The sequence below is a fragment of the Toxorhynchites rutilus genome, chromosome 2, assembly GCF_029784135.1.
Source record: "Toxorhynchites rutilus septentrionalis strain SRP chromosome 2, ASM2978413v1, whole genome shotgun sequence".
NCBI lineage: Eukaryota > Metazoa > Arthropoda > Insecta > Diptera > Culicidae > Toxorhynchites > Toxorhynchites rutilus.
In genome coordinates, this window is record NC_073745.1 from 296,261,817 (window position 1) to 296,405,995 (window position 144,179).

Genomic DNA, 144,179 nt, shown 5'->3' on the forward strand with positions numbered 1-144,179 from the left:
TGTTTGTTCCACAAATAATTACTATTATAATATAAAATCATCGTTAGACACAGTTTTCGTTCAATGTTTCTGCGATATCGGAAAAAAAACCCTCTTATTTCATCACATAAAATAAATATTCGATACGTTAAAGTACATTTTCATTCATAATTTTGATTTTGAGAGCATGTTTATTCCTCCTGAATATCCATAATAATTTTCGCCTCCCAATGAAAGCACACGGAGCTTAATGCCGTCTACACGACTATACTCTTCAAAATCAGAATCCGAATTGGATTACGATTCCAATAATACAAAAGCAAGAGCAGTAGCTTTTCCATTTTCATAGTCTTCATTTCTAGATTTTTCAAAACAATACTCGGAACTTGACAGTTCAGTATAGTTGTATTGGTGAACCCGAGTGCCAACCCGTGAAGCATCTCAGTGCGAAATTAGCAGCTTTCGGGGCGAACTAGTGCGACTAGAGATGTGCCATCCGCTCATGAGCTGTTCCGAAGAATCGACTCTTTGAAGTGAGTTGACGCGGAACAGCTCGCAAAAAAAATCAAACAGCTCTTCAGCTCACTTTGATGATGATGAAGGAGAGAAAAGAGCTGTAGAATTGAAGAGAGTGTGTGGGCTGTAAGATTCAAATGAACTGACCGTCTCTCGCTCTTCGTGTTAAGACATCAGTTTAGTTTCATTTGTCCCTCGTCTTTTCAACTGTTATATTCGCGTTGACGGCATTGAGCTTTGTTTACCAGTTTAGGGGGCGCCAAAAATAATAATTGGCTCTCAGGCAGAATGAACACGTTTTTAAAATTCAAATTATTAATGAAAATTAACTTCTGTGTATCAAATGAGTATTCTATTTCAATGAAAAACACTTTGTTTGCAGGCGGTGCAAAAATCTCATAAGATTTTTTTTTTTGAAGAAAACTTTCTATTGTAATGTAAAGCCTCAGTAAAAATGTCGGAAATGTTGTACTCGCCGAGTCTGTTGTAAATAATAGTCTGGAATACGTGTTTCAAGTAATTAATAATATGGTGTGAAAAATTTCGTGGCTATCGAGTTTGGGACCCAAATTGAAAGTCGGCACTGACAACTGAGCTGAAGAGCTGTTCATAAAGAACAGCTCATTTAGATGAGCTGATATGATCAGAGCTGTTCATCATGATGAGCTGATTTGCACACCTCTAAGTGCGACACTGAGTGAATAAAAAAACGTTTTGACAGCAGTTAGTGCGGCACTGGTAGTGATCCCCGATAATCGTTCGATTAATCGATTAATCGAATACTTCCTACAGAAATCGATTATTAATCGAACGAATACTGCACAACCAAAAATCGAAGCGAACGAATAATTTACGTCGATTAATCGATTCAAACCCAGAGAGAAAAAAACGTACGGCCGCTTCAGTTTTATCATGAAAATCAATCATTATCTTTGACGCTTCCCTAAGTTCGTAAACGAAGCTCAATGCCGTCAACGCGAATTGAGCTTCGTTTACGACTTTATGGGAGCGTAAAAGATAATAATTGATTTTCAGGCGGAATGAACACTTTTTAGATTCCATATGGCTTTCTAGCAAATGAGAAATATTAGTCTAATTAATTATTTCTCTCAGTGTGACGATTAATCGATTAATCGATTATTTGGGGCGATTAATCGTATCGAATAATAAACTACTGAAAACTATTCGATTAGCTGATGAACGATTAATTTCAAAATTCGGGGATCACTAATAACAAAACACAAATTTTGGACTAGACGAAGTTTGCCGGGTCAGCTAGTTTTATATATAAACAAGAAGGGGAGATAGCGGGAGGGAAACATTTACGCTAGGGTATTAGTAATGAATCTCTGATGAGGCAAATATTCAGCCTTTTTCCAAGCAGTTAACATTGTTTGTTTTCTGCCATCAATGCAATGAACTGACGCTATGGCGAAGCAGGTGTTAAGGTTGTGCACTAAAAAATTATTTGGGGAATACCAGGTTATTCAATAAGTTATATTTAGTTATTAATTTATTTGGGCTCGCATGCCAGTCGCAAAACTGCTTTCAACAAGGATTGCATTTGCGCTAATCTTGATCATAATGAAGCAGTGCTACTATTTTCGAGTTTGTTGAGATTAACAGATAGAGATTAATAGTTGAGATTAACAGATAAACGAAATAAAATTTAGCCACCAAGAAAGTAATGATCGGTTTTGGGTTTTTCGGAGACAAAATAAATCGTAAAATCTATAATATTACGAGTAATGAAAAAGCTAGATGTTTATTTCTATAGGTTAACAATATAAGTGAAGAACAAAAAAGCATAGTTTGACAGGTCACACCGCAAAAAAAAAGGTTGCGCCTATTTTACCGACATCGAAATTGCCGTCTCCCAATACCCCTGCTCAATTATGATGTTCCTGTAATCCAAGGTCTCCACGCAATCTTCGAAATGCTGGTGATGGTAATCCCTTCGTCAAGATATCCGCTTGCTGTTTCTCTGAAGGCACATATTCGATCCTGATGGCCTTAGACTGAATGAGTTCTCGAATAAAACAGTACTTAACATCCACATGCTTCATCCGCTTGCTATCGCGAGGCTCTTTAGCTATCGCAATGCAGGACTGGTTATCTTCATAATACACCAGTGGTCCAATGATGTCTATTCCCAGGTTTTTCAGAATACGAATTAACCAGACGCCTTGACAAGCAGCCGTACATAACGCAACATACTCAGCCTCCGTTGAGGATAAGGCCACTCCTTGCTGCTTCCTAGTCAACCACGAAACAGTACAGCCGAAAACCTTAAATGTATAACCAGTGATAGACCGCCGGTCATTTACATCGTTCGCCCAATCTGCATCACTGTACGCAAATGCCGTCGCACGTTCATCATCGCCTCGGAACTCTAACACCAAGTCTAAGCTACCTTTTATATATCTTAGGATTCTCTTCGCATGAACCCAGTGATCTTCGGTTGGGCAGCTCTGGAACTGACTCATGTAATTGACTGCCGCTGACAAATCCGGTCTTGATGTGAGTGTCACGTACATTAAACACCCAATCAGCTCCCGGTATGGCTTATCAGTACGTTCAGCTTCTTCACCCTTCTTTAGTTTGAGATGACACTCCATAGGTGTAGCCACAGCCTTGCAGTTTTCCATTCCAAACCTCGTTAATAAACTCTCTAGATAACCTCGTTGACTGATTCTCAAGACCCTTTCACTTATGTCACGTTCAATACGCAATCCAAGGAAACTATTCACAGGTCCCATATCGGACATCTCAAACTCCTTCGATAGCTTTATTTTCACTTCGCGAACCAGTTTTGAATCCTTACTAACGACGAGTAAGTCATCCACATAAACCACAATGAATACTCTCTCGGATCCGCTACCACGACAGTAGAGGCATGCGTCATTTTCACTTCGTACAAATCCTAGGCTCACTAGAAACTCATGAAGACGCGCATTCCACGCACGTGAGGCTTGCTTGAGACCATATATCGAACGATTTAACTTGCAAAACAAGCCCTGCTCCTGCTGAAACCCATCAGGCTGGAGCATAAAAATTTCCTCATCTAACCTACCATTGAGGAAGGCAGTTTTCACATCTAGTTGATGGACTACTAATCTTTGCTGGTTTGCCACTGCCAAAAGTGTTCGCAGTGTATCAAGCCGCGCTACTGGCGCATACGTTTCAGTAAAGTCAAATCCATGGCGTTGAGTGAATCCACGAGCCACCAGTCGCGCTTTGTAGCGCCGCTCACCCTTCACTCCCGGTTTAAGCTTGAATATCCATTTACATGATACTGCTTTCCTGTTCTCAGGGAGTCTCGTCAATGTCCATGTTCGATTGCGGATCAACGAATCCATTTCTTCTTGAACTGCTTTCTCCCAGTGTTTCCAGTCCTCACGCTTTCGTGCATCATTTAATGTGGTCGGTAGATCTTCTACAAAGCCAACAGCACTTAAAGCGAAGCCAGCAAAATCCATGACGTAGTCTTGCTGCCACACTGGAGGTTTTCGCATTCGATTCGTACGAGATTCATTCATCTCCGACTGAGATGACTCTGGATCAGGTAATTCATCTTCAGACTGGCCATTTGCGCTGTCGTCATGCATAATTTCATCACAGATAGAAAATACTTCGCTAGGATCCACCTCGCTCTCCGACTCCGAATCATCATTATTCTCTATCGTCGGATCAGCTAATCTAATAGCATCATGCTTCACACTGTGCTTGGATTCATCAGCTACAACACAAGCGTTCCTTTCCTCGAACACAACATCTCGAACCACTGCAATCCTTTTCTTCTTAGGATCATATACACGATAGCCGCCAATGCCATAGCCTACGAAAATTCCTTTCCAGGACTTTTCATCTAGCTTTTTCCTCTGTTCTTTAGGAATATGACAGAACGCTGGACATCCGAACACTTTCAAACCAGACACATCTGGTTTCCTTCCGTTCCACAGCTCCGCTGGCGTCTTTTCTCCTATCGCACTAGCTGGACTTCGATTAGTCAAATACGCAGCCGTAAGAATGGCTTCACTCCAAAATTCCTTACTGATTCCAGAACCTATCAGCATCGACCGAGCCTTTTCTATCAGCGTACGGTTCATACGCTCGCTGATTCCATTTTGTTCTGGCGTGTACGGCACAGTATATTCTACTTGGATACCGTTTTCGCGACAGAACTTATCGAAACCGATTCCGCGATACTCGCCGCCATTGTCACAACGAACTCGCGATACGCGTCTCTCGAACTGTGTTTCAGCCACCTTTACGTATTCTTTGAAACACAAGGGTACTTCGTCTTTCGAGGAAATGGGATACACTTTGACAAATCGACTCCAATCGTCAATGAAACTGACGAAATATTTCGCTCCTTGATGGCTAACCGGAGTAATCGGCCCACACACATCCGAATGTATGAGCTCTAACACTCGCGTCGAACGTCTACCGATGAAACTTTTGTCAAAAGGTTTCCGCGTTTGTTTTGCTTTCACACAAGATTCACACAGCACATCATTATGCTCTTTTCCCCGCGACACTATTTCCAATCCGGTTACATTTCACCATGCGCGAGGACTTTCAAATTCTTCTGACTCAAATGGCCGAATCGTTGGTGCCACAACTCATCATTCTTTCGAATTTGTCCACATGAGTACATCGAACACGCGTTATTCGCACTACCGACTGAGTAGAACTCCAGCTCATATAGCAAATTACGTTTACCAACCGCGACCACTTCCGATCCGCGAAGCACTTCAACTTTCGCATCCTCAAAAATAACCGTCATTCCCGCACTTTCAACTTTTCGCACAGAGAATAAATTGCATCTCGCTTCCGGAATGTACAGCACATTTTTCACAGTGCATTTAATCGTGTTGTTATTGATAGCCGAATTCACTATCACTGTTCCATAGTACTCAGCCAAAACGCTTTCTCCACTTTTCACCACAGCGATTTCCATTGGCTGTTGCATTTTTCGTAACTCTACAAAAAGCTTTTTATCGTTCGCAATATGCTCCGTAGCACCGGAATCTATGATCCATCGCACTTTGTTCTCAGCCGCACTAATACCAACAGCAGAAAAACAAATACCACTACTGTTGCCTTCTAGCAAGTTCGCTGAAGGTTTCGAGTGTTGCTTCTTATCACCGTCCTTCTTTTTCTTCTCTGGACACTCCGAAGCTTTATGTCCTACTTTGTGACACGTAAAACACTTTACCTTCTTGTTTGTAATTTTCGGACCGAACCTTGCACTTCCGCCAAACGCCATTGATTCCGTTTTTACAGAGGAACCGGAATTCGTACCCTTCCTTTTAATTTCCTCGTCCAATAGTCGGCATTTGGAAAACTCCAGCGTCAAATTCTCCGCTGGAAGTGTTTCCAACGTCGTCACCACAGTTGAATACTCGTCTCCCATGCTCAGCAATAATCCACACACAACGTCTACCTCCTCCATGACGGCGCCAATCGCCCGCAACTGTCGTACTAGTGATTCGTACCGGAGGAAATGCTGCTGCAGAGATCCACCTTCATATTTCAACTCTTTCAACTGACGGCTCAAGTGCATCCGTTTTGCTACACTCTTCCGCTCAAAGACGCGAGAAAGTGCTTCCCAAATCGCTTTCGGAGTTTCATGTCCCTGCACATATTCAATTTGGCTGTCGCAAATTCGAGAAACTATCAAAGACTTACACTTTCGCTGCCTCCTGTGAAGTTTTTCAATTTCTTTCTCTTTAGCTTGTTTTTGCTGAGGAGTGTCTTCTTCGTCGATCACCAAATCCGCCCGATCTCCAATATCCTGCTCAATACACTCTTTGAGTTCATGTTCTTCCAGAGTTATTAGCATCCGATACTTCCAGGAGGGGTAATTGGTGCCATCGAACAGCTGCACTCTAAGTAGCTCTTTCTCCTGCTCCATTTCTCACGATTAACTATTTCCGCGTTACCGAAACTTTACTCGATTATTTCACCGCGTCCACTGGGCCCATAACCTGATCGGTTTCGGGTTTTTCGGAGACAAAATAAATCGTAAAATCTATAATATTACGAGTAATGAAAAAGCTAGATGTTTATTTCTATAGGTTAACAATATAAGTGAAGAACAAAAAAGCATAGTTTGACAGGTCACACCGCAAAAAAAAAGGTTGCGCCTATTTTACCGACATCGAAATTGCCGTCTCCCAATAAGTAAATATCGTATTGGAACTTTGTATGTGATTTGGTTTCGCTTGCCAGTAGCAAATTTTTTGACGTAGGACTACGTCTAACCGGAAGATATAGGGGGTGAAATGGAAATCTAGGCACTGAACAAGTAGGAAAAAATGCAAGATTTGGAACGCTTATAACTCGAGCATTTCTCAATAGATCGCAAAGGTTTTTGCATCAATTGATAGGAAATATATCCACGCATCTATCATAACGAATAACATTTCATTTTTCTTGAGATAAATAATTGAATAATTGTGAAATATCAAGCATTGTCAAAATGCACTATGTGCCCATTTTTGATTGGTCCATTCTGTGCTCCTCAAATCGTACCGACCGAAACGGGCAACCAGAGCAGCAGCGAAATAGAATGAAGCACGATTGGAAAGGAAAAAGAAAAAAATGAACGAAACATTGGTCGCAGTCTCACACATGCGTAATTCTCGAGCCAGCCAGTCAGCTTAAAAATCCCCGCTCCGCTGCCGTACCGATCCTTCTCATTCAAACCGTACACCACATCGGTTCGCATCACAACACATCAACAAACCAACCCAAGCAGCCATGTCTGGACATGGTAAAGGAGGAAAATTGAAGGGAAAGGCAAAATCCCGCTCGAACCGTGTTGATCTGGAGTTCCCCGCAAGGGTAGCTAGGCCGAGCGTGTTAGTACCTGTGTACCAGTCCACCTAGCCGGCGTTATATAGTTTCGGCCGCCGGAGTGATCGAGTTGGCTGGCAAAGCTGCTCGCGACGATAAGAAAACCTGCATTCGGAACATAACACATTCGGTTCGGCGGACATCAAGACAACAGGCAGTTGCAGCGAATGGCGAGTGGCAAACGCAATCGCAAAACGGCATCAGGTAGCAGAAGAAAAAAGTTTGTTCTTTATACAAACTGCTTTGATGGCAAATCCAGAACAAGGCGGCATCGAGGGCGTTCGAAATGGTTTTTTTCATAACCACGAGTACTAAGTTTTCTAAATTGGAACCATTCCATAAAACAAGGCGCTTTTCAGGGCCATTAAACCTTCCAAAAAAGAGTTTAGGAAATACAGTTCAATGCTTTCTAAAACATTATCCAAAATAATAATAAAACACAAATTGATTTTTTCATAATTTGTTTGCCAGGATCTGGTGAGTATGTGAATTTGGCAGTTGTTCTGAGCTTATTGATAGTTGGGGACTTTCCTGATTATTCAATTTTCACCAATTCTTAAATTGTTTCCAGATTGAAAGTACAGTAATTTACAATTAGTTCGACATTTAGCTAATTGGACGGACATGTAATGCGACTTATTTAGTTGGACATTTTTGTAAAAATAGAGATCCAAATTATGACCCCACATTGAAAGTCGACACTGTACCACTGTCATCGCAAATGTTCAATTACAGGTTAAAATCGCCTCCAATGCGACACTGAGTGGCGCTTCGGCATGTCGCATTGAATGTAATTTACTGTACAACATGTCACAAAGCTGGATGAGAAGAAGTTTTCCAACTGTGAAAGCTGTGGCGAGTGGCAAACGCAATAGCTAAACAGGAAGGTTTAACCGAACAAGATGGGAATATCGAGTGATAACAAAAAAAAAACACAACACCAAAGGTTCTTTTCAGAACCATCAACATATTCATAAAGAGTAAACAGTAAACTAATCCATTTTTCAGGTAGATAGGTAGGTATTCACGTAGGAGAAGAAAATAAAACAATATATTAAAAATATATATTTAACAAAAGCTGTCCCCTTTGTATAGTCCTACGTCACTCCGGTTATGTCCCCGACATTACCCACCCGTCTTTTTCCACTAAGGATGACAGCTGCGCTCTCTGGAGCATGTATTGTTCTGCGAGCACAAGAATGAATCATCAAACAATCATCGTCAAATGGTTCTACAATAAAAAAAACATTTCAGGGCGACCAAACTGGTAGAATGGTTATTTCAAAATTTTCGTAGCATTATAAAATAATATTCGCAGTTATAAACAAACAACTTGAATTAAACTACAGCGTAGTTCTACGTCAACAATGCGGTCGTGTCTTGAAAATTTCACGCAAAATCGTAATATATATGTTATTATATAGGTATCATTATACGGGAAATTTATTTGCTTAAAATACAAACAGTGGAGTGTGCTCCCGTGGCCGAGTGGTTAGCGTCATAACTAACATGCCGGGTGTTCGGGTTCGATTCCCGTTCTGGTCGGGGGAATTTTTCGTAAGAGAAATTTCCTCCGACTTGCACTGTGATCACGCGTATTCTAGAGCTTGCCACTCAGAATGCATTCAAGGCGTGTTATTTGGCATAGAAATCTCAACTAAGTACTAATAAAAATGACGCAAGTAATACTACGTTGAGACGGCGAAGTTCCTCTAGGAACGTTAGTGCCATTGAAGAAGAAGAAGAACAAACAGTGGAGAAAGCAAACAAATAAACAATTGACCGATTAAAGTATGTATGTTTTCTCGATTCTTCTCGCCGCTCGGTTTTTTACACAATGGGAGTTGCCACATTCTTGCACACAGTTCGCGTTCGCCTTCATGATACGGATTCTTTCATAGTTCTTCATTTCGATATGTTTTCAGAACATGAAATATCTTCGTAGTGAATAAAATGGAAATAGAATAAAATCAAAATGAAGACATGTATCTTCATTCGGCAACCCTCCTCCCACATACACGCAGTTAAAAATTATATCACTACTACGAACATATACAAGACAGAAGCGGAGAAGTACAAAAATTGCCCGCGTGAAGTGTCAGCCTGGTGTGAACACATCGGTAAGATCACACTCGATTAATCTTAAGCGGCACACGCCCCGCCCAAGCCACGCTGATGCCCCGCTGCAATGAGAACATAGCCTAAAGACTCCAATTCTTCATCTTCTAACTTTTTTGGCGGTCCGGAACGTTCTTCAAAATTACTACTTTTAAACCGTGCAAACCACGTCTGACACGTTCGCTCAGTTGGAGCATGGTCACCTTAAACTTCTACCGAAATGCGATGACATTCCTCAGCTTTTTTCTTCATATTGAAGTAATGAAGTACCACTCCCCGCAAAAACACTCTCGTTGGTACGAAATTCGACATATTCGAAATGGCAAAAAACTATGTTGTTTACGCTTCAACTTTTTGACATATACCGAAAAAGACGCGCAATGACAGTAGCTTTCCAACGAATGACTGGAAATTTGATTCACTGGAATAATAATCAAGTTACGCCATCTGTTGTAAAACCGAAGAAACTTACCAGTACACCTAATAGGGAAATGATGTGTTCAGCGCCTAATTGTAATTACAGTTGTGGAGAAGAAGTAGCTGTTTTCATAATCAATTTAGTTTTTAGCTGTACCGTCGATTCTCAAGGGTAGCATTACTACATTTCATTTTATATTTTCACAACATCATCGAAATTATTTATTCTAAACATATGTATAAATAAAACAAATACTTATTGTTGGATAAAAGAATTCTAAATTATCAACAGTGGCAAACAGTGTCAAACATCGAATGTGGAAAAAAAATCGACTGTAATATGTAAGGTAACCTAACCAGGTTCGTCAGGTTCGAAAACAGTCCAAAAAATATTTTGGGCACCCAATAACTGAATATTTGCTTAAATATTTCAGTGGAATTTTTTCGTTGCTTAAATTGGCAATTGCTGGCGTTGGGGAAATGTCAGTGCTAAAGAATTGTTTCTTTCCGATTATCCATTTCCCGAAAAATCGAAAACATTCCAAAACCCGCAAAATACGCTGTGCAAAAACATCGAGGTTATTATTCGGTTGAATTGAATTCATGTAGGTTTTGTTTCCATCGATGAGATCGCCAACCGGATCCGGCGGAGGAATATTCACACCAGTAATCTCATTAGTATTACCGTTCCACGTATTGATAATTTCCTCCAGCTCCTCCAAACACAAAATTTTCCGGACCGCCATCATCTAGGGTTATTGCGGACAAAAATGTAACTTTTCGACAATATTTGTTCAATTAATCGATACTTACAAACACTAACAATTCAAAATGCAAAACTAAAAGGGAAAACCTTCCATCTTCCATGATGAACAAACCAGGGGTGACATTGCGCATTTCGAAACGAGTAACTCGTTTCGAGATAATTCAAACTCGAATCGAATTGATTTTAGTATTATGTATCTTTTTCGAGTTATTATTTTCAGTGTACTAGATTTTGAGTAAAATTTGTCAAATTTTTTGGTTTATAAACAAAGCAAACTTCACGACTATTGCAAATGTCAATGCCGAAAATCAAATTTAATTTGATATTATATTATAATTGTGATTAAAAAGAAAAAATCGCTAAATGATTTTTGACAATGGCGATAGTGAAGAAGAGAGTACGCTCATTCCACAGATGCGGGAGTTGAGAGATAAAAGTGACTCTCCTTCGCTAAGTAAAAAGGAGTGAGTTTGTCTTATATGCGTTTCCGATATGAAGTTTCGGCAGTATATTAGACTTAGTTGAGAAGCATTTAAAAATATTTCGGATACAACCGTGTTCCAAATAACTTTCAGAAGCACTGCTACTCCTGCAGCTTTGAAATTAGCGGTCGTTTACAAACAAAACACAGTAGACTTCCAAGATGACTGAAGAGTGGTTTTAGCAAGTTGACTCACCTTGTGATATATTTCTAGGCGCCTTGGCTCAACCAATCAGCGTTCAATGAAATGATGCCACTTCTGGAAAGAAGCTTATGTAAAAAAATGAATCGAATTGGATACAACATCGTTTAATGAAACAAAGCAATATTCCTTCGACATTTCTTGTCGAGACATTTGTTCTCGTTTCGAGTTGAAAATTACTCGAACACAATGTTACGTAATGTCAAACTTTGCTCGAAACTCTACTACTACCTTATTCATTTCGCTCGCTTCGAGATTCATAATGGCAAAAGTGGTCGAAACGAACAAAAATCGCTCGTTTCGAAATGCAAAATGCCACCCCAGAATGTGCTGCCGAGGGGATCGGTTCACCCGAAAAAAATGTTTGTTATGGCCAACGTTCGATTACGATTACGAACACTCAATTTCGCTTATATTTTCACGTAGGAGGTTCAATCGAATGGTTTTTTCCTTACATCACAACGTGTGTTCTTTTATCAAAGTAATACTGTACAAAAGTTCACATATTTCCATATCTTATTATTATTATTATTATTTTTTTTAATGAAATTGAAAATACCTTCCAGACATACTTGCTTTAAAATGAATTTAAATCGTTGCCCAATAAAGTTATGCAAAATTGAAATAAATTGATAAAAGATTACCATAAGGTTGCTTTCCAAAGACACGAAAAATTATCGATTATGCTGTTCGATTTTTCTAACGCGTGGCTCAAAATGGGTTAATACGTACTTTTCTATCCAGTCTTGAGATGTGAAAGCATTTAGTTTACTCTATTATCGAGTAAAATATACTAACCTCTGGTAGGGATGTGGGCCAGTTGACAATATGTAAAAAAATTGTACATTTCACTAATTTTCGCATTACCGAAGGTATTTGGTAGTTTTCTATCGAGAATTTTTCTAAGTGTACAATCAAAATTTTAAACAGCCAAATCCGTGAAGCTTCCCACCTTATATCCTGCATCACGATCCCAAATTCTATTACCTCAATCACACCGCGCGAAATCCATATCGCCCTGCCCTATTTGCTAGAAAACTTGAATTTTCCTGGAAAAGCAAGACATTTCAAATAACAAATCGCTTCGTAACGTCATTTACAAACCGCAAAAATTAGGGCCAAAAGTGAGTCGCACAAGCAGTTGGGGAGCGGAGTACCGTGCATCTTCTAATCACAGCAAACATAGTTTTCCATCAGGTAAATTTCTTTCTAGTAATAAAGTCAGAATTATTTGAGCACTATTTTCAATCCATATTGTTGTAGTCACCATGGATAACATTGACGATCTATCGAATGAGGATCTGCGATTGAAGCTGCTTGAATATGGTATGGCTAACATGCCGGTAACGCAAACCACTCGTAAGGTGTTGATAAAAAAGCTGAAGAATCATATGGAAAATGCGAACAGCAAGGTTCGTCGGGAAACCATTCATGTCGCTAAATATTCTTCCGATGAGGAATCTGTGCCAGCGGAAGAACCAAAAAAAGCCCAGAAGAAAGAATCTAACCGTCGGGCTACGATTGGCGCTTCGGCTGCAAAACTGTCTAAAACGCTACCAGTGATGCCAGATTTACCTCCTCCCAAACCGGCCGCTGAAAAGCCGGAAAAAGTGGACCCGGCTTCTAAACGAAGATCCGGAAGGCTGACACCATTGCAGAATAAAGAGGACATTGCCCCGGTAGTTGCCGCACCACAGGAACCTATGATTGTGGAAAATTCCGACGATGAAGAGGAAATGCCACAAATAGCGGTTAGAACTAGGGATAGAAAATCCAAAAGTCCATCACTGAGCCGAGGTGAAACTGTTACCACTTCTTATATTCACCAAGCGGAGCTATCTGTGAAACCTCCAATCATCGAAGAAATGGAAATTGATCTCACCGAATCTACAGATGAAGTTATGGCTGATCCACCCGAACCTGCACCGAAAGTTCGACGTCCTCCATTAACACCAACTCGTGAGCCTCGTTTCACGTCCACCATGAGCAAAAGAACCACAACAAGCGGCATTAGTGGGCTCTCTCAAAATGTGTACAGTGAATCGACTGCTATCTTCGAACGTGAACCCTCTCCGGAGCAACCGACGCCACCACCAATATCACGGGGACGCTATTCTGAAGTGGCCCCCTCGAAAATACGTGAGGAAATTCGATTGGACCCCACTGATTCGCCGTATCTCAGTGAATTCACCAGGCGTCTGTCGCGATTGAAAGCGGAATCGTCACAGTTGAACGCAGTCCGAGATCATCCGATCAGGCGTACGATCGCCGCCAGCTATACATCATCACCGGTCCCCTCGAAGGTTGAAAACGATTACGTCCAATCCAGGCTAGCAGCCGTTCGTGGTATCCGACCAGAGGGATCATCCAGCAGAGGCGGCGGCGATAAAGGAGACATACGCGCATCACTCCGGCAGGTCATTCTGGCTTTGGATCGGAAGTACTCGATTAAACGGATGTTTTATTTGCTTATCGTTACGTTGATCGTCATATTTTTGTTTGTGTTTTTCTTCCTGTGAGCGCGAGTGTTTGAATAGATATGGCATGTGGAACAGAGTCCAATTGATGGATAGGGGATGGAGCGGAATTGTTTTCTTTCCTTGTTCTGTAATAAAAGATGTATACACACATTAATTGATTAATAAAGTTGATTTTAAATCGTGATATTTGTTTATTTTGACGTAGGATTACGTCTTTCGGAAACATGTTGGAGGTACAAATTGTAAAACAAAAGAAAATCGATCGCATTGTGAAAAATATCCAATTCCAAACGTTCATTTTTGGATCATTTCATTATGGATTTATGAGATTTTTGCGTCAATCGATTTGAGCACTCCATAGCAGTTTATAACATCATGTAAGTAACTATCGCCCAATTGAAAAATTGTTCGATTCGCAAAAGTAATCTTTTGGCGCTATTATAGAAATCGAGTCGATTACAATTTGACTCGTCATCTCTATTTTACTATCGTAAATATCGAGCAAAGTCGATAGCATCGAGCGAGTGAAAGCTACCGGTGCAACTGTTAGGATTTTTCAAGTTGTTTAGTTTGCTTTCCGCATATCTTCAGAGAATTATTTTGTTCTGTTCTTGTTTTTCAAGGGACTTCAACCCGAAGATCATTCGTCCCTGTAATTATCTCATTTTGGTTTACATCCCTGATATTTTCCTTTGGGAAACGTTTGAATACAGTAGAATACCGATTATCCATGGAATAGTCGGCCAAGCTCAACGCGAATAACGGAAATCGCGAATAACGCAATAAGGGACTAAAAATGAAATCTATGTTTTACCAATACAGAAATCATTAAACTATCCATATACAGTAACGTCTCGATTATATCACGCTAAAAAAAATTCCGCGTGATATATTCAAAACAGGATATTTTTGTAATGGAATAATCTGTGTTTTATCTCCAATATGCATAATTTGAACCCCTTTGTCCCTGTGACATGCAAGATGTATAGAAATTCAGTTATTGCATTATTTATCACATGAGCTGTAATACAACATATTATTAAACAATGCAACATAGGGCCCTATTCCAGAAAACGACACGAGGAGACGAGCGCTCGTCTCGTTTGTTTTCATATTCCAGAAGCCGAGCTAGACTAAAAACAGACGAGTAGCTCGTCTGGTTCGACGACCGTTTGGCCGCGCTCGTCAATGAATCAGTCGAATCGTCTAGTTTGTTTGATGTGTTTGGTCACCTTGTTGATTGAAAACATCGGTATTCTTCTGCTCCGCCTTTATCTTCAAAAGTTGCTTCACGGCTAAACTAGTATTGCATAAGCAATGTATGTTTTCAACTGCAACCATCAAATTCAATTCAGTAATTGCAAGATTTTACAGATTTTCAAATGGGTGGCCGTACACTGTTTGCCCGGAGGTCAAATATTTGATATTTTTTGACAGATAAGGTTTGATTTGATATTTGTACAAACACTATTTTGTTTGCCACTCTTCAATTTTAAACAGTAGTAAACAATATCAAACACCGAACATTGAAAAAAATCAACTGAAATATCCAAGGTAACCAAGGTACCGACAGAAAACGAAGAACAGACTGAAAAAATATTTTAGGCATCCAATAATTGAATATTTGCTTGTCGTGTTTTGTGTAGAATATATTTGATCAGTACACGTTGACCAAATTTTATCTGTCAAAAAGAGTCAAATATTTGGCTTCGGTCAAACAGTGTATGAGCACCCTTACAAACAACACAACCAAATGTAAACATTGAACTCATATCCAGGGTTGCTAGATGACTGTTTTAAATATATCAACACGGCACGAAAAGGGTCTTCACCAGCCGTATGGCACCCGCCATGTTTTTGATGCCAACATCTCACACGTCAAAAGTATTTGTTTTCTTCAAAACAGCGATCCGCGTTGACGGCAGTGAGCTTCGTTTACTAGTTTAGGGGAGCGTCAAAGAACAGCTGATTTTCAGTCGGAGTGAACGTTTTCAAAATTAAAATTATGAATGAAAATTAGCTTTCCCATATCAAATTAGTATTCTGTTTAAATTAAAAACATTTTTGTTTGCAGGTGGGGAAAAAGTCTCATACGAAAATTGTTTATGAAGACAACTTTATATTATAAAGAAAAAAATCAGCAACAATGTTGGAATTGTATGACCATATAGTTGAATGAAAGTCAGAAATACGTGTTTCTAATAATTGAATAACATAATGTGAAAGTTTTCATTCAAATTTTCAAATTTGAAAACCGGCTTCGTGTCTTCTAATCTGGTAGAGATTACACTAACGATTTTGGGACCCAAATTATGACTCAAACTTGAAGTCGCCACCAGACGTCGACGTTATCGCGAATTACCAATTTACCACCATCTGACATATCGTGATGTCGATGATGAACTTTTACAGCAGAGGGATAGTGAGATAGGCGGTGACGGTAGGTAGAGTGAGATAGCGATAATCGTGTCATACACCTGGTCTTCACATATTGAAGGAAAATGAGTAATTCAAAACAACTACTTTATTGGAAATGCATATATTAGGCTGCCAAAAAAGTCCTGCGGTATTTCCGCGAGGTGTCGTTGTAGGCGCGTAGTTCTAGTTGTATTCATTGTATCGAGTCATATTATAGCTTGTTGGAAAGGAATTTTTGCGCGCTATAATATAGTCCTTGACACTGTTTTGTTTGGTTAAGTCGTTCGTGAGTTATAGTGTCGCAAATATGGAGCAAAATAAAGAGAAAATCCGACATATTTTACAGTACTACTATGATAAAGGCAAAAATGCATCTCAAGCTGCCAATAAAATTTGTGCCGTTTATGGACCCGATACAGTTTCCATTTCCACCGCACAACAATGGTTTCAACGTTTTCGTTCTGGTGTAGAGGTCGTCGAAGATGCGCTACGCTCCGGAAGGCCTGTCGTCGAAAATTGCGCTGAATTAGCCGAGAAAGACCGGCATAGTAGCAACCGTAGCATCGGCCAAGAGCTGGGGATAAGTCATCAAACCGTTATTAACCATTTGAAGAAGCTTGGATTCACAAAGAAGCTCGATGTATGGGTGACACACACGTTGACGCAAAAAACATCTTTGACCGTATCGACGCATGTGAATCGCTGCTGAATCGCAACAAAATCGACCCGTTTCTGAAGCGGATGGTGACTGGCGATGAAAAGTGGGTCACTTACGACAACGTGAATTGCAAACGGTCGTGGTCGAAGCCCGCTGAAGCGGCTCAGACGGTGGCCAAGACCTCATTAACGGCCAGGAAGGTTCTGCTGTGTGTTTGGTGGGATTGCCAAGGAATAATCTATTATGAGCTGCTTCCCTATGACCAAACGCTCAATTCGGACCTGTACTGCCAACAACTGGACCGCATGAAGGTAGCACTCATGAAGAAGAGGCCATCTTTGATAAACAGAGGCCGCATTGTCTTCCATCAGGACAACGCCAGGCCACACACTTTTTGGTGACGCGCCAGAAGCTCCGGGAGCTCGGATGGGAGGTTCTTTTGCATCCGCCGTATAGTCCGGACCTTGCACCAAGTGACTACAACCTGTTTTTGTCCATGGCGAACGAGCTAGGTAATCAGAAGTGAAAATGAAAAAAAAATTTGAAAATTAAAAAAAAAAAATACCGCAGGACTTTTTTGACAGGCTAATATATAGATTTAAAACTTTTCTTGATAAATCATTGATTAGGTGAACAAACATTGGCCCCAATAAATCCATAATAACAAAACGTCTGAGTGATGAAACCATATGCTCGAGGAAAAATATCAATGAAACCAAAAGATATATGAAACTTATTCCTTATTGTTATGTTTTTTAAATATTTTGGCACTGAGAAAAGAGTATCGATTGAACAATTTTAAAACTGTTTGTTGTTTTTCTCAAAACAAAAACATGTCTTCTCATCTGACATCACTGATCATATCGAGAAAAACCAAATAAAACATTTCAATGAAACTCGTGTACTGGAATGGGGTATTTTGCTCGTCTCGACAGTGACTGAAGCCGAGACGAATTGCTCGTCTCGTTTTATGGAATAGGGCCCATAACATATCGAGATCATCGTTGCAAAGCTTTTTTCATAGTAGTTTCTCATATATTTCTTAAAAACGCTCGTGCGCTATCAAAGTGATTTGCTTTGCGTGTTCAATCTTATAACTCGAATTATCTACTGTCAATTTGTGTATTGTCTTCTGCTGATGTTATACTATCACATATTTCAGAGTTGTTGTTTCCAGTTGATATCTGTATGAATTCACTTAATTCTTTATCTTTCTCAAATTCAATCCATTCTAATTGACCATTCTCTAGAATGATAACATGTGACATTGTGACACATTCTTTCTTCTTCGAGTTGACATACAACCAAGGCACCTAGAGGTATATGATAAGGTGAGCCAACTTGCTAAAATCACTCTTCAGCCATCTTGGAAGTCGACTGTGTTTTGTTTGTAAACAAAACACAATATGCTAGTGCCGAAGCTCGCTCGTGATCAGTCTGTCTCTTTCACGCTACAAGCAAATAATTCCCCTTCTACTTTCTTCCGTACTGTTTTCATATACCGCTCCCCTAACCAACTTAGTGACGAAGCGGTACCTTAGGATATACTTCTAGGCGCCTTGCATACAACTATTCGAGTCTCAGAAGAATTAATCATAAACAAGTTTGACATGGAAGTAAAATAATGGTGCCAAGACTCGAATAGTAAAAAAATAATACATTTTTTAACGTTTTTTAGTGCCTTGTTCAGTGCTTCTCGATTTAACATAATTGACGAATCCAATTTTTCTCGGTAGATTAGTTTTATATTTCGAATTATTCCCGGGTCCATTAGTTGAGTAATGTGCGATTCACATAGCACGTTACGGAGAAGAACGTCTACGTTCCGTCATCGTCTCCACCAATTCACACATGCAGTCAATGCTTCCACCAGCACCGTCACGTCAAATGCCAAACGAATGATTTATTTAATTTTATTCATGGTGTCGCCACCTACAACAATTTTAAATTGCAATGCCCTCTTTCAAATCAGCATGCCTAGAATCAGTTCTAAATTTTGAAAAATTCAATGTGAATCATTGAATTCAATTATTCAAACGCTTAAACCCCGTAGTCCGACCCTTATGCAATAACAATAATAAATAGAATAATTCTTTCAACTAATCGCGAATGATTTTCACTCCGAAATTTGGAGCTAAGAGATATGTTGGCATAAAAAGTACAGTTAGTTACTTATAAAGCGATATGCTGAGGCACAGTGTCGCATTGGAGTCGGTTTTGACCAGTAATTGGACATTTGCGACTGGTGGCGACTTTCAATGTGGGGCCATAATTTGGGCCCCGAACTCAATGTTTACAAAAATGTCCAACTAGAGGTAAAAATGTCTAATTAAACGTGTTGCATCACAGATCTGTTCAATTAGCCTTATGTCGATGTAGATGTAAATTACTGTATAACCAAATCAAAACAAAAGCCGAGACACAAAGCCCAGACAAAAACCAAACGAGCCGTCCGTCTCCGTCAATTATTCTTTTCTACAAACCCTGCCGGTCGTTTTCGTTGAACGTATGCTGACGGGTCGTTACGTTGCTGGTGTATGTGAATGTTTTCATGAGAATTGCATGGTAGAATCATTGACGTATCGTGACGTGACGGGACGTGAACGTGACGTGTATGTTGTATGTGAATCGCACTTAATGTGCGATTCATATAGCATGTTACGGAGAAGAACGTCTACGTTCCGTCAACGTCTCCACCAATTCACACATGCAGTCAATGCTTCCACCAGCACCGTCCCGTCAAATGCCAAACGAATGATTTATTTAATTTTATTCATGGTGTCGCCACCTACAACAATTTTAAATTGCAATGTCCTCTTTCAAATCAGCATGCCTAGAATCAGTTCTAAATTTTGAAAAATTCAATGAGAATCATTGAATTCAATTATTTAAATGCTTAAACCCCGTAGTCCGACCCTCATGCAACAATAATAATAAATAGAATAATTCTTTCAACTAGTCGCGAATGATTTTCACTCCGAAATTTGGAGCTAAGAGATATGTTGGCATGAAAAGTACAGTAAGTTGCTTATAAAGCGATATGCTGAGGCACCGCTCAGTGTCGCATTGGAGTCGGTTTTGACCAGTAATTGGACATTTGCGACTGGTGGCGAATTTCAATGTGGGGCCATAATTTGGGTCTCGAACTCAATGTTTACAAAAATGTCCAACTAGAGGTAAAAATATCTAATTAAACGTGTTGCATCACAGATCTGTTCAATTAGCCTAATGTCGATGTAGATGTAAATTACTGTACAACCAAATCAAAACAAAAGCCGAGACACAAAGCCCAGACAAAAACCAAACGAGCCGTCCGTCTCCGTCAATTAAAGTCTTGTCCAGTTAGAATCCGTACGGAAGAAATCATTTATATCTCGGAGATAGAATGACATACAAAAAAGAGTGATCAACCAAAAGAAAGATATATTCTTGCACTTTTACAAAAAAATGTCCTTAAAATTATTTTTCTTCATTTCTGATGAAACTTCTCACTTTTCTGGTGATTCCTCCCATCAAACGTTGCACAGCGGCAGTGTCGACCTCTGTGGCCAGTTTTTTCCAGAATCTGGTCATCCCTGCAGCGTCCCGAGCCATTTTTCCGGTCTTCTTTAGCTTCCGCTTCATAATCGCCCAATATTATTCAATTGGGCGGAATTGGGGGCAGTTTGGTGGGTTGAACTCCTTCTCGATAAAATCCACCCCGTTGTCGCGGTACCACTGGAGAACCTCCCGGCTATAGTGGCAACTCGCTAAGTCAGGCCAAAACTTAACGGGACCATTGTGTGCCTTTATGAAAGGCAACACACGCTCCTTCAGGCACTCTTCCTTGTACAATTTCGAATCCATGGTCTTTGTAGTGATGAAAACCGGCGTCTTCGCACCACAGGTGCATATACCCTGCCAGATCATCATCTTCTTGGCAAATTTGTCCATGAACATGAACTTGAATTTGGCGGGGACATCGCCTCGTGCCGTGGAAAGATAAAATTTTTGTCCCGGAAGTTGGCCGAAGTCCATTTTTACATAAGTTTCGTCATCCTGGAGCAGGCATCCATGGTACTTCGTTAGTACCTGATAATACAACTTACGAGCGCGAGTTTTCGTCATTAGACTCTGCTTCATCGTCCTATTTGGTTGCTTGATTGCTTTGTAGGAATGAAGTCCAGCTCGGTGAATGATTCGTCGAACGGTACTACGAGCGGCACCGTATTTCTGAGCGATATCATGTTCGGACAGTCCAGGGTTTGCTCTGACGGTTCTCAACACCTTCCAATTCAGCTGACGATCGTAGGTTCCGCTTCGATGCTTCTTTTGAACCGCCCGGTCCACGCTGTTCCGCTCGCGGAATCGTCTGAGCACATCACATACGGTAGTTTTAGCGATATCCAACTGTTTCGCGATCTTCGCACCCGACCACGTTGGATTGTCAACGTGGGTGTGCAAGATTAATTTTCTTCTTCTGTCTTCCATGTGGAATAACTCCGGACTTACGGCACGAAAAAATTTGAAACTTTTACCACCAGAAGAGGAAACATTTGTAAACAAACCGCTGTAAAAACTTTCTTGCAGCGGCCACTGACTGTGCCGCTGTAAAATGTGCAACGCGTACGGATTCTAACTGGACAAGACTTTGGTGTCTATTCTGTATTTCAATCGATTCGAAATATTTCGAACGACTTGGTAAATTCCATTCCCTGTTTCGTTCGAGGTGTTTTCAAATTCGAATACCTTTCGTTCGGACTGTTTTGTTTTCGAACATCTTTCATTCGAATCAAACCAAACGTCAAACCCACTTTGTTTATGAAGGAGTGAATAATTTCCGCAGCGGATGAGCGGTGAACTGCAAAAATGTAAGCTAATTTTTAATCATTTTTTTCTTTAAATTAATTTTAACGTTCAACAGGGAAAAAAACAAAAACAAAACAACCACTAAAAATCAGTTCGAGCGGATTGTGCTGCTTCTGGAGCAAGAGCCGGACATAGCAAAGGGTTTCTCCCGAGGAAATTCCGGACCCTTCTGGGATGATCTGGCGGCAGAAGTCAATAGTTTGGGACCGCCTATTCGCGATGGAAGTGGATGGAAAAAGGTATATACTAAAACGAATCCGAAACATATGTTTATAGTCTTATTTTTGCCCTGGTTTTCTGTGTAGGTTTGGGCGGACTATAAGTCCGGATTAAAGCGAAAACTCGCTCACAACAAACGGGAGCAGAGGGCGACAGGTGGAGGACCCAATAAAATTATCAATTTGTCCGAGCTGGAGGAGCAGGCAGTTCTACTAACTGGGTTACTTGCGACCGTGGAAGGAATCCCGGGTACCTCATCTCATGGAACACAGTTGGGTTCGCCTTCGGGTGAACCTCAAGCTGCAGACCAGGAAAATTTTATATATTATGGTACTTCCGACGAGTGTGACGGTATCAATAATACCATTCACTTCCAGCCCTCTCAGCCGAAAAAATCCAGACCTTCTACCACGAGGCTATTAGAACTGCAAGTCGAGCAACAAAACAAATTTCACACCAATGTGAAATCCCTGTTAAAAAACACAAACAAGAATTTGAGTGATCTGGTTCATTATCAGCGCCAATCAGCTCGAGCGATTCTTTCCGTGGATGCCACACTCAAAGAACATCTGAGTGAACAAAAACGACATAACCACGAGATGGAGAAGATCGCGCTGGAGAAATCAATAGCGACAAATCCTTGAAACGCAGATTGCGTATATTTCAGAACATTAGAATAATGTTTCAAAATATCAGTGATCTGATTTTTTATCTTTATATTGTAACTCAAGTATAAAAAAATGAAAAAAGTTCTAATCGTATTTTTATATCTTTCCATGGAAGAAAAATCTTACTTAATTTTTTCTTTGAAGTTTGTTTGGAATAGCATCAAAATTATATAAACTTTTTTAAAATTCACGAATTTCGCCTATAGTTTATGGAACTTCCTTAACCCCTTCACGTACAACATTGAACTTCACTCGTTGTTTCTCGATGTGAAATAATTACATAGCTTCAGGCATATGATGAGGATACCGACAACTGAAGATTATCAAATTTCCGTTATTTAAAAAAAAAAAATTGAATGAGCTAAAAATATAAAATATAATTTGAATATTATAATTAAAATAAAAACGAACGAGTTAGTACGTAGTAATAACTCCTTCGTTTTTATTTTAAACACAACATGTATTTGCTCATCATAGGGCACCTATGTTAGATACCCACACTCAGCAGAGTAGCGGAACGACTCGAAGTGCTCGTTTTGGACCGTGCTGTTGGAAATTAAATCGTACAGCAAGGGGTTGAAACAACGCAAAAAGTATTAATAATGGTTATTTGAATACTTGGCCTGCTTACGAGAAATCGATAATGACATGTTCTCAAAGTGTTGGCAGGAATAAGAGTAAATAATTCTGCCGAAACCATAGTTAAGTAAGGAAGACACTTCCTTTTCCGGTGGTTGTTATTTATTTGAGCATTTGCAAACAAGTTAGATGAAATTTAACAGTCATAAATATTAATTTAAACAAAAGTTTATTATGTAAACAGCTGCATAACATATTATAACTACTGAGAACGACCAAATTCTAAGCATATATTGTGAAGTGCACAGCATACATTTATAATTTGAGCGCATTTAGTAGGATTGTAGTGAAGTTGTCTCGCGCCAAGGATGCATCTAAACCGATTTTTTAGTAAACCGATTGTCCGCTCGACGATAGCACGACCCAAGGCATGCCTGCGATTAAAATCGCTCTCCAAACTCCCTTCCTCCACTGCTCTGAATGGCGTTACTAACCAAGGTTCCGATGGATAATCAGCATCACCTGAAAATATTTTATCACACAGTACATACAAGTATACTAAAATATTGTAGTTGAACATTACCTAGAATCTTAGTATTAACTTCACCATTTTGGTGAAGCTGCTCAAAGTGAGTTCTTGCAGGGCTTACACGCCATATATGAGAGTCATGATTAGATCCCTGGAAGGTAGGATCAACGAAACGAATCCTTTGCTGATCGTCACAAACCTATGTTGATAAAAAAGAGTATTTGTTCATTGATTTGTTAATTCAAATACTAATAATACTTACAATCAGAACGTTGAGACTATAAAATCCCTTCCGATTAAAAAACAAATTTCGATTCAGCTTAGGTGGAATAATTTTTACGTGGGTTCCATCCAAACACATAATAACACCCGGAATTGATGTTTTCTGATAGAAGTGTAGTTTAGCACGCCGCTGTTCATCTTCCATCATATTTAGGGAAATCCATTTCTTACACAGTGTCCGCTCCAGAATGTTAAGCATTTCAGTCAGCACCTTGGAAAATGTGGGCTGTGCTATGGCAATGTGATAATCTTGCCCTGCTCCATGTTGATAATTTCCTTCAGCAAAGAATCGCAAACATGCTGCGAGTTTCACCTCCGTGGATAGACCACCTTTCCTTGTGGTAAGGCAGTTCTCAATTTCCTCTAAAACGTACCGAAAAGCTTCCTTACTTAGACGAAAACTTTTGATGAATCTGAATAAGGGCAAAATTAATCAATAAGAGAAACAAACATGGGATTTTTGAGACGGATACTTACGCTTCATCAGAAAGTTTCATGAAGTCGGTTGATTTTCGGTGGTTTCGCCGATGGTAGCAAGGCATTCCAATTTCTTCTTGCTCCGCCAAAATCGGTAACAAAACGGAATCCATTGAACGAGAAAATTTTCTCACAAATTTCTCTTAGGATCAAAAATTAACTGAAATTCAACTCGCACTCGCCGCTATTTAATACGGTGTTTCTTTTTGTTTATCGGTTTTTGACAGATCGATGCATATTCGAAATTTTCTAACACTTTCGTTCGAAACGAGCAAAACGATTGGAATAGGGAATGGTAAATTCGAAAACGATCGAAATATCACTTTCGAACGAAATAGAAATCCGTCGGAATACAGAATAGGCACCTTTATTCTTTTCTACAAACCCTGCCGGTCGTTTTCGTTGAACGTATGCTGACGGGTCGTTACGTTGCTGGTGTATGTGAATGTTTTCATGAGAATTGCATGGTAGAATCATTGACGTATCGTGACGTGACGGGACGTGAACGTGACGTGTATGTTGTATGTGAATCGCACTTAATAGATACTGCATTCGGAATTTGTAGAAAAAGCTCATTTTAACCTAATATTAGAGAAAATTTAATCCCCTCAATGGTGCGCGGCGCAATTATCCATTATATTAATAAAACGGTTTTAGGTTGTAGTTTCTTTTTCTTCCAAACTGACAAGCTTCCGAAACAAACTGAACCATTCACAAATTAACTGTCGGTTCACCCAGCCACAGCAGAACCTCGGTAGTACACTGGAGATGATAAATCTTTGAAACATCGAAGATAATTCGATCTTCCAATTATTATCAATTGCAGTTTAAGAGTATCAGTAAAATAGGAACACAATATGAAAGTTATTCGGTTTTGTCAATAATGATTTCTGCAACACTTTTTTTTTTTCTCCGAATGAGTGATGTAATGTTTTAATGTTTTGGAGAGTAAACTAGATTCGTTGCGATTATAGAGATTATATACCTGGTTGCAACTATCCATTACCCGATAATTGGTTGAAAACTTTCCGCCACAAACAATGTTTGAAGCTCACGAATGCCGGAACCCTTTTTAAAATTAAGGCACTACCATACTAGAACGACGCAAGTGCTCCAAAATTACGTACAAATTATTTAGTTTTTTTTTTTGCAAGTGAATCATTTTTTTGTTTCTTTAAAATGTTATCTTGGATGTCCAAGTTTCTGGTGTTCTGGTCACGTAAGACTTGATATGAAAGTGGTCACTTTCTGTAACATTCAAGAATATTGTCAAGAAACTAGTTAAAGCTTACATTTATTTAAACATACCACCGATTCGATTCACGTCCAGGAGGATTTTTTATCTCGACTATTTGTCGTTCCAAAGGAATAAAAACAAACTTCAATTCGCGAAAGTTGTCACAAAAATGTTTCACCGGCTATATTCAAATGGAACTTCAACAATTGGATCAATCTTGGGAAACGTCACAGGTGGTACATCTCATTCCAAACAATCAAAGAGAAAGTTGATTAGAATCATCCATAGTTGTTGATTCTGAGCTTAGGAAATTAGTACGAGAGGCTTTCATAAAAAATACGCAATATTCGCTACAAATCCCACAAATTGAGAAAACTTTTCGTTAGCTATGTGAATACGGCTGATCACTGGAGGCGGTTTGAATACTTAAAAATCATTTTATCTGCTTTAGTCCTCATTTTTTGTTCAATAACTCAACGACTAATTGAAATTTGCATATTATTTCTTTTGTTTCTAAAAACGTGATATAAACGAAACATTTTCAGTGATAAAATCGAAAGTGATATAACCGAGACGTGATAAAAACACCCAGTGATATAATCGAGACGTCACTGTATAAGGACGTATACTTCAGTGGCAAAATAATCCCCCTTATTCTACGCGGCGAGTGACGTGAGATAGCAAAGTTCCTCGCTTCATTGTGGAAGCTACATTACTTTTGAACTTCTTTTTGATACCCGAGTCGATATGAGAACACGTCATTAATAATTATTCAGTCGATAATTATTCACCGTCAAATGAACTTCACGGTATACTGAAGTGAAATAACATACTTTGATACTGTAGTCCTGAAGCGTACTCAACTATTTTCCTACAATTTTCCAAAGATTTTTTTGTCTCGATTTAATTTTAGGAATTTACAATTGAGAAGCGTAGCGGGTAATTCTGAATCGATCGGATTTCAGAATACGGGTGATTAATAACTTCTTCAAAATCGATCACCCTTGTTAGTTTGTTCGGAAGATTGGGTATTACAACATCGTTTTATGAAGAAAAGTGAGAATTGTCACAACTATGCGTAGAACTGATCACTGGTTTATGCAGTGATCTATGTGTTAGAATTCTGGAATAATTTCTGATTAGGTACCACAATAGTAATCCATTCCGAGCACATTCAATATTCTTCAATTTTTTTGGCATTTTACTTCTTACATCAGGCGTGTCAAAACCAAATTTTGGTATCAAGATCAAAATGAGGTATCCTTGATTATTTCCTCCGGCTCAAAAACCGATTTTTTGGAAAATTGGAAAAATAACATTTAGTTCGAGTAAGAAAGATCGATTCAACGTAATTGCATCTTGAATCTATCGAACGATAAATATCAAAAAACAAAAATTGGTCATGGGATAGGGAGAGTGAGGATGGAATAATATTCATACATTGTGAATACATAAAATCGATAAAACTTATACACAAATGTAAAGAAAACTGGATAATATTATTAAAAAACTGGAAGATTCTAGAATTTAACTGTTTGACTGGATCGAGAAAAGAAACGTTAGACCAGAGACCTGAGACAATACTAGACAATAGAGGGGTCGATTCCGGGTCAGTTTTCGGACCAGCTGCTGATTGGTAAATTCTAAAGGGTTACCAATAATATTATTAACTCGAGAATAGCAACATTGGATTAGGAACGGTTACTTAATCTTCCTACCGTGGACGTCACCTTCTCCGTCATCTATGACAATATTTAGGGGAAAAGAGGGGAATTTGGACCACCTAAGCAAATCGCCTAATATTTCCAAACCAATAAGGTCTAAATCAAAAAAATCACATTGTATACTGAGCTACACTTGTTTTCTCTCAATCAAAAATGTTTAATCATTATATCAAGCTTCAAACTATGAAATATATCATAAAATAGAAGAGATGATTTTTGGACATTAAAATTTGATGCGGGGTGATTTAGTCCAGTGTGTGTTTCATCGAAAAAAAAACATGCTTATGTTTATGTGATGTATTTTAGGATAATGTTACAATCAGTAACAGTGTTTTGGGGTCGATACCAGGTGTCTTGGCCAGATTCCAGAACAAAAAATTGGATTGACACCATCTCGAATTCTGCATGAATCTTTTCACTGTTGTTCGAGTATTTTCAAACACTTTCGTTGTTGGTCAAAGAAAATCCGTTCTTGAGTTGCTCTTTCAAGTTCCTGCTTCTTCCAACGTTGTCTGCCCATTCTATTTTTGTAATTCCGTGACATCTGGAATCAATTAGATCAAAGAAAAGCCTCAAACCTGTAGGACCAATTCACCCCACAGAAACGTGTCCATGTCACCCCACACAACATGCAAAAATTAAAATGCAATTAATTTTATTTATTGTTATCAAACTTACAGTTTCGCTGCATCAAATTGTTCCTCTTCTGTAGGCGAACAGAACTTTACTGCACAATACACGAAAAGTTTGTTTAATCAGCAGAAAAAAACCTTAAAACCAAGATCGGAAAACTCACATTTTTTGACAATCAAAGTGCTTGTTGTGTTCATGCTACCGTTTCCTTCCACCTGTCGAATTTCACCAAAGTTTTTTTACGTTAGTTACATACGGTTCAATAATAAAAGAAAACGACATTATAAAAAATCCAAGTTGAGCCGTACTTAAAGATAAAGGGTTGGTCCAAATCACCCCGTGTCACCCTATAAGATAATCCATGATATGGTCTCGATAAAGACTCGTAAGCCTTCGATGCAATTACAACAACCATTGCGGAATCCCCAATTGCGTAACCAGCGAAACCGTCTGCGTAAGGCCCGAAAACGTTACTTTCACTATAGGACTGCAGCAAAGAAATAATGATGTACATCTAGCAGAAGCCGAGTACAGCAGTCTGCAGGAATTTCGTATTAGGGACTATATTGATCGGCTTCAGACTGGCCTTAGAGAAAACTCATCAGCTTTCTGATCGTTTCTGGTATTTCGTTAGACGTAACTTATGGCAGCCATAACTTCATCACCAGTGACAATTATACGAATCTATTTGCTGAATTCTTCCGTAGGTAGCGTTATCAAGCATGCTGAGATTCCTCCGTTGCAGCTATATGTTGATTAACTACCAAGCTATAATATTCGCATGCTGCAGCCTCACTTCAGTCGCGCCGATATTTTTGAAACTCCTCGTTCAGAAAGGTTCAGGTCCGGAATGCATTCTGTCATCCTTCGTCATGAACTGTGCAGCATCGTTAGCCGCTTCCATCATGCTTATATCTATCCACTCCTTTATGGATGGCATTTTTCTGGATGTTGCAGCTTGCATCAATCACACCGATCTTCAAGGCAGGTAATATGCTCAATGTGGAAAATTATCGGCCCATTTCGATCTTGAGCTGTTTGGCCGAGGTGCTAGAAATACTTTTGCATGACAAGTTGTATTCAGCTGTTCGGCCAATGATCTCGGATTCATGAAAAGCGCTCGACAACCTGTAGCTTGATGACCTTCACCTGCACAGTCATCCGCAGCATCGAGAAACGTCAGCAAGTAGACATCGTGTACATAGACTTCTCGAAGGCTCTCGGTGAAGTACCTCACAATCTCGCCGTTTCAAAACTGAATCGCCTTATACTTATGACAGACATACAGCTGTACTACCGTTGTACTTCGAAAATTGTATGTCTGTCACCATGTACAGCGCTAGAACCATGCAAGCAACTCGGTACAATCGCTGTACCTGTACCGACCTATTTTACCGCTGTACAAGGCTATAGTTGTACTGTGTGCAGCGCCATAGACGGTTAGTGGTGGGTAGCATGAACAAATCGTATCAAAACACTTGGCAAACAGTCTTTTCACTGACTTTCTCTTGAGTTGATAACTCAGAGTGGAAATTTGCTTGTTGTGTTTGATAGTTAAGACGCTAAATAAAAACCTTTTTCATTGAAATATGTGGTGAAAATTGGAAAAATTCTGATTGTCAGTTTGACATACGGTACAATGTACAACCAAAGTATGTCTGTCGTGGTACGATAGTACCTGTGCTACGCTTCACTCTTACAACGCAAGTACAGCTGTATGTCTGTCCCTGGTATTAGTGTGCCTCCGTGGATTGTTCGCTAGCTGAACTCTTACCTGTCATGCAGGAATACCTTATACCGAAATACCATCAGGTGTTCCGCAAGGTAATCACTTGGGACCTCTGATCTTCGTTTTATTCATCAAGGACGTTTGTCACCCGTGGTTAGTCACTGATCAGATTCGAATACTCGATGAAAGCCCACTGTACATCATCCAAATGTAAATATTCATAGAATATGGGCCTGATTCTCGAATACACTACGAATACACTTCACGGTGGAAACGGAATGAAACGTATTCGCGATGACAACGGTACGGTGTCGACATCTGGATACGAGATTAGTTTCCCACTAAACTTATCATTATAATATCAAATTATCTTCAGATGAAATTTTTGTATGAGATTATTATAACACATGAAGAAAACAAAGTTTTCCACTCACATTGAATACCAGTTTGATACGAAGAAGTTAATTTTCATTAATGATTTTTTATTTGAAAAGTGCTCATTCTGCCTGAAAACTCATCATTATCTTCGACACTTCACTAACTCGTAAAACGTAGTTCAATGGCGTGCCGTTTATTTCGTTTCCACCGTGAAGTGTATTCGAGAATCAGGCCCTATATGAAGGGTAAAACATGTTACGGGCGTAGAAAAATAATCTACAGAAACCTTATCTCATTTGGAAACTTGGCATCTCGCGTGGTTCGATATCCCTGTTGTTCGCGTTTAGTCGAATAAAAAGCAAAAAGAAGAGTGAGCCAGTTGTATGTCTCGTCTCAGTGCTAAACAACGCCTCCAATTTAGCGCAAAAATAATGGATTCATTTTTACTACGTCTAATGAATAGGTATTTCGAACATAAGAGACACCTTTTCGCTCATGAATGTCGACTACATCTGTTGTTAGCCCCACCCAGACGTGAAACCCGGAAATACAATTAGAGCTCCCGCATACTACAGACTTTCTGTCAACCAACAGTTTGGTCGGGTCGGCCTTCTGGTGCAAAAACCGACCCAACTGAATCGACGTAATGTGCGTACATGCATACCTCTCCGTACTGATTACGAAGCCGACCAAACTATCGGCCCACAAATCAGTCTGCAGTCTGCGGGGGCTCTTACACTCAACATAAAAAAGATTGGGCCTTCGGTTTTCAAGTGATGCAGGTAGAACTCATCGACGCATTATTGCACAACGACGACATTTTAAAAATGTATTAAAAGTTTTACTTATTACACTTATACTGCTGTCATTTGCCTATTTGTTTAATAATAATATTAATAGGTATAATATTATATGCACTGTTGCGATTCTTCCCACGACTCGTGTTCGATTTGATTCGAAAGCAAAAAAAAAATGCGAATCAACAGGTAGCGATCGCGGGATCCGGAATCACCATCTTTTTCACGTAAATAACACTGACTTTTTTTCTTACCTATGCTTACAGTAATGTTTTTTTTCATCTATACTTGATGGTGCGCTATCTGTGCTATACATTATATCACTTTTCAACGCGTTCGTTTCCTCTGGAAGAGAACCGTCACGCTCCTTTCCATCACGATCGCCCTTCCAACTTATCTCGATTAGAATAAATAGTTGTTTGCTAGAATAATTGCCCTTTTCTGTACATAATTGGTAGAGTTGAAGCGACGTCGAAACGAAAACCCCATAGAGTAGTAAAACTCCAATAATCACAATTTGAATTGATCATGTTTAAAAAAATGTTCAGCTAATATATACACGTACACACAGATTCCCTTCCAACGACTGTGACAGGCTAACCGAAACTATTGGTTCCACAAATGCGTCAGAATGTAATACCTGTGTTGTCTTGTTCACCACTCCTGCCGGAGGAGCAGGAGGCGACCGCTCTCACTACTACTACTTGGTGGAAGGTATCTTCTCGAGGAAATCCAACGCAAGCACCTTCTCGACTTCGTCCAGACAAAGTTTGGTGTCCCGCTCGGAATCCGCTGTGTAGGATATATGCGACGGCCAGCGCATCGACAGTGTCGAGAAGAAGCTGTACAGATCCTGGAGGGTGTTGATCGACTGGCAGCTCAGCATGATATGGCTGCCCTTGTTCGTTTGTGGTTTCTGAAAGTGGGCGAGTAGTTGCTTTATGAGATTAATTCGGAGGTTGATTGTATAATGACCCGCAACGGAAAAAAATTCATTGAATCATCATCATATCATGAGGCTTAAATAAACAATGTTTGTGAGATGAGGGTATGTTTTCGTATTATAACAGTTGATAAGATATATACTCAGACATCGAAACAACAATGTAGTCAATTTATTCTCAAATCAAAGCCTATGAAGCAAATTAGAGAAATGTATCCTGAGTAGAAAAAAAATCCACTTTAAAAATTTGTAACAGAAAAACGATGTGATGATGCAAACATAAAATCTTCAGTATGAAATATGACGACCCTGAGCCTCAATAACCTTCTGAAGTCGCATGCTCTCCACCAAATTCTTCAGATGTCATGCGTTAATCTCCTTCCAGGTTCTCGATAATGCTGTGAAGTACATGTCCTTGTTCGTTACGCCAATTTGTCCACCTTATTGTCCGGAATAGGCCATGTATTTTCAATAGGGTTCAAATGTGGACTTTGATTCTTGTTTTGTAACGAATTCACGAAGATTTACATTTATGGTGTCAATGGAGGCGTCAACTGTCATTATGCCGTTGATTTGAACCAAGTTTCCTACTCCGGCGCAGGCAAAGAAGACCATGATGTTTCCACCGCCGTGCTTTACCATAGGCTGTAGATGACGATCTTGTAGCACTTTACCTGATTTCCTCCTAACTCTCACTCGTCGTTTTTGATTAAAGACCTCAAAATACGACTCATCAGTCGACAAACGTTTCCAGGAAGACACGGATTGTTGAGATATTTTTTGAGAACTTTAGCCGTGCTTTTTTATTTTTGAGACTGATTATGGTAGCTCACGAGCGAACTTTACGAGTACTCCATGTTCCCTGATCCTGCGGCTAATTGTACTGCCGGATACTGAAAGCTGAAGGTTTTCATTAATAGATCAAATGGTTACCGATGGATTTTTCTTGATTTCTCTGATGATCATTGAATAAGTGCGACGGTCTGTTTTACCACAAATCCGCGTTCTGTCAGCCACAAATCCGAGCTTCTGGTACTTTGTCCAAATTTTCTGCACAACACCACTAGCGGTACTATGTTTTGCAACAATTTTCCGTTGTGATACATTGTTTTTTTTTTAATTCTCTATTTTTGAGATTATCAGCCTCCTGGACTGGTTCGACTCAGCAAAAAAGGCCGAAACAGTGCCGCGATGTGGGCATGCAATGAACATTGATTCATTTTACATGCACATACGGCCAACAATTAACCCTCTACAGCTTTTTAGACGAGCTTCACGGATTCTCTTTTCAAATTATTCAGACATTATTTTCAATGTTCACCCCCACTAGAACGTCTTTAGTATATTTTCACCTATCACACATACACATTGGTTTTATGCTGGCAATTTTCTGCTAGGTATATTTCATGTTGAAAGTCGGAAATTCGAGATAAAAGTGGGAGAGGTTTTTTTAGGTAAATAAAAAACTTGGGTCTTAAAGGGTTAACAATGATAAAATAAACAATTTTCATCATTCCACACATTACGACTTTTGATTTCTTCTGCCTGGTCGTTTGACGAGGATGTCCGCTTACCATGCCCCCAGGGCACTGATGGGGATTCCGCACCGTATGGAGATGCCGTCTGTTCTTGTTCCCTTTATCTCGAAGGGGAAGGAACAAAGATCTTCCATTTGATCATAAGTTTTTGCTTACAGATTGGCATCTTTTTAAAAACCGAGCAGTGCAGCAGTTCGTGAAGGGTCATCACCAAGCACATCACGAATGCTCCCGCTGATCCCGCATGAGTTCCGTAGGTTTTCGTACTTCGGGCAAATCACACGATGTGTTGGACCGTCTTCGAATCTTCTTATGGAGCTTTTGATCCTCCGGAGGCACAGCGTCGCTCCAACGGACAATTTTTCCGCCCAAAAAGTTTTGAGGATGTTGACGATCCATAATTTGATGTCGCCTAGCGGTACTTTACGCGTTAAAATCTGTCCAAGTTGACCGATTCCGGCAAAACGGTCGGCCGCTTCATTGCCGACTATGCCACTATATCCGGGGACCCACATGAGGACTGTATCCGGCAGCAGATGCCTCCTGATAGCTTGTATCCCAGGGTGCCTAGATATAACCTCGCCAACGGCGTCGATGACGCTAGCCGAGTCGGTGACTATCAGGATCGATTTGCTTGACGGAATAGTGGCAGCTTCAAAGATTCCGGCAGCTTCGGCCGAGAACGCCTGGCAAATGTCGACGAGTTTTTTTTGCTGGAAAACTTATTATGAGTTATTATGACCGCTTACCCCGAACCCCGAATATCTCTGGCCAAACATGTCAATTCGAGACCGTAGGTGAGGCAGCTGTTGATGATGGCTTTGGCCACCCGTAAATGAATCGTTCGATTATTACTCCGGTGAGGTTTGGAGATGATTCTCAAGAGGTTTAACCGGGTGGCACAGCTCTTCTTCACCTCGTCGAATTGGTGCTGGAAGTTCAGGTTGCAGTTGACCACCACTCCCAGGATTCTCAACGTTCTACGGCGGGAAATGCGGTCGTTGTACATTTTGACTCCCGAATTGCAACTTTGGTGTTTGTGACTGCATACCACCATGTGACCACTCTTTTGCGCCGAAAGTCGAAAACCTCGTTCGACAGTCCATTTACCAATAGCCTGGATCTTGATGCGTGGTGCCCTGTGCGTGTTCCCCTCCAGTACCAAAAGGATGTCGTTCGCATACGTGAATACGAATACTCCCTCGGTAGTACCCGAAACAGGCTGTTCATCGCTATCAGAAAGAGGGTGACGGCTAAGATGGAACCTTGAGGTACACCAGTTTCTTCATGAAAGCGCCTGGAGCTGGTGTTCCCAACTTTTACCTCAAAAGTCCGATTTGTCACGAAGTGTTTCATAAAGTGCAGTAGGTTGCCATCTACCCCCTAGTCAGCCAGTGTTTTCAGAACTAGGGGAATCCATGTTCGGTTGTACGCCTTCTCCAGATCCAGGGCTAGCATCACCAGATGCTGTCGATTCTTCCTGGCTTCAGCTACCACCTCTCCAAGGGATGTGGAATACGTGTTCGTGCCATTCCCTGTGCACCAGTGGCCGAGTGGTTAGCGTCTCACATTATCATGCCGGGTGTTCGGGTTCGATTCCCGTTCTAACCGGGGGATTTTTCGTCAAAGAAAATTCCTTCGACTTGCACTGTGGTCACGCGTATTCAAGAGCTTGCCCCTCGGAATACATTCAAGGCGTGTTATTTGGCTTAAGAAATCTCAACTAAGTATTAATAAATGACGCTAGTTAATGCATACGTTGAGACGGCAAAAGTTCCACAGGGAACATTAACGCCATTCAAGAAGAAGAAGAAGCCATTCCCTGTCGAAAGGAAAATTGCCGGCAGTCCAACTTCCTGTTTTCGGTCAAGTAGGTGACGAGCCGTCGGTTAGCCATCCTCTCTAGGGTCTTAGATGTACAGGAGGTCAAGGATATTGGCCGGTATCTTTTCACGGAGCAGCTGTTCTTGCCGTCTTTGGGGATGGGGATCACAATACTATGTCCCCAATCCGCTGGGAAGTCGTGCTTCAACCAGAGGTCATTAAAGATGTCGAGGAGAGTGTTTTGACCTAACGGGAACAGCTGCTTGATAATCTTATAACCAATGTGATCGGAACCAGTGGACTCCCCTTTGGTGGAGTGCAGCGTGGCGAAGAGTTCTTCGACGGAGAAGTGATTGTTGAACGGTTTTCCAACCCGATCATTTAGAACCACGAATCGATCGACTGAGTCCTCTTTATGCCGTCGGATGAACTCGGAATCGTATCCCGAAATCGTGGACAGTTCAGCGAAATATTTCCCTAGCACCTGATGTCGACTGGATCGCTGTAGGTTGTGCCATTCACTTGCAGGATAGGGTTTTGGAATCTTCTTTTCCCATTCAGCGCGTTCACACGTCTCCAAAGGTCCGCAGAGGACTGGCTTTCGTTGGTGGATTCCAGGAAGTCAGTCCAACTGTCTAGTTTGGCTCGTCTCACTTAGTGCACACACTAATGTATCAGTTGATTAAAGGCAGCGCGAGTAAGACAGAATCAAATTTCGATGAAACAAGACATCCTTCATCTTGGTACACCAAAAAGAGAAATTGCATCTCGCGCGACGTTTAAACGTGCTAAAACGCATACAGTAACATTTTAGAGAGCCGAAAAAAACATTGAGCAAACAAAACCCGACTTCATGAAACAATTTCCGGCTTTTTCCCGCTTTTCCCGAATGGGTGGCCACCCTGGTCTTTAATTCGGGATCTTGTCACATGGTAGGTGAACGAAGACAATAACTACCGGAATTGGAGATTCTATTCTGACCGCAATTAGCGGTAGGTCGGTGTTGATTTGCTTGCGCTTATGGAGGATGCTCCTCTTGACGCCCAAAGCCACGGAATGTTGTAGTACGGTGATAGATTGTCCTTACAGTCTTTTACCACCAAGTTTAGGATGGGAATTGACATGTTTTTACCAGCCATGATGTCTTCATATTCTAACACTCTTTTCAACGATAAGCAACTGAATTACAGCTTGGCAGCACTAATAACAAGGGATGCGTAAATGTATTGCGCCATTTTCCAGTGGATTTTTTCCATGTCATACCTGCTCTAACTAATATCTACCAAATTTGCATAGAACTTGAAAAATTACGAATCAAATTGGAATTTTTCAATGCAATTCACACATTTCTAATTATTCAGCTATGAAATAGTTTATGAATTTGGGTGAATTTTTTTTCGTTGTGGGTTACTGTTTTACTGTTTTTTTTTTGTTAGATTTTACCGGCGAGTGAGAGGTGTAGCGGAAGTCCATAAGCTGCGATATTCGCGTGACGTGCGGTATGAAGGCCACATCGGAGCTCCCTGGTTTCAGAAAATGTTCGTTTTGACCACTGACAAATGCCCACCGATACCTGCGATTGAAAACATGAAACTGAGTGTTTCACTAACATTGTGTACATTTGTTTTGAGGTCCTTACATTTGAAAATGTGGTAATATAGTGGCCGGTAGTACGCAACCCAGCTCCAACAGCTTTGCTGTCTCCAGCTGCACCATACGCCAGTGAGGATGACCGTACGAATACAGCCCATTGTTGGTGTTCGTGACCCACGCCGTGTCCAGACCTGACAGCATGCGGATGTGTTGACTGTGCGAAGAGAGAAAAGATGAAAATTTTGTGTGAGCGAATGTGTTATCTGGAATTATAAACTTTTGGCGTGCACTCTTCTTACCTCGACTGAGACCTGATTGAGATCAACGAGATGAGCGGAACAAATGGGAAAGAAAGACAAAAACAAGGGCTGGTCAAAATGTGAACAAATTTTACGTGACAAAAACTACACCAAACAACTAGGGATGATGCACTATTTAGTTTTAAGAAGGTTAGGAAACGTTACAATCGACAGGAAAGACAACAGATGAACATATTTACACGGAAGTAGTGTTTTAGATTGATGATCGCGGACAGTTTCGTAGACTCACCTGAACTCTTCCGTATCCGTCATAAGCTCTTGTTCGATTGAGAGGAACACTTGTACCATTTCGGCGATAATTATCGGCCAGAGACTGGTCACATTATCGGCCGACATTCGCAGCAGCAAAACCCGGAAGCAGAGGAACACAGCCGATTGGATCAGCGGTACAACTTGGGGTAATCTCAAGCTGTTGGCAAGTTGTTCTGTAAGTAGTAAGTAAAATATCAATTTGCGATTCATGTAGAGTCAGGCTAGTGCAAACAACCTTGAATTTCAGGCATGAACTTGTGGTATTGATCATTTTCGCTGCAGAAAATGACGAAAGCTAGCCGCTTCAACAGCAGCGCCCTCTGCTCATATTCTTGTTCCTTGGAGGTGAAAATGTTCAGCGAACCTGTTTGTGCTAGTGGCAAGCGGTCTGCAAATGAGGAATGTAATCATATTTTTATTTAGGACACGTTGCAGTAACTTACTCATAAGGTCCCTAAAGGTGGTATTATCACAGGTCATCAAACTATCCATAATAGTTTTCCAGTACGGCAAACAGCGGCTATCGAATTGGAAGAAAGTCGCGTCCAGCAGCAGATCGATGGCGTCCTTACGCCATGCTTTTCGTGTGTACTGCAGATATGGTGAATGTGTGAATTATAAACAAAAATCTAAAAACGATTTATAACGTTTACCTGATAGGTGCTCAAACTCGCCAGCAAGTTGGAGCACGCGTGGAACGTAGGAACGTTTTTCAACGTGTGGGTTTTCAGATAAGGCACAATGTTGTACATAACCCCCGTTACGATGGTGTTCACCTTGTCTTTTTCTTGTGAGCTGAACGCGACGTCCAACAATGGAGCCAGTATGACGGCTAGGATCTGGATGAGACAAGAAAATATGATATTTCATCAATTTACAACACGAATGTTCATGCTGAATATTACTTTGTACTCCAAAAATGAAAATTATGTAGAACATGTTCTTTTTTTTGAGTTCTGCAACAACTCAAAAAGCGTTAGCAACTCAGGTCTCAGTGGGTGCGAAGAGAGAACGCACCAGACCTTGCCATCAGCGGTTCAATCAAACTCAATACAATTCTTTGTTTTTAAGAGGCTTTAAACTTTGCAGTTCATTCGCCTCTATTCAATCAGAACGCGTGGTTCAGTATTTGAGATGATTCGCTTTTTTTTACCTTTTTTTTATTCGCTGTTCTTTTACCTGTGCGCATCTGCCAGATGTATTAGCCGTTGAAAATTATGTAAAGCTAAATATAAAGAATACAAGTTCCGTTATATTTTCGCAGCAAATAACATCCAAACGCAACACATCGATGTATAAGACCTTTAGAAATAAGAGCATTCATTCATTTGAAGAAAATTAAGTTTTTCGGAAAGTTCGCGCGGCCACCGATGATGGCCAAATCAAGACGCTGGTCACAAATAAATTTCGGTACATGGAAAATGAGTTAGCAGATTCACTAAAACCGTCGTGCATAAGCATCCAGTGGAGCTTGGTTACGTACGTAGTTACAATATGAGGATTCCCCACAAACCGAAAAAACCTTTAATGGATTGCATATTCATCTGAGAATCGCTTCATAAACGTAACGAAGATGGCCTTTTGAAGAAAATCGTGACTTGTGATGAAAATGGATTATTTACAACGAAATGAGTCCAAAATCCGTTCCGAAGAAAGTCATGCCCTGTTTCTGGTGGGATTTGGAATGAGTTCTGTATTATAAGCTACTATCAAGCAACCTGTTATCCCACAAGTTTTCGACGAGGAAGCAAACATGTTTTTGGGGTTAAAATATTCAAGCTGCGAACCTATTCCGTGGTTCAATCATTCTTAAGTTAATTATTTCTCATATTTTTCTCTCACGGGAATATGTTATTTCTGTTTTCCTTACTTTCATAAAGATGGTGAAAGATTGTAAAATAAAACTGTGAATGTAAAATTGAAATATAATACTTTGATTGAAAATTGTGCTTTTGTTCTCCCAAAAATTGACATTAACTTTCCGCACAACCTAATATAAGCTGTCCTGATTTTTCCTGATTTTTATTTTCATTCTTCCTGATATTTGAAAATTCTAGTTGGCAACCCTGAATAGTAGTCCCCTGGACCAAGGCGCCTCTATATATACCAGGTGAAACATTCATATGAAATGCACTTTCAGCCATATTGTAATTGCTGTCGGTATTGTTTACAAACAGCATCAGAACGCTGCTGGCGGCTCTCTACAAACTGCTGCGACACTTATTCGAACGATGCCTACTTTGTTCGGCTTTCGCGAATTTATGTGAAAAAGACGGGATGATTTTGTAGTTCCAGTTCATCCACTACTCTCGCATGTGAAAATGCAAAAATGGCGTATCCTAGCAATAACAAAACAAACAACCCCCGCTCCACAAACCGTAATCCCCTTCTCATTGAAGTGATGATGTTGCTTCACCTGTTATACATTTATACAAGCGCCTTGCCCTGGACTTGTCGCGATCAAGACGGGTCTATGGTACTAGGTGAGGCCGTTTCGTCACTAAGTTGGTTAGGGGAGCGGTATATAAAAAAGTACGGAAGAAAGCAGAAGGGGATTTTTTTCCTTGAAGCGTGAAAGAGACAGACTGATCACGAGCGAGCTTGGGCACAAGCGTATTGTGTTTTGTTTACAAACAAAACACAGTAGACTTCCAAGATGGCTGAAGAGTGGTTTTAGCAAGTTGGCCCACCTTAGGATATACTTCTACGCGCCTTGGTCGCGATCAGGTCGCTCACATGTTATCGAAAATTTTGAGCAGGTCCGAGATGACGTTAGGGATAATTCAAGGCAGTCAACGAGGTTTTTGGTTAGGCCAGCGCTACACGATGCTACGAACACCCTCGAACGCTGGACGCTCGATGATTCGACGCATCGTGTAGTCGACTGACGAGCTACGAACCTCCAATGTCGAGTGTCGAATATTCGCGTTGGAAGGTAATCCGTTCGTTGTGGATTACCTTCCAACGCGAGTGGCACGAGTCAAAGGATTTTTGTCATTCGTTGATTCGACACTCGATGACATTCGATACACCGCTACACCACAGCAGTGGAACTCCATACAATTCATTGACTAAAAAGTGTCCACATTTTCATCGCTTGTTTACGTGAAGAATATATTTTTTTCAGGCACACTTGATTTGAAAGTGTATGGATTTCTAGCTGTCTTGACGCAAGGTCTTTAATAAAGAATGAGAAGATGGGAAGGTTTATATAAACATGTTTATAATTACATAAGTTTATTCAAATATTAATATTGCTCTTATTTAACTATTCAGTGCAATTTTATCAAAATTTGAAAGAGAAATTAAAAAATTTTTTTTCAATATTTTTCTGAGATGGTTATTAAAAATCCATGATTAATATTGCTTTATTATTTACCCTCAATTATTTGTTAATTTCTCATGCTTTTCGTTCTTTGACCTATCATTTTAACAATTCAATTTGAGAGGTTTAAAATTGCGACAAGATAAAAATTTGGTGTGAAAGAGCGAATTGTGGAAAATTCAGTCGCAAATTCTCTAAGCGTTATAATTAGAGTTTTTCTGTAGTATTTAATTTTTGAGTTTGTGTGAATGACAGATTAAAGTTGATTCATAAAAGAATAAGATTTCATTTGATATGACGATTTTTTAAATCGACTCAATGGTTGTAAAGTTATGACGTTTTGTAAGAAATCTTACTCACTTAATCAGCAAACGGCCCTAGTGGCATGTGCAAACCAACATATCATATCTTTCCGTTATCCGCAAACATGCCAAGCAGTAACTTAAAAAAAATTAACTCATAAACGACAAAAAGAGTCTTAGATTGTATATTTTTTATATATTTTTCACAGTTTTACAGTACCATTTGCTTATTGGCGTTTTTTTAGTTGGAGTGCCTTTTAATTGGCGGTTCACCAGTTGGAGCACGCGCCAATCAAAAAGCAATCATCTGTCATAATTGTATGTCAGTTTTACTATGTTGTTCCAATGCCATTTTTATTTAAGGGTCTTTGAACGTTAAACTCAAAAAATGAAGGCACAGTATAAAAGTATTTAGTTTTGCAGTTTGTTTGACAAATGTATTCGTTTGAAAACATTTATTAATATATCTACATATATAAAGTGAATTATATCACATCCACTATTCAAGGAAGTTAATGATATTTTGTAGCATCAATCCAAATGCAGTAATTCTAAGTATTATTATGGCCGCACTAATAGACATGAAAAACAACAAGAAAAACGCGAACTTTGAAATTTGTGAACTATTGCAGTATTACTTCAGCCATTCCATGCCAAACTGATACATTGGTTTTCAGATTTTTGGAAAATTGGTAGCTTGTTTTCGTCATGGTAAAACATTGAACCTATATATTATTTTTTTGGATGATTCGATTTTTTCACTTTTTCTCAAAATAACTTTTATCAAAAACTCATAACTTTTGAACCACTAAGCCGATTCAGATGATCGATACATCAAATTGAAGTAAATTAGCTAGTCTTCGGGACCAACGGTGCTATATTTTTCTATATTTTTTCTTGAAAACTGAGGATTTTTTTACACATTTATATTTTTTACTCAAATATAGATATATTCTTTTTTCTTTTTTGAGTTATAATTTTTTAGAGTTAACCGATAGTTCGGAATATTAATTTCTTCCCCTTTTTCCTATTTTCAAAAATTCATAACATTTGAACTGCTAGAGCGATTCAGATGATCGATATATCAAATTAAAGCCAAGAATTCAGAGTTGTTCGAGAAATAATAAAACGAAAAATAAATAAAAATATTTTTTTTTTCATAAATTAAAAAAAAATTTGCTCCTGTGAAATTATTGACTTAAATTAACTATGTCGATTATATGAATCGATTCAAGAGATAAAAGTTATGAATTTTTAAAAAACCTCATTTTAGGAAAAAAGGAGAACAATGATTTTTTGAACCATCGGTTAATTTTGAACAATCATAATTTAAAAACGAAGAACACATTTTTGGATATGTTATCTAAAAAAAAATATAAAAAACATAGCGCCCTTGAATGAAAACTATAAAGAACAATTACGATCAATAATCAAGAAAACAAAATTATTTTTTTTGCAAGTATAGTATTTAAAAAAAACTGGCTAACTGGCCAATTTGATATGTCGATCATCTGAATCGGTTTAGTAGTTCAAAAGATATGAATCTAAAAAAAATATCTTTGGAAAAAAGGAGAAAACTAGATTTTTCGAACCACCCTAAAATGGAATGGGATCTAATATTTAACGAAAAGGGACAAAACTACCAATTTACACGAAAATCTGAGAAGCAATATGTCAGTTTGGCATGGAATCTATATATAATACTAAACAAAGATAGTTTGGTGTTAATTTCCCCTGCAACTAAAAAACTGATTACTAGAAACTAATTGACGTTAACGTTTTATTACCTTGTAAATTCTAGATACAATACCAACAGAGGGTATTTTAAAAAATAAAAATAGCTTTTTATGGGGTGTGTTCAAAACTGAAAAAAATAATATTCAGAAATCATATTTTTATGTTGTTTTTTAAGCGTACCTACATTATTTAGCCGTATAATTATTGTATCATTCAATTTATTCCGATGAGAATGCTTTAAAATATTTCAACTGATTTATTTTTTTTACCACATTTTAATTTTTTTTATTCAATGTGCAGTTTCTATGGCGAAGTTTCATTCGTAAATTACACATTTGTCATCATTGGTGGAATACGATCATAAATGTTGTTATGAATAGCACAGCAAGTTATGATTACAATACATATGGATTTATTTTGATAATGCATTATACATAAACCGATAAAAATGCATTATAATATCTATCCACAGCGTTTTTGCGTCTATATGTATATTTTATTCAATTTCAGTTATCATGATGATGCTAACATTAATAACATTATATACGAACCTCCCACCCTTTTAGAGACATCTTAACATTATGTTCAATTTTTAGAGCGTAAACTATCTGTCAATTTTTTCACTGTTTACATTTTCTTGCCACAAATCGTTGCCACTTTTTTCTCTCAAGTTCCACTTCTCTTCTCTGGCTACAAGATTCGTCCGAATCTATCTTTGACAGATTGGTTTGTTTACAAATTTTAGATGAAGGAACTATGAAATTGATTCATAAAATTCAAAATATTGCAGTTTAATAATGTTGATTTCAACCATTTTTAATTTACAGCCCGATATCAGTACAATTGCTACGGCAGCAATTTCAATACTCGCATTGTCATCCAGTTTCCTAACGTTTTTAATGGTAAATAAAAACAATAAACATTCGATCCAAATACTCGCCGATTGTTTGAACCGATTGCATTGAATCGAACATTCACTTCACCGTGTAGCAGCACATTCGTCACAACATTTGTCGATTCATCGAGTCAAATGTTTGAGTCCAACATTCGAGTGAAACGTTGGACGAATCGTGTAGCGCCCGCATTAGAAGATATCGGTCAGCTGCCACTATGACTAGAACGCTTAATTCCCTTGGTTACTCGTCTCGCAGGCTATGACCCATTTAGGGCAGACACGAAGATATTAAACAGATGGGTTGAGTGATAACTTGCATTCCGGTTTGATAACCTGTAATGAATCGAACATTTTGAACTTCACTTGATAAGAAGAGAATCGGAATCTATTCCAAAAAACAAGAAGTGGGTTATATCTATGGTATAACCGCAATGGTGACGTAGGACTATCGTTGATTTAGTGATCATTTGTTTGAAGTTGAATCTGAATCCATTCTGAATGAAAGAATAAATGAATATTTGGGGGACTTCGAAAACGAGAGCGTTACGTTGGAGGTACAAGGTTTTATGCATCCAATAATGGATATGAAAATATCCTACTGATGAATAATGAATAATGATGAATAATCTTCAGAAGCTTCCCTGCTAATTGCACTTGATTGAAAAATAACAGAACCAAATGTATTTGGTTGCAGTGTCATATGGATAGAAAACATTAAAATGAACTCTTTCGCATGAATGTATTTTTCAATTTCCAGGGGAACTGGCAGATGATTTTCCAGCAACGATAATATTCTTCCGGAATCTTCTCGATGCTGGATGGCATTTAAACGAAAGAAGTTCCGCACATATATATATATATATATATATATATATATATATATATATATATATATATATATATATATATATATATATATATATATATATATATATGTGTGTGTGTGGCGGCTGCTTCGATGTCTCAAACGGAACTGTTTTTCGATGCTGGTATTCTCTCGGTCGTCTTCTCTTCTTCTTTCATCGACTTTTCTGCGCTCCCTCACAATTCCAAACTAATTGAATGCGTTTCAGGTCAGGCCTGGTAATGAATCTCGTGATCCCTCGCCGTCCAGCTCGTCCAGCTCGTTCAACTCGTTCAGTAATGATGTTGTCTTGTCGATGTCCTCACGAGAAATGAATGCGTTTCACCACCAGAATATCGCTTAAGTATGCTATTTGTCCGTGATTGAATCGAGAAAAGGTGTGGTTTACGATGGCAATTTGGAAGGCAAACTAGAGGGGAATGAACTCTCTGAGTTTGAAACTTTCGGCGACTGAGCAATGATCAACTGAAAATTATATAATTTTCGCGATGCGAGACATTTTCCGTTGCGCGCGCATACATATTGGATACGAAAATTTCCAACTGATGGGGAAGAATAATTTCAGAAGCTTTCCTGTTAATTGCGATTGATTGAAAAATCACAAAACCAAATGTATTTGGCTGTACTGTCATATGGATAGAAAACATTAGAATAAACTCTTTTGCATCAATGTGGAGGCTGCTCCGATCTCTTCCCGGGGAACCATTTGTGGCATCACTCTCCTCCTGATGGATTCCCTTCTGGCCTAAGGTGCACAAACAGGCTCTTGGCGACACCGTTCATTCGCGCCTTCATGATGAACGAAAAGCTTCACCACAACAGCGACAACATGCTCCAATCGCTGTTCAATTAGAACTGAGTGGATTTCCGAGTGGCGCTCGCTTATATACCGATTGGTGATTTCAATAGCCTGTTTTGAAAGCAATTTTAAGACTATTGAAACAAGTTTGTGGATCAAAAAGTAACAAGTATATAACGCGTAGTCATTTTATCTTTCGAATGAAGTGTTTATCATACCATTTCGTTCAGTTGTTTAGAAGCTATTAACGCTCAAAATCTCGGTCTCCGGCGTAACGCTTTCGTTTTCGAAACTTTGATTTTACACCCCGGTATAGAAATGAAAGACGTAGTCCTACGTCAAAAGATCACCCGGATTTAGTTCCTTCATGTTATGCGTATTTTGGAATCATGGTCATGGCGTGATCCACTGGGAGTTATTGGATAAAAGCTAGACAATTGATCGGTACCGATATCAGGATCAGCTTAGAAGCTAGGCAGATCCCATGTCTCAGCTGCTAGGAAACACATAATGTTATGGGTTGCACGATAATGCGTCCCTGCATAGAGCACGGGAGACAGTAGCGAAGACGCAAGAATTAAGGTTAGATACTCATCCGACATAAGCCCAACAGATTATCACCTGGTCAGGTGATTCAGATCTAAGCAGGAGATCATGGACTTCCTTCAGAAGTATTTCAGCAGCTTGTTGGATATTTTTTGCTAGGGGTGTAGACCAGCTTGAGGTCAAGAGTTCAATTCTCACTCCCGACATTTTTGCAAAAAGTGAAGCAAAGAGACGAACCAGTCAAAAGTGCCTAAAGTCACTATAATACAAAGAGAAAACGATTCCGATGAAACGATGGTAACGATTCCAGTGAAAGGAAGCAATCATGGAATAATACAGCGAGAATGTGTGGAGTCATTTCCAGTATTTGCCGATTTACCGTTTCACTGAATAATTCGCTTTCGTTTGTTCAAATATGATCTTACAGAAATCATTTCCCCCAGTGCCATTCTTTGGCTTTTACATGCTACAAATCAATGGGCCGGAAAATCAATGCAATTATCGAAATTTACTCGCTAACTGGACTGCAAAATAGCAAAAACAATACTTCAAATTGAAGATGACATCTATTATTGAAAGGTAACTGCTTTGTAGCCAAGCTAATGTACAATCTGTTATAGATAAATCCAGTTGAAGGTAGTCCAGTTGGTAAATAACTTCTGTATATGACGGGGTGATGAACATCTTAAGCGAGTGCCTACCGAGCTGCGGCAGCATGGGCAATTGTACAGCGAAAAATGAAATCAATACTAGGAGGATGGCAGCGATTGTCATGCGAGGACTTATTGAGATCGGCAATACATCGCATCAAAAAAATGAAACGAAATGAAATATTGATAATCTTCATGACTGATATTCATAATTCTCAATGACTCAATCCCTTCTATGATAGATTGAGCAGTAGAACCAATACGACTTGATTGAGATAATCTGCAAACGAACTGCTCCCGATGTCTTAGCCACAAAAACCACAAAAACCATAGCTATCCATTAAAAACATAGCAACTTCATGAATTCATGTGTATTTTAACTCAAAAAATCACGAAATTCTAAATTTCTTTAACTTGTATTTTGTTTCTTCTCCATAAACTTCATATACAATGTAATTAATAATGATATATATGTTTTTTGTTTACCGATCCACATATACTTCATCTACCATTGTCACACTGATACATAGTCATTAATCATTTTCAGTTAGACAGTTAAACTTCCTGCCAGAAGCTTATTTTCTTTTTTTTTTGTTCGTTACAAACCATTTGACGATTATGAATACATATAACAAACGGACCTTTTCAGGACTATTATTTGGAGTTTCAAAAGAGTTAAACTAACAGATTTCATAGCCTGAACAATGAAAAGAATTACATTTAAAAAAAAAACAACTGTTCTGGACAATCACAGTCCTACGTCAAACTTTCGTCCTCGCCCTAGGACCAGACCCTTCTACTTTTTTCCTACTCCATAATATGTGTTCTCCTATCAAAGAAATACTGTAGAAAAGTTTGTGTATTTTGTATTTTATTAGGTATGGTTATTTGTTAGGTTATGCACTTTTAAGACATGAAAAATTATCAAAGTTGCTGTTATATTTTTCGAACCGCTGGCCGTTAATGAGTTAACACGAAGAAATTTGTGTGTGTAGCTCACCGAAAGCTCTGCAATATTCAAATATGGAGAACAATCCCAGGTGATAGGAATCGTATGCATTTTGTTAGCGTTTGAGACGAGCATTGAAACACACATGTTAGCTATATTGTGAAATGCGCGATTAAGCCAAAATTGGAAACATATCAATGGGAAGTCTTGAATCTGGTCACAAGTCATGAGTCATCCGATCAATGATTTCGGAAAACCCAGCGATAGTAAATTTGAACACAACCAATAACTAAACCGTATGAAATGGAAAAAAAACTACCTACTGAACCTACTGAACACTCACCGATTGCGCCTGGATGGAGTAGTGCTGGTTGGACGGCATCAGTAGCCCATCCTTGGTGCTCTCGATCGAGCTGAACTCCTCCTTGACGGAAAGATTCCTCCGAAGCCACGTCGTCTGCTCCAGGCACGACCCGGCCACATTTGAAATTGCTTCCACCAGACGCGACGTGACGTCGTGCAAATCCCGCAGATCCTTCTTATCGCTAAACGGAATGTTAGGACACCGCTGGACGAACTCGTTCAAGATGGACAGCGCCACAAATTGGGCGGGAATTTGCAGCGATAGGCAATCCTTCAGTAGCACATACAGCGAACCCCAGCAATCGCTAAATTGCGTTTGGGCGACACTTTTCAGGTAGAAAAACAGTAGCTCGAGCGCGCTGACCTCAAGATTCAGTCCGATCGGGGGTTGGTAAATTTGAGGGGGTGATTTGATCACCTGATGCATGGTTTGAATGAATGAATCGACGGACATGATCCGAATGCCGGATATTAGCTTCACCAGCAGCAGTTGATTTTCGGAACCCTGTGGAAGCGCCCTTGCCATCACATCGAAGAAGTCACCCTCGGCATCGGTTGAGTTGTTACTGTCACTGCTGTTTGCGGTGGCGGGAACGCACGACAAATCGCTACTCCGCTCGTACCAGGCCACGGAGATGGCGGTTAGGAAGTGCAGCCCATAGTGCAGCGATATCGGACTTAGGAACTCCAACAGCTGATGCTTAACGTGACGAAACTCGCTGACGCTGGTCTCCCAGAGGGTTGCTATCGTGATGATAATCCGCGGCAGGTGGCTCAGTATCGCGGTTTTGGCCACCTCTTGGTGATTGTTTTTCACCTGATTGACGTTTAGCAGCGAAGAGGACAGTAAAACGTTCACTATGCTGTTGATGATTTGGCCGGAATTCGAAGCCGGCGAGGTCATGCTGTTCGAGGCGCTGAACACATTGGCCAACGAAATCTGCTGCGAACTGTCCAGCAGACAGTAGTGCGCCAGAATGGTGATGGCTTCCAGCTGGGACACTATATAATCGGTGCACTGATTGTAGATCCGGTCGCGCTTGGTGATCCGATCCAGATTGGCGCACAGCTGGTGGATGATGCTTATCACGATGTTGGTCAGATTGTTCAGCGGCAGACAGGTCAGACAGGAAGTGAGCATATCGGTCCAATTTTTGTGTATGTGGTTCAGCTTCTCCGACTGCAGGGCGGACAGAACCGCCGACAGGAACATGGGCTGCTGGCTGACCAGCTGATTCGGGATATACTTGTAGATGCGCTTGTTCTCCGGTGCGGGTCGCGTGGGGGAATTCGTGGAGAGTACATTCTTGATGCCTTCGTTGAAACGTTCGTCGTTTCGCTGAATCATGATTTCGTGCTCCAACTTTATGACGGCCAGCATCAGATTTAGCAGCTCGATTTGATATGCTTCAGCGTATAGTCGTGAGCTTTCCGGGTCATTGAATACCAAGATTTCATCCGAGTACGTGTAGCACTGGGGAGAGGTGAAGTAGTTCACCGACGAAGCCATGCAGTAGAGGAGAATTTTCTGAACCTTGCATTTCTCCATCAAATCGGCAATGTAGTTTGCCAAATTCCGACCCACATCCTTCACGATCGAGAGCAATTCGACGAAAATTTTGGTCATCAATTGAATGCATTCCAGCTGGATTTTAGAATTTCCGTTAATATCATCCTTTGTGGGTTGAAGCTTGTGTTCGTCATCTTTCTGGTAGTAGCTTCGGGTGTAATACAACAGAATAGTTACGATCACTTCCAAATACATGCATCCACGGTACAGATTTTGATGCTCAGCCTCATCTTTGCTATCGGAAAACCCTTTGCCGAACACATTTTTTCGATGCTTCAAAAGCGCCGAACGGATTTGACTGCTCGAAACGGAGGTGGTGACCGAAAGACACAGGAAAAATCTACTCTCGTTGGCGAGAATATTCTTCAAAGTTTCCAGTGTGTACAGGATTTGCTTCGTGTTGAATATTGATTCATAAATCAAATAGTGTGTATGAAACGGATACAGCTTCGACGAGTTTCTCCAATTCTTCCGCCGGCCGAAGCCGAACAGTTCACTGTCCTTATGCTTGCCACTATCCTTGCTAGTGCTACTGCTCCGTTGGGATTCTCCTCCGAAAGCGCTACTGCCAGAGATCGAATCCGCCACAGGGAGCGTTGTCGTATCACTCGGTCCTATTCCGAACACAATTTCAGCCTCTTGTCCAGCAACGGTCACAAAGGACGCGTTTGAATTGAACGAATAGTTAAGATTGCGGTCCGAGATCGATGAAATGAAGCCATCCTCATCCGCCGCAGCCAAGTTGCTGGAAGAGATCAAATATGTTTTTCTATTTCTAAATCGATCTCCCGATTTGCTGACAAAATCCACAATCGGCCCGTCTTCTACGTACCGTTTGATGGTTTCCGTGTCGTACAAATCCGTTGCAGTCGTCGACCGACTGTAGCTTCCACCGCTCAGCCGTCCTTTCTTCCGCTCGAAATCCCCATCGCTGGATTCATCGATGTCCGATGTTGATCGATGGAAATCCTTCTTATCCACCCCATTAGGCAGTGAGCCAGACTCAACGCCAACGGCATCGGTTGTGCCCTGCTCACAATTAATCAATCCTGCCGAATTGGAGCGCGTTCGCATACCTCCCGCCGAACCCTTTCCCCCATTCAATTCGGACTCCAGCGGATTGATGATCACCGAAATCTTCGAATAGTTGCTATCATCCGCAACAGCCGTCACTTCCTTCGTGCTGTCATTGGTAATATAGTTCGACACTTGACTACTGTTCGACTTGGATCCAATCGAAACGCCAAATATTTTCTTCTGAATCGTACGAATCGGACTTCGCTTCTTGCTCAGCACATTGTCCATGTGATACCGGATGCATCCATCCTCGGAGCTAACGGCGAAACATTCCTTATCGACAAAGGAATCCCCATCCGCCACCAAATCCTTCTCCCATTCACTCCCGGCGTCGGCATCCTGCTTGTAGCGCTTCGTGTAAACAATGCTCAACCGTTTCGTGCTCTCATTCAGCAGGATTCTCAGCAATGGCTTCATAATACGGCCAATATCACCCCTTACGAGCGCTTCCTGGAGCCACTTCGAGGCTGAGATTTGAATCGAGAGATTGCTCGGAAGCGTTAGCACATCCAGCACCAGGAAAAGCAACTTTTCAAACTCCTTCCCGTGATGTGTGTCCCGACCGAGCTTCCAGAGGAGCTGAAACTTCCGGAACCCTACCGGATCGATCTTCAGCTCGGTCGTAGTCAGCGTGGGAATCGTCCAGTACACACTCAGGCAGCGACGATCAGCGCGACTGGATTCCCGGGACGTAACCAGCAACTTACTGATTATGACATTCTCGGTGAACTTCGTGTCGAAACAGCTGTGGATTCGATACAGTAGGACACTTATCGTACGCGCCTCCGGCCGATTAGCTTCCAGGTGATTCCACAGCATCGTCGTCAACACCTGAAATACCTTGGTTTTCTTCTCCAAATAACTAACGTGGGCCAGCTTCAACAGAGGCATCATCATCACGAACGTTGTACCGGAATTACTGGCCTTAGGTTTGCGCCCATTCGTTCGAAGCAGGCTGATCATGTCGATCAACGTTTGCGCGGCGGAAAGTTGCGTATCCAAATCACCAATAAACGACGCCAGAATTGCCAACGCCTTCAACCACCCAGGGATATCGTCACATCGTTCACTCGCACCCCAATCGTTTCCATAGCTAGGAAACGAAGACATTTCCGTGAGAACATTGCACGCAAGTTTCAACGAGCTTCTCAACGATTCCGACACTCTCACACAGACCAATCGCTTCAACTTATTATTACTCTCCAACATCCCCTCGACCTCGAACGATTCCCTATCCGGACTCACTTCCGCCGCACTCTTCCACTGTTCGAACACTTCGAACTCTTTCCTCTGATCCATAGTTTTCGCGAGAATCGTCTTCAACTTCTTGTTGGTCGAAACACCGTTAATCTTCACCGCCTGAAACGCATCGTCCAGCTCGGGTAGAAGCGCATTCACCACAAACACATCATCGTTCAACATGCTGCCGTCGTCGGCCGGGCTGTTGATGAACAGATTGTCCTGCAAACTGACTTGCTCTGATGATGACGATTCGGAACTCCCCGACGATTCCAGATTCACTCCGTCGAATATCTGTCGGCAGACGTACATTTCATAGAACAACACGTACTGTTTGATGCACTTCTCCAGGATCGGACAATCCGGTAGCTGGGCCGGTGGAACCTGTGTGGGCACCTTCAGCACCACATCCGAGTGGATATCATCGCGATCACTGCTGCTGTTGCTGCTGCTGCTGCTCTGTCGCTCCTCCTGGCTAGACTCCCCACCCGTTCCGTCCTCGTTCTTCAAGTTCGGCGTCGAACTGGCGGTAGCAATCGTCGTGTGTGAGCCAATGCTCGAAACGGCACTTGCTGTGTGTGTACTTGCGACGCTTGGTTGGTCCAACTCGCTCAGCTTCGTGTAGGATTTGGACTTTTTCGACTTTTTGCTGTATTTGCTCTTCTTGTTCAGACCCTGGCTGGAGTTGGACCGCGTGAAGGAATTGCCATCGGACACCTGCAGCGAGCTCTCGTGGATCTTCGAGTCGGAGTTGCTCTTCTCCAGCGAGATGCTTTCCTTCGCTTCCTGGCCCTCCGGAATGATGCTGTCGCTGAGGGTGCTGATCGACAGATCGAGCACTTTTTCGGACCTGGAAAGATAGGAGAGAGAAAAATGTTTAATGTCGAATTTGACAATTTATGTATTCATATAACATTAGGTTCATTTTTACGGGACTTTCAAAGCGTAATAAAATGGTCCAATATGGGCGAAATATGCACTATTTTGATAAATATATTTGTAGCTAGTTAATTTGATTACACCTCTCCCATTATTACGGGCCCAACATAGATAGTAGGGTTGGAAAGAAAAATTATAAAAATTAATTGAAGCGTAACGGACGCAAATGGAAAGCATGAACGAATAGAATGATAACAAATCAATGCCAGCAGGAGGGAGGAACCACGTGTTTTTTCCTTTCCTTCTTTTTTGATTTATGTAGCTTCCCAAAAAAAGAGACCCAAACGGGAATTAGGACGCTAAACGCATGTGTTTGAGCGATAAGTGGCGCATAATTTAAGATGCACAAATTTAGGATCAGGGCAATAAACCACAGTACAGCACAAGCACACATGGTACGGATAGCACGCTAAGCGAAGGAAATACATAGATAGAAACAATCGCATGAACATGCACGCTGGTGGCGTATTAGAGGATAATAACAGAAAAATATAGATGGACTTCCTTTGCTAATGGAATAGGCATAGAACCATACAAACAAGTGGTTATAATTTTATGAACCAAATAAGCAGGCAGATAACCGATGTGGTTTCGGATACCTGAATAGGAAAGGTAGATCTTTTCTTTTCCTTATAGATTTAGGCATGGGTAACAATTTCATGTATACATAGTCAGAATACTTCCCTAATAAATTATTTCAATTTGGTTAGACACCACGTTACAAGTTCAAATTCAGTAAAGTAACAACGCATACTATCGTCTCAATAAAAGTTTCTAAAGCTAAGTAATTCGTCTTATTGTCGCCAGTCGAATCGTCGGAACTCCTAACAGGGAAGGAGTTTAATCTGTTCCGTCTACCGCCGAGCTCCACCCATAGAGAGTGCAGAAATGCACACAACTACAACATGTAGAATTTGTAGAATTTATTAGTCTCGCCTTCAAACCGACAACATCAATAGTTAGCTCAAATAAAGAAGTAAAACTATCAAGTTGGGTTAATTCAAACCTTGTGCCTTGTTTTCGACCGTACTTAACTTGTAGATCAATGATAGGACCCCACAAGTGGTAATCCTTTGTGGACACGTAAGATTTTCATACCATCCACATTCAAGAACCGACGACCGAATACCGACTTTTGATCCGAATCCGAACACAATCCAACCGGTAAATATATAAACAAGAAAAAGCAAAATCCTAAAACCGAAAAGTAGATCACTTGCTTCGCTCGGACGGACCATTCTGGAGCCGTCAGATTCCGAAGAGATAGTGAGTACCCTAGTTGGGATTTCGTTGAGTCCAGAGGCTTAACCCGAAAAAGCCGGAAGGCGGGGTGGTTCGAATCGGAAAATACACCAATTTTTCCTTTAAAAAACACAAAAACCAAGGAAAAATAATTTCTCTGGTAAACATTGGTGGCTCCAGAGAGGAGGAGACGCACAAATCTTACAAAACACATAAACTAGGGAAACTTGGATTCCCTAGTTAACACCCATTTTATTTATTTGCTTATTTAATTCCCTTGAAGAGAAAAACTCTGATTCACAACATTGTTCCGCCAATGCACTCGGTTCATAGCTGCAGTTCTCCAACTCCCGGCTGCACCGATTCTCACCAAGTCCTGCTCCACCTGGTCCATCCACATCGCTAACTGGGCTCCTCTCCCTTTGTTCCTACCGGATTCGAGATGCGACCACCATCTTTGCGGGGCTACTATACGGTAATCTTGCAACGGGCCCTATCCATTGCATTCCTCCAGCCTTGGTGACTATCTGGATGCTGGGTTCGCCGTAGAGTTCCGCCAGTTCGTGGTTCATTCTCCTTCTCCATAGTTCGTTTGCCTGTACACCACCGTATATTGTTCCGAGCACTCGGCGTTCAAAAACACCAAGTGCTTGTAAGTCCTCTTAGGGATTTGTACATGGTACACTTTGTACGGGGTCGGAATTTATTGGATCTTGAAGATTGGCGGAGTAGTAGGCGCGACATCCATTGACTATGAAATTCGACGACTTTCACAGCTGTTGTCGCTGTCAGTTGTTATCAGCGAGCCAAGGTAGACAAATTCCTCTACTGCCTCAAATAACGAACAGTTATTCTATATATTTATCAACACAGTGTAATTTATGAATAGTGTTAAAAATACTCACAAAAAGGCATGCCTGGAATTGTAAATCACTTCTGCACGACTCATTGCACTTTTCATGCTTTTCACAAGCAATGATGGCGAATTTTTGAACACGGCATGTGCAAAAAAGTGCCAAAATAATATGATATGAAGATGCCGAACACATAATGACACATTTGACACTCCTCCTCCCTCCCTAAGGGGGGTTGGGGTGGAGGGGTGCATAACTCGAGAATCAATCAAACACTCCTCTAAGGGGAAGGGGGCTGCCATACAAATGATGAACACAAACTTCTGCATAACTCGAAAATTAATCAAGCAAAATTTGGGATGTGAGGGTTTTTGGGTACGACAATTTTTTTCTATGATGGTATGACACCCCTCCCTCCTCTGGAATGAAGAGGGGGTTCCATAAAAATATTACACATATTTCAAACAAACATGACAAATAAAATTTTTTCGGAAAACTCTGGAAGGAAATGGGAAAATTCAATTGCTCTATAATTACATAGTGACAAGCGATGTTAGTCCATTCGATGTTTGCGTCAACGAAATTGATTTTTGTTCGAAAGTGGAAATGGATTTTACTGTGATAAAACGCATTCCTATATATACTTCTATCTATATAAATAAAATCGGATCGTCGAATGTGTTGATAAGAGCTAAACTCGAAGAAAGAATTATCCGATTTAGGACTGTCTTCGTTCTATCAAATTTTCTGTATGTTATTTGCAAGTGGTTATAATATCTTGAACGAGAATTGTGCCTGAAAATAATCTGATATTATAATGACGTGTTTTGGTAGAAGGAATTTCATAGTAAAAGGTAAAAGGTAAAGGAACAGTTCTACGATTGTACCCATGAACGTGCGCTTAGTAAGAAAACGTGAATTTTGTAACGAAAAATAAATTTAGCTCGGGACGAAGTTTGTCGGGTCAGCTAGTTTACTATAAAAAAGACAATGAATGAAAATAGACAAATGAATTTTTAAATATCTTGAGAATGGATGCATTTTGAAGGAGAATGATAAAGAACTTTTTTATTCTAAATCATATCAGGATTCATAATTTGTGGCTAAGAATAGTTGTTAACATACAAAAATTCGAAGTTTCGAAAATTCATAAAAATTCGATGTTCCACAAAGTTTGTCGAAAATAGTTTCACCATAAAGATTTCTCTTACTGAAATCGATACGTCCTTTTCAAAGGTTACACTAGAGTCAAAAAATTCCCAATTGTTCTGGAGAACTCATATTCAGATTCATAATCATAATACATACTTTCATTCGAATCAAAAACACTCATTTTCTGTCATTTGTCGATTTCATCTGGAATTGCTCATTACGCTTCACATTTTTCACAAATTCCATCATACTCACATAATCATCGGCTGCACCTTGGAGACAATCTTCACGCACAGCTTAAGCGACGCGGCCACCTCATTGGAGTTCATGTTCTCCGAGTACACCGTTAGCATCCGGATCAACGATAACAGAAACTTGGGCAAATAAATTCGTGTTGTCTCGTTGTACATTTCCAGCGAGAGCGTTTCCAACAGAAATTCCGTTAGGAAGCAAACTTCGACCGTACCCGGTGCACCGGAATCGATGCGGATTTCTTCTCTGATCTTGCTGCTGCTGCCACTGGTGGTGGTGCTTCGACTGCACGATAGTCGCTGCTGATGCTTCCTAACTGCGGCATCCCGATAGAGGTTACTCATGTAGTTCCAAATGTAGGATGGATCGAACGTGGAAAAAAGTAGATTGGCCGATTTTTGAACCTCGAGATTGCCGTTACACAGCGAGATCGTTCGAATGATATCGCACAGCACATCATCCAGTATTCGCTGACCGATTTCGGCTTTGTCCAGCAGGGAGATCAATATCCGATAGGGACTCAGGTCGATCGGATTGCACAGAATGCTTGATTTGAGGATTAGTTTGAATGCACTAATGAGAACCTCCTTCGAGTGAGACTCGAAATAGCTATTAGGGTCGGATGTTTTGCCTTCGTGGCCGACATCTTCGGGATGTTTCCCCAGGCTGGTATCTGCACCAAGAAGCCACGAGTAGAGCCGTCGGTTCAGTGACATGTCTCGTCTTAAGATAGTGTTCAGTGCAGTTTTCACCAGTTTCACGACATCCCTGTTGGACAGCATAATGGCGTGAAGCGGGAATGCTAGGAGCAGAAACTCGAGCGTGTTTCTTTGAACCAAGATCACCGAATCGTTCAAACAACTGCACAATCCAGTAACCAACAACTCCACACTACTGCCCATCAATTCTTTCTGTTCAGCACATGTTCGTTTTTTGTCAAACCGCTCGACCACGTAGGACATGGCCGGCAGACGCACGGAAGCATTCGTGACGATGCACTCCCATAGGCAAGTGTAGAAGCACTCGGGTTTAACGGCAGCGCAAACTTTATCCAACAGTGAACTCGTCCGCTCGAAGTGATCCTGTCCGGATTCTAACCCTGGGAAAACACCACTCAGAAACCCGCTCAGCGCAGGTCGTAGCTTTTCGCCCAACGGAACAAAATACTTCTCGTAGATTGATAGTAACGTTGGACGCACATTCATTGCCGAGTAGCCCAGCAGTGGGAAAAGTCCGGCACTGTAGATAAACAGCTCGGAGGCTAATCGATCCACTCCAATGTTGCTGAAAATCACATCGTACGACTCGAGTGCCTTCAAGTGCACCCCGGAAGGGAGCGCCGGGTGCATACACTGTGCTAGCCGCTTCGAGATTTTAATCCGCCTCGGAATTATCTGGTACTGTGAGTTGGATGAAATAACTTTGTTCAATTTGCCGAGCGCCGAGATAAGATCTGCCCACTCGCTCGAGTACTCGAAATTTTTCAGCGCCTTGTCGATGTTTGACATGTACACCCGGTACTTGGATTGCTTCATCAGGTCGTACTCCTCCATCAGACCTGAGCCCGTAGCGGTGTCCATCTTGGCGCGAGCTCACGTCGGCTTCTAGTGTGTGTGTGTGCCTTGTGGCACCCGCTATCTGTGGATGAAAAAACAGAAACGAACGATTAGCGAACAATTAACGACGGGTGATGATGGATGGGCCCTAGTAGCGTAGCACGATCGATAACGGACGGCGAGTGCCAGGAAACAAGGCAGCATAATTTAACGTTTGACCTTGACACGGATTTTAGATTATGTTTCCAAGCTGGATTGATCCCAACCTAACAAATAGTTTCGTGCATAACTCACCCGTACCGAGGGTACCGAGGCTGATAAGCGTCGGGGAATTCACAACCCTCGAGACCGAACCGCTCCCACTGGTTATCTAAACGTAAACAGAAATAACAACGTGTAATCGTCTTATCAGTCCCAGCTGTGCTGAGTCAGTGCGGCGGAACGCCCAGGTTCAGTGAAACGCACGCTATCTTATGGGCGAGACACTCCGATGACATACCGTGGGATACTACTTTTTGCACATATTGTACCGCTGGTTTTGTTTTGGCCAAAAGTAACAATTTTCAAGAAAGCCATTCGACGATGGAGCGCAGTGAACTCTGCAGTGATTATATTTTCAAATTCGAAAAGCATGAAGAAGTCACATGTTATTTATTTACTGCTTTAATGATTTCGTTCGTAATCTCGAGCTGCTCGCTCTGTGATAAGCTGCGTCATTTTTCTTAATTCTAACGACTCGGATTCGAAACATCGCACTGTATGCAACCAGATAAAATTTAAAATGATTAAATCAGTGAGCGCGTCTTCACGAAAGGGAGCACGCAGACTTCATTGCTGTTGCACGCGGCGAAATATACTGCAATCTCGCGATTCATTGGAAATACAGAGTGCTGTTTATTTAAATTTGAACCTCCAGAATGAGACGCATCTGTAACATCAAAATTGCTGAATCAGAACTTTGTAAACCAATTTTGTCATTAACGTTTTGTCAATACATTTGTCCCACACACATCGTATACTGGATTGATTAGACTGATTGGATTGATGGGATTACATTTTTACCATTCATATATTGAATTGTAACTTTCAACTGTACACCCAAACTAGCGTTGGCAGAAAATATTTCATCTTCGGCAGAAAAAAATGCTTTTTCGTGTGCTAAAGGGTGAAATGAACAAATTAAAGCACCTTTTTTCAAAAGCTTTAGAATGTACTCGAAATGTATGGGAGCAGAAACCTTTTTTCTCAAACTGATCGTCAGCTTGGGATTGTATCCAAAAAATAGTCCAAACGATATCAACGGGGATCGAACCAAGGCCGGCTGAAATGCAAGGCTATCCGCATAGCCACTAATGCAGTTGCATAAATGCGTGATATTATTACACCTCATTATAAAATGAAGTTGGAAAATGTTTCTACAAGTAAAACAGAAAGCATAAACGTGAATCTATATCCTTTTCGGTCTAGGCCGTGTATCTGGTAAAGCATGCGAAAAGCTTCTGTTACGATCCCTCGGTCGGCGCGTCTCGCAATGGGGGTTACTATATCTACAGAATAATCTGTATTTATACAGATTTTTTCAGACTTTTTGAAACCAAGAATCTATAGTTACAGATTACAGATTTTTTAGGTTTTCATACAGATTTACAGATTTTTCAAAATAACGATCCAATATTAGTTATGGCTTCATCTAAATAATTTTTTTCCCATCACACAAATTTTATTCATATAGCATTCTAATCAGTTTGAATGAAAGTAATTTTGGCATTCGTATGTAGCGTGAAGAACTGTTTTGTCATGTTGAATCTAAGGCTAAAAGATGCAAAAGTCTGTGTCATCGGCTAGCTTTGCAATAAATAAATAACACTGTTTATCTGTTTCCCACTAAGTGAATGCGAATTTCTACGTGGATACCATCAATATCGTCAAATACATAATAACTATGCAAGTCAATCTTACTAAAGCTAAGATTATGTTTCAAAATTGAACTTATAAAATTAATACAGATTTCGATACAGATTTTTTGAGAAAAAACTAAGATAAAAAGATTTTTTGAGATCAAAAACACAGATTTTATTATGGCAACCCTGCTCACAATGCGAGCGGATCGACAGAAAGCTCGTCCGACAACGGGAAACGTCAAACGATAAAATGACGAACGTTTTGTCATAGTTAAAAACAATAGAATTGAATACTTTTAACCGAAGAATGGGTGTTTGAAATGATGTGAATTCGTAAGTGCTACGTGAAATTATACAGAATATTCTACTTAAACCTAAATTTTGAACAAATTAAACTATAATATAGTAATGAATTATTCATTCAAATACTAAGAGAAAGGAAACAATATTTGAGCACTAATTGCACAACTAGTCAATTTACTAACAAGACACCTCTGGTGTTTCGCTCTAATTAGCCATGGAGGAGATTATTTTATTTAACTATTTATTCTCATTTAGCACAGGGCTGGTAGCGACTGAGTAACTAGAGAACAGAAACCTCAGAGACCAAACAAATAATGAAAAAGAGCCCACAGAGGAGTTTGACAATGAACGAATTTTGTCTAGAAAGCGAAAGCCTAAAAAATATATTGATTTTTAAAAAACGAAAGGCGTTCAAATTTCAGGATATGTTCAAGTCCTCACAAAAAACATATAACATATAAACATATAACTTTTGTAGCAAATATTACTACCGCATTACCAAACTGTTTGAAGTAGTGGTACTAAACTTTTTCTTAATAGGAGCCGCAAACACGCGCTAGCCGTGGTGTCGCGTGGTTGTTCACGCAGGACTACGAAATTATAAACGGCGTGAGACAAATATAGAAAATGAAAAATGAAACTGCTTAGTACAATTGTTTGGTAACACTGACAAGGGCGATGCAAGGATGCTTTCACTGAGCGAGCGGCACGAACGTTTTGCGAGCAATAAAATGCTAATTTGAGCAGATTTTGAAATTAAATCTCAAAATTAACATGTACTGTTGATTGCTCGCTGTCTAGAGCGACAATGAAACACTGAACTTACTGAATATCCAAGTAGTTTTCCAGTATCTCTTGGCAAAAATTACATTTCCAACGCTCCAAAGAACACTTAAAACGGAAACAGAAATTCCAAACCGAATCGGGTGTGATGTGGGATGCCGAAAAACACAGCTCTTACCGCTGAAAAACACCTTTCTCACATCCGGCTTAGAATGCACTTTGATGCCGCTTTTAAACCGGATTCACGAAAAAGATTGGATCGATCACAAAAAAAAGTCACCAATAAGTCATCCACGATTCATCATTCATCTTCATCATTATACCAATAAATCCGAAACAATCCCAAATTCACAGAAAAAAAAATAAAAATCAATTCGCTTTTGATTACTTTGGATATTATTTCAAAATACATCGAATTTTTTAAAATAACTCTTTAGTCGAAAGTTTTGGTGGTCTCAAAATGGACGGATGGGTCGTTTTTTGTAGAAACAGTTCAAGATGGGTGATTCATGATTCATTTTTATTATCACTTGAACAACATACGATATTTGTGTCCTTATTGTGAGACACGTAGCGCGTGTAACTGTTTGATTTTTTATTTTGGTTTTATTTTAACTTTACGAACTTTTTATTTTTCATATATTTGAATACCAGACGACGGAGAACACCCATGGGAAAACTGAGAAGGTAACCGGGACAACAACCATCCAGTAAAAGGAGCGACGATTTTGTCTCGTGGCTCGTCGCGTTGCAAGCCTTTGACGTCTTTGATTTCTATATAGGGGGGTAACTCTACGAAACATTAAGAGATTTCAAATGCATATCACGCAGAATCGCTTTTATTATGTATGTTATAATATATACCATTAGACGACAAATTTACCCACAATTTTTTCCTCTTGAGACATGGGTAGGTTTTGCGAGCAAGTGCGAGGCTAATTCATGTATTATTTAAATTTTAAAAATAAACCTAGTCGAAAGTTCATGTCAAGTCAAGATCGATTTAATTGCGTTCATTTGTAGAAACAGTTCAAGATGGGTGATTCATGATTCATTTTTATTCTGGCGTGAACAATATACGAGATTTGTGTCCTTATTGTGAGTGCGCACTCAGTATGAATTGCAAATATTCTTTTCGTGTTAGACAAAGGCGGCCCGAGGCCATTAAATATTTGTTCCCCCACCACTGGTGTTTTCACGGCAATCCGACCACATGCATCAACTACTGATTAATTTTCACTGCAATGGAATTTCAAGCATATTTATAGATTTTTCTGATTTCAATAGTTTTCGAGCTATTGAAAAGTTGGGTCAATAAGACAAAGAGGTATTAACGCTCAAAACCTAGCACTCCAAATGTAAGAACGTTACGTTCCCACCAAACTGTACGCTATTTGAGCCATTCCATGCCATTCCAAAGTTCTTAGATTTTCAGCAAAAGTGGTAATTTTGTTCTTTATCGCAAGACATTAGACCCGTTTTTTTATTAGGGTGCCCATTTCCATTTAAAAGTGGTCCGAAAAATCAACTTTTATCCAAAAATGAATTACTAGACCGATTCAGATGATCGACATATCAAATTAAAGACGACTTTCCACATAACTCATGTTGAGACCAGAGAGGCGTTTTTTTCGCTTTTGAGTTATGATTTTTCAAAGTTAACCGATGGTTCGAAAAATCATTTTTTTGATTTTTTTCCAACACAAAAATTTATAACTTTTGATCTACTGGACCGATTCTGATGATCGACACATAAAATTAAAGCCAATTAGATAGTCTTTTTTGAAAAATATTAGACTTGCGAAAAAAATTGATTTTGATTGATTTTATATTTTTTTTGAAAGCTGAGTTTTTTTTACATAACATCCAAAAATCTGAGATGTGTTACTTTTCGTTTTTATGTTATGATTTTTCAAAGTTAACATGTTCTCAGTCTTCGTTCAATATTTCTATGCGACTATACTGGATGTATGCGACTAGAATTCAATTAATTGGCAAATGTATCATTTTTTCAAAAATAGCTAGCTAATTGGCTTTAATTTGATATATCGATCATCAATCATGAATCGGTCCAGTAGTTCAAAAGTAATAAATTTTTGAACAAAGTCTTTTTGGGAAAAAGTGAAAAATGATTTTTTGGACCATTTGGACCAAGTTAACCAACTTTGAAAAATCATAGCTCAAAAACGAAATAAACGCCTCTCTGGTTTCGACATATGTTATGTGAAAAATTCTCAGCTTTTCAGAGAAAAATATAAAAAAAATATAGCACCCTCGGTCCCGAGAGTAAGGAAACGATAAAAAACGAATACAATCAATAATAACGAGAACAGAATTCAATTTTTCTGCAGGTGTAGTATTTTTTCAGAAAAGTCCAGGTGATTGGCTGAATCAGTATAGTTAGTTCAAAAGTTGAGTTTTTGAAAAAAATCATTTTTGGAGAAAAAAAGAGGAAAAAGTTGAAAGTCGGTCAACCCTTAAATGGAAATGGTCACCCTACTGAAATTAAAAAAATAAGGGCGATAGAGAGACGCGTACAGATTGTGTTCATATAAATTCGACAAAATCGGTTCAGTAGAATTTAAGATATCGTGTACGCCAGCTTAAAAAAAAATGTTTCGAGAAAAACGCAATTCAATTGTTATGGTACCAGGTTGGAAACCGCATCACTAAAATTACTATAACTCGGTAAATAATGGGGTTTTCGAAAACGTTATTTCTAGGGTATATTCTTGTATGCCTAAACGTCAGGAATATGAAGAAAAAAATGTGATTTTTTTTTCAAATTTCTAGACTAGAATACTGCCTTAATGCATCTCGAATATATCGTTAATCTACCGAATCATGATTTTGTCATGGCTGGAAAACATAAGGTTATTCCGTCTGTTATCGCAGGATGCAAAATAAAGCTAGGGCACCTCGATCATGCTGAAGTAGTTCTCTGCAGTGTTTCAATATACGTTGCAGTTCGTTCAGGAACTGTTCTTCGAACGCATTTTCTCATGGGCTCGATTTTCAAAGTGTGTGTGAGATGTCTGAATTCGAAATTATTCGGTACCAAAGAAGAATGAAGCCAGTATCCATAATTAATGTGGATGGAGGACCAGACGAGAACCCTCGCTTTCCATCTTTCCCGGTAGGTTAAATACTTCTTCGTGATCATAAGGGATCTCACTTGGATGGAAAACTCAAAACAAGGGATCCGGAATTGGAAACTAAACTTTTTGAGTATGCAGGGGAATCGTTAGCTGATCTGTGGTATAACTTAGCGATCGATGGATATCCCGTCAAAGTAGAATATATTAAGTCCGGAAACTCCCAAATCGACGAAGCGTAATTAGTACGATATTAGGCCGAGTGGTTTGCTCGTCACGTAAGGACACCCAAGACCTTTTGCAAGTAGTGAAATGTAACAACAGGAACTGCTGCATTGAACGAAGGAGTAGTTACTTTTGTGTAAATCAACATCAATTTACACCAGTCCATGTTCTTCTCAGCTAAACGCCAGATGGTTTGAAAGCACCAATCCCAACATATGTGAGCAATAATTTTCCATTTCGGTTTGTACGAAATTCTATGAATTTGACGAAAGTTCTTCCGAAGTCACTACTTGCATATAAAGAAATTCCGTCTGAACATATGATTCCGACTTGTGCAGATATCTGATTTTTTAAGCGTTGATATTCTCTTCATTAAAAAAAGCTATAAAAATCTAAACGACTTTGAATTTGTGTACAGATCAGCGTTACGTAACATAAGGGGGAGGGGGTACGCCTTGCGTTACTTTTTGTTACATAACGTGGAGGGATCCAAAAACCTCATTTTTAGCGTTACGTAATTTGTGCAAGTTCGTTGGTTTAAGTTCACAGTGGGTAAGCAATAACCGTCCATTAACGGTTTAACTATTTTTTTTTGCATCAGAAATTCAGTGTTCGTTTCACTTTATATGGACGTAAAAATAAGATTGTGTACGCGGATAACGAGATTCGTGTCAGGAAGAATAGAAGTGTGGATCTAAGTCAGGTTGAATGAAGAAGCAGATTTGTATTCATTAGTCACGTCAATTAGAATAACCATTTTATAGAAAAGTTCAGTCATCCTCGCTCTAACGTTTGTCAATTTATTTTCTAGTCAATTCACATCATGTTGACCGCAAATGTCGAAGTAGTCTTAGTCGAAGCGAAGCTACTGAGAAGAGTGTTGATTTCCGGGCCCTGGACTGAAGAATTGTGCATGCTGTGAAATCGCGAATTGCTTGTTTATGCTGGATAAACGGGCGGAGCTTAAGTTGCAATAACACGACGATTTATTGGGTGGCTCGTCGCGTTGCGAGCTTTTCCTTTTCATCTATACATCCGAGAATGGTAATCTCCATTGGAAGCCTATGAAGGGAACCGAGAAAATACCTATTCAATAAAAAACGCGTTCATTTAAACGTCGGATCTTATAGGGTAAATGATCCTGGTTTGTCCAATTTAGGGTGTTTTCACGCAACTAGTCAATGCAAAACGATTTTTCTTCATGAAAATCACATATAATCAAAACGAGTTTGGGTTTGTTGAAAAGCCCTAATTCTCTAGTTTCTAATTCTGTCAAAAGTCGTTGAAATTATTCAAATATTTATTTTTTAACGATTTTCGTCAAAGAGAAATTATGATCATGGTTTGTCCGAAAAATGATCATGGTTTGTCCAGTTTTAAAAATCACTATTTTTGAATTTAAAAAATCAAAGTTAAAAGTAGATGTTGCATTTCTTATTGCTTGAGTTCACTGTCATCATATTGATTCATTCATAATTTAGGCTTTCTTCAGAATATTGCCTTTTCTTGGGCATTTTAAAAGTGTTCACCTCAACACACTCAACACAGAAGAACTTTATTCCTGCTTTGCGCGAGGGAACCATAAACAAACTGCAGCGCGCCAAGTGGTTGCCATGTGGACAAAACAACATTAGTGAATCGGACAACTCATGATCAGAATTGAGGTAATCGAAATGCATTAATTACATGGTTTAGCCAAGTAAATCTAATACAAATGGTGTGCAACCACTATGTTTACAATATTTGTAAGTTTTATAATCCAGAAAAGATCTGAATACGTGCCAAATAATCATCTGATGATTGATTAAACGTTAGCTCAAGTAAGGGATGCATCGACACCAATAGAAGGTGGATTTTATATTCCTTTAAAACATGTGAATCCGTAAAAATATACCATAAAACTACTGTAAATCATGAAGAAGTCAATATTATTTATATGATTTGAAATATTGCAAAAGTATGCGCCATCGGCTGTTTACTAAAGCACAGTGAATACGATTTTTTACGTGGATATGCCAATCATTGATACTAGAGCTAAAATTATTAGTAAATAATGTTTTTATGTTTATGTTTGAAAAATATTTGCTATAATTCTTCTTCGTGTAATATTTTTCGCATATATCGCAAAAAAAACTAGTTTGGCGTCTTTCGCCTTTTATTTTTCTGTTTGAACATACATAACAATGTTCTTTACATCTACACAGTGCCGCAATACATGGAGTTTTCCATTAATCTTTTCCTGAAGCATGGATGACAAATTTTGTTTATATTGAGTACGGTTATCTATTATTCATAGTAGCACCTTTTTGGTTCGTGAATAAGTTCACAAGACATTAAAATTCGTTCAGAAAAAGTGTGAACTGATACAACATTGTTGCATAAATTAAATATTAGTATACTTTTTTGCTGTGGTGGCTGAGAACAGACAAACCACCGCATAGGGTTAATACAGAGTTTCTGAAAAAAACTCAGATAAAAAGATTTTTTGAGACCAGAAACACAGATTTATTATGGCAACTCTGGAGGCCATCCGTTTCTCTCTCTCTCTCTCATTTACTCATTTTCACTCTCTCTGTCTCATTTTCTATCTCCCTCTTTCTCATTTTCTATCTCCCTCTTTTTCATTTTCTATCTCCCTCTTTCTCATTTTCTCTCTCTCTCTTCTCATTTTCTCTCACACTCTCTCTCTTTCTCATTTTCTCTCTCTCTTCTCATTTTCTCTCACTCTCTCTCTTTCTCATTTTCTCCCACTCTCTCTTCCTCATTTTCTCCCACTCTCTCTTTCTCATTTTCTCCCACTCTCTCTCTTTCTCATTTTCTCCCACTCTCTCTCTTTCTCATTTTCTCCCACTCTCTCTCTCTTTCTCATTTTCTTTCTCTCATTTTCTCCCTCTCTCTCTCTCTTTCTCATTTTCTCTCGTTCTCATTTTTTCTCTTGTTCTCATTTTTTCTCTTGTTCTGTTTTTTTTTCTCTCTTGTTCGGTTTTTTTTCTCTCTCGTTCTCATTTTTTCTCTCGCTTCCTAATCTTTTTCCCTTTTTTTGTCTCAGTTTCTCTATCTATTTCTCATTTTCCCTCTCTCTTTCTCATTTTCTCTCCCTCTCTTTCATTTTTTTCTCTCTTTCTTATTTTCTCTTTCTATCTCATTTTTTCTCTTTTTCTCTCTCTTTCTCTTTTTCTCTCTCTATCTCTTTTTCTCTTCCTCTCTCTTTCATTCTCTTTTCTCTCTCTCGTTCTCTTTTTCATTCCTTCTTTCTCTCTATTTGGGCCCTTGTGTGCTCGGATCCGGGGAAGCCAGTTCGTATTCTGTTCCAATTCTTTCATTATTCATTAACCCTAGTGCTACCCCTGTACGGAGCATTGCGCCGAAAAGTATGCACATCGCGCTGGTGTGATCGAAGAGCAGTATGAATTTCATATCGTCTAAAGACGACGCTCGTACACACAGCTCGTCGCGCGGATGTCGTCTGTAGACGATTTTAATTAGGGTTAATTCTCTAATGTTCTGCCGACAATGTGTCACGTGGACGGCACCAATGGTTGTGTGCGGGGTTGCCAACTATAATTTTAAAAAATCAGGCAGAACGAAAATAAAAATCAGGATAAATCAGGATAGCTCATATTGGGTTGTCCGAAAAGTTAATGTCGATTTTTGGGAAAACAAAAACATCATTTTCCCAGCACATGTTTGCTTCCTCGTCGAAAACTACTGCGAGCCATACATGTGAAATACAGCTCATATTTTCGAGTAATTCTCGAGTAATGCAGACATTTGTGTTTCATTTGTATGGCAGCCCCTCCTTAGAGAGGGGGGTGGAGTGTCTAACCACCGTGAAAACATTTATTGCACCCTAAAACCTCCATATACCTATTTTGGTTTCGTTTGCTTGATACATTCTCGAGTTATGCAAAAATTTGTGTTTCTTTTGTATGACAGCCCCCCTTAAAGAGGGGGGGTGGAGTGTCTAAACACCGTAAAAATATTTATTACACCCTAAAACCTCCACATGCCAAAGTTGAATTTGTTTGCTTGATTATTTCTCGAGTTATGCAGAAATTTGTGTTTCATTTGTATGGCAGCCCCCTCCTTAAAGAGGGGGTGGAGTGTCTAACCACCTTAAACACATTTATTGCACCCTAAAATTTCCACATGCCAAATTTGGTTTCATTTGCTTGATTCATTCTCGAGTTATGCAGAAATTTGTGTTTCATTTGTATGGCCACCCCTACATACCAATTTTCATGTTGATCGGTTCAGTACTTTTCGAGTCCATTAGAATCAGACAGACAGACACACAGAAATCCATTTATATATATATATATATAAGATAATGTAAAGAGTACAAAAAATAAATTGAGTGTTCGGGAGCGTGCTGAAAAATCTGGGAAATCCTGAAAAATCAGAAAAGTTGGCATCTCTGGTTGTGTGGTTAGCGTAACAGCCTCACAACCCGGCCGCCTTTTCTACGTCCTCCTTCAGGAGAGATCTATTGCTGAGGCATTTCTGGATGATCTGCTGCAAGGTAAAAATTCTGATCAGTAGGAGATCAAGCCTTTTCGGGATGCATTCAGTTTCCGGTAGAACTTTCGCGTTTAATGTGTATCATTTCTTCTTAGCCTTTTCGGGCCCGAACTAAGTTGAGATCCTAATAGCTCCTGAGTGGTTTCATGCATTTGAGAGGCTTCGTTCATCGTGGAACGTTGCTGTTCACTGCACCGATAAATCATCATTCCTTCATCCGTTCAAAAATCTAAAGCAGTAGCTGATTACTGTTATTCCATACACTCCGTTCAATTTACATTATTCGCCACATCATGGTCCGTTGTGGCGCAGATTCCTAATCTCGAGGCACTTCGACAGCCCTCCACTCCAGACTCCAGAGCAGCATAAGCAAACCCATCATCCTTGTGTTCTGCGCGTAGTACGCGTAAACATTAGCTAACCCAACCAACGCTAAAACATTATAGTCCTGGCCCGACTAGTTCTGTCTAGCAATAATACGAATCTGCTCGCTCATTCCATTCCCGAAATTCCACACATTATTCCAATAACAGCGTGCCGTCAAACATAAGCCGGCGCGCGTATGCAAAAAGCCAAAAAATTCCGAGATTTGACCTTCCAATGTTTTTTTCTGCGGCACCGTTGTTTGTTGTTGTTGTTTTCTCCTTCAGCGGCTGCTGCGATAGTTATTTATATCGAAAAAGTAATTATGAATGCAATATAAAACATGTCCTCTTGCTAGAAACCAGTTTTCCAAGGTCACTCCGCGATAGCCTGCTTCAAGTGGTGCTATTCCAAACCATGGAAAAGGAACAAATACGGAGCGATCCCATCAATCTAGCAACACTTGTGCCCTCGCACAGCGATCCGTCAAGAGAGCGAGATACGAAAGTGCACTGCTTACATGATCCGCGGGGGTGGCGGCTAGTGCAAAAAAAAAATAGCATACAAAAACAATAGGACTCGCAAGTGCGATAACGAGCGGAATTGAGCAATTTGACCCCAATATGGCATCGGTCACCGTTTTTCACCGCGCTACCGCTGCTATAGCGCTTTGCTTTCGATTCCACTGACAGTTTTAGCTAGTTATATATACGCATTTGCAATACAGTTATTTTTCCATCTTTGCGATGTGGCCTGTTTCAGCAGCACTGGGTGGAAACATTTTACTCACCACTGGAGCGCGGCGATGGATATGAAACCATGTCCGATAAAGATCTACTTTCCCAAAAAACAAAACCTTCGCACCTTCGGGAGAAAATGTAAACACCAAATAGAGAAAGTCCGAACGGTTGTCGAATATTTTGGTTGTCCATGCAGCACACAGCAGGTGCGCAAAAAAAGCATTGCGATGCTGTAGTGTAACGAAACGTCCAAATAGCGTTTACCCTTGATACATTGCGTTAGATTGGTTCCATTGCAAATCGTCAGAATTGCACATAAACTTACAAAAATCCCCATGTTTACATTTTTTCTAACTATCGTCTCTCCGATTCCGACTTACGTGTCCTTTCTTATGAGCGCTGGTACACAATGCTCCTCTTGCCTAGGTTTCCAACCCGTTCCACATCCGTTCCGATCCACCGCTGCGTCCCACACCTGACTACCACTGAATAACAGCAGTCCCCACAGGCGCAGCAGGCCACCACCGTACGCGACGAAATAAATTTGCAACTTATTTTTCTTGTTTGCTTGCTGCGATTGGCCTTGTCTTTGTGAAGGCAAAAAAAATGTTCTGAAATTTTCACAATCACTTCACTCGATTGCTGCACTATCCACATGAAAAGTGCAGCGACGTTTTTATTTTCCACTCGCAGATTACCACAAACACCCAAACAGTTGCTTTGTTGGGAAATTTTCTACACAATAAGCACTTTTTCTTCACGGAGAAATAGAATAAACATAGGAAAACTTTATTTTCTCGCCCGCGAATCGATGTGGATCGCTCTACTGCTGACTACGCGATTACGAGTTTTCCTCCGTACTTAATGTCCTTCCACAGCTAAGTGGATGTTTTCGTATTTGCCTTTGTCAGAGCGAATGTCATCACATCACGATGACATACAGCAGTGCGGCAAGATGTTTTGTCATCTTTTTTGTACCGATAAAATGACAAGTAAGCGAAATTAAGCTACGTGTACACACAGCTGTTGCAACACGGAAAACATTCGTGAAAGGCGCAAATAAATTTTATTAATGAAAGCATTTTTAGCTAAGATCAGATAATAGCGGGTCTTTACGGACCAAATTTCTGTCAGTCGCTCTGATTTCTGATTGGCTGATTTCGATAAATTCTGTAAACAAAGTCGATCAGACTTTTTTAAAAAATCATCTGGCAACTCTTCATTCCACTTTTAATCGAATGTTTTCAAATCGCAGGAGTAAACATTTACGTGACTGTGACATCGTTTGTTGTTATTTCGTTCGGAAAAATATTATATCAGGGAAAGTGAACATTAAAAATGCGTTACTCAGTGAAAGGCTGCCCGAATACGAGTGAAAATGTTCGCGTAAGCTTTTATCGTATACCCTCAGAAACTTACAGACCAAAAGAGAAACCAAATTTCCACCGTGGGCGCGATGCAGGCTGCCTTCATTGCAGTGATGCAGCGGGGATTTTCCATTCGCATGGAACTTTACATCACTGTGGCAGATTGAGGGACTCGTTTCTTCGGAGACAAAACACAACACACGCTTAAACTGTAACTATGTACATTGTATTTTACTTAATACTATAGAAATATACATGAAATTATACAGAGTTATAAATTATACAAGCACTTAAATTTCTTCTTAAATTCTGCTTCAAATTTGCTGCTGTTGCCTACACTCTGCTGTCTTAAATCGAACTGGTGTGCTGTCCTTGTACTGCAAAAACTATCATCCAATCCGTTGGCGGAGCATGTTCGATTCTATTAGGCTGTCAAAAAAGTCCTGCGGTATTTCCGCGAGGTGTCGTTGTAAGCGCGTAGTTCTAGTTGTATTCATTGTATCGAGTCATTACTATAGCTTGTTGGAAAGGTATTTTTGCGCACTATAATATAGTCCTTGACAGGGTTTTGTTTGGTTAAGTCGTTCGTGAGTTATAGTGTCGCAAATATGGAGCAAAATAAAGAGAAAATCCGACATATTTTACAGTACTACTATGACAAAGGCAAAAATGCATCTCAAGCTGCCAATAAAATTTGTGCAGTTTATGGAACCGATACATTTTCCATTTCCACCGCATAACGATGGTTTCAACGTTTTCGTTCTGGTGTAGAGGTCGTCGAAGATGCGCCACGCTCCGGAAGGCCTGTCGTCGAAAATTGCGACAAAATCGCTGAATTAGCCGAGAAAGACCGGCATAGTAGCAGCCGTAGCATCGGCCAAAAGCTGGGGATAAGTCATCAAACCGTTATTAACCATTTGAAGAAGCTTGGATTCACAAAGAAGCTCGATGTCTGGGTGCCACACACGTTGACGCAAAAAAACATCTTTGACCGTATCGACGCATGTGAATCTCTGCTGAATCGCAACAAAATTGACCCGTTTCTGAAGCGGATGGTGACTGGCGATGAAAAGTGGGTCACTTACGACAACGTGAAGCGCAAACGGTCGTGGTCGAAGCCCGCTAAAGCGGCTCAGACGGTGGCCAAGCCCTCATTAACGGCCAGGAAGATTCTGCTGTGTGTTTGGTGGGATTGTTAAGGAATAATCTATTATGAGCTGCTTCCCTATGGCCAAACGCTCAATTCGGACCTGTACTGCCAACAACTGGACCGCTTGAAGGTAGCACTAATGAAGAAGAGGCCATCTTTGATAAACAGAGGCCGCATTGTCTTCCATCAGGACAACGCCATGCCACACACTTCTTTGGTGACGCGCCAGAAGCTCCGGGAGCTCGGATGGGAGGTTCTTTTGCATCCGCCGTATAGTCCGGACCTTGCACCAAGTGACTACCACCTGTTTTTGTCCATGGCGAACGAGCTAGGTAATCAGAAGTTAGCCACAAAAGAGGCCTGTGAAAATTGGCTATCCGAGTTTTTTGCCAATAAGGAAGCGAGCTTCTATAACAGGGGTATTATGAAGTTGGCATCTCGTTGGGAACCAGTCATCGAACAAAACGGCGCATATTTGACTTAAAACAGAGGATTGTAACTAATTTTATGAACAAATGAAAATTCAAAAAGAATACCGCAGGACTTTTTTGACATCCTAATATTTGTAGAAGAGCTGTGGATTGCACTTTAGGGTCTGGCGTCGAGGGATTGCATCGCATACATCTGATTTCTCTTCAGTGCACTTGCGACTATACAATTTTGATAGAAATACATCGTTACATTTCAACCGGAAAAGAAACCTCGTGAGATACCGTAATGCCTTCTCCACAATTAAGCCGGTAGTTGACTTAGAAAATTACGTCCACCATCAACACGAAGCGCAGATTGCTTTACCGTTATATTCATCACCAGCACTAGCGGATCATAATTATGCGGATTTCATTCGGCCAGCTTCACTAGCAAAACTGTTTCGCCGACGTTAGAAAAAAAACGTCCCCAAAACATTTCACTTTTGCTATGTATGTACGTATCAAAATTCGCCAATGTCGAATTTCGCTCCCACATTAAAATCTTGGAGTAAACTAAGGGTTATTCGTAGTTTGTTGATATTTCGTCAGGTTCTGTTACCTTGCAATATAAAATGCTCTTTCAGAGATTTTAATAATAGTCATTATTTCTGGAACAAACAGGAAATGCATCGACAAATGGTTAAGTGAGTGTCAGGGCACTTAGCCCTTCTGATCAAATAGAGAAAAATTTACCTCCCAAGCACTAATATCGCCACCAGACGTCGACACTGTACATTTGTCTATCTTCTTTGATCAATTCTCTTCATCTACATTCTCTTTCATTATTACCTCATCGGTAAAAGCATTTCCTAATGTATTCGACGATAAGAAGTGTAAGAAGTAATCTCGTTCATCAAACTACATAGCAAAATTGGAGCAAAATCTGTCTGAAAGGCCGTGATTATCGAAAGAGAAAGTCGCTGAAGAAAATCGATCAAAGAAGATAGATCCTTTTGGCATGTTGCTCTAGATATAAACAAATCAGACTATTCTAGAGCAACATATCAAAAGGATCTATCTTCTTTGATCGATTTTCTTCAGCGACTTTCTCTTTCGATAATCACGGCCTTTCAGACAGATTTTGCTCCATTTTTGCCACGTAGTTTGATTAACGAAATTATCTCTTATGGCGGGTTTACATTAGGGAGATCTTTAGCTATAGATGGATTTATTCACGTGAAAATAGGTGTATACGGGTGAGAATAAATATGATACACTTATTCGAGGTATATATAACATGAATAAATTCAGCATATGTAAACGCTTGTGAATTTCTCACTGGTGAGAAATCACTAAAGTTGGATGCAAGTCTACTTCAGGTGAATAAATTCACCGAAGATATGAATATATTCATTATAGAAGTTCACGCTAGTGTAAACGGTTGATGCGATTTCTATAAATCTCATCATATTTCTTCACATGAATATATCCCTAGTCTAAACCCACCCTTACACTTCTTATCGTCGAATACATTAGGAAATGCTTTTAACGATGAGGTATTAATGAAAGAGAATGTAGATGAAGAGAATCGATCAAAGAAGATAGACCCTTTTTACATGTTGCTTAGTATTAGCGAATTCGTTTTTAAAACTGAGTTAGTGCCAAACTGACTCTGTAATAGAAAACCGTTTTCAGTTTCACGAATGCGGTGGTTTGTTGGTGTGCGTTATATAGCCTGATTTGTTTATATTTGTGAATAAAACAACGTTTTGACAGCAGTTAGTGTGGCACTAGGGTTGAAACTGAAGAAAAACGAATTCACTTTAAATATATCATAGAACGATTCTTTTCTGTCTTGTCTAGATGAATCATTGTTGTTTTTGAACATCAAATACGTTTTTACATGGGAATTTAAACATTTTCGAAATAATCTCTCATTAATGCTAAGTGAGGGTGACGATGGATCAAGTATAAAATTGAACATATACAACTAAATTGCAAAAATACACCAATACACTCACAATTAGTATCAATTCTCCAAATTCTACACTTGTCACACCGGCCGTGGTCAGACCTATGAAGTGGAATTGGAGGCAAATTCTTCGCACGTATAAGCAGAAAAACGTTTCCTTGGCGACAACATTGAAAAAGTCGCATTTTCCAGGATTGCTGAAGCCACTAAAAGGACAATCAAAAGAGCAACTTTGTTTCGGGATTCAAGAAATGTGGCATTTATCCGATTACTATGAAGCCGCTACTTAAGAGCATCTCACATGTTCCAAGTTCACCAGAAAAGAAAAGAGGACAGAGGAATCGACGAATTCCTCAATTTGAAACGAGAGATAGTAACAGAGCCGAATTTATCCTGTACATTTTTTCTCATGTTGTGTATCACACAGTAGCCATTTTTAGGCGTAACAGTATTCCTATATTATAGATACACTTTTTTTTATCTATTACACATTAGCCATTTAGGCGTAAGAGTATTCCTATTATATCGATACACAACCTATTGTTCGAATGTTCACAGTTGGACTATATACACAGCGGGACTGTTGATATGAGGCTTCCATTGTTGTGTTACAAGCAGCACCAATTACCGATGCAGCAGATCGTATGCGGAGTCACAGGCTGGGATCACCATAACATGATGATTGTTGCATTCACATAGTAGCTAGAATAACACACAAAGATGGTCAGTTGAGGGCCCTGAGTTGTGAGCTCATGATTGTTCGCTTAGTAGCGGACACGCAACCAATTAGGCTACGAAAAGCCCCTAGGGCGACAATAACAGAAGACATTGTCGACGATAGAATGAAGAAAATTCTACTAATATAATCATTTCCATCACACTTCTAGGTGAATTGACTCTATTTTCTTAACTCAAATAATCATTCAAGACACTTTCATGTTGTCAAATTATTTTCAAATCATTGAGAAATTGATTTCCGAACATAATTCTTAAAAGAAAACCATATGCATTACTTCGACCCATTGTCACCCCTTCTAAGGGGTGAATTTATACCATAAGCCTGGTTATTTGCAACATTAGCGTCATCTGATAAAAGTAGAATGTAGGATAAGAAATTCTTGTTTGTTTGCTACTTTTAACTAATTTTTTTATTATTGGGTTACTTAGTCTGCTCTGACTGAACGCCGATCAAATGATACACAGGTGTGATTGTCTCAACAATTTTTATATTTCTCTCTCCCACCCTCACTTTCTACATTTTTAGTTAACAGTTAACAGTTCTAACGTGTTGCACCTACTGAACTCAAACACTGCACAATTTCTGTAAAACCCCTGCTCGCAACAATGGCCAAAGGGGATGAACCATTATAGCTGCCAGGAAAATTCAAAATAGCATTATTGGCTATTAGTTCGAGTACAATTTCTAGTTAATTTTGATGCACAGCGGTATGCAATGGGGAATGTTGGCATTGGTTTAAACAATCGATTTGCGCAGAATGTGCGATTAAATGTTCGACAATTTTCAAATTCCCCAATCCAGCTGCAATATGAAGAGCGGTGTCTCCACCTTTGGTTTTCTCATTTATATTTGCTTTATGAGCAACTAATTGTTTTATAACATCTATATGACCATTCTTCACAGCCAAGTGAAGAGGAAATAATCCTTCGATGTTTTAGGAGACTTAACTTTCCATTCCTTCATCAAAAACCTCACCAGCTCCGAATGACCATTTTCAGCGGCATGATGGAGCATCGTCATTCCCGTTTTTCCACTCGTGGCGTTCCACGAACCGCTGGTTACCAATTTTTTCATCATATCTATGTTACCATGTTTTGCAGCCAAGTGAATTGGAGTCTATCCGTCTAAATCCTCACAATTGACAATATCCGGGAATGTACTCAAGTATTCAGCAACTTCTGTATGTTCATTTTCGAGTGCCATGTGCAGTACATTTTTTCGTTTGGCCGCAAGACTTTTTATATTCACACCGGCTAGTTCCTTGAGAGCATCCAAATGTCCATGTGTTGCTGCAAAATGGGCCGGGGTCCAGACAAGGCTATTCCTGCAATTGACATTAGCCCCACTCTTTATAAGATGCTTTATGATCTCCAAATTCCCATTCGTTGCAGCGATATGAAGTGGTGTTAATAATTCTTTCGCTTTCGCATTAACGTCCGCTTCGTTAAGTATCAGTAGTTGGACAATTTCAAGATAATTGCTGAATAGAGGCGAATGAACTGAAAAGTTTAAACCCTCTTAAAGCCAAAAAGAAGAAGAAGACAAGATAATTGCTCCGTACAGCGAAGTGAAGTGGAGTCCAGTTCTCAACATTTTGGCAGTTAACGTTGATATTATTCCTAACTAGATACTCAACAATGTCAAGGTTTCCGTCCGTGGCTTCCAAATGCATTTGCTTCCAAAACAAATACCTGTTTTTCCACAACATCTACCAATAATTTTACAATGTCGGTGTGGCCATTTCTTGAAGCGACGCGAATCGCAGCCAATGCTTCATTTTTAATAGAGCCTGCTCCCGTAATTAACATTCTTTCTACAATATCTACTAATAACTTCACAATCTCGATGTGGCCATTTTCGGAAGCGACATGAATCGCAGATAATTCTACGTGTTTAGTAGAACTGATATTGGCTCCTATAGCAATCAATTCTTCTACAACATCTATATGATTATTTTTCACGGCAAAATAGAGCGGCGTTCTCCCCTTGCAATCGATTAAATCAATGGTAGTCTCGGCATTCTTGCGAAGTAACTGCTCAACCGCTTCCTTCTCACCAAATCGGGCAGCTAGATGCAGTGGGATCTATCCTCTACTGTCAGCGCAGTCAAGTTTGGCAGATTTTTTCAATAGACACTCGATTACATCCGTGTGACCATTTCCAACCGCAAAATGAATCGGGGTTCGTTTCTTGTCGTTTTGCCTGATGATTTCAGCGCCATTTACTAACAGCATTACTGCTGCTTCTCTTCGACCATTCTGAGCGGCAATATGAAGAGCCGTTTCCTGTCTGTTTGTAAGCGAATTCACCTCGAAGCCATCGGAGATCATTTGCCTCAAGGTTTCGTTATTGCCCTCTTTAGCAGCCCTATGGAGCGGCGTCCAGCCGTCAAGCATTTGCTTGGATCTCTCAGCATCAGTAAAGTTCGGCAACGTTACGGTTACAGCCGCATCCTGTGGTTCTTCCGAAACCAAGTATTTGTTTGAGGGATCAGGAATTGGAACACCCATTGTTGAACCACAAATGAGGTTTCACCAAGTTCTTGAGATGTTTACCTATTCCTGGGAATACAAGGACACGAAGTTAGCGTCATCGTTTCGTTTATTTCTTTGTATAATGTTGCACTAAATTACGTTTCTTTTAGACCAGGATTTGATGAGAGGTATAAAGGTGGCCGTACACTGTTTGACCGAAAGTCAAATATTTGACACTTTTTGACAGAAAAAATTTGGTTAAAATTTAGTACAAATTTCATGTTTGACAAAAACATTTTACAACCATAATTACACCTATTTGTTTTTGGTAAAACTTTGGCATAAAACTATTTGGCGAAATACAACTATTTGGAATGAACGACAAACACGGTTATCACATAGTACACTGTTTGTCGAGTTGGACACTACTTTGTGTGCGTTCATTTTGCAAAGAAAAAACATATAGATGAAAATGGCTACTGCCACTGAATGGCACTTGTCCTGGTCGCTGCACCTATAATATTTGAAGATCAGAAAAACGGTAACGGTATTGAATTAAAGAGACTTTAAACTCAGAGAGTTCATTCGTCTCTACAGATCGGAAAAAAACAGAAACGGTTCCATAAATGCAGCATGTGGATGAACGAGTGGATCAAACAGCGCGAAACGCGATTTTACGTGAAACTGACCCGAGAGCAACGAAATGAGTAGGCAATAATATGAAAGAACATCTTTCGCATGGAACTTGAATATTTCGATTATTTTCTTTGTGTTACGAAACCACAGGGCAGTTTCGTCTGACAGTTAAGTGAATTCCGTACAACCCTGTTTTCATCGCATATGTCGCATATGTAAAGTGGAGCATAGCGGATAACTTCACTCCAAAAGTGACAAGCAACAACATAGTCGAAAAAACGTGCTAGTAGCTACAGCTAGGCTGTTTTCAAATTCAAATTTAGTACATTGCCATTTCTATTAATTCTTTAGTTAAATTAAAGTATGCAAAAAGGTAAATATGGAACCTACATCGATGAAATGTTGATCTAGTGAATTCAAGTAAGAATTTATTTCCGTTTATGTTCGACCAGATTTATCGTAGCATACAGGTAGTCAGTAAGGTTACAGGTAGAACATCAAAAAGTAACACGACAATGTAAGTGTACAGTAATCAGTATAAAAACGTCAAATAAGTACAAATATATTTTCAGCTTTGAAGCTGTGTAAAAGCTGCTGTCAAAACGTCTTTTCGTCTGCCTGAAAACCTATCCGAACACTTTGATTACATCGTTAATCGTGAATGAGTCCGTGAAATATATATTTAATATATATATTGTCTGTTTCTGTAGACTTTGTACTAACCGTATATCAAAGAAACGATTTTTGAAATCATTTATATTAGTTTTATTAAATTGTGTTCTTTAAAATAGAAATGATTATTCTAATAAAAAAACAAAACTATCGCACACCTATTTACATATATACACCTACACATACACCTACCAACCCCCGTTTAATTGATAACAACCGAACGTTTGTCATGATTCTTCCAGCTGGTGATTGTGCCCACCTTGAAGGCGGCCACATTGATGAACTTCTTTTGCGCCTCGGCCATTTTGGCGTTGCCATGGACGTCGTCCAATCGGGTACCAGCTGCAACACATCCCACAGAAAACCGTTCTCCGACAAATGTACGTTCATACCCAGCTGGCGTCGTTGGGATTTTCTGAGGCGAAAAATCTCTGGTTACGTCTTCCTTCGGAGCGGAAGTAAAAGAAGTTGGCCCGGCTCATGAGTTGTTGAGTCTGATAGGTAGGAACAGGTGGAGTCGCCTCCCTGATGTCGGTGATTGGCACTAAAGTGGCGGAAATAGGCCGACGAAAAATAAGCGAAGATAAAAAAAAAAAATTTACGTTCCGGACTGGGCTGCTGTGAAGGGCAACAGCATCGGCATTGGCACCGCTCGAATGTTTCTTTTGAAATAGCTGCCGAAGATTCCCTCGAAGCTTTTCATCAGTGGCAGCAACTCTCCAATATCATCCGAACCAAGAAAATTGAGCAAACTCGAAGCCATGCAGAACTTGGCACGGGCGTTGTGCTTCTATTACCAAACTCGAGATCAATGTGCTCCTTGTGACATATACGATCGATTGTCGGTACTGGGAACCTTACCGGCAAAAACTATTGCCAGAAACTCCGCGAAGTTTTGCGAACCCTCATGACGCGTAAACGAGCTCTTCCGGGAAACCACCGCAATGCATTAAATTATATTATCCAGTAGATCGGTTAAAACTTTACGGTTGGTTTTTTTTATCTAAAAACAGAAATCCATTGAATAATATGAAACTCCCAAATTACAGAAGCAAACTTACGATAATCTTCTCGAGCAGATCAAATATATACGTTCCTGAAAACGTTCTTCCTCCTTGTGAGGATGGCACCTTAATATTATCCAAAAACTTTTCCAAACCTGATTAACAGATTTTTCAACCAAATCAGTTGGCCAATTTCAAATTCGAAATCGGCAGTGAGTTTTGCATCACCGAGTTGATATCAGCAACACGGAGGACAATGTCGGACGATTTGAACCGTGTTGATTCATATTCCTCGCATATTTTTCGTGCACTTTTGGGTCTAGCAATTGTAGGTCATAAAAATTATATCAGTGATGAAACCTAGACATAAATCGCAAATTAGAATATAATCTTATAAAGAAAATCATACCTTCCTGCCATAATGCGAAATGTAGAACTAATGTTTACTTTTGGGCATGAATGCCAGGTGCACAGATTGATCTGTGTTGCTCTTTGTTTTATGTATCTCAGGCCTAAAATGCATTAATTATTTTCGTTGGGGCTTGAACAATATAAATAGCAAATACATATTACACAGATTTTCATTAATTTGAAAATGAATGAATAAAAATTACAATAAAAAATATCTGGCATCGCTTTTGGCAGTTTTATTTGCCACTTGCCACTTTGCCATTCTTCAATTATCTACAGTGGCAAACACTGCCAAACATCAAAAATACAAAAAATTTGACTGAAATATTTAACGTACGTCAGTACATGGTTTGACAAATTGGTCTAAAAAAAGTTTAAGCAAACATGTACTAAATATTTGCTCGTTATGTTTGGTGTCGAATATATTTGACCAGTACACGTTCATCAAATGTTATCTGTCAAAAATAGTCAAATATTTGGCTTCGGTTAAACAGTGTATGAGCACCCTTAGTAGCGGACACGCAACCAATTAGGTTGCGTGTCCGCTACCAATCAAGGCGCCTCTATATATTATACATTGTTATAAGCGCCTTGCTACCAACTACCAAAGATCTGGTAGCTTTTTTTAGTAAGCAGTTTTCTGGGTGTAGAATCTGAACACCAACGGTATTCCAATTCGTGCATTTTCCCGACAGTGGATGCTACGTAATGATCCCGATGGTGCACCCCTCGTACACAAGAAACATCTTCAAAACAATCGACTGAAGTATCCACAGAAACGCAGCCGCAAAGGAATGTTTGTTATTAAATGGACTGAAAATGACAACACTTGCAAGTGAACTATAAACAACCGAAAGTGCAACGCCAATATTTGAAGAAAAGTTTCCACCGAGCCTTTCGAAATGCAACTTTCAATACATAAGATTTTTGAAAGCGATGTGATGTGAGAATTTTACAATTCTAATTAGATTAAGGTGTGTGTTGGGTTTTGTTGTCCCCCAACTTTTGCTCTTTTGCACAACGCTGGCTGCAGGCAAAATAGGAATCCTCAAACTGAAGCGAAAGATCGATCATCCCATGAGCATGAACAAAATTCTGCTGGTGTTGATTATCGCCAGCGGATTTCTGCTGATCATTTACGCCAACAGCAGTATCTTCAACAGGCGCAACATATTGATGATTTTTCAGAAGCACGATCCGGCCCATAGCCATTCGGAGGCGTTAGATAACACCCTTCCGGGGGCCGTTGGTGGGGGAGAGAAATTGCGATTTGCAGGTCATGTCGCGGGGGGCCCGAGAGCAATGGCTCGATTTAACGAACTGAAGCGCGTGAAGTACATTCCGAAGGAGAATAATGCCACCGAGTATAATATCTTCATTATCTACACCAAGGAAAGTCAGAATGTGATTCTGAGAAGCAAATTTGAGCTGTTTTTGAAAAGTTTGCTGAAGTATGCCACCGTTCCAATGCATCTGCACGTTATCACCGATGAGCAGAGCGAGCTTTCGGCGGAAGAGCTGATACGGGAACAGATTAGTCACTACCGGAAGGTGGTGTTTTACACGCTGTACGATGTGAAGGATTGCGCGGAGAAGATAAGCGATATTGTTAAAAACATGCTGCCGCTGTTCAACTACAAATCGGGTGAGTTGTGAAAGTTATTTCGAAGATTCAATCATGATTAAACGTTGGGTCATTTCAGGGAGCTATTATAGTGATGCACTCTTCCTAATCTCGCTCGGACTCCACCGGATCGTAGACGTAAATATGAAACGAGCCATCCTGATTGACTGCGATGTTGTGTTCCGCTCTTCGGTGAAGGAACTGTTCGATCAGTTCGATCACTTCAACTCGGAACAGTTGTTCGGTCTCGCACCGGAACTGACTCCGGTTTATTTGCACATTTTGTTCAAGTATCGGGCGCAAAATCCACACTCTCTCTTTGGAACGCCGTACTATTTGAACAGGACCATGCTGGACAACTCGGTGGGAGGATTTTTCAGTCGGACGGCAAAGAAAACGAAACACGGCTATCCGGGGCTGAATTCGGGCGTCGTAATGCTGCAGTTGGACCGTATCCGCCAGTCGCGGCATTACGAGGAACTCATAAAGCAGGATTCGGTTAAAAGCATGGTGGAGAAGTATTCCTTCAAGGGTCATCTGGGCGATCAGGATTTCTACACGCTGCTGGGATTCGATTTTCCGGGTCTTATCTATCGGTTGGATTGCGTCTGGAATCGGCAGCTGTGCACCTGGTGGAAGGAGAATGGTTACGGTAATGTATTCGACAGCTACTTCCACTGTGAGGGCGTAATAAAAGTGTACCACGGGAACTGCAATACTCGGATTCCGGAATAAGGGTTGCGGTAGGTTTGGTTGCCATATTATTTTAGGGTAGAAACTCTTCCGCTCCCATGTTGACACATGGGAAGCTCTTATAACCCTCTCAATTTGATCTTATCTACTGAAGCCATCGCTACGATGAATGCAATACCACTCTGAAAGGCTTCCAACGGTTTTGGAATATAATTTCCCTTTGCCCCTTTTCTTTCCAGAAAACATTCCATGATTCGTAATTTTGTGATCTCGTTTAAAAAAAGTACTATCATCGGATTAGGCTATTACTTATAGAGTAAGCTGTATCGTTGCAATACAAGAGCGGTCCTCTTGAAAATCTCGAGCTGTTAATTTTGCAATTTCGTTGCAATATGATCTATTCTCTGTCGTTTATATATATTTTAGAATCAATTTCCCGACGTTCCATAGGAGCGCGCTACTGTTACTTACATTCGATGATTTTATTAGATCTTATTTTTTAGTTGTAGTTTAAGTTTTGACTTGGAAAGTCGGAGAAACGGAGCGAGCGATGCTGCGGCTCAGTGGGAGAACAGTTGGAGAGTAGTTTAGGTAGTCGAATTAATCAGCTTAAATGAGAAAGTTTGACGTTTTACGTAGAGAAAAAAGAACAATAACGTGTTGATCGAAAATTTATCTGCCGGGAGTACGACAGTTGAGTGTTTATATCAGAAAAAACGAACGAAAATAGGTTAGATGCATAATATGGTAAGCGTAACGTGTTGAAATCTAAAGGAATTGCATTTTTCAATAATAGGAAAAGCAAGCCATGATTATTTTTAAATGATGACATCCTTTATACCGCAGAACCAATACTCTGACGACAAGTACCGAACGCTTCTGAGCGAGATGAACGCAGTACGAGCGACACTTTAGGAAACTTCTAAATACTAATATTTATTAAAGCGATGCTAAATATTGAAAAATTGGAATCGAAACTTTCACACGGTGCATCGTGGTTAACGTGGCCAATTGCTTCAATTGCTGAATTGCTTCACAAAGTCGGGATATTTTTGCTCAGTGTTTTTTCTTGGCGCTCTAAAATTTTTATTTTTCAAAAAAATCCTGCAATGTTGAAGAAAGTAATTCAAGTTATTCGAGGTTCAAGAACTTACATCAAATCCGTCTTGCGAAATTCTCAACATTGGTAGCTGCGGAATCCATACGGTTCATGATTTTAATTTCTAAGGATGAGCTGAGAAAAACCTAATAGAATTTGGAAGACTTTTTGAGAGCATTGTACAGTCTGTTTAGAAACATACCTCCGAAAAGGGCAGATTACACAGCCGAATCAGATGAACTTTTGAAAAATAAATTAAAAATGGTCAAGATTCAACTAACGACATTTGCATCGATGAGCCCTAATCAAACCATTTGCTCCGTTAGAACACTTAAAATGTAATGCCAAGCAGTCCACCATGAGCCTAAAAACACTAGCAGCAAATGCTCATTATGGTAGTCCGTCATGTGTTGTACAAAAGCTGCTTTGCAGTTGAATAAGCGTTTTCAAATCGTTTCTCTGGCATTTTACCCAGGTAAACATCGATGGTTGAACAAAAGCTTCAATTTGGTCGGAAGAAACTTTCATACAACGTGTAGTTCAGCATATTGTCTTATTGAATATCAATACTATTATTAAACAAGACAATTATTAAACTGATTAATTTTATTACAACTAATGATCGGTTCGCGATGGTAGGACAGAGTGTAAATAGTCGAATAAAAGATATATTTCAGGCTTAAATTGCGTCTGTTCAGTTTTTTCATGAGTTGTTGAACAAATAAAACACCCTCAAAACTTTCCACTGGCGTATTATCCAGGTAAATATAAATGGCTGAACAAAAGCTTCAATTTGGTTTGAATAAGCTTTTATACAACCTATAGTCCAGCATATCGTCATATTAGGCACTCAATACTATTGTTCGACCATTATTTTTTTTTTATCCCATCCGTTTATTAGGCTCATTTAGCAATTCAGCTATCACAGAGCCGAATTTATTCGTATACATTTTTATGTTAAGATAACTATTGTTGTATATTATTTAGGCTTAAGATTCCTATCCATCGATAAACATTTGTTTTTTTTTTTTATGTATAACACAGTAGCTGTTTAGGCCTAAGAATATTCTAATTCTATCGATACACAACACATGCCGAGTATTCCATTTCTATCGATACACAACACATGCCGCCTTTTTCGGCGTTAGAATATTCCTATTGTTCGAATGTTCACAGTTGGACTGTTCACAACGGGACTGCTGATATGAGGCTTCCATTGCTGTGTTAGAATTAGCACCAATTACCGATGCAGCAGATCGTAATGTGAGCGGTAAGGGACTGGGATTACCGACACATGATGATTGTTGCGTGGACGTGGACGCTAGAATAACACACAAAGATGGTCAGTTGAGGGGCCCTGAGTTATTAGCTCATGATCGTTCGCTTAGTAGCGGACACGCAACCAATTAGGCTACGAAGACCCCCTTCGACCATTATTCAACTGACTAGTTTAATAACAGCTAAGAATTGTTTGTTGGGTCCATTTGACTAACATCGAAGTAATTGTAGAATTTTGATTGCATAGAAGAGTCACATTATGAATTTTTGGTTCAACTCAGGAACTGATCATATCGAAATATGTATGGATGTGATCAATGAGGTTTTTCTTGGATGCCACTAACGTTCCCATTGGAACTTTTGACTTCTCAACGTAGGTATTATTTGCGTCATTTTTTACTACGTCTTTTACGTGTAAGTTCAAAGTTTCGAAAACAAGAAAGTGACGCTGGATTGCAAGGTTTTGAACGTTAATACCTCTTTTCCGGTTGAAGGGAGTGGTATGATAATCTTTTCTTTCGGAAGACAAAATGTCCACGAGTTATATGTTTGTTAATTGTTGACCCGAAAACTTGTTTTAATAGCTTTAAAATTGCTTATAAAACAAATTATTGAAACCGTATATAAACTCGCATACGCTCTGGAAATCCATTCAGTTGACGTGGCGATGTGAGATGAGGACGGTCGCACTCAGACGCCTATGCATTATGGTCTTTTTTTCCAATTCCATTTCTCTTCTGCAGTTGAACCGAACGGATGGGTATAAAACATGACGTTTCCTTTGCTTTCGTTCCAACTTAAAGATGTAGAACCCTAGGTTGATCACTTGAAATGTAGTATTATATTATAATGTAAACCAAATTAAGAAATAAAAAGAATTTAAGTGAAAAAAAAGTGCTTCCGTTCCATTTTTTTGTGTGGACACCGACTGAGCAACATCGTTGCTGGACGAGCTGGACTGCGAGGGATCGAGTGCCTTTCTCAAGGCAATGAGAGTGCAGGTGTGAAGTAAATTATGACAAGGGCCTTTTTCAAGGCTATAATACATTACCTGCCTGCCTGCTTTCGTTCATTTCTACCTCTACTCTCGTACCGCGAGGGCTCGTTTCATTGGGACCAAGCATACAGCTCGTAAATCTACCGGTGGTAAGGAACCACGAAAGCAGCTCAGAAAAGCGCACCAGCCGCAGGAGGTGTGAAGAAACCACATCTCTATCGACCAGGAACCGACGCTTTGCGTGAAATTCGTCGCTATCAGAAGTCGACCAAATTACTGATCCGCAAGCTACCTTTGCAGCGTTTAGTTCGTGGGATTGCCCAGGACTTCAAAACCGATTTGCGCTTCCAAAGTTCCGCGGGTATGGCACTGCAAGATGCCTATTCGAAGATACCAATTTGTGTGCTATCTTATTATTATCTTAGTACCTTAGCATATAATCAACGGCCCTTTTAAGGGACACCAAAGGTGCACCCGTGGCCGAGTGGTTAGCGTCTCACATTATCATGCCGGGTGTTCGGGTTCGATTCCCGTTCTGGCCGGGAGATTTTTTCGTCAAAGAAATTTCCTTCGACTTGCACTGTGATCACGCGTATTCTAGAGCTTGCCCCTCGGAATACATTCAAGGCGTGTTATTTGGCTTAGAAAATCTCAACTAATTAATAATTGACGCTAGTTAATGCATACGTTGAGACGGCAAAAGTTCCACAAGGAACGTTAACGCCATTCAAGAAGAAGAAGGGACACCAAATTTGATGGATTAGAGTTCAGGAAAGTTTTCGCAGGCCGAACTGAAAGAAGCATTTAGCGAAAATCGTGGTGTCGATGAATTCGATACCGATGGGAACCATTAAGTATGGATTTGATAACGACAAATACGAGATATATGATAGTGGATATTTCACCATATCGGAGAAATCACTTTAATGAAATTTGTGTTATAAAATTATTTGTGTACGAATGTCGCAATCGATAGTCGATTCTAATTTGCGATGGGTATTTCCTCGGAGGACTCGATTCCTCCTTTGGGTATGATAATCACATTATTCGAAAGATAAAATGCAGAAGTTCTCTGCCAATCTCCTTTCAACTCCAAACATCTCTTTCTCCCGTTTGTCGTTTTTCAATTCTATTTCTCCTCTGCAGTCGGACCTAACGGAACATTTAGCGAAAACCGAGGTATCGATGATAATTCGATACCGATGGGTGCCATTGACAATGGATTTGATAGTGAAGAACACGATATGATATGGTGTAGTGGATATTATCGAAGTGAATATTATGTTACAATATTTGTTTACGAATGCTGCAATCGATCGTCGTTATTGGGAAGTTGGAATTGTTGGAAAGGGGGTCTTATTTTTACTGTTTAATTCCGAGGAGGAATCCATTCCTTCTGAAGTGTTAATAATCCTGCCCCGAATCAACGATGATTCCAATTGTCGGGGCTTGGGGAGTGGGTACTATTTGCGCTGGGTATTTCCGAGGAGGAATCGATTCGCCCTTTGAGCGTTAATAATTCTTTTCCAACTGAACGAAGTGGTATGAGGGGCTTAGAATGCAAGGGGTGTGAGTGATTTGATCGATTTCTCTTCATCAACTTTTTATTTCGTGAATAACTCAGCGCACAAAAACGTTCCAATCTGATTAGCTATAGAAACTGATAATTGAGTTTCTAACCTATCGTCCACATTGTGAAATGAGCTGGGAATGTGTTTACGGTTTAGTTATAATCCAAAGAGAAAGTCGATAAAGAGAAATCGATCAAGTCACTTACACCCCTTGTATTCTAAGCCCCTCGTATGATAATTACTTCATTTGGATGCTTGTTACTTATTTATTGCTAAGTCAACGATAGTCCTTTGTCCACCTTGCGGTTATATCAAAGATGTAACCCACTTCTAGTTTTTATTAGTAGTACATACTTAGTTGAGATTTCTATGCCGAGTAACACGTCTTGAGGGAGGCGATCTGGCGTAGTGGTAACATCCATACCTCTCACGCAGAGATCACGAGTTCAATTCTCACTCCCGACATTCTTCCAAAAATGGAAGTAAAAGTGACGAACTAGTCGAAATGTGTTGAAATTCACTATAATAGAGAAAAAATGAATGTATTCTGGAGTGGCAAGTTTCAGAATACGCGTGACCACAGTGCAAGTCGGAAGAACTTTTTTGACGTAAAGTCCCCCGGCCAGAACGGGAATCGAACCCGAACCATGATAATGTGGACGCTAACCAGCATCTATTTTTCAGGTTAGGAGCGGCTCAAACAGCGTTTGTCTCGAATCGAGCAGATGAACAAGGAATGCTGTATTCCGTCAGCTACATCTAACAACCAACACAGAACGAGATTTAAACGGCGATCAATGAGCTGAAAAACATTAAGGTCGCTGGGAAGGATGGACCGGCAGATGCACGGGCCGTCCGTGTTCGAGGTGACTGGAGAACGGCTGCCCAAGACCGACGATACTGGACTTCTTTAATTCATTCGGCACTGGTCCGGTAAACATACTGTTGCCACGAAGGTAAAGTAAATTCAGTATCTGCGGAAGAGATTACTACATTTTCTTAAGCAAAATGAGGTGAGGTGAGATAAATCGGACCAATTGTGAAGCTCATAATGAAGAAAAAGGAAGAAATAGGAAGAAACTTCAATTGAACTGAAGAATTTCAAACGTAAATGCAATTTAGCAGCTAGACAAGTGGGAACAGGACAAAGGATTATGGACCTTGTACGAAGAAAGATTGAAACAATACTCTTACAATAAACATAATAGCTACTAATCACGAATTTCATGCCAACTCGATTAGCCATTGGCAGCACCATTTCAGATTGCTGTGATACTTCGTGGGCGTAGAAATATTGGTCTTTTAAGCAATTTTGCACACTAAAAATAAAAAAAATCTAGACAATTTTTTGAGAGGGCCTAAATTTCTATTAATATTTTTTTACAAAATTTTCTAACTCAAAAACTATAAGACCAACAACATTTTGGTCAAAGATTGAAATGTAGGATATTTCCAAATCGAACAAATTAAAAAAATACACTGAAATTAAAATATCAAAGAAAATAAAACTCATTTTTATCAAAAACATACGAGGGCGGTCCGAAATAGTACTTAGCCTCATCGCCCGATGGTGTCAGTATCGCAAGACAGATTACGCATCGTGTAGTACATTCTCGTAAACGACCACTGTCAAAATTTCAGTCGAATCGGACTCGTAGTTTTGTTTTGACCGTGTGTGGAAGCGGACGTGTTCGTGGATTTTAGAAATATGAAAAAAATGGAAATTCCGTCGTCGCCACGGTCAAATTGGTCGAATTGCACTACGAACTGCTGCCCCATCCACCGTATTCCTCAGAGCACCGTGCGTCTTTTTTTTTTGTTTCCAAATTTGAAAAAGTCACTCGTCGGGCAGAAATTTGAGTCGAATGGGAAGGCCACGGAGGTCTACTTTGCCGAACTTGAGAAAACGTATTTTTAGATGGATTAAAGAAGTTGGAGCATCGCTGGGTCAAGTGTATCGAGCTGGAAGGAGACTATTTTGAGAAATAAATCACCACTTTTCCAAAATTTTTGTTTTTTTTTGTAGGCTAAGTACTTATCGGACTGCCCTCGTTTTTTTTTTAAATTCTAGAATAAAAATAATTCAGCCATTCCTTGTCTAACCGATATAGTGGTTCTCAGATTTTTATGCGAAGTGGTAGTTTTGTAATTTATCACAAAATATTAACCCGTTCTTCATTTTTTCGTTAGGGAGCCCATTTTCATTTTAGGGTGGTCCGAAAAATCATTTTTCCTCTTTTATCCAAAAATGACTTTTTTCTCGAAAATTCATAACATTTGAACTATCAAGCAGCCAAAAAACCAACCTTTTTTTTTAAAAAAATGTAAGGGGTTGTATCTAGGACACAACCGTATACATCGACGTAGACCTACGCAATTACATTATGCAATCCACTTTTTTACCACTTCGAATATTATTTTAAAATGCATCGAAATTTTAGTAATAGATTACATTCTTCGTTACAAATAAATTTGATGAACGTCCTTTTACGTTTGATATACCGAAATATGTCAACGGAAGAATTGTCAAACGATCATTGTATTTTACATTTCCCTATGAAATTATTGCACATTTCATGTTTACGTAGTTCTCGAACCGCGAAAGTTCATTCACCTCTAGTATCTGAAATTAAGATTTCCCCAGGCTTCTCAGTTTAAAGATACATTTTAGGGAAACATATTCCGGCCTGCTCAACGACAAGCCAAAAAAACACCAAAAAATACTCCGGACTTGCATGTAATTGCAAAGCGGATTCCCCCAGGCACATGAATTTTGAAGTCCCTGTTAGGGAAACACAGCTTGGTGGGAACAAAAATACCCCCGACTTGCATGCATATATGCAAAACTGGTTTTCACAGGTACATCGATTTTGAAGTCTGTGTTGGGGAAACTGTAAATCGGGCCAATCAAAACTTGACAGTTAGGGCGTTTCGATAATGCTTGACATTTTACAGGTATTCAATTGTTCATCTCATGAAAAATAACATTTTATTAATTGTGATAGACGCATAGAAATATTTCCTATCAATTGATGCAAACATTTTTCCGATCTGTTAACAAATGTTTGAGTTATAAGCATTCGAAATACGGGTAGGGTTAGCACACAAATCGACAGAGCAAATGTATGGGAAAAAAAGAAAAATAAGAAGTTCTTCCAGTTTTCATGAATTTAAACCGTTTGGAGATTAACGAATTGCAATGTATAGCATATCAAACAAATCTTAAAGAATTTCTGATTCGATTGGTATGCGAATCATGAGAATTCGTTCACAGTGAAAATAGTTATTAACGTTAACTTTATTTCATAAAAACGTGACCTGTTTTCTGATTTGGTACCCTTCCTGAAAGACGTAGTTCTACGTCAAAAAATATCACACTTGCGTTAAGACTGAATTCTAGTCGCATAGGTCTAGTCTAGTCACATAGAAATATTGAACGAAGAATTAAAACATATTAAATTTGCTAAATAATAAATCAAAAACGAGAAAAATAGCATCTTCGGTATCGAGATATAATATGTTAAAAAATTCTCAGCTTTCCAGAAAAAATATAAAAAATATAGCGCCCTCTATGTTAAACCGTGAAAACTATGAAAAACCAATTCAATTAATAATTACAGAAACGAAAATCCTAATTTTTCGGAAAAGTGACATTTTTTCAAAGAAAACTAAATCATTAGCTTCAATTTGATATGTCGATCATTTGAATCGGTTCAGTAGTTCAAAAGTTATGAATTTTTGTAGTGGGAAAAGGGGGAAAATTTGTTTAACTTTGACAAATCATATCTCAAAAACCAAAAAATTGCATCTCTGATATCGAGATATATCGAGAACATAGTTTTTTTTCTATCTCTTTTTTTCTATCGCCTTTTTTCTAAGTTGCGTTAGGGTCACTATGAAAAAAACTTTTTTTTCGCTTTAACTTTTATATTTCAATTTCTACATTCAAACTGTTTTCGGAGGACTTTTAGAGCTTACTAATACAAACATTTTTCGTTGCAGAACTTGTCAATATCTCAACTTCACTAAAAGTTATTGATATTTATTCCCAAAAAATACGCTTTCTTCAAATGTTTGTCTCTTTTCCTGGGGCAAACATAAACATAAACAAAGTTTAATAGCAGCATTTGAAAAAAAATATTTCTCTATACATGATGTGTGATTTCCAAAACTATGCTATTTCTTGTATTTGAGTAAATGAAAATTGAAATCATGAGTTTTTGGGTTAAAAGCCATCAATAACTTTCAGTAGGATTAAGATATTAACAAGTTCTGCATCGCAAAATGTCGGTCTTGATAAGCTCTAAAATTCGTACGAACACGTGATGTATAATTTTAAATATAAAAGTTAAAGCAAAAAAACCCGTTTTTTCATGGTCAATCGTCGCTCAATCGATTACATCATAAGATAGAAAAAAGTTTTGTTCTACAAAGTTGTTCAAAATAACTGGGGCTACAACATTGTCCAACTATGTTTATCTCTATCTATGAAGATAAAGAAGTTAGATTTTTTATTTCATCGACAATTTTGGTCACCCTATTTTTGATAACATAAAAATAAGCGCTCTATCATATGTAACAAGTTTGTCGAAGACAGTTTGTATAAAGAATAAATATCTCCAACAAAGTTGTTTTTAGCGCTTTCTATGTATGCTGCATTAGGGTAACAATGAAAAATGTTATTTTTAATCTAACTTTTATATTTGAAATTCTACATCAAAATTGTCTTCGTACGACTTTTAAAGCTTATCAATACCAACATTTTGCGATGCAGAATTAGTCAATATCTTAATCCTGCTCAAAGTTACTGATGGGTTTTCACCCAAAAACTCATTGGGCCTGATCACGAACGTCACTTCACGGTGAAAACGCAGTGAATTGTATACAACGTTATTACGGCTGCCACCGTGTGTGTACAATTCGGAAGAGTTCATCCGTCGTGACAACTTTGATGAACTCGGTGTTATTATGAATATCACGATACTGTCACGTCATGGGAAAAAACAGGTATATTTGTCACTTGTGTTTTAGATGGTGAAAGCTAGTCACGCGGAATGGAGAAAGTTTAATTTCGGATTTATTTAGCTTTTCTGCTAACATTTTGAATCTTGTCTTGCTTTTTAAGATAAACAAAAAAAAAAGATAAACAAATAGAAATTTACCCGCTTGGTGGAATTTTTAGAACGAAATCCTGACGTATCCAGAGGACGTAAATTTGTTTATTTGAGTTCGATAAATGCGCTATGGGATGTAATTGAGGACTAAGAATGTAGCTCCCGTAGAAACATGGCGAAAAGTCTAATTTCGGTTGTCCTAAATGAATAGAATTTTTTTGTTTCTATTTTAAGGATTAGACTAACAGAGAGTTGAAACCCAATCTAATAGCAATGGAGGCCACTGGTCCTCAACCCGATCATTATGATTGCTAATGCATAATATTGATTTGTTGATATTTTGAATATAAAATAATAACTGTAATGTTTTCTCAACATTGCATAGCTGGTTTTTGTAATTCAAACATTCGCAATTGGTGGACAAGACCCGAATCAGGACGATAGTTACATCGAATGAGGCCATTGATCTTTTGTTTTTACGTAATTGATATTTTCAACAATATTGTTTTGAAGACATACTTTGAATGAAAGAATTTTTAAGTTTCAAATAAGGAAAAAATGAATCTATATTTGCAAAGCTTTTAAATTAATAATTTTTAAATTATTCTCTAGTTCTTTTTCCATAATTTTGATATCCGTCTAAAGAAAATCTGAATCATTTTCTGCTTTTAGCAAATTCCTTGAAACTCAGATGTTTCATATGAAAATTATGCTTCTTCTTATATCAAACATCATGTCCCGTATATCAAATTACACGAGAATGGGAAGGATAAGAGGATTAAACTTAAGAATTCCATATGGAAGTATCTCAGATTATACTGATCATGAGATGGATAAATTCGGGTTTATTCTGAGGTATAGAAGATATTATTGTTCATCAAAATTGTAGAAACGGTTCTTAAAAAATGATTTTAACGTTGACCTATACTAAATACTTCTCACTATTCAAACGAGTAAGACAGAGCAGAGTACAAGAGTATGCGAGATATCGGTTATTAAACTCATGATGCTTTATCTCTAGAGTAATTTATAGAAAGAGGAAATAAAATTACATTCCCATACGTTCAACAACTACATTATTCAAAAGCAACCAAGTATTCCTCCTCATCTTTGAACCAACGTTTGATTCAGCAAACTAACGCACCAAGCAAATGATTCATGGAATGAGTAGTTTGTATGTAGAATTTGAAATATAAAAGTCAGTTTTTATATGGTGACCCTAACGCAATTTAGAAAAAAAGGTGTTATATCGGTTTTTTCAAGAGATAGGAAAAAACTTTGTTCCACAAAGATGTCTCAAATAACCGGGGGCTACAACATTGTCGAACTATGTTTAGCTCTATCTATAAAGATTTTTAAGTGTGATCATCAACATTTTTATAATCTACTTATATCCCATCCTTGCCCTGAAAAAAAGTCACCCTTCTAAACTCGAGTCAACCGCGAGTAATCGGTTTTCTAGCTTACTAACTATAGAATTATGAAATTGTTTGTATAAAGTTATAGAAATATGTAGTTAATAATTTTATTTCGTCGAAAATTTTGGTCACCCTATTTTTGATAAAATAAAAATAAGCGCTCTATCATATGAACAACTTTGTCGAAGACAGTTTTTGCATAGAGAGTAACTGTCGAGCTCTAAATTTTAATTTCTTCTTAATTGCATCTCTTGGACCATTGTGCAATGATTACGAAAATAAAATCCCTTTTTCTCCAAGTTCATTATTTTTTAACAAAAGGCTGTTTAGCTTCAATTTGATATGTCGATCATCTAAATCCGTTCAGTGGTTCAAAAATTATGATTATTTGAAAAAAAAGTCACTTTTGGGAAAAAGTGATTTTTCGGACCACCCTAAATTGGAAATGGGCATCCTAAAAAAATAAATAAAAAAATACGGGTCTAATGTTTTGTGATAAAGAACAAAATTACCACTTTTGACGAAAATCTGAGAACCACTATATCGGTTTGGCATGGAATGGCTGTATAAGTATAGCAAAACCAAAGGAACAGAGATGACCTTGGAAGATGGCTATACTCTATTATCCCCAAAGTTTCAACGAAGGCCTGATTTAAAGGGTTAGATCTTGACAGAAATTTTATTAGAACTATGTCCAGATTGATGTCCAATCATTCCGCGCTAAATGCGCATCTCTTCCGCATAGGTCTTGCTACTAACAATTTATGCAATTGTAGTCAAGGTCATGTAATGAATTTTGCAATGAAAGAATTAAACTGGTTGCCGATTTAGAGGCTCAAGGAGTACACTCACGCATGCCAGTTCGCGATATCTTAGCTACTCGCAACCCTAATTTTATGTTCCCCATATATGTCTTCCTAAGAAGCGCTAATGTTATTATTTAGGTCACATCTCCTACTCCCACTGTCCATTCTCCATTCCTTTCCTATTACACAAGCAGAACTTAGTACCCGTTGAGATAAGATCATTACAGGTGCTATTAACATAACAAGGAGGCACTCACTACCAAAGGATACCGTTGCTACATCAACTGGCGATGTAGTTGTTACGACCCACCACAGGCACTGTTCCAGACAAGGATAAAACCGACGAGGCAACGAAGGAATAAATTATATTTTTTTATATTGCACTGTAGTTTAAGCTAATTAGACTTAAGTTAATAATTATGTAGTTATAATATATTCAAATAGTTTTAAAATGTATTGCTTGATGGTGGCTCTTTATCCACTTGAGCCTAATTAAATCAATAAAGGAAAAAAAATTAGATGCGCGCACAACGAAAAATGTTTCGCATCGCAAAACCATAAAATTTCAATCAAAAATTGCTCAGTCGCTGAAAGTTTCAAACTCAGAGAGTTCATTCTCTAGTTTATCTTCCAAATTGCCATAGTGAACACCTTCTCTCGATTCAATCACGGACAAAAAGCATACTTAAGCGATATTCTGGGGGTGAAACGCATTCAGTATGTTTCGAACTGTGAGGAAGCGCAGAAGAACCGATCCATCAGGAGGAGAAGAAAGGGCGACCAAGAGAGTATCAGCAGGCGCCACACACACACATACACGCGCGCAACTCTTTTCGTTTGCTGGTTATCGAGAAGTGATTGTTGTTGAAACATAATCTGCCAGTTCCCCTTGGAATTAAAAATTACATTTAAGCGAAACAGTTTATTTTAATGTTTTTTATTCATATAATACTGCGATTAATTGCATTTCGTTTTGTGATTTTTCAATCAAGTACAATTAACAGGAAAATTTCTGAATATTATTCTTCCCCATCAGTAGAATAATTTCGTATCCAATATTATATGCATAAAACCTTGTGCCTCCAACGTAACGCTTTCGTTTTCCCCCAAAGTCCCCCAAATATTCATTTATTCATTCATTCAGAATTGATTCAGATGCACCTAAAACAAATGATCACCAAATGAACGATAGTCTTACGTCACCCTGCAATTTGAAGCAGGTATTGTTATATTTAACTATGAATAAAACAAATATTTTCATACCTTAAAAAATTTTCGCGCCCGTATTTTTGCGTGTTCGACGTTTAAGAACCTTGGACTGTTTTTTTAGGCTATGTGAATCCTCATTCTGATCTACGCCTATAACCAGCAGGCGTTTGATGCCTTAGAACACATTCCCCACGTTATCACTAATATACCGACTCTACAAAAGGAGATCCGAACGAACCAGCTAAGAAAGCCATCTACCGAAAGGCACATTCAAATGAAAATGGCAAAGAATTATCGTTCAACATTCATGGCAATCAACATAATTTATCGAAGAAAACATCGATGGGAAAGAATTTTTCCATAATGGTCTGCTTCCAAACAAACTACCAAACATGTTGAATATCGGTTCTGCCAAACGAAAACGGGGTGGAAGAAATCGTATCATCACTGTAATAAGAGAACAGGTAGAAAGCGGACATGTGTTCCGTACAACACATACATGCGCGATCGCGGCCCATTCAGCTGTGCCCGTGGGACCCATTCAGTCAGTCAGTGTCTTCTGTGTAGTGGGATCGCGTAGTTGTCATCAGTTTTCAGTTCGATGACTGCGATGATAACGGTGCTTCTCCCGTAGCTTATCAATATATGTACGGATTGTGCCAGCTGTCCAAAGAATTTGTCCTGTCACAGTGGACGAGGAGTGGAATTTTACGTGGCATAACATGTGAGTGTTGAAATGTTTACACGATGGCAGAGGACAATTTTTGCTACCCTAATAATCTACGCTACCAGCTTCGAGCAACCGGTGGGTGAAATTTTGTATTTCTTCTCGCTCTCATCAATGCACGGTTTAATGTTGCACCTTTTACGTTACAGGTAGTGATCGAGGCAGCGAACGCTAGCGGAGTTGATCTACGGAACGATGAATATGGTAATTGCTTAGCGAAAGTTATTCAGTTGTATTCACTAAACAAACTATTTACTTTATGATTCGTATGTAGAATACCAATATGCGCAGAAGTGGCCCTCATTGAACCGTTCGCTGGGTTCGGTGTCGGCTGTGTCATTCGACCCGCGCGGAAATGTGGTCATCTTTCATCGTGGATCACACGTTTGGAACGAGAGGTCTTTCAATGAGGAGAATCGCTACCTACCCATCATTGACGGACCCATACCGGAGTCCACGGTTTTGACGATAAACAATGGAAGTGGGGTACTTCTCGATGAATGGGGTTCCAACTTGTAAGTGTGATGAATCCTGGCCCGGAGATACACATAATAACGATAATTTCCTCTCCTAGCTTCTACATGCCACATGGCCTAACCATCGACAAGGATAACAACTATTGGCTAACAGATGTCGCTTTGCATCAGATTTTCAAATTTGATTTGCGGATTTCGACTACCAAACCGGTGTTGACGCTGGGCCGGCGATTCGAACCCGGCAATGACATACACAGTTTCTGTAAGCCCACCTCGATTGCGGTGCTTGAGAATGGGGATTTCTTCGTGGCCGATGGCTACTGCAATGGACGGGTGATGAAGTTTTCCTCCAGCGGACAACCCATCCTGCAATGGGGAAAAAATTCATTCTACATCACCCGAAGATATTCCCTTCCATCGGGGATAGTCCCGGAGAACTTTTTTGCTATTCCACACTCCCTGACGTATGCCGCTGATAGGGATCTGCTTTGTGTGGCAGATCGAGAGCAGGGAAGAGTTCAGTGTTTCCATGCTGGCAACGGAACATTCCATTCGATGTATTCCAATCCAAAAGTCGGAAGCCGATTGTTTAGCGTTAAGTACATTCCGAAGGATGGCGGTTTGCTTTACGTGATAAACGGTCCACAGTTCACATTCCCACAGCAGCCTATCAACGGCTACATTTTGTCAATGACGACCAACCGCATAGTGGGGCGCTTCTATCCATCTACACCCCAGGAAGCGTTTAGTAACCCTCACGAGCTGGCCGTCAGTGTGGACGGGGTTAATATTTACGTCGCAGAATTGTCCCCAACTATGGTCCACAAGTTCACGCGGAAGAACGCAGCCGGCGGCGAAGCAACGGACCCCACAGTGATACAGCAAACAGCAATGTCTTCAAATGTGGAATCAGTTGTGGTATCGCAATCACTGTATGCCGGGACCCTCACGACAGTGTCCTTCGTGGTTAGTCTGATCGGTATAAGTCTGCTGATCATCTGTGTGTCACGGGTAATATGCTTTAAATCGCCTGCCCGGAGGCAACGATTCTCAACCCATAGTGAGAATATTTCGCTGCGCAATCTTAACCAGGCGGGGGAGGAAGCGCAGGAAGAAGTTTAACATAACATGCCGAAAATCTTACCCCCAGAAACGAACCTCACTGTGATTATTTTTTACTTAAATGAGTCGAATATTTACCAAGAAAATACATACAAGAGTGTATTAGATATTAAGTTTTACCTTGATTATATTATCACTCGCCGCATTGCCTTTTATGCAGAAAAACGAGATTTGTTCCGGATATTGATGGTGGAGAATTTCCATCACTTAGGTTGGCTATCAACATCTTCAACTGAAGGAGATAGAGATAGCCTTCTAATTGGTCATAAATCAACTCGTATCATTTTACACGATGATACGTGCGTGGAACGCTTTGCCTCTCGACAAATTTTGAAAGCCTTATATTTGTGATAAAGAGGCTTACGAGATTGACATACAAGCAGACTAAACAGAAGATGTGGAAAAATCACGTTCAAGTTGATCTAAATTCTAAGTAATGTTGACTCTATTTTCCTACGAATTCACAGTTTTTATTATAAATTTATTTTTTTTATTATGAAATTTATTATGAGGCCAATGTAATGGGGGTAAAGTTCCCATTTAACGAGGATAAGTAGGTGACGCGATCCGAGTCGGTCGCCGACCCGCCGTCGGAAGCGGCGGCCTCTCGCAAGCAAACCTGTGTACCCCGGTTACTTTGAAACATAGGAGACTATCCTTGAGGTTAGCTAGCATCGGACGGCATACACGTTTGCCTGGTGCATTACGTTTGTCCACCTAATTTTTGTTTCGAAATATATTCATGCAAAATTCAAAACTATTGTACCGTGAAGCTTCTTTGTACCAAACAGTGCATGATTCCGTCCACTTGACATGACATAATGTGTTTCACACTACCTTATTTCTTCTGTATGTTCGGGCCTGATGTCACCCTCAGATGGGTGACACTAGGCCCGGATACTGCTACCGCCTATCTCTTCATATGTGCTCGGATGATGTCAACACCCAACAAACATTACATCGTATGAATAGATAAAATTGGATGCGATATACATACATCCAAGACACATTTGGATGATGCATATAACTGGCATATACACGCAAAAGTGGAGTATATGTTATATTTTATACGCATATAAAGCCGTATTTAACGATATATGATCCATCGATGACATACAAAATCGTGTATTTGCATTATATACGATTTTAGATATATACGATCCATATTTTGATTGATATTTTATGGTATTGGGATTTGATACGATATATATATGTGACTTATCATGTGCAAAGTTATACGATTTAATGATTGCTGGGCATCATAGTTATCACCCAGCAAACATTAAATCGTATAGCTTTTGCACATGCTAGGTCGCATATAAATTCGTATCAAATTACAATCGTATAAAATATCAATTGAAGGATGCATCATGTGTATCCGAAACCGTAGAAAATGCAAAAACTTCCGAGGAAATAAATTACACCTATTTTAGGACAAGCTGTGGCTAACCTACAATCGGCATTGATCAATGGTTTCCGGCGATGTGTATTGTATCCATTAGATTCTGATGCTGTTCATTGCTCAGATCTTATTGCCAAACCGGATGAAGCATCTTCTTCACAAGCTGTGCTGTCAATAAATAAGCGACCTATTATTACTGTAATTCATCCGATTATTGATTTCAACTCATCTAACTTGCTTACAACATAATTAAACATTGTCTAATCTACTGTTTATAACTTTATAACTACAATATGATTATTGGAATTAGGAACACTGATTAACGGAATTATAGAAAACGCGTTGGCTCATTTACAATCAGGTATCGCATTTTTAACACTCCTATACTCATTCGAAAAATCGTAACTCGTGTACTAACAAACTGTGTGCGTTTCTGTAATATTGCTATTGTGTATTGCGTTATTGTGCGTTATTGGTATTTATGCAAAGAAAAATATATATTTCAATGAAAAAACTCCAGAAAATATTTTTTCTTCAACTTCATTCAGTTTTAATAGTCATACCGAGTTACAATGGGTTATAAGTTATGCTCTGCATTGAAGGAGGGAGGGGAATAGGGAAGGGCCTCTTTCACAGTTCTTTATTGCTAACTATGCCTTTCCAGTATCCAATCAGGCATTGTGCGGCAAGCACAAAGATATGCTTTTGCTCAAGGGCTGTCGAACGAATTTTCAACTCGAAAAATATGTCAGACAGTGGCGGGTTTCGAACCTCCCAACCTTCGGCTCGGAACCGACGCGCTTACTATCTGCGCTTTTGTCAGATTTCGTCAGCTATTACCCTATTGCCAGATTTAACAGTCAAGTACTACTTGAAATAGTTTTTTTGGCAGCTGCTAAAAAAGTGTTATGGAGCATGTGAATAATGTATATTCATTAAATGAATTAAATTTTATTGGCAGGCAAACTTCAAATTGTTTTATTGGACAATTCATATAATGAACCTTGTTACTTGCATTGGATTAGGCTATGTTCATCCAGGGTTTCTTTCAACTTCCTGATGTCCTCGATTTTCTTTATTTTGATCGGATTTTTTCCATCTGGTTATTCAGGATTTGCTGGGAGACTCCATTGACCTGGTTTCGATTTCAGAAGCCAATAAGTACTGCTGTTGGCGTCACGTATGTTACTTTAATCTACCGCCATGTCGTTGGAGTCTTTCGAGTGAGGAAACTGATTGAATTGAAAAAAAGAATTCAGTGTAGTTGTTTTCTCGTAGTTTTCTCTACGGTGGTGTAGTGGAATACTTTAACAGGAACGACGAAATGTGTTTTCTAACAAGGTAAATTACAGTTCTTAGCTTGGGGTTTCCGGGAGATGATTCCCCTCTCAAATCGTTGGAGTAATGTCGGAACGTTTTACCCAAAAGTATTTCCTGTATGGTTTACCTAATCCATCCGAGATATTTCTCTTCCGATAACGTTCGATATCGATCAAGTTTTGCAAGTATCAGTCTTGCCCGCTTGTATTTTCAATCAAGCAAACCTATGTGCGAGTGCAATCGGCTCCTACTTTCCGTTTCCGGGTCTTAATTCCTGTTAAATTGAGTAGCGCATTATTCTTACGGCTCGGACGTAAACGATGAAGGAAATCGTATATCTATCGCAGCGTTGTCCGTGGTGATATTTTTTTCATCTCATTTGTTTATTTATTTAGGCTCATTAGCATTTTAGCTGTAACAGAGCCGGATTTAAATCGTGTACATGTCACATGGTTTGTCGTATCTATAAATAGCACATTACACAGTAGCCGTTTTAGGCTTAAGAGTTTCCCTTCTATACCATTGCATAGGGTACATTACATCGTAGCCATTTAGGCGTAAGAGTATTCCCCTTCTGTTCTTCCATTCAGTTAGACCACCGGACAGCGGAGGACAGCTACGAAGACCCCCATGGTGATAACTAGAAACATGGACCTATGGAGTTTGTCAAACAAACAAATACTTGCAACCCCGATTTAAAGGGGTTCGTAGAACTATCTTTTTCTGAAATTTTCTGATAAAAGTATATGTAGAAATCAAAAACTCCAAAAAGTCTATTTTGATAAAAGTGGCGTTTATAGGGTTTCTCAAGCAAACGACTCAATTGTACTTATTTGCTAATTGTTCGAATAGTTATAGTTTTGCAAGTATACACAAACATAATTTATCAGAAGAAATCAGCTAGCTAGTGTTAAATACAGTATTTTATGTCAAGTGAACGGAATTAGGCACTGATTGGAATAGGAGAGCATTACGGTACTAATATAAATGACGCAAGTAGCAGTCTACGCTGGGACGGCAAAGTTACTCAGGAACGTAATTGTCATTCAAGAAGTTGATGAGTGGAACATTAGAAAAATTGTCATCTGTTCAACGACGAATATGTTTAGTTTCTGAATAGCTAAAAACATTTTGTTTTATTTCGCTCTCCTGCTGTTCAGTTGATTGATTTACAACCTGTTAAGGCGTGGTTTCGTGGGGAACTTGTGGCTTCGAAGATAACGTCGATTTCGCTAGAAACTCCTGGAAAACGATTACAAAAAATACGTTTCTGTCAGAATATAATGTTATTGCAATTCCACCCACCTTGTTCCAGCAGAAAAAGTCTTCGATCGTAGAGAATAATCGATTCAATTAACGGAGCAAACATCAGTCTGAGTGTGTAAAACTTCACCACTCGTTCCCAGAGTGACAAATTCCTGTAGGTTTCCTCCGCTTCCATCTCCCCCTGAGGTAGTTCGATTCCCAGTCCCATGATTGCTCTGGCACAGTATTGTTGGAAGCTCATGTTGTGAACTTTCGTACTTTTCAACCCGGAATGTTTCAGTTCGGGATGCGTGCGAACGATGATGTTCTCAAGTGCCGCCCGGAAAGCGTGCACTTTCAGCGCTTCGTAATCCGTGTCCAGTTTCAGGCGATACTGCTCGATCGCATGGCATGCTATCTCTCGTGCTTCGTAGCTCAGTTCGAGCCCAATGCTGTTGCTGAATGCGCTCAGCGGAAACCCATAATCTCGGCAATGTTTGTCTTTTGTGGTGAGTTTCATGTAACAGCAGCAAACAACTTTGATGAATTTTGCTTCCGGACACGAGAGGAACAATTTTATGAGGTAGGTTGCCAGATCACCGCAAGGATGCAGCCCGATCAGTCCGAAACGAAAAGGGGCATCTTTTTCCACATCGAAAGCATCTCTGATCATATCAACGAACTGGACAGTGTCAATTTCTCCCAAATTAACTTTCTTGCTCAGATGAATCGGTCGTGAGACGTCTTCGATTTTGAATTGTTTCTTCAGCTGGGAAGACAGTACCTCATCCTTGGACCTGCAAACATTAAATCATTCATTTGGCCTAGCATATAAATAATAGAGATATAACCTCGCTGTCTCCACCAGCTTTTCGTCCTGTTCTATACAGCACACCTTGAATCCATATTGAAAGGCCAAAGCGCGTGCCAAATTTCCCTGACCAGAGCCAATATCAACGAGATACTCAACATCGGTATTCCTTCCGGTTCGCCAGCACTCTTCGCTGAATTTTTCAATCTCGTGCCGTTTCTTGAGCTTCACAGATTTATCGAACAGTTTCTGAAGAGCTTGCTTCAATGATGTCGGAGGTTCCGACGTTGACTTACGTGTATTCAATGAAAGTTGCCTGGGCAGACAAAAACTTCTTAAAAATGCTCGAATCGCCAGAATCGAAAGAGGCCAAATGTTTGCCTCGGATGGTTGCGAGTCGGTCGTTAGTAAATCCTTGAGATTCTGTATTTCCAACTGGTCGAAGAACGATTGCCAGCATGGTGGAAGACGTTTCCAGTGATTGTCCACGTAAAAGTCCTACAACAAATTGAGGAAGTGAATTGTGTCCACTGGTTGAAACGATTATTACACTCACTAAAACGTACGAGTTTATCAACCAATTGTAGTTGGTTAATAACTGGAATGATTTTTCAATTTTGTATCGTAAATCCGCGACGATAGAGGCATTGTGCATTGTGTTAAAAAAATGATTGTAAATAAACATGCGTACAAATATGTAAACATATCGTATTATGAATGAGCGTAAATGCGAGAGATGCAACTTTTTAGAGCTTTGCTGCTAACATATAGTGATCCCCGGTAATCGTTCGATTAATCGATTAATGCAATATTTCCTACAGAAATCGATTATTAATCGAACAAAATTTGTTTTTAATGTTTTTGTATTTAATACTGCGTAACCACCCACATTCCGTTTTACCTGCCAAGATTGGGTCCATGAAATGTCAACAATCGACCTCAAATGCTGCCATCTTGCAATCGATTTATCGACCTTTTAAATGCATTCATCGAACAACTTGAGGCCATTTTTTTGCCAACATGTGCAAGCGTCGACTTGCTTGCAGCGCTGCTTCCAGCACTGCCTGCCTATCGTTTGCCTTGGTTTGTTATTGAGAAGGAATGAAGCATTAAAAGGAAAATACATTTATATATATTTTTTGTTATTTTATTATTAACAAAAACGGAAATAAAAATACATGCACACTCAACCATTCTTGAGCATACCTCGAAGGAGAATGTGGCCAGACAATACTGCATCGGCACTACGAACATGTGTTAGCCACAATTCTCTATCCTCATGTGGCACTCGTTCCGGTAGAGTTTGCTGTTCGATCCACAAACATAGTTTGTAAGAATCTTTTCACAATTAGTTGTCTTAGCAGTTCCTCGGCAATATCAAAACAACACGAAGGTCTTTGCATCAGCTTGCACATGGATCGGTAGGTGTAGTCATCGAAGCCACGGATGGGAGTAAGCTTTGTCCTCTCACCAACATCATTTATCCCAAAGGCAGATCTTCATCATCTTGGTGTGATAGTAACGCGTGTTCGCGCACCTAAATAATTGTAATATAATACATCAGAGGAACATGTGATTTATTGGCCTACCGATAATATTCAGATTCTGGTGATCGACAGTCCAGAAAATACGCGCAATATCTGCCACGAACAATCTTCATGCTACGTAATATCTAGCATGCGTATCAAGCGGCAATGAATGAAAAAATATAGACAATTTTTTACGGTCTTGCTCATCTATTTTTCAATCCTTCCCCCATCGTTTTTAAATCCATCGGATATTTGATATAATTATAATAATCAGGAATCTCAGCCGGTTTCACCGAATAGCCAGGCGGCGGTATGTTGTCGAACCGATTGTAGCACACGAGTTCATTTGTTTGCCAACTTGTTTGTCATGATCTACGGACTTCGCTAACGGCCGAGAAACATGTTGAGTCAGAAACTGTGGTCTCCAATCAACTTCTTGCAAGCCTGGAATTAATTCGATGGGGATGTTTTTGAGCATAATGAAAATGTGATATACATACTCCTTCTCCGAAACATATCAATCCAAAATTCACCTTTCGTATTTTCTTGTGGCGCTGGCGCTGAAGGAGACTAAATTTTTCGAATAGTGTTTGCAGGCTGGAATTGACTTGTAGCGGATTCTCTTCTGCTTGCAACGATATATAATAGATAGATAACTGAAATATAAATAAATAAATTCTAAACGGAAAACATAAATAGTTTTCATACTCACCAGTTGTATGTTCCATTTGTTTTGTATAAGATGACGGTTTACCGTTGAAGAAAAGGCAACTACCAGTGATGCTGATTCGTTTCGCTAACCATTCCGTATTTTCGATCAACGAACGATAGACAATGGAAGGCAAGACGGGAATGTCGTTCTATGTTAGGTCGATGTTATTTTCGTCGATTGAATTGTGGGCAATAATCGAAACGAACGAATAATTTACGTCGATTAATCGATCCAAACCTAGAGAAAAAAATTATAATGGGTTGTATCTAGGACATGACCGCAGTTTTCGAGGTAGAACTACGGAATTATATGATTCAATCCACTTGTTTATCACTTTGGAATTTTTGTAATATCATTTTAGCTATTTAATTTTTTATTACTTCAGTAGTCTCGAAAAAGTCGAGTAGAGCCGAGCTGATGCACTTCTCGTTTATTTGGTTCAACTCGCATCAGACTTACTCCTTCCCACTCAGATATCGATCCCAAACTATGAACCCTTTTGCTTCTATATTCCGCTTGAGATGTGATCGAACCCCACAACATGCAACAGTAAGGTTACCCTGCTGGAATTTGAAAGCATACTTTCATGAAATATACGTTTATCTAAATAAATGCAGTGTATATCTATATTCCAAAATTCTGGATACTCCAGCATAAAAAAATCTCGTATGCTGCTTTTTTTTATCGTAGCACACCTCGATACAGAGGCGAAATGAAGAATAGAAGGTGGGATGATTCACCGTTTTTGGATGCGTTGAACTTTGATTGTGTTAGTAGCCAGGAAGATAGGAAGTTTACATACCAGGCATACCAGTCAGATACTCAAATGGTACAAACTTGAATGTGTCAACGAATAACGTTGAAAGAGGATATACAGAAGCTAATTACAGATCTCCAAATCATATTTTTTCGCATTATGAAATAAAAACAGAACATATCACGAACTAAAATGTTTATTTTTGACGTAGAATTACGTCTTTCGGAAACATATTGGGGTACAAATTAAAAATCGAATATTGAGCGCATCGTGAAAATTGTCCAATTTGAAACGCTCATTGCTTAGTCATTTAATGATGGATTGATGAGACTTTTGCGTCAATCGATTTCGGCACTCCATAACAATTTTTGACATTGAATAAAATAATATATGTCATGTAGCTAGCTATCGAACAATTGAAAAAGCTCAACCCCTATCCTAACGGAAATAACCACTTCTGATTGGTCGAAATTGACGACACATGCGGTTGCTCATCTACTCAAAATTATTGGTCAGTTATTTCCTGATGGATTTACGAGATAAACTAACTATCAAACAATCGAAAATTTTCCAAATGGAAATACCTCGTTCTGATTGGTCGAAACCAATACCTAACAACCCTAACAACAACGGAATTTTTCTCGGGCCATCAAATCATAATCGAAGAGTTTAACAATGTAATTCTTCAAACAAAACATATCCAAAACAACAGATAGCCTAACGGAATCCTACGTCAACTGTGCGGTCGTGTCTCCTAAACAACCCTCCCGTGACTTTTTTCTTTGATTTCAGAAACAGTATTCTAATGTCTACTATATTTGGATTCTAGAGCAACTTCATGGAAGTTTGACTTTTGTCAGCAATTGTAATTACTTTTTTCACAATTAGGGTGCTGAAAACTTCAGTCGTCTAAAACTAAGACGCAAGCGTCTCATTCTACGTCATACGGAGTCAATTAAATTTAATTTTCAAGTTTATTTTACATGAAAAAACTTGCAACCTTTATTCCAATGCACTGTCAAATGTTTATCCGTCAAAGGAACAAAAGATTGTGTAACTCTGACTTTGTTCGTTTACGTTTTTGGTCGACGTAACGAGAAGTAAATTGAATTGAAATTAAGTTTAGAACCTTCAAAAATACTGAAATTTCAGTTTCTGTTAATATGTCGGGCTCTTATGATATTGGACGCTAGCATTGATTTAGGAAAAAAAATAGTTCGTTCATTTCATTTGCTTATTTTTACTTTTAATAACAACTCTTTTCCTATGTAGCTATTATAGGAAAAGTAACATACATAAACAAAATCTGTGACATCACAGATTCAAAAAATCTTCCCACCTTTCATTTTCCATCTCGATACAGAGGGCTTCCTCTCCTTGTATCGAGCTGTGTGTTTATGTGTGTGTTGCTCCAGCAACGAATCGAAACGCTTTCCGTAATTTTAATATTTATTGCGATGATAATGTATTAAAATTTCCCTACAAAATATTCACATTAATTCACAGTTATCGAAATAAATCAATCCTTACGTTTGTAGGTTCTCGATAATTCCTGATATTTCGTTATTGCGTTCGCTAAATTCTAACAGTGTAACTCTATGCAATGCTTGCCGGTGTGTTGCCCAGGTAAGTTTGATCATCGGTGGTAGCCTGTCTACTAGTCCTTGAAGGAGCGCTATGTTGTAGAGATGCTCTTCAATATTACACGCCTGTACCGTTGCCACCAGGTTGCGTACCGCCAATGCGAATTCAACTATTGAATTTAATTTCTCTGCTCTTGGAGCAGGAATCGTGTGAACCTTTTGTACTAGAGAATGAATTATAATTTCTGGTCGACCGAATAGCATTTTCAGGGTTGACAACACAGAACACATGTTGTTGTGATGTAACAGCTGGCTTCTGACGGCTTCTAATGCTTTTCCTCTTAAACAGCGTTGCAGCCGTACTATATTTTCCTCCGGTGTATAGCCGCACAATCTTGTTGTGTTCTCAAATGTTGCGATAAAAAGTGGCCACTCTTCAGGATTGCCACTAAATACTGGCAATTCTTTAGCGATAGCATGTCTGGCCGCAAGTTGGCTAATATTCAACAGAGTAGCCTCACCAGTTTCGTGTAGCTGGTTATTTGTATGAAGTTCGTGTACAGTTGGTCGGATGGAGTGTAACGGAGATGAATGGTAAGTAGGATGTGGAAACGTGTCGCCACCAGCGGTCACTCTCTCCGTGGGTGAATTTACAATGTTTAATGGTTGCTTAGTAGATGCATTAATCAATACCTCGTACTTTTTTTGTAAAAAATTTCGCTCAAGAGCCCATTCCTCCTCTAGTAGTTTGATTTGCAGTTCTGTCGACGATAGATTTGCGTTTTGCGCTGCGTGTTGGTTTATACTTGCTCGCGATGTACTCGAGATAGCAAGGTGTGATTGAGCGCACTGTGGTACGAATAAAGCTTGCGATGTTGATGGCTGCAGTGAAGCTGGCATGACGGTGTGCTGCGTTTGTTCCATCGAAACGCTAGGCAGATTTGGTTGAAACGACGCTGCCGTAGTAGTCAGCGGTGAGGATACAGGTAGACTTTCGATTGTTAAAGGGCGATGTGGTACAATTGTGGGGGTAGAACCGATTGCCGAAAGTTGCGTAGGAGCGGGAATTTTGGCCTTCAGGCATTCCTGACAGCTCCAATCATAATTGGCAATATTATGGTCTACATTTACACATGTAAAATGATACCATTTTTGGCAGTCATCGCAGCAGACCATTCTGCTATTGTCAGGAGACTTACACAGCGCACAGCTTTGCTCCTGGGAAGGTGAGGAAATTTCACATGGCATTTTCAAATTAAATATCGAAAAACGGAAATTTTAAAATGTTGCTCCAGCAACGAATCGAAACGCCTTCCGTAATTTTAATATTTATTGCGATGATAATGTATTAAAATTTCCCTACAAAATATTCACATTAATTCACAGTTATCGAAATAAATCAATCCTTACGTTTGTAGGTTCTCGATAATTCCTGATATTTCGTTATACGTTTCAATATCTTTTTCCCTCCTCGATAAGCCTGAATTGAAAGTATTTTTGAATGTAAATATTTTAGTACTGTACACTGAAATACCTTAATATCTCTTATTTTGAACACAATTTTCGTATTTCTATTTCAATATCTTCTATCTTCTATCTACGACACTTCTGTTCTATCTGCGACTTTTCTTTGGCGCCTTTTTTGAATTTGCGCTATTCAATTTCCTTTATCTGATTTCCTTTATCATACAATAGCTTTTCTAATTCTTGTGCTACGTCACTGTGCGTTACGGTTGGTACATAGGGTTTTGATATAGGTGCGTTGTCACATCGAAGTTGTGCGCAACAGTGTGTGTAAACAGTTAGGCATGAATGATATCCGCTCGTTGTGTAATGCTAGCTCACGTGCATCTGTGTTTTCATTCTGTTCTATTTTTGGTTTCCGCCTCTAGCCCTGAGAAGGGCCCTTGTGGAAAGAAACTTCATTCCATATTTCTCCTTCACCCGACAAGAAAACAATCCTCTCCCGCTCGACGTTCTGCGGCAACCATGTTGTTTCGATGACCACCAAACGGGAAGTGGTGTGTCAAATCGCGGATGGCTTATTTAAACCAAATATGTTGAAAACGGGCAGAAACTTTCTAGCAAATGAGAAATATTAGTCTAACTAATTGATTCCCTCAGTGTGACGATTAATCGATTATTTGGGACGATTAATCATATCGAATAACAAACTGCTGAAAAGTATTCGATTAGTTGATGAACGATTAATTTCAAAAATCGGGTATCACTATTATCATACGAAAAGGAGCTCGCATATGTGGCTAGATGTGGCTCTTTTTCATCTACACACAAAAACTAATTTCACATTGAAAAATAGTGAGGGGTTGTTCCTAGGACACAAGCGCTTTTTCGACTTAGGAATACGGAATTATATTATTCAATCCGCTTGTTCACTACTTCGGTTATTATTTGAGTATGCATTGAAATTTTTTAAATAACTTTTTTGTTATTTAGTAATTTATTTGTTATTTAGTAATCTATTTCAGTAGTAAACATTTTAATTTAAAATTTGAACAATTTTAAACTGCCTTTGGTAAACTGGTAGAGAATAATAAGCTTCCATAAACGGATATCGCCACCATACGTCGACACTGAATTGAATATATATCATACTAGCTGACCCGGCGAACTACGTCCCACCTACAATTGATATTTTGATTTGAATCATTTCTAACACTTAAGTTCTCAACGAAATTATTACAGACACCAAATCATTTTTATTTATATAGATATACAAAATTCGCTAAAAAAATTACTTTCCAGATTTGCATCTTTCCGAATGGTTTTAATTTTTAAGGCATATAAACCTGACGCAGACTAAAACGCATCAAACCTGATACTGACCGTTGCTCCGTTCTGAAGTTAAATCGTGAGGAACGGACACCAAATCATTTTTATTTATATAGATTACATATCAGATATAGAAAAGATATTTTCATTCATAATTTGCATTTCGAAATTTTCATCCGAAAACTAACCATATGTATTTTTATTTTCTTATTTTGTAACTGTCAGTCCCAGTAAGTCACAGCTTTCCTCCCAAAAAGCTCAACGTCAGCCCCTAGGGACCGGCGCGAGGCTCAATCTGTTAAATCGCAGAAGTTCCTCTCTCCTCGCTCATTGTCCGTACAGCGAATGCTTTTTGATTCGTGTATCACGAATATGTATGCATATGAATGTGAACGAAATTGTATATCGTATCATAGTGATTGTAATGTATATCATATTAAACATATCTTAGAGAATTTCCGATTTGGCACCCTTAATGAAAAACGTAGTTCCACGTCCAAAAATTTCAGTAGTTTAAGCTTTGTCGTAGGACTATATCTTTGATTTCTATATGGGCGTTCACTCTACTAAATTGAAAATGAGAGACCGTTATCCTCCTTTTTGCTCATAATTGTGAAAAAAGTATAATTTGTATTAGGAATTGCCCACATACCACGTAGACAATTTTAGGGGGTAAGGGTATTAAGAGAATGTCCACATACCGGTGCAGACAAAAGTCATCCCCACAGCAATACCTCACCTAGCACAACATCTATAACGCGCAGCACAAGAAACTTCCTTACGCAATGGAAAGGTGTGACGGCATCGCATCCGACTGAGAAAAAATTATCTTCTTCGATCAAATATGCAGGAACGACGCAACAATTCTATGAATATGCATGATAATAAAATGGATGCGGAAAAGACTATTGAAATCTTCGTTCTTTCCATGTCATATAACGAAAAGTGATATAGTTATTATATCACGAGAACGGTTAGTGCTAGGATAAAATGTTAAACATAGTTTTAGATGTAGAATCGCATGTTGATTTAATTTTTTTCATTACTATTCCTAAACGGTTAGGATTTTGCAAAGTATTGAAATTACATAAATTTAAAAAAATCATATAAAATCAAACTCAGCAAAAGTTTGACATGGCACCACTATACGTTCAACTTCGTTAAATTGAAAAAGTTTTTGAATAAAAATATTAAAAAAAAACCAAAGGGCCATGCTTTGAGTTATGAACATTTTAAATAAAAATTAAATTTTTGAGTAAAATTTTTCAAATGATCTATTTAAGATGTTATTCTTACCACACAGTGCGTTGATTTTCCAACAATTTTCCCATGCATCAGTTTTTAATCAGACATCAGAATTTCGAGCTATTATTGTATGGTCAATGATTCTGGAAACGTCCTTATAAACATTCAGTTCGCAGAACTGTTCATTGATTGATCTTCTAATCTACCCTTTAAAATTACCTTTTACTATAAAATTCCTAGTACTTCTACCAAAAGTCGTCATTATAATATCAGATTATTTTCAGACACAATTCTCGTTCAAGATTTTTCATGTTTCTCCGTTACATGGAATAAATGTTCGATACAGAAAATATGATAGAATGAAGACAGCCCTAAATCGGACAATTCTTTTCTCGAGTTTTGCTCTTATCAACACATTCGGCGATCCATTTTTATTTATATAGATAGAAGACGATATGGGAGTGCGTTTTATAACATTAAAATCCATTTCCACTTTCGAACGATGATCAATTTTGCTAGCGCAAACATCGAATGGACTAACAACGCTTGTCAATATGTAATTGTAGAACATATGCGAATTGAATTTTTCGAATTTTCCCATTTTCCTTCAGAGTTTTCAGTTGTCATGTTTGGTTGGAATATTTGCATTATTTTTATGGGACCCCCTCTCCATTCCAGAGGAGTAATGCAGAAATTTGTGTTTCATTTGTATGACAGCCTCCCCTTAGAGAGGGGGAAGGAGTGTCGAACCACCATAGAAACGTATATTGATCCCTAAAATCTCTATATGCCAAGTTTGATTCCATTGATTAATTCAACCAGCTTGATTAATTCTCGAGTTATTCAGACACCTCAGCAACCAGGGCTGTAGAATTGTACATTATGACCAGGGTCAAGTAAATGAGACAAATATATTAACAAAGAAGAAGAAGAAGAAGGAGAACACAAAGGTTCATATACTGAGTTCATATACTGATTTTACTGATTTTTTGAACATACATCCACTGCCTGTAGCAGACGATTCTCTGAACATAGGATGTCTTTCTTGAGTCTTAAGAACATTCAAAGGAGGTTCTCTGGTGGCGTAATTATCTGTGAATCGTGAGATTAAAGAACGTTTTCTACTATGCTTTGTTCTGATCTCGGTACACGCGAGTACGTAGTTAATAGTCTTATTAGTCAATGTTAGTCTCGTATCAGTTTATATAAATATTAATTTTTGTACAAGAAGATTGAAAATTTCCATTCGATCACCACTGCTGGTGATTAGCGAAACAGAAAACCCCTCGGAAAAATTTGAACGCCACGCTGTTGTCAAACGCTTGCGCAAATAGCGCAGCATAAACGTCATCCTCTGCCTGCCTCTCTCTCGAAGTCGACCTAACATCCCGATACATATGCGCACGGGAGAGGAGCGCACACATGCTACGTACGCGACGGAAAGAGAGTTCGATTTTGTTCGAGCCGTGCCGTTTTGGTGTTCATGAGGGCAGCAGCAGCAGCAGCAGCCAACCGACAGCAACAGCACTAACATACGCATATTTTATTCGTCGTTCCGATCTTGCCATCAGCGAAGGAGGTTGACAGACAGTGCAAAAATCTCGCAGTTTCTCAGCTCCCCAGTAAAGGTCCTTTCAAATTCGGACCTTCAGCCGTCGATTTTGGCTGCTGACAGTGCGTTGTTTATCAGCAGGAACTAGCAGCAAGTTTAGCCGTCGTAAGATTAGTGACTTTTTTCTTTGGCAAATCCAGTGTGCTTATTAGCGGCGAAGTTTTTGCATAATAATATTTTTGCCAACAGAGAGAAAGGGAGAGAGTGAGAGGGAAAGAGCTCATTTTAGCTCACTAATAAACTGATCATCGAGTGAAGAACCGAAATACGGTGGTTTTTATTGGAGGAAGAATATCCGAAGGAAGCTTTTTCGAGTGTTGTGTCGCAGTCTAGGAGTGAATGAAGATAGAGATCGGTTTCGAGCAGTGTCGATAACCAGATTCCATAGACCAGACCACACCACTGAAGAAGTAGTTGAACATCCCACACGAAGTCATAACTCGCTCCGAGAGCTGTGGTTGACTAATCAGAAGCTGTTTTCGTAGGGCCCAGTTGGCAGGAGGTCTCAAACGCAACGACGAGCGAAAGGGACCTCCACCGGAGGACTTGTGGACTGTTGAACGAACCGCTGAGAAGAATTGTGTGACCCCTCTGGGTTGGGTTTCGGTAGGCAGGAGGAAATTGTGTTCGCACTGCAAGAAATTCTCTGGTTGTCAATATTGATTGTATACAGTGGTGGGGGCAAAACGCGAACATAAATTGATAGCAGCGAAGAGAGAGTGTGTGTGTGATAGTAGAAGAAAACAAGAGAAGTGACAAGAGAACCCGAGGTAAACAGGAGGAAAAAAGCAAACGAAGAAGTAAAAGAAGCGAAGAATATGATAATGTGATGATGATATAAGACGAGTTCTACTTGCTGCTTCTTTCGCAAATCTATCTTGGCCGTGCTTCGATTCTGGCTGATAAGAGGTATGAATTTTGTTTTTTTCCTCCGTTGTTCGTTTTTATCGGAATATCGATTTCGCCTTTTATCCCTGCAGACCTGTTTTCGGTTTTAAGCATATTTCATTTTATTATTGTTATTCTCTTCGAGTGGAATTAGCGAGCGAAAAAAAACGTTTCGAATAGATTTGACTTCCAATTGGAATGTTTGCGATTGTTGGCAAACTCAATTCAGGAAATTATCAAAAAAAAATTATTCTGTACGACGGGCAGTTTTCGTAATTATGAATTTAGTATATTTTTCTGAAAGCATGCAGTCATGAACCCTTATCGTTGGTTATATATTAGCGTACTATGATTTATACTGTGCGAAATAATAGCAGATTTTTTAATGGCTAATTCTTTAGGTTTATATCATTTCGCACTTCATTCATAATGTTCAATAATGGAGTAATAAAATCATGAATTCTTTTTTTTTTCCAATTCATTTATTTGTAAGGCTCAATCGCATGAGCTTTGCGGAGCCACTAATTCATGATTTGTTTTTACAGAATTTCAACTTAAATCTATGTTTAGTAGGTTTCGACCGATTACTCGCGGTTTACTCGAGGGTAGAGGGGCAACAATTTTTGTGGGATGGATCAGGTTAGGGATATGGATATGAGGTATCGTTGTCTCAACCGAGAGCTGCCGCACGCACTGTAGCATTGTGCATAAAGACCAGGGATAGCATCTGGTGTTCGACTATCTGTCGAGGGGGGGCAACGGTGAGATGAGGGGACAAGACAAACAAACTAATAACGAAAAAGAAAAAAAACACAAAAGCATTAAATTCTTATGCTAGTCCGTTTCACAAACATATAGATCAACTGCATATAGCAGATGTCGCGAGTTCCCAACACGTCTCTAACAGGAACATAGGGTTGTCTTCTTTGGGCCCTAAGGGCATTCAAAAGGTACTCTCTGGCTGCGTAATTATCCGTACATTGCCAAACTGCGTGATCGATTTCATCGTAACCGTTTCCACACCGACAGACGTTGCTTTGAACAAGATTTATTCTGTGGAGATGCACATCTAGCGAGTAGTGGTTGGACATAAGTCTACTCATTACACGAATGAAGTCACGACTTACGTCCAAACCTTTGAACCACGCTCTCGAAGAAACCTTTGGAATAATTGAATATAACCACCGCCCAAGACTTCCAGTGTCCCAATCGGTTTGCCAACTCAAGAGGGAACTCTGACGCAGTAATTGGAAAAATTCATCGTATGAAATCTGTCTATCAAACAATTCGCCTTCCTGGGCACCCACCTTTGCGATAGTGTCCGCTTTCTCATTGCCAGGAATTGAGCAATGAGAGGGGACCCATACAAAGGTTAACTTATAAGATCTTTCGATCAGTGCACTCATCTGCTGCCTCACTTTTGCGAGGAAATAAGATGGGTGCCTACTAGTTTTCATCGACTGGAGAGCCTCAAGCGAACTGAGACTATCCGAGAAAATGAAGTAATGGTCTGCAGGCTTGTTGGAGATCATCTCCAATGCGAAGCCGATTGCTGCCAGCTCAGCAACATAAACGGAACAAGGTTCCTGCAGTTTACGGAAGGCGCTCGAATTTTCATTGAAAACACCGAAGCCAGTGGATCCATTGAGGCGAGACCCATCAGTGAAGTATCTTTTCATGCAATTGACTTTTTGGTACTTTCGGTTAAAAATACGTGGAATGAAAGTTGGTCGAAGCTGATCTGAAATCCCAAGTATTGCTTGTTTCATCGACAGATCGTATTCAATTGAGGAACTGCTGATGGTGAAGTGAGCACGATCTGGAGTAAACGATGGAAGACAAATATCTGACGAAATATAGTGGTAATAAATTCTCATAAACCGAGATTGTATATTTAGATGAAGAATTTTTTCAAAGTTTTCAATCACAAGTGTGTTCGTGACACCGCATTTCACCAGTATTCTGAGAGAAAGTTCCCAGAATCGGTTCTGTAGAGGAGTTACTCCTGCCAGAATCTCGAGACTCATGTTATGCGTTGAGTGCATACAGCCGAGAGCTATACGCAGACAATGATATTGAATTCGTTCCAATTTTAGAAGGTGACTTTTAGCTGCTGAGAGAAAGCAGAAAGAGCCATACTCCAGAATAGATAGAATAGTTGTTTTATAAAGCGTTATGAGATCTCCCGGATGAGCTCCCCACCACGTGCCGCAAATCGAACGGAGAAAGTTGACCCTCTTTTGACATTTTTGCTTCAAATACGTAATGTGGGTATTCCAAGTGCATTTTGAATCAAACCAGACACCAAGGTACTTGAAGGTCAATGATTGGGTAATGCTTCTGCCCAAAAGCTTGAGTTGCAGTTGGGCTGGGAACCGCTTTCGAGTAAACACTACCAGTTCTGTTTTCTGCGGCGAGAATTCGATCCCTAATTTCCTTGCCCAGGAAGACAAGTTACCTAGGGAATTTTGCAATGGTCTTTGCAAGTTTTCGGCATGGGAACCTCTGACGGAAACCACACCATCATCTGCAAGTTGTCTTAGCGTGCATTGTTCTGCCAAACAACTGTCAATATCTTTCACATAAAAATTATAAAGAAGGGGGCTGAGACATGAGCCTTGGGGTAGACCCATATAACTATTTCTGGAAGTTGTCAGTTGTCCAAGGGTAAAGTTCATTCGCTTTTCTGACAACAAATTGTACAAGAAGTTATTCAAAATTCCAGGAAGTCCACATCTGTCCAGATTGTCTGACAGAATTTCTATGGAAACCGAATCAAAAGCTCCCTTAATATCCAAGAATACTGAAGCCAGTTGCTCCTTGTGCGCAAAGGCCAGTTGAATATCCGTAGAAAGCAACGCTAGACAATCGTTTGTTCCTTTGCTCTTACGAAACCCAAATTGTGTACTTGATAGCAAATTATTTGTCTCGATCCATTGATCGAGTCTTCGAAGGATCATTTTCTCCAGCAATTTTCTAATGCACGAGAGCATAGCAATCGGACGGTATGAGTTATGGTCAGACGCTGGTTTGCCAGGTTTTTGAATTGCTATTACTTTGACCTGTCTCCATTCGGGTGGCACAATATTGTTTTCTAGTAGGGTATTGAATAAGTCTAGCAAGCGTCTTTTCGCGATATCGGGAAGATTTTTTAGAAGAACGAGTTTAATCATATCGCTTCCGGGTGAAGAGTTGTTCGATGAAAGAAGAGCCATAGAAAATTCCAGCATTGAGAATGGTCTGTCCAGAGGTCCACCGCTTAGAGACGTTTCTCGAAGAATATGTTGGGCTGGAACTGAGTCTGGACAAACCTTTTTAGCGAAATCGAATATCCATCGGTTGGAGTATCCCTCACTCTCGTTAGTAGATGAGCGGTTACGCATGTTGCGAGCTACCCTCCACAAGGTACGTATTGAGGTTTCACGAGAAAGACCTTCAATGAAATTGCGCCAGTAACCGCGTTTTTTTGCTTTAATTAATTGTTTCAGCTGTATTTCAAGCTTCGAATATTCCTCGAAGTGTGTGGATGTTCCATGTCTACGAAAAGCTTTGAAAGCATCCGATTTTTCCAAATACAATTTTGTGCATTCGTCGTCCCAGCCAGGAGTGGCTGGTTTTCTTTTAAACGGAGCACTTGGAACTTTTCTTCTTTGTGCTTCCAATGAGCTTTTATACATCAAATCTACGAAAAATCGATATTCTTCCAATGGTGGAAGTATATCTATTGATTCGACACCAATTGTTACCGCCGTTGCAAATTTTTGCCAGTCGATGTTCCTTGTTAGATCAAATGGAACTCGAGATGGTTCAGTGGATTGCGGGCTACACTTGATTGATATATTGATTGGCAAGTGATCGCTACCATGGGGATCATTGATGACCTTCCACTGACAATCTAATGATAGCGAGCTTGAGCAAAAAGATAGGTCGAGTCGACTTTCTCGAGCCGGAGGTTTTGGAATTCGTGTCGCTTCACCAGTGTTCAAGATAGTTAAATTGAAATCGTCACATAAATCGTAAAAAATAGCCGCTCTAGCGTCATCATAAGGATCACCCCACCCAGTACCATGGGAGTTCATGTCACCCAGTATTAGAACTGGGGATGAGAGAATCGAGACTAGATTCCAAAGTTGACTACGGCTAATGTTAGTATTTGGAGGAACGTATACTGAAGCTATGCAAAGTTCTTTATTCTTTGCCGTTATTTGACACGCGACAATTTCGACGTCTGATAGAGCTGGGAGAGGAATTTTATAGAAAGAGTAGCACTTTTTGATCCCCAAAAGTACTCCTCCATAAGAATCATTTCTATCCAGGCGAATAATGTTAAAATCGTGGAAGTTGAGTTCTGTATCAGAAGAAAGCCATGTTTCAGAAAGGGCGAATATATCACAGTCATAATTTTGAAGTAGAAATTTGAACGAGTCTAGTTTAGGCACTAGACTACGGCAGTTCCATTGTAGCACAGTGATCATATCTTCCACTACGTTAGGTGAATTATCCATCGAAAGATATGATTGATGCAAGGAGGGGTCATGAAACAGTCAATTGCTTAAGATAAGACTTCAGAGATGGAAGCAAGGCAGAAATAAGGCTTCTAAGGGGGTCTTGAATATTGAGGGTGTTTAATATAAAGTCCACAATGTCCGAAAAAGCTATCAATCCTCGATTGGACGCGAATTTTCTATGAGAAGATCGAGGGGCAGCGTTTTTGTTTCTCTCTCTTCTGGGTAACGGCGTATAATCCTTACTGCAACCAGGAATTGGCTGAGAAGGAGTCTTCGGATTAGTTTTTTTACCATTATCCTTGGAATTAGACAGTCTTCTGAGGATCATTTTAGCTTTCTTACGGTGCATCATTGGTGAAGAGAGTTTTCTTTTTTGAGAATCATCCTTTGTCGAAGATTCTGGTGCAGCCGTAGTGTGATCCTCATCAGAATCAGAGTCCAATTCTTGAGTTGACAAAACCGAAAATTGGTTTTCATCATGAGCGGCTGATGCGGCCTTGAGCATTTCAGCATAAGTCCGCTTGGAGCGTCCTGTGATAGAACGCTTCACTTTATCGGAGTGCTGTTTGTACTTTGGGCACTCCTGTAGTGCGTGAGGATTCTCGCCACAGTGGATACATTTTTCCAATGTTTGTGTACAAGAATCCTCACTGTGTTTTTCACCACATTTACCGCAGCGGAACTTGTTGCCGCAATGGCTGGAAGAATGTCCCAAAATTTTACAGATGGTGCAATTATAGACCCGCGGTACAAACAAGCGCACCGGAAAAAAAAACACTATCTACTTTCACATAGTTCGGGGAACACAACCAGCGAAAGTCACCCGAAACGAGTGTGAAGGCTTATAGACTTTTTGGTTGTCTTCCAAAGATGCTGCATGTAGTTGCCTAACATCCAGAATCTTCACAAGCTCACCAATTAGGGAGTTTTTAAAACAACCCGATGCTTTTTTCAATTCTTCAACACTCAGACTCGCATCGGAGACTACGCCTTCTATCTCCACATCTCGAGAAGGGATGTAAATGTGGTACTCCCTGTTGAAAATCTCGTGGTCAACAATCTTGTTCGCCACATCAAAAGTCGGTGCTTCTACACGCAGTTTGTCCGGTCTCTCTTTACGTATCAAGACATCCGGATACTTACGCAGCAAATCTCTTGAAATGTCAAGAGTTCTCAACGATTTCTCCTAGGGCCGAAAGAAAACAACCCATGGTGCCTTTGAGGACTGTTGGTAATAGCGCGTCCGCGCAACAATAGCATCAGCAGACGCCATAACGGTTGCGCAAACGGTGCGCAACCGTCTATGAAAAACAAAAAAAAACTTTCTCACACACACGCACACACACACACACGCGCGCGCAAAAACTCAACTTAAAACTAACTTAGACTTAAAATTAACGTAAACTAAAAAAATATTTCAAAACTAAAATTGCTTTCCAAAAAAAATTCTTCAAAAAAAAAATATTAATTATAAGTGTCCGAACAACCTTGAACACCCCTATTTAGAGAGCGATACAAAGCCGCGCGCTACAAGGTAAACACTATAGCGCGACGGCAAAATCTATTGTTGTACTTCTCTGTTTTGTTGACGGCGTTCAGTGGAACGAATGAACAGGCCACCGATCCGGGCTTCCCAGAGAGGCGCGTCCTGTTGCTTTTGGTGCAGTTCACTTGCGACGAAAGCAGAAAAAAAACCAACTAAAAACCACTTTAGAAGAAGGAAAAAAAACAGCTTCGATTTATTACTAATAGAGCACGAACAATAGACGTCCGGCTCTTACAATTGATCGATGAGGAATCATCATGAATTCTTGTTAAAATAGCAATGGTCTGTTCGTGGGAAGTTTATTTTTGACATGTTTAAAATAATAGCAGCAGGAACAGTACACAACAAAAGTAACAAATAAAGGCGGTTTTATACTATTCGTTACGTACCGGCACGGGCCTACAAATACATGTATTACGTGTATTTATATTATCAGCGAGAAGATAAATTCGCGTTGACGTGTCGTATCAAAAGTTTGGGAAGCGACAATTATTATCCCATTTATTTATTCAAGGCTCATTAGCATTTTAGCTGTAACAGAGCCGAATTTTTAATCGTGTACATGTCACATGGCTATCATATCTATAATTAGCACATTACACAGTTGCCATTCGCCAGTATTCCTTCTATACCATTACATATGGTACATTCACACAGTAGCCATTTAGGCGTAAGGGTATTTTTTCTGTTCTTCCATTATCCAGTTGGACCACCGGACAGCGGAAACAGTTGATTGATCATTGTTGAGTTATTTATAGAACAGTAGCCCGATGTGTCTGGCAGAGCAGAGCAGTTGTATGGATGAATCGATCTTATTTAAACCGTGGATCGATCTCCATCGCTGATGATTGTTGCGTGGACGTAGCTATTCTGTAACAACACAAAGATGGTCAATGAGAGCCCTGAGTTTTGAACTCACGATCGATCGCTTACTAAGCGAACGCGCAACCAATGTGACTACGGAGACCCCCTGGGAAGCGACAATGACTATAATGGTTTTTCAGATGGAATGAACAAACATGAAAACGAAAAATCTGCATGAACGATAACTTTTCTATATCGAATATGTATTTTATGTTCATGAACACCACTATTTCTACAAATGGAGAAAAAATCTTATACGAAAATAAATTGATTTTATAATGATGTGTTTTAGTGGAAACATCTTTCAATATATATAAATTGGTCGAGTAAAGTTCAGTACTATTTGTTTTAAATAATTAAATAACATGAAGTGAATATTTTCGTTCAAATTTTGACAATTTAAAACTGCCTTCGGGGATGCTATTTTGATAGAGATTAATCTGTCTCCCTAATTGAATATTGTCATTTGATGTCAATACTGTGCCAAGCTAAGACGCGCTCCAGCAAGTACCGGTACCGACAAAATATTCTTTTCAAGAATTTCTTCATGCACTTGTCTGAAACTTGCTGTGTATGACCGGAGCTTTTCCGCTATATATACGCATGTACATTTAAAACACAGGCAATAATATTTGCCTTGCATGAAACGTGCAGTATACGTTACGTGCTGGATAGTATAATATCACCCCTAGTGTATCTTTACAAGGTTTCTTTGACGTGAATTTGCATGGAATCTACTAATTTTTGACAACTTATAGGCTTGGTATACGATATATGGGACCAATTTATTTTCAATTTCTTCCGATCGATCAATAAATTTAAGTGAATTCGAAAATTTATTCAAAATTGTTTCCGATTTAAAAATGGCATCAACGTGTAGCCCAGTTCAAGTCAGATGTGAAAGCGTTTTTAGTGGTGAGAGTTGCGTTCTTCGGTGGAAAAACTGAAGGTGAAAATTTGTTTCGCAACGGTTGTTGTCGACACCGCCACCGTGGGAACTTTGGACGTTGTTTTTGGGGGCGTTGGAAATGTTATTTCACTAAAATATACTGAAACATCACTTGGATATTTCGTAAGTTCAGTGGTTCAATGTAGCTCTAGACAACGAGCAATCAACAGTTTATGTTCATTCTGAAAGTTAATTTGGAAATCTGCGCAAATTGGCAATTGCTTCGAGAAACGCTCACTCGGTGAAAGTATTCATTCATCGGCTCTTATCAGTGATACCAAATGTTTGTACTAAAGAGTTTCATTCTTGAATTTCTGGCTTGGCTTTTTGCGTCTATCGATTTCGACACTCCATAACAAATTTTTGAAATGAACAAAATAATATATGTCATGAAACTAGCTATCGAATATTTAGAAAATCTCTACCCCTATTCTAACGAAAATTCCCAGTTCTGATTGGTCGAAATTGACTACACAAGCTCAGTTGTTTCCTGATGAATTTACGAAATTTTTGCATCAATCGATCTGAGCACTTCATATAAATCCATTACAATGAATAAGATAAGATATTATATGGAATCAAACTATCGGAAAATCTTCAAACGGAAATACCTTGTTCTGATTGGACAAAATTGAAGATACAAGCATTTTAAATACGAGCATTTTCCTCTAGTACTAATAATTATCGTTCAGTCATTTCCTGATGGATTCACGAGAGTTTTACATCAATCATTTTGGGCACTCCGTAACAATTCAGTGAAAATGAATAAAATTATACATAGTTCTACTACATACCTTAAACCCAAGGTGCCTGGAGGAATCCACATTGCAAATACATGGAAGTAGGGGGAGCTTTTGTTCCTACTGATATGTGTTTCCTAACAGAGATTTAAAACAAAAGAAATCGGCATTGTAAATATACAAATATATGCAAGTTGGGAGCATTTTTATATTGCAGGTAAGGTGAGTACGATTAATTCTAGCAAATTAAATTTAAATTTGGAACTTTAATGTTGCTTGCTTCGTCAAATTTAATATCAATGATCGATCATGCATTGTTTAGCTCAAGAACTGTAAAATTGTATATGGTAGCGGTTGTGTTAAAATGACTCGTAATATGAAACGATTTATTTCAATTTTCATAAATAAAACCCCCCCCTGCAACATACCAATTATGAGAACACTTGTAATACTAACCTCGATCACTCACCTTACTTGCAATATAAAAATGCCTCCGACTTTCATGTATTTGCAATGCCAATTTCCCCCATGCAGCTCGGTTTTGATGTCTCTGTTAAGGACCCGCCGCATGTGTCGTCAATTTCGACCAATCAGGGTATTTCCGTTAGGATATGGGCTGAGATTTTTGAATTGTTTGATAGTTAGTTTAATGACATATATTATTTTCTTCAATTGACGCAAAAATATCATCAATCCATCATGATATGACTGAGCAATAAGCGTTTGAAATTGGACAATTTTCACGATGTGCTCGATTTTCAATTTTCGATTTGTACCCCAATATGTTCCCGAAAGACGTAATCCTACGTCAATAAACAGTATTTTTGATCGGTTTTATATAGTTTTTGTGGTAAGTGGAAAACAGTAAAATAAACTCTTTTGTTTCAAAACAAATTGATAGTCCTGAGAAGGACTGGAATGGTTTAATGGGTTGTATGGAATCTGCTGCGTTTCAGTCGGATGTAGCAGTTTAGTTTTGGGAGCGGTAGCTTTAACGGATTCGCTGATGCTTTCCTTGACTTTGGCGCCATCGGATTCTGTGCGTCGATTTTCGAGGGTTTGATTGGCACCACCACGACGAGCTAAACGACGGATAGCGGGTGTGATACGATGCGATGCAATGCACTTCGCTCCTCTGCCTCCTTTGCCGCATCCAATTGTTGATGTGAAGAGGAGCGCACCAGCAATGCACACTAGATTTAATTCGATGCTCTCCGCTGCTTCCTCTTCTTTGCTCCCTTTGCCGCACCGCATCCATCGTTGGTTGCCGATGGCTTCCTCTCCTTTGCCTTTGCTTCCTTTGCTTTTGCCGTATGGTGTTGGTTGATTTGTAGAGCACTGCACACTAGAAGTCCAGATGTTTGCCGATCTGAGTGTTGAACGAGAATGAGAAATCCAAAAATGCTACCGTCCTTTTATATCAGTTGGTATGTGAGAAATAGGCGCCCCCCACTCGCTCGACATGCAAATATTTGACTTATCGAGGAACGAAAGAAGCGAAGCAGGCGAAAAAGAAATGACGTCAATTTCGACCAATCAGTACCGTTTGGATAGGGGTTGAGATTTTTCAATTGTTCGATAGTTAATTACATGATATATATTATTTTATTCAAGGTGAAAAATTGTTATAGAGTGCCGCAATGTTTTGATGTAAAAATCTCATCAATCCGTCATGAAATGACTGAGCAATATCTCTATCTCGGACACAACCTTCCGGTGCCTTTTTTTCTGTAGCTCAAGAACTGTTTTGAAAGCAAACTTTTGAAATCACAAAATCTATAAACATTGGTGTAATCAAATAACCTACAAATTTGTTTGAAAGTCCATCGATGACAAGGCTGGCCAGTGGTTGATGCATGTCGTCGGATGGCTGTTAAAGCACTATGAATATTGTGCTCGTCCTGGCCAACCTCAGTTTCTATTTTGCTATCGTATTGAACGAACGTGTAAATGTTTTCGCCTCAGAATATGCGCGAAGTAAGCATAGTGCAGAGCTTGCACTGACAGGCAGAAGTAAAGCAGAAGAGAACATATAGGACGTACCGCGTCGGTTTTCATATCGTTATGTGGAGATTGGCTGTGTATGATTGAATCACACTTACGAATTGTTTATTTTATGTGTTATCAAATAGATAACAGTAAATGGGGAACAAATATGTAATTACCTCGGGCTGCTCTGTGTCTATCACGAGAAGAATCTTCGCGATGCATATAGAGTGTGTACGCGCATTGGAATAACGTCACAAATCTCGTATACAGTTCTTACGAGAACAAGAATGAATCATGGTTCACCTCTCTTCAACTGTTACTACAAAATGACACGAACCCATCGGTTCTTTTTAGGACCACCAAATCTTCCGACTTCAATACTGCTTCATTATCTCGGGCAATTTAGATGTAATTTATTTCGTACAACACGGCTGGTTATGTGCGAGCATTCCCTTGCTTCTCGAATAATTCTCCGTTGTAAGTTGTAAGCCGCTTGCGTTCGCGGCCTGCTACATCTGCAATTGGTCGGCGTTATGTCATAGGGCACCAATTCACAAAATTGAAACTTTCTCGTTATTGGTTGCATTAGGTTAAGCATTTTGTAAGCTAAAGGGTGTGTCACATCAAATTGCACCACGGAAAAAACGCTGTAGAAATTTAATTTTTAGGAATTATATCTTCAGCTTTCGCTTATAATCAGATAAGAGTGTATAGATCACGTTGGCCATGCTTTACTGTCAATTTTATGTAAATTTGGAAAAATGTCGTCGAACGAAAAAGAGCGTCGTGAATTAATCCTGCGCACTCATTTCGAGAATCCGGAGTTGTCACATCGGGACATCGGTATGATGCTGGGAATCGTCCAATCCACGGTCAGCAGAGTACTAAAACGATACTTCGAGAACCTAACCATCGACCGGAAGGTGAAGAACGGCAAAAATGGATGCTCCGTCAGTGAAAAAGATCACAAGCGCGTAGTTAAGCAGTTTAGACGTGATCCGAGAAGTTCGGTCCGGGATGTCACCAATAAGCTGAATTTGTCAAGTTCATTCGTCCAGCGGACCAAGCAGCGGGAGGGCCTGCGTACATACAAGGTTCAGAAGGCTCCTAACCGCGACGAAAGGCAAAACATGGTGGGGAAGACGCGAGCCCGGAAGCTGTACACCGAAATGTTGACGAAGCCGCATTGCCTGGTAATGGACGACGAAACCTACGTCAAAGCGGACTTTCGTCAGCTGCCGGGCCTGTTGTCCAAGCAGAAACTATCCAAGTTTGCCAAAAAGTACATGGTGTGGCAAGCGACCTGCTCTTGCGGAAAGCGGAGCGCCCCCTTCGTGATGACCGGCACGGTAAACGGGCAGGTTTGCCTTAAGGAGTGCCTACAGAAGCGCTTACTACCACTATTGAAGCAGCACGAGGGCCCGACCATCTTCTGGCCGGATCTCGCTTCGTGCCACTATTCAAAGGACGTGTTGGAGTGGTACGGAGCCAACGGGGTCACCTTCGTGCCAAAGGAAATGAACCCGCCCAACGCGCCGGAGCTTCGCCCAATAGAGAAATATTGGGCGATTATGAAGCAGGCCCTCCGGAAGAACCCAAAAGTTGTCAAATCGGAGGCGGACTTCAAGAGAAAATGGATTTCTGTTCAAAAAAACTACAACCTGACGTTGTACAGAACCTTATGGACGGGGTAAAGAGGAAGGTGCGAGCATACGGGCTTGGGCTCGAAGTATGAATAAAAAGAAAATGCCAAAAGTTGTTTAATAGTTTTTATTTTACTGTCTAAAATTTTCAAAAGGATCGGTCTACTGGGCGAATTTCTACAGCGTTTTTTCCGTGATGCAATTTGATGTGACACACCCTTTACACAACAGATTTATCAGATCACCCGTACAGCAGGAATAACGGATAGAAATTGTTTTGAATGGTCAGAGAAAAACCCCCTCAGTATGCAGTGACCATGAACCATGTACTATAAACCATGGCAATATTACTCTATACTGAATATACTGAACAGTACTGAACAACAAAAATTGAATGTTTCAAAAATTGCAGAGATCTGAATTTCAAGTTTGTTTTTCTAGAAATCACAAAAATGTCATATGGTCCGGTCTGACTTAATACTTGTACCATATTGTTTGAACTTTTTCAGACTTATCGTAGAGTAGGTAGAGTAAGCCAGAGAGTATTTAGCTGCGATGCTAAATCACGGCGATCACGAATGATAAGATTTCAGATTTTCAGCGGAAATTTATTGGTTTCCATCTTGAAACACGAAAAAAAACGTTCGAACAGTGAGACTCATAAATTATCGTCTACAAAACACCGCAAGTAAATAATAATACGAATGAAACACAAATTTCTGCATTACTCGAGAATTAATCGAGTAAATGAAACCAAATTTGGCATGTGGAGGTTTGAGGGTGCAATAAATGTTTTTACGGTGGTTAGATACTCCTCCCCCATCTCTTAGGGGGGTGGGGCTGCCATACAAATGAAACACAAATTTCTGCATTACTTGAGAATTAATCAAGCAAATCAAATCTCTTTTTTTTTTTTTTTTCTCTATTATAGTGACTTTCAACACATTTCGGCTGGTTCGTCACTTTTACTTCCATTTTTGGAAGAATTTCGGGAGTGAGAATTGAACTCGTGATCTCTGCGTGAGAGGTATGGATGTTACCACTACGCCAGATCGCCTCCCAAAATCAAATCAAATTTGGCATGTGAAGATTTTAGGGTGCAATAAATGTTTCTATGGTAGTTAGACTATCCACTCCCCTCTCTAAGGGGGAGCGGCCATACAAATGAAACACAAATTACAGGGGGCACACAAACACAAACTTCTGCATAACTCGAGTACTAGGAATTTCATAGTAAAAGGTAAATCCAACGGGGTCGATTAGAAAATCAATCAATGAACAGTTCTGCGATTGGACCCATGAACTTGCTCATAGTAAGAAAGCGTGAATGTTTGAAGGTATTGATAACAAAAAACAAATTTTGGGCGGGACGATGTTTGCCGGGTCAGCTAGTTTAAAATAAAAATGTAATTTATTAATTATACAGGAGTGTCCGTCTTTCCCGGCTTTTCCCTACAAGGTTTAAGTAAATTCAGATCTGAATTTTGCTTTTCTCGGTGAACCCCTTCCGCGTGAAATCGCAGATGAAAGAATCCTCCCCACCGCATCAAGGCAAATCTACCAAACGCTCATAACATTGCTTCCGTCTTACTTCTCGGACTGCGCCTTGGTCCTGCTTGGGTTCGTGCTGTGCACACATCTCCACACCAAGAAGCGGCTCCCGTTCGCCGCGAGAACGAACAACAATCGCACACTTCGAGCTCCCGAGCTGATGAGAGTCGAATTATTGATTTTTTGGGGAAAAAATATTTGCATACTTGTTGCTTCGCGATCTTTTCGGGGGGAGCTTTACCAAGCCAAGACTCGATTCGCACACAAACACAACAGTAAGGAAGCACTCGAGCACGCAAACGACCGACCAACCGACTATCGACCATTCGGATTCGGCGTTAGACATTGGGAGAATTGCGTCTATGGTATCGAGAGGGAGCCAGGCGCGAGTTTCAAGGACGTTTCCGATATTTGTCTCGCCCACCTCATCGCCCTCTCTCCCCAAACCCCGACAGACTCGGCTTTGCTATGGTTATGATTGGGGGTGATAATATCGCTGCCGGGAAGGGTGGGTAAGGTTCTGCAAAGTCAGCGCAATATCATCATCATCGATACCACCACTACACAACAAGTGGTGTGTGCTTTTATCTCCGGGGTACACAGCGCAAAACACAGCAGCCAATGGATAAAAGTTACAAAGACCTCTGACTCCGCCATGACTTTGCCAACAAGTGATAAGAGCGAAGTCAATCGGAGGCAATCGCATTTGCCGCGACACTTTGTTGTTCTCTGTGCCCCGCCTCCCCGCCAACATTGAATTATTTCCCCCCTTCCCCATGGCCCCTCGAAATGGGGTGGGTATAAATCAGTAAAATAGCACAACCCGGCGTCAACATCTAGACCATCTCCCCTCGCCTAACCGATAAATTGGGGAGAAGGAGGGGGAAGACTTGTCTGTGGTTCAGTCCCGAACCACAGACAAGTCTTATTAATTTTCCTCACATTTTTTGTCTGTTTTGTTGTTGCTGCGGTTTTGTTGCGCCTGCCTCAACTTGATCGAACTTTACAATCACGGATCGCGAGCCACGGAAGCGCCCAAAGGCCATTGGCAGAACACGAGAAGTGCGCAAGTCGCGGTGTCGATCGATGAGCTCGGAGCGCTCGCTACCTGGCCTAACCGTGCCGCGGTCCTCTCCGTGGTCTCAGGTGAGAGGCATTTGGAGGCAACATTTTTGCCATGTCCACCAGGTAAGTGGTGCGCGCCTGTATTGAACATGTATTAACAGCACAACATTAATAATCATAGAGCCGTGCAAACGGAAGGCGAAGAATAGCAGAATAATTAATCGCAGCACGGATCGCGCGGCTACCTGAGGGATGGTACTGATGATGATGATGATGATGATGACGACGACGACGATCGGATGAGCCCAGTGGGCTGGAGTGGAGTAGGGTGGGGAATTCCTTTCGTTGCGACGCAACACTAGACTACCAGGTTGTGCGTTCCAGCTAATTTATTAGCCCAGATGTATTGGCCGTCGTCGGCGGCCCAAAGCTTATGTTGCAGAGGATCGAAAAGTTTTTTTTTGGATATCTGTACGTGGGATCGTAGACTTGGGCTGGTAATTATTCCAAAGTTTCGAAATCTCAAACTTGGTGAGTTATACAACATTATCCAACATTGTCTGCTCATTCTTTTTTTTGTAATTCCGTGACATCTGGAATCAATTAGATCAAAGAAAAGCCTCAAACCTGTAGGACCAATTCACCACACAGAAACGTGTCCATTACACCCCACCCAACATGCAAAAATTAAAATGCAATTAATTTCATTTATTTTTATCAAACTTACAGTTTCGCTGCATCAAATGGTTCCTCTTCTGTGGGCGAACAGAACTTTACTGCACAATACTCGAAAAGTTTGTTTAATCAGCGGGAAAAACCTTAAAACCACGATCGGAAAACTCACATTTTTTGACAATCATGCTACCGTTTCCTTCCACCTGTCGAATTTCACCAAAGTTTTTTTACGTTAGTTACATACGGTTCAATAATAAAAGATTTTGACATTATCAAAAATCCAAGTTGAGCCGTACTTTTTGAGATAAAGGGGTAGTCTAAGTCACCCCGTGTTACCCTACGTGCTAATGTTTTGAACGATTTCTGATATGAAACATGTTTTGAGAAGAGTAATATCTTTTGAGTATTCATCATTGCAAAATTTCAACATATTTTCTGAAATGTGTGGTAATAATCCAGAGGTGCATTTGTTAGTAAAGAACTTTAGTACTTGTTTGATGAAATCGGATGTCTAAGCGCAGCTCGTACCAATGTTTTGTTTTCTTGCTTGTATAAATGACGGCATTGTCCAGCTGTAACGGAAATTGTTTGCGACGGTATTTGCGCAAAAAAGGTAGAATAGAGTCCCCTATGATCTAGATATAGTCTTTGCTATCATGTAAAGGCTATCTTTAGCTTTTCAGCTGAACAAAACCTTGCTCAAACCATACATGATCTGTCACTAAGGTTACGAGTGGAGAAATATGTTTCCTTCATCCGAAGATCCTGGAGGAATTACAATGCCCAATTTCCCTGTTCTAACTTTATCATGTTGGATTGCTTCAATTTGTTCTTAAATCGATGAAAGAGATAAGTGATCTCATACGACATGGATACTGAAAAAAGGAAACATTGTTTATGCCGCAAAATTGCACAAATACATATGTGAACACCAACATTACATTTTTTTGATCAATACAAACACATCTAGTTATAAATTGAAATCATCCTCGTCTGTCGTGACAGAAGACAGACAAAAATATGTCAGTAGTAAGCTTTATTGTAAATTTTGGTTGCGCAGCCTCAATTCATAGTATTGAATATCGCACCAACTACAGGGTAACTCCGATATAACGTACTTTTCACTTTCAAAATTGTACGTTGTATCGAATTGTACGTTATATCGAAGCATAAGGACCGTATCGTTAATTATGGGTACGCTCAAAACACAGCTTTATTTCAAATATTGCATTTATTTTTCAGTTCTGATATCAAAATATTGTATCTTATGAATGAAAGAAAGGAGTAACAGTAAAAAATAATCAAGATTCTGATTTTCGCGCCAATGATCGCACCTGCTTCTTGATGTCCCTCATTAGGTTCTGGACAACCGTCTCATCGACTTGTTTGCTCACATTTATCCAATCCTTTTTGAACTGCTCAAGGTCATCGGCTGCCTTGTCCTTCTTCCGCAGTCGTCCCTTCATCAAAGTCCAAAATTTTTCAATAGGTCTTATTTGCGGACAATTTGGAGGATTCATCTCCTTTTCCACAAAATCGACATTATTCTCGCGATACCAATCCAAGGTCAAACGTGCATAGTGGCATGATGCCAAATCAGGCCAAAATAGTGTCGGACCAGTGTGCTTTCGGATGAGCGGTAACACACGCTTTTGGAGACATTCTTTCCGGTAAATTTCACCATTCATATTCCCGAGAGTGAAGAAAGGAGATGATTTCATGCCACATTGACAAACAGCTTGCCAAACCAGCACTTTCTTACCGAATTTTTCGCAAAAAATTGACTTCTCCGCGTTCGGGACATCTGTTCCTTGCTTTACAGTGTAAAACTGTGCCCCAGGAAGAGTTTTGTAGTCCAGTTTGACGTAGGTTTCATCATCCATGACGATGCACAGTTCGCGTTTGCTTAAAATCCCATCGTAAAGCTTACGGGCACGGGTTTTCACGGAACTTGCCTGAATTTGGCTGCGTTTGGGACATTTTTGCTTTCTATATGCCTTCAGTGAGTTACGTTCTTTGGCACGTTGAACCATACCGATTGATGTTCCACACTTTTTTGCGCAATCCCGTATCGATAATTCCTTTTTTCTTTCAAATTGCCTGCAAATCTTTTTATCCAAGTTTGGCTTGGATGGCCCAGGTTTTCTGCCGCGACCGGGTAGATCCTTCAATGTATTATACATACCAAATCGCTTGATAGCGTTTTGGACCGCATGGACGCTTACTCCTTCCGCCTTCGCCAATTTTCTCATTGATATTCCTGTTTCGGAGCAGTATCTGGTCACAATGGATTTTCGTTTTTCTTCTGTTAGCCCTCTCATGATTGCACTTTTAGGAAAAAACGATCTTTTAACAATGCTAACTGAACGCTAACTGTGTCAACAACAGGAGAAAAATAAACAGCTGTCAAAACAAAATCCAAAATCCGGATTTTTAGCGTTACGTAATTTGTGCACGACGCCTTTGCATCTATTGATACAAAATATTTCTACGCATCTATCACGTGTTATTTTTCCTAAGATTAGAAATTTAATAATTGTAAAATGTCAAGCGCTATCTAAACACCCTAACTGCCCCGTTTGGATTGGCCTGATTTACGGTTTCCTCAACCCAGCCATCAAAACCAAGGTGTCTGGGGGAATCGGCATTGCAAATACATGCAAGTTGGAAGAATTTTTTTTTCTGAACTGTGTTCCCTAACATAACCATTAAAACCAAGATGTCTTTCATTACAATGCGTTTCTTCACATTCTTTACTTGCTCAGCAAATATGTTGAATTCAACTGAATTCGAAAATTGTTTCGTTCAATTAATAATTAAATCAGTACAAACAAATGATTACTAAGCCAACGGTTGTTCCACGTCAACCTTGCGGATATATCATAGATATAAGGTCTCTTTTTTTATTTCTCCAATACATTTGAAGTGTTGGACAACCTGCACATCAGGAATTAGGTGGGTGTAACAGAATTTGTAATGGTACTTTTTTATAAAACATCTTAACTTCTCCAAGCTTTTCTTTGCGGTCGATTATGGCGCCTTTGATTTCCAAGATAGATTTAACACGAATATAACGGATTTAACATTGCATGTGAACGTAATAGCTTTATGTCGAGCATTTCCAATGAATTGAGAGTACTATATAGGGAACATTCCACCGGAGTGTAAACAGCTTTTTCGTAGTGCCAGACATGCGGAGATGCATGCCACGAAAAGGGTACTCGGGGGACATTTTTATGGGTTACTTCATTTAGAGGAAATTTACAAATGAAGCCCAAAAAAGTCTTGTCGAAACTTACGGCGATCATTCTCTGTTAGATAAAACATATTGAGGTTTGCTTCCAGTAGGGTGAGTTGGGGTGATTTGTGCCCCCCTTCATCCTATGTCAACTACTTTTATTGTTGAACCGTGTGTACCTAACGTAAAAAAATCTTTGGAAAAATTTGATAGGTGGAGGGAAACTGTAGCATGAGTTTCCGCTAGTTACTTCCTCTGATTGAACAAACTTTTCGTATATAGTGTAGTACTGTTTTGTTCGCTTGGAGAAGAGGAACCATTTGATGTAGCATAACTGTAAGTTTGATAACAATAAATGAAACAAATTGCATTTTAAATTTTGCTTGCTGTGTGGGGTGATTTGGACACGTTTCACGGGGTGAGCAGGGTTGCAGGTCATGCAGGGTTGAAACTAGTCTTGGTCTAATTGATTCCAGATGTCGCGGAATTACAAAAAAAAATGTACAGACAACGTTGGACAGATTTTCTTTGTACAAAGCATCGAAACTGTTTGAAAATGCTTGAACAACACTAATACATGCAAAATTTGTTAGCCGCATCCGAAAAAATCGCATAGAACCGTTTTTTCACTTCAGCAAAAACTTCTTAGTCTGGCTTCTAGCCTCTAGCCTTCTAGCTTCTATCGATTCCAGAACACTATTACTGATTGAAATATTATCCTGAAATACTTCACATAAACATAAGTATGTTTATTTCGATGAAACACTCACATGACGAAATCACCACAAATAAAATTTTAATGTCCAAAAATCATCTCTTTAATGTTATTATATATTTGGCAGTTTGAAGTAGTTTGAATATTGACTAAACATTTTTGGTTGAGAGAAAACCGTATTTGCTTGTAAATATTAGGCGCGAGGTAGAATCGTGGCTAATTTGCAGGTTCCTTTTCCGAATAAATTATGACTACAAGAGCTCGTTCTGATAACGTATTTTTTCCTGTACAAACTTTCTACGAATGAAGACGTTATCAAAACGAGCTCTTGTAGTTATTTGATTTGATTTGATTTATTTGAGAAAGGAACCTGCAAATTAGTCATGATTCCACCTCATGGATATCCGAAGATTGCAGATTTGGGTCCTGTCACGGTCACCATGAGGTAGAATCGTGGCTGATTTGCAGGTTCCTTTTTCAAATAAATTATAACTACAAGAGTTAACCAGCTCGACGGTTATATAAAGTCGAGGATGTAACCAGAGAAACGTAGGACTACAGAGTTTATTATGTTATCCTGTCGACCCCTGGGAAACTGATTTTGACCCCGAGGGGACAATATCGACCACTTTGAGAATCCCTGTATTAGATCATTTAAACCATTCTAATGTTCAGAAGGTCATAGAGTAAATGTGCTCCATTGACTTTGATTGATATGAATAGAAACCCAACTAATTATGCTGTTCTGGCCATACTGGGGTTGTTCCTGTCGCATCGCTGTAGACTTTAGAGAAATGTCAAATAGAGAAAGAGGAAATTAAAAACAAACATTCTCTGTGGAGAACAAAAGCTGAGATTTAAACAAAAGAGCCGTTGGAAAATTGTAGAAAGTTGAAGAAAGAAAGTTGCTGAGAGTTATTAGGAAGTTCGAGAAAAGTTTGGAAGTCCGTGTGAGTGGTTATTTTTCAAGTATGCATATTTTGCATTTTTTTCAAAAATATTTTCTCTTGCTCCAGAAGAAATACTTGAGAATACCTAATTTTGATCATCATACCAAAATTTGGTTTGGACAAGCCTGATATAAGAAGTAAAATACCAATGAATAATATCAAAACTTAAGGGAAATAGCTTCTCAATACAAAAATTTGATAATTTCGATATCAAAGTAATACTTGAGCAGTGTTGTTTTGGCATTAAATGTGAGTTTTGAGTATTCTTTTTTTGTATTTTTCCTTTTCCAGAGTGTCCACGATGAAATTGTACCACACGCAAATATATGTAATAATTTTTGGACCTTTGATTTGATGTACCAAAGAACTACACCAAACGTGTAGAATTATTTCTACGGTAATAGCTTGGGATTGTTTTGTAAGGAACCTAGATATCAGAACAGAATAATTTGCGTGTTCAAAGCCCCAAAGATGTCCATTCTTCGATATGTCCTTACCAGCAAGATTCTGCCGTAACTATTGCTGGAATTGCTTATTTGGACATGAAATTTGTTCAACTATATTAAATTTGGAGTTCTGAATACCCGTTTATGTAAAGGAAATAAAAAACACGGAGACACGACCGCACTGTTAACGTAGGTCTACGAAATTTTCGCATCAAATTAGATTATTTATCACTTCTGATATTATATTAGGCTGTCAAAAAAGTCCTGCGGTATTTTTTTTGAATTTTCATTTCTTCATAAAATTAGTTACAATCATCTGTTTTAAGTCAAATATGCGCCGTTTTGTTCGATGACTTGTTCCCAACGAGATGCCAACTTCATAATACCCCTGTTATAGAAGCTCGCTTCCTTATTGGCAAAAAACTCGGATAGCCAATTTTCACAGGCCTCTTTTGTGGCTAACTTCTGACTACCTAGCTCGTTCGCCATGGACAAAAACAGGTGGAAGTCACTTGGTGCAAGGTCCGGACTATACGGCGGATGCAAAAGAACCTCCCATCCGAGCTCCAGGATCTTCTGGCGCGTCACCAAAGAAGTGTGTGGCCTGGCGTTGTCCTGATGGAAGACAATGCGGCCTCTGTTTATCAAAGATGGCCTCTTCTTCATGAGTGCTACCTTCAAGCGGTCCAGTTGTTGGCAGTACAGGTCCGAATTGAGCGTTTGGCCATAGGGAAGCAGCTCATAATAGATTATTCCTTGACAATCCCACCAAACGCACAGCAGAACCTTCCTGGCCGTTAATGAAGGCTTGGCCACCGTCTGAGCCGCTTCAGCGGGCTTCGACCACGACCGTTTGCGCTTCACGTTGTTGTAAGTGACCCACTTTTCATCGCCAGTCACCATCCGCTTCAGAAACGGGTCGATTTTGTTGCGATTCAGCAGCGATTCACATGCGTCGAAACGGTCAAAGATGTTTTTTTTGTGTCAACGTGTGTGGCACCCATACATCGATCTTCTTTGTGAATCCAAGCTTCTTCAAATGGTTAATAACGGTTTGATGACTTATCCCTAGCTCTTGGCCGATGCTACGGATGCTACTATGCCGGTCTTTCTCGGCTAATTCAGCGATTTTGTCGCAATTTTCGACGACAGGCCTTCCGGAGCGTGGCGCATCTTCGACGACCTCCACACCAGAACGAAAACGTTGAAACCATCGTTGTGCGGTGGAAATGGAAACTGTATCGGGTCCATAAACTGCACAAATTTTATTGGCAGCTTGAGATGCATTTTTGCCTTTGTCATAGTAGTACTGTAAAATATGTCGGATTTTCTCTTTATTTTGTTCCATATTTGCGACACTATAACTCACGAACGACTTAACCAAACAAAACACTGTCAAGGACTATATTATAGCAAAAATACCTTTCCAACAAGCTATAGTATGACTCGATACAATGAATACAACTAGAACTACGCGCTTACAACGACACCTCGCGGAAATACCGCAGGACTTTTTTGACAGCCTAATATTAGGAAAGAACGAAATTTATTTATTAACTCTCTAGTAGAACTTGTTGGTGGTCTTGGTACATGGTTTTATTGTAACTTTCTCGGAACTTTTTAGAAGCAGATATGATAATCCTCATACTAATTCTCATTCACAACATACGGTGTTGGCTGATAGCTGTCTAGAGTGAAACTAAGAATCTAAATCGAAGAGCAAATTATTTTATACCTCTCCCACCGATACTTTTTTGCAGATTTAACGAACATTCAGCGGCTATTTCGAGGGTGAAGTAAAATTAAGAGAACATGTTTGAAGATATTTAGGCCACTTGAAAGGCTTCAACCGAAACATTCAACGTTATTTCTCCCGAAGTTGAATCGACGCACTGCGTGCATGTCGTTGATATATAGTAATGCATAAGCAACAAGAGGTGTCATCCTGTGTAAAAAGCCGTCCCTTAAGCATTACTGTACATTATGTTTTCATGCGCAATCAACAATTCTCGAATGTTTCATTCAACCACAGTGTGGAAATTGTTTTTCCTTAAACCGGTTCGTCTTCAAGTGACGGGCACTACTCGAAACATTCACTTATTTTAACGGATTAAAGGCACTGTTGAACAAACTCTGGATTTTAGGGCAACCTTTCGAGCAACAACAAAAAAGTAATCGATAAAAAAGCCCATTGAATTAGCAATGCTTTCTCATTTACACAAACAACCGAACCGAGCATACGCAGTCTCAAAAATAAATAATTGTACGGCAAAATCTAATTACGATGCCGTCCGAAAATAATAGGAACAATGAAAAATTCATCTGAAAAAAATCATCAAACATCACGTCGCACCCTCGCTGGCCACGCATTGCCAAAATCAGTCGTTAATAACCCGCCCCGCACACAAACACACAAAACGCAGAATATTGAGTGTTCCCAAGTTTCGAATTGAATTGAAAATCAGCTCCGCTAATGACAACAAATTAAAAAGGCCTATCCGTCCCGTTTATTATGTGGATGGACAGCGCAACACAAAATACATTCTCTCTGGTGAATGGATTTCAGCAAACAACAACAAGCAAGCAAGCAAAAAATAATATAGTCGCATCCCATAAGCTGATCCCCGCCTCCATTTTTTTTCTTTCTGGGTGGGGGGAAATAATTCAAAATCGAGGATTTCGGGGTTCGGTGTGTTTTTGAGTCTAGGTTTTCGTTGTTGTTGTTGTTGTTGTTGTTGTATTAAACCGCGAACGTGTCCCCCGCCGGGCTGATTAGATCCAGCCATAGAGATAAAGGAGCGATAAAGTAAGATACAAGGAAAACGACATATCATTAGTGTGTCGAAAAATTGAACCACTTTTGGCACACACTGCTGTTCGCGGTGGCGGCTCTCCTCAATTGTGAAATGGACTGAATCGCAGCAAAGCGCACCACCTGAGAGCAGCGAGAAGAAGAAATATATACAGATATGAGAAGCTATTTAGTACCGCCGAAAGAGCCGTTAAATGTTCGTTAAGCCGGAAAACAGTATCGGAGACACACAGGTAGAAAACGAGATGATTAGTGAAAAATTTTACGGCTGTGGGAAAACATTTGGGGGCTTTGAAAATTTTTTTACGATCGTCGATGGACATGGAATAGTTTTTAACATAAAATGATGGGCTTTTGTGGATTTTGCATTTCATAAAAGCGACGAAATCAAAGCGCCGGTCGGATGTCCAATGATTTTTGTGAAATCGGTTGCGGGCTAGATGTGCCCGATTCTACATCGCGACTCGATGAATAATATAGTGTTGTGCTTGTTGGTATGCTTCAGGAACTCATCAAAATTTATTTTTCAGAAAAAAACTATGTCAGTTCATTGATTTTTGGTCATTTTTACGGAGGCTTTTTTGTATCGAGTATGTTTAGAAAAAGATAATATTGGGTCGTTTTCTTTTTCGTTCAACTTGAACCCTGCATACTACATAAGCTGAAAAGTACCGTTATATTTCAACAGATGGCGCCACTAAAAATGAATAAGATTCATTTCGGGAGATTCATCTGTCACTAGCTTATGTGTGAAGTTTCATGACACTTCATTTATTCGTTCACAAACTACAGTTGTTTAAGTGTCACTACATGAGTATTCGTATAAAAAATGAAAAAAAGGGATATCGTATTTTAATCAAACATTGTTTTTGACGGGAAAAACCCCTGAACAATCAATGCAGTGGTTGGCGAAATGTTATTCCACTTCAGCTCCTACGAGAACAATAGTTTATCGGTGGTTGAGTGAATTTAAAATGGGTCGCACAAGCCCGCAGATGCACCTCGCTCTGGAAGGCCAAAAGAGGCTACGACTCCAGAAATCGTAATCGAAATCGTGCATCGGCTCGTTTTGAACGATCGTAATGTAATGTTCTTCTTCTTCTTCAATGGCACTAACGTTCCTAGAGGAACTTCGCCGTTTCAACGTAGTACTTAGTTGAGATTTCTATGCCAAATAACACGCCTTGAATGCATTCTGAGTGGCAAGCTCTAGAATACGCGTGATCACAGTGCAAGTCGGAGGAAATTTCTTTGATGAAAAATTCCCCCGACCAGAACGGGAATCGAACCCGAACACCCGGCATGTTAGTTATGACGCTAACCACTCGGCCAAGGGAGCACAGTAAAGTAATGTTACGCAAGTTAGCTGAGGCCGTAGGCATTTCAAAAGAACGAGTGGGATACATTTTGCATTGCTAGCCGCGCGATGGGTGCCGCGTTTGCTGATCGTCGACCAAGAACAGCGACGCGTTGATGATTCAATGGTCGGTTTGGGGTTGTTGAATCGTAATCGAGTGAACTTCTTTCGACGTTTTGTGACAATGGATGAAACGTGAATTCATTACCACGCTCCTGAGTCCAATAGGCAGTCTGCAGAGTGGCACTGAGAAATATTTCGAAGGCTTAAACGTTTCGTACTACAGAAAGGGAATCGAAATGTTAGAAACTCGCTATACCAAGTGTATTGCCCATGCTGAGGAATAAATACAGCTTTGCCCAAAAAACGATTGTTTTCATTAAAAAAAATTTCCTGAAAACAACAATAAATTATTTGCAGTATGATATCCGGATTCTCATCGAAAAAATCATCTTCAGCGATGAGACTCATTTCTGGCTGAATGGCTTCGTCAATAAGCAAAATATGCGTTATTGGTCAGGCAGCAATCCACACGTACTTCATGAGCCACCTTTCCATTCCGAAAAAATTAGTGCTTGGTCCGGCGGCGTCATTGGGCCGTACTTTTTCCGTGATGATCGAGGCCGGCACGTTACTGTGAATGGGAATCGCTACCGCTCAATGGTAACCGAATATTTTTGGCCCGAATTGGATGATATGGTCTTGGAAAATATGTGGTTTCAACAGGACGGCACCACAAGCCGCACAGCGAATTTTACAATCGATTTATTGAAAACCAAGTTTGGTGAGTGTGTTATCTCACGAAATGTCCCAGTCAATTCATCGCATGTCGAAATATAAATAAAAACAGAAATTAGCCATTCGGCCGTAGTTCTATGCGCATGGTATCTATGAAATTTCTCGTGAAATTAAGTTAATCTGATATGTTGAACAAATCATCAGTTTGGACGACTGTTCACATATTCTAGGAGAGGTGAACAGATATATTGTTCAAACTCAGCGATTAATTAGCATAGAAATTACTTTGATGTTTGGGAGCAAAGTCGTCATAGGTGTATAACGACTTACAATGTTCTGTTTTCTAAAGCTAATATACCTCATCACATTCTGCTCTTTTTTTTTATCCCATTTATTTATTTATCAGGCTCATTAGCATTTTATCTGTAACAGAGCCGGGTGTTTATCGTGTACATATACATATGTTAATGTTTCTATAAATTGTAAATTACACAGTAGTAGTAGTAGCCATTTATACGTTAGGTTTTTCTGTTCCATTACATTATGGTAAATTACACTGCAGTAGCCATTTAGGCGTAAGGGTATTCTATCTGTTATTTTATTGTTCAGCAGACCGGACAGCGGAGACAGTTGATATTGATCATTGTTGGGTTATTTATAGAACAGCAGCCCGATGTTTCTTGCAGAGCAGAGCAGTTGTGTGGATGAATCGATCTTATTTCGACCGTGGATCGATCTCCATCGCTGATGATGGTTGCGTGGACGTAGTTATTCTATAATAACACAAAGATGGTCAATTGAGGGCCCTGAGTTTGAACTCACGATCGATCGCTTAGTAAGCGAACGCGTAACCAAGTGGCTACGAAGACCCCCACATTCTGCTCTTGAAGAGGTTCCTTTTGTGGCTTTGACCTTGGAAAAATATGCCACTCCAACTGAACCAAGCCTCATTATGCGGAACGTTATGTGTTTCTTACAGCGTTTTTGTATGCATGAGAAAATTTGAATTGAGACTCTAGGTGAATAGACCAAGCTTATTCCATACATGTAGCTACTATATCGAATATGATTTGAACAAATTTCGACGATAACACGCATAAATCTATCCCATTTAGCTTGATATGTGCGAGTGACAACTTTGTCCCCACTAGGTGACCACTCCAAGCAAAAAAAAAAGTTCGATTTCTCACCTTTTTTTCTAACGATGAAAAATGTACTATTTTGAATTTTTATAGTAAAAGCCGTATGCTATCTTGAACAACAATGAGTTGAACTATGATATACTTAGAAAGACGGGAATTGTAGCGGTATATGGGCGCTGGAAATGGACATAGTCCTTAGGGTGATCACTATGCCCCCACCTCCCCTAATGGCATCAAATGTACTTTTACATGGATAAAAAAATTCATTGAGCTTCAGCTTGGGTAGACTGTACAATTCGTAGTTGCTCTCCGTGATTGACCTGAACCAACCAAATTGCACAAAGAACACACAGAATGACGCTTGGGACTAGCAAATCATTCTCGTTGTGCAATTTTCGGTGATTCGAGCTTTAAATGGTCAATAACGACGCCGGTCACGTCCTTACAGTCACCAGGGGAAGGGGGGGAATGTTAGTATGATAATCGCCGCCCAAGGGCCAGAAGGGTCGCCTCTATAGCGTGGTTCCCTAGCGTTTATCATGGAAGGGATATTTGTTGGTTGGAATGGTGAAGAAAAATCAGGATTCACTGCGGTAAGTGATGTGATTCTAAAAAGGTGAACTCTCAACTATTCCGCGAAATGAGATTTGAAAAAAATATACATTATTATCGGACCGGTCATGCATTTCATTATTCATCGTGCGCAGTACATAGATATTTTACCAATACACAGAATGCGCATGGTGCGCACCTACACAGCGATGAAAAGTTGCATTCGAACTAATTGAACACTCTGTACAGTGAAAATAAATCGAAGACTGTGTATAATTGAGTCCGCCTTGTATATATCTAAGTGTAATATGAAAGAGCTTCATTCTAAAAAACGAAATAGCTTTCGATTTGCTTTTTTAACTCATAGGAGTAACTCTCTTTAGAACTAACATAGTGGCTGTGTATTTTTAATATTTACATATTTATTTTGAAATTTCCTCTTCACAATTCAATAGTTAGTTAAATTTTAGGCAAATTTATTCTATCTCCTTCAAAATATGATCCATCTGAAGCAACACACATGTGCCAATGTTTGACCCAGTCCTCCATGCATCCCTGGTACGCCAACGAAGAGATGGCCTCTAGTTTTCTCGTCGCTTTCTCTTTGATCTCTTCGATCGATCTCTTTCTGGCTTGGGGAACATGGGGAACAAAAAAAAAGTCGTACGGTGCCATATCAGAGGAATACGGTGCTTTCTCGATGGTATTTACTTGATGTTTGATCAAATAATTCAGTATAATTCGGGTTTGGTGCGATAATGCATTATTATCATGCAAAATCAGATTACCCTCAGATAACACTTTATAAATATCAATTTTTGAAATTTTTGCTTATTTTTACAGCACTGATTTCAAAACATTATTTTATGGATGATTTGTCATGTTCAAGCCACTGTGAAGGTAGAAGGCGGGTCCATCATGATCCTTTGTGTAACATTTAAAAACAGTGAAAAGTTTTGCATATTTTAAAACAAAAATGGCATCTAAACAGACCAGCGTGAAGGCAGCAGCTTCATGACTTTTCCGCCAGAAGCAAGAGGTGGGATATCCAAGAGAAAAGAATTCATGTTGAAAAGTTGTCGATCGTTATTTAGTCACTGTATAGCAGGATTTCGTATCTCGAAAACCTAGTTTGTACTGTTCCAATGCTCAAAGAAACATCAACATTGAAAAAAGTCAGTTTTTTTTGTTTTATTTACATCTTCACTGAATGCAATCACAATCAAGCATTCGCCCCTTCAGTGTATATATTTCGACTTCAGCCGAAATATGAGGCAATTCCGCAAAATGCTCCGTTATCAAAAACGATACGATAAGAAATTTATCTTTCAGGATGTCGGGTTATTGGCATGCGAACCCACATACACACACTTATCACCTTTATCATCGGTGGAATTTTGGTACTTAATTGCGCAAAGTTCGATTCGATCCGGCTGAGCTGCCAACACTTTCGGCTTGCACTCGGCAAATCTAATCGATGATGTCATAAGCCGTTCGGCCGAACCAGCAAATGCTGTCATATCGACGAGTTAACATACGTACGAATGTTAGGTAAGTGCAGCAGCAGCAAAGTGGCCTGCCAACGAGATGTCTTCCTCCCTTGCACAAGATTGGCATTCTCGCATCTGTTAGCATTGGAGACCAGTAGTTAGAGCTACATTAGGTACATTTCTTGTTGTCCGATGTCATGGCACTGCGACCTATCCGACGCAGTGATAAGACGCTTCACACAACATTATCATTGCGGCGAGGGAGAAAGCAGACGAGGCCGAGATGGCCGATAGCCACAGCGTGCGATGACAAACAGGTATAGCTGTCAGATCCAGTTTAGTTCCGAAGCCTCGGGAATTGGAAACTCCGTGAGTTGACCTGATGGTGCCACCGCCGCCGCCCCAATCGTCGGTGATGGCTGGCGCTCGTAGAGGTTCGTTCAAGTGTTAAGGAACTTGCTTTTATCGCTCGCCCTCTGTTGTGGTTGTTTTTGTCGTTGTCGTCGTCGTGGTCGTTGTATAAACCAGTCCGCGAATGATGGTTGTCTTGGTCACCACAGATTGCCGCGAGTCGCCACTTCCCCATTCTCGCGACTCCTTCGGCCAATCATTCTGATGCTGCTGACAATTT

The 144,179-nt window shown here is 39.6% G+C and overlaps 8 protein-coding genes and 1 long non-coding RNA gene across 15 annotated transcripts in view; 5 read left to right on the forward strand and 4 right to left on the reverse strand.

Annotated features, from left to right (window-relative positions):
- Positions 1 to 12,397: 12,397 nt before the first annotated feature.
- LOC129768121 (otefin) lies at positions 12,398 to 14,005 on the forward strand. The gene is made up of 2 exons (XM_055769554.1): positions 12,398 to 12,540; positions 12,607 to 14,005. Exon 2 carries the CDS (start codon positions 12,612 to 12,614, stop codon positions 13,860 to 13,862), a length of 1,251 nt encoding a protein of 416 aa, XP_055625529.1. The 5' UTR covers positions 12,398 to 12,540; positions 12,607 to 12,611; the 3' UTR covers positions 13,863 to 14,005.
- A 7,589-nt stretch (positions 14,006 to 21,594) lies between these two features.
- LOC129770095 (uncharacterized) lies at positions 21,595 to 22,939 on the forward strand. The gene is made up of 3 exons (XM_055772724.1): positions 21,595 to 21,749; positions 21,803 to 21,986; positions 22,053 to 22,939. Coding segments are annotated over exons 1-3 (744 nt in total). The 5' UTR covers positions 21,595 to 21,747; the 3' UTR covers positions 22,611 to 22,939.
- Positions 22,940 to 23,260: 321 nt separating this feature from the next.
- Positions 23,261 to 25,526, reverse strand: LOC129769956 (putative nuclease HARBI1). The gene is made up of 4 exons (XM_055772497.1): positions 24,502 to 25,526; positions 24,005 to 24,437; positions 23,797 to 23,941; positions 23,261 to 23,735 (listed from the first exon to the last, which is right to left on the reverse strand). The coding sequence occupies exons 1-4, from the start codon at positions 24,612 to 24,614 to the stop codon at positions 23,476 to 23,478; spliced, it is 951 nt and encodes a 316-aa protein (XP_055628472.1). The 5' UTR covers positions 24,615 to 25,526; the 3' UTR covers positions 23,261 to 23,475.
- Positions 25,527 to 31,000: 5,474 nt separating this feature from the next.
- LOC129767342 (protein dopey-1 homolog) lies at positions 31,001 to 70,608 on the reverse strand. Of its 5 annotated transcripts, XM_055768095.1 has the most exons (12): positions 70,093 to 70,608; positions 56,229 to 57,863; positions 50,303 to 52,636; positions 47,881 to 50,215; positions 38,123 to 38,308; positions 37,913 to 38,060; positions 37,705 to 37,857; positions 37,447 to 37,642; positions 37,197 to 37,208; positions 36,944 to 37,111; positions 36,748 to 36,877; positions 31,001 to 31,915 (listed from the first exon to the last, which is right to left on the reverse strand). In XM_055768095.1, the coding sequence occupies exons 2-12, from the start codon at positions 57,803 to 57,805 to the stop codon at positions 31,700 to 31,702; spliced, it is 7,455 nt and encodes a 2,484-aa protein (XP_055624070.1). In that variant the 5' UTR covers positions 57,806 to 57,863; positions 70,093 to 70,608; the 3' UTR covers positions 31,001 to 31,699. The 5 variants fall into 5 exon arrangements, with proteins under 5 accessions (XP_055624070.1, XP_055624068.1, XP_055624066.1 ...); XM_055768093.1 differs by having other exon boundaries at positions 47,881 to 52,636; positions 56,229 to 57,859; XM_055768091.1 differs by having other exon boundaries at positions 47,881 to 52,636.
- A 10,670-nt stretch (positions 70,609 to 81,278) lies between these two features.
- LOC129768143 (xyloside xylosyltransferase 1) lies at positions 81,279 to 89,157 on the forward strand. 3 transcript variants are annotated; one of them, XM_055769586.1, is made up of 3 exons: positions 81,279 to 82,192; positions 82,251 to 82,914; positions 88,494 to 89,157. In XM_055769586.1, exons 1-2 carry the CDS (start codon positions 81,625 to 81,627, stop codon positions 82,904 to 82,906), a joined length of 1,224 nt encoding a protein of 407 aa, XP_055625561.1. In that variant the 5' UTR covers positions 81,279 to 81,624; the 3' UTR covers positions 82,907 to 82,914; positions 88,494 to 89,157. The 3 variants fall into 3 exon arrangements, with proteins under 3 accessions (XP_055625561.1, XP_055625560.1, XP_055625559.1); XM_055769585.1 differs by lacking the exon at positions 88,494 to 89,157 and adding an exon at positions 83,104 to 83,654; XM_055769584.1 differs by lacking the exon at positions 88,494 to 89,157 and having other exon boundaries at positions 81,280 to 82,192; positions 82,251 to 83,654.
- A 7,676-nt stretch (positions 89,158 to 96,833) lies between these two features.
- Positions 96,834 to 98,788, forward strand: LOC129768142 (peptidyl-alpha-hydroxyglycine alpha-amidating lyase 1). The gene is made up of 4 exons (XM_055769583.1): positions 96,834 to 97,161; positions 97,233 to 97,287; positions 97,358 to 97,598; positions 97,658 to 98,788. The coding sequence occupies exons 1-4, from the start codon at positions 97,093 to 97,095 to the stop codon at positions 98,679 to 98,681; spliced, it is 1,389 nt and encodes a 462-aa protein (XP_055625558.1). The 5' UTR covers positions 96,834 to 97,092; the 3' UTR covers positions 98,682 to 98,788.
- Positions 98,789 to 99,895: 1,107 nt separating this feature from the next.
- Positions 99,896 to 104,320, reverse strand: LOC129768141 (methyltransferase-like protein 25B). The gene is made up of 4 exons (XM_055769582.1): positions 104,016 to 104,320; positions 103,500 to 103,957; positions 102,709 to 103,445; positions 99,896 to 102,645 (listed from the first exon to the last, which is right to left on the reverse strand). The coding sequence occupies exons 1-4, from the start codon at positions 104,142 to 104,144 to the stop codon at positions 102,560 to 102,562; spliced, it is 1,410 nt and encodes a 469-aa protein (XP_055625557.1). The 5' UTR covers positions 104,145 to 104,320; the 3' UTR covers positions 99,896 to 102,559.
- Positions 104,321 to 104,890: 570 nt separating this feature from the next.
- Positions 104,891 to 105,796, reverse strand: LOC129768144 (uncharacterized). Its single transcript, XR_008741636.1, has 3 exons — positions 105,701 to 105,796; positions 105,049 to 105,644; positions 104,891 to 104,996 (listed from the first exon to the last, which is right to left on the reverse strand). It is a non-coding gene; the product is annotated as an uncharacterized LOC129768144 (long non-coding RNA).
- Positions 105,797 to 113,558: 7,762 nt separating this feature from the next.
- LOC129771247 (myocyte-specific enhancer factor 2) overlaps positions 113,559 to 144,179 on the forward strand; it is a 224,506-nt gene continuing 193,885 nt past the window's right edge. The window contains exon 1 of the mRNA XM_055774693.1: positions 113,559 to 114,599. The gene's annotated coding sequence lies outside the window, so the exon portion shown is untranslated. The remainder of the gene's footprint in view (positions 114,600 to 144,179) is intronic.

What these genes read in the sequence shown, in the direction of transcription:
- LOC129768143 (XM_055769586.1), top strand. Translation starts at nt 81,625, where the DNA reads ATGAGCATGAACAAAATTCTGCTGGTGTTGATTATCGCCAGCGGATTT. An exon ending in GCTGTTCAACTACAAATCGG is followed by an intron (nt 82,193 to 82,250) that starts GTGAGTTGTGAA and finishes GGGTCATTTCAG; the next exon opens with GGAGCTATTATAGTGATGCA.
- LOC129768142 (XM_055769583.1), top strand. Translation starts at nt 97,093, where the DNA reads ATGTTTACACGATGGCAGAGGACAATTTTTGCTACCCTAATAATCTAC. An exon ending in TCTACGGAACGATGAATATG is followed by an intron (nt 97,288 to 97,357) that starts GTAATTGCTTAG and finishes ATTCGTATGTAG; the next exon opens with AATACCAATATGCGCAGAAG. An exon ending in GATGAATGGGGTTCCAACTT is followed by an intron (nt 97,599 to 97,657) that starts GTAAGTGTGATG and finishes TTCCTCTCCTAG; the next exon opens with CTTCTACATGCCACATGGCC.
- LOC129769956 (XM_055772497.1), bottom strand. Translation starts at nt 24,614, where the DNA reads ATGGATTCCGTTTTGTTACCGATTTTGGCGGAGCAAGAAGAAATTGGA. An exon ending in ATGAAACTTTCTGATGAAGC is followed by an intron (nt 24,438 to 24,501) that starts GTAAGTATCCGT and finishes GCCCTTATTCAG; the next exon opens with ATTCATCAAAAGTTTTCGTC. An exon ending in AGTTAATACTAAGATTCTAG is followed by an intron (nt 23,736 to 23,796) that starts GTAATGTTCAAC and finishes AAATATTTTCAG; the next exon opens with GTGATGCTGATTATCCATCG.
- LOC129767342 (XM_055768093.1), bottom strand. Translation starts at nt 57,805, where the DNA reads ATGGACACCGCTACGGGCTCAGGTCTGATGGAGGAGTACGACCTGATG. An exon ending in CGAGTTTGAGCACCTATCAG is followed by an intron (nt 38,061 to 38,122) that starts GTAAACGTTATA and finishes CCATATCTGCAG; the next exon opens with TACACACGAAAAGCATGGCG. An exon ending in CACCTTTAGGGACCTTATGA is followed by an intron (nt 37,858 to 37,912) that starts GTAAGTTACTGC and finishes CCTCATTTGCAG; the next exon opens with ACCGCTTGCCACTAGCACAA.
- LOC129770095 (XM_055772724.1), top strand. An exon ending in ATGGAAGTGGATGGAAAAAG is followed by an intron (nt 21,987 to 22,052) that starts GTATATACTAAA and finishes TTTTCTGTGTAG; the next exon opens with GTTTGGGCGGACTATAAGTC.
- LOC129768141 (XM_055769582.1), bottom strand. Translation starts at nt 104,144, where the DNA reads ATGTTTATTTACAATCATTTTTTTAACACAATGCACAATGCCTCTATC. An exon ending in AAGCTGGTGGAGACAGCGAG is followed by an intron (nt 103,446 to 103,499) that starts GTTATATCTCTA and finishes TAATGTTTGCAG; the next exon opens with GTCCAAGGATGAGGTACTGT. An exon ending in ACTTTTTCTGCTGGAACAAG is followed by an intron (nt 102,646 to 102,708) that starts GTGGGTGGAATT and finishes ATCGTTTTCCAG; the next exon opens with GAGTTTCTAGCGAAATCGAC.
- LOC129768121 (XM_055769554.1), top strand. Translation starts at nt 12,612, where the DNA reads ATGGATAACATTGACGATCTATCGAATGAGGATCTGCGATTGAAGCTG.